The sequence below is a fragment of the Bufo bufo genome, chromosome 10 (assembly GCF_905171765.1).
Source record: "Bufo bufo chromosome 10, aBufBuf1.1, whole genome shotgun sequence".
In the NCBI taxonomy this organism is placed as follows: Eukaryota; Metazoa; Chordata; class Amphibia; order Anura; family Bufonidae; genus Bufo; species Bufo bufo.
This window is the reverse complement of record NC_053398.1, coordinates 40,883,574-41,027,752: the sequence shown is the minus strand read 5'-3', so window position 1 is coordinate 41,027,752 and position 144,179 is coordinate 40,883,574. Positions and strand designations below refer to the sequence as shown.

The 144,179-nt window shown below is 42.2% G+C and overlaps 1 protein-coding gene across 6 annotated transcripts; it reads right to left on the bottom strand.

The window, feature by feature from the left end:
* Positions 1–44,024: 44,024 nt before the first annotated feature.
* On the bottom strand, positions 44,025–131,233 carry LOC120981020 (kielin/chordin-like protein). 6 transcript variants are annotated; one of them, XM_040410468.1, is made up of 28 exons: positions 131,066–131,233; positions 126,694–126,792; positions 125,161–125,214; positions 118,567–118,598; positions 117,981–118,109; positions 117,801–117,899; positions 115,031–115,159; positions 114,854–114,952; positions 112,499–112,627; positions 112,322–112,420; positions 111,647–111,775; positions 110,640–110,738; positions 102,312–102,440; positions 100,726–100,824; positions 97,346–97,474; positions 95,759–95,857; positions 92,382–92,510; positions 87,128–87,226; positions 82,527–82,655; positions 82,348–82,446; positions 77,352–77,462; positions 71,972–72,073; positions 70,751–70,879; positions 63,689–63,787; positions 62,985–63,113; positions 56,744–56,789; positions 48,224–48,332; positions 44,025–45,362 (listed from the first exon to the last, which is right to left on the bottom strand). In XM_040410468.1, exons 1-28 carry the CDS (start codon positions 131,154–131,156, stop codon positions 45,212–45,214), a joined length of 2,976 nt encoding a protein of 991 aa, XP_040266402.1. In that variant the 5' UTR covers positions 131,157–131,233; the 3' UTR covers positions 44,025–45,211. The 6 variants fall into 6 exon arrangements, with proteins under 6 accessions (XP_040266402.1, XP_040266403.1, XP_040266404.1 ...); XM_040410469.1 differs by lacking the exons at positions 111,647–111,775; positions 112,322–112,420; XM_040410470.1 differs by lacking the exons at positions 112,322–112,420; positions 112,499–112,627.
* Between the last annotated feature and the right edge of the window lie 12,946 nt (positions 131,234–144,179).

Genomic DNA, 144,179 nt, shown 5'->3' with positions numbered 1-144,179 from the left:
GACTGAGCCGCAGATGTGTACCCTGGTGATAAATGACTGCTCCGTCAGGGCTCTGTTGGACTAAGGTAGTCTTGTCACCTTAGTGCATGCCAGCTTCGTGGCTGGGAATTATGTGCTGGACAAAAGAGTAAATGTGCTGTGCATCCATGGGGATGCAAAATCATACCGGGTGGCTAGCGTTAAGCTGGAGACTCCGGCTGGGACTGTATCCTATAAAGTCTGGGTCGTAAAAAGACTTATGCATGATATGATATTGGGCCGGGACTTCCCATTGTTTTGGAAGTTGTGGGAGAAGAAAAACACACCTGCAGAATCTGTGCCTTCTCCTTTAAATAATCATTGCTATGAGTGGCCCATTGAATCCAATGGTTTAAAGCAGGGGTCTCCAAACTTTTCAACAGGAGGGCCACATTGAAGATTTTACAAGTATTCGGGGGCCGGAAAAAAAAATCAGTTATGTATTAAATTAAATGTATATATTTTACATGGATCGTTTTTGTAATCAGCATGATATGACTGAGAACAAAAGAGAAAAAACTTTAGCAAAACAACGCAAAGACACCCGTGTCCCTATCAGCGGTGTCCCCATCAGCACAAAAATGTCCCCATCAGCACAGCAATGTCCCCATCAGCACAGCAATGTCCCCATCAGCACAGCAATGTCCCCATCAGCACAGCAATGTCCCCATCAGCACAGCAATGTCCCCATCAGCACAGCAATGTCAGCATCAGCACAGCAATGTCAGCATCAGCACAGCAATGTCAGCATCAGCACAGCAATGTCCCCATCAGCCGTGTCACCCTTAAGCACAGCAATGTCCCCATCAACGATGTCCCCATCAGAACAGCAATGTCCCCATCAGCGGAGTCCCCATTAGCAGCTGATAGGGGCCACCACTGATGGGGACACTGCTGTTGGGGACGCGGCTGATGGGGACACCATTGATGGGGACACCCGTGTCCCTATCAGCGGTGTCCCCATCAGAACAGCAATGGCCAAATCAGAACAGCAATGTCCCCATCAGAAAAGCAATATATTACCATAAAAAAAAAAATATTCCCATCAAAAAAACAATATTCCCATCAGAAAAACAATATTCCCATCATGGGGACACCCACTGATGGGGACGCTGCTGTTGGGGACATTGCTGTGCTGATGGGGACACCACTGATGGGGACGCTGCTGTTGGGGACATTGCTGTGCTGATGGGGACACCACTGATGGGGACACCATTGATGGGGACACCCGTGTCCCTATCAGCGTTGTCCCCATCAGCACAGCAATGTCCCCATCAGCGGTGTCCCCATCAGCACAGCAATGTCCCTATCAGCGGTGTCCCCATCAGCACAGCAATGTCCCCATCAGAACAGCAATGTCAGCAAACTCAGAATACATTTTATTTTGCCCCCTCTCACTCAGAATACATTTTATTTTGCCCCCTCTCACTCAGAATACATTTTATTTTGCCCCCTCTCACTCACAATACATTTTATTTTGCCCCCTCTCACTCACAATACATTTTATTTTGCCCCCTCTCACTCAGAATATATTTTTATTTTGCCCCCTCTCACTCAGAATATATACAATGTGAGAGGGGGCAAAATAAGATATATACAATTTTGCTCCACAGGTGGGGAAAGTGGAATATCGATAAAGAGGGGAAAATGGAATATATACAGAGGGGGCAAAATGGATATAAATAGAGGGGCCCTGTATATATCCATTTTGCCCCCTCTGTATATATTCCATAATCATTTATCCCCTGTGTGTATATATTGCATTTTTGCCCCCTCTGTTATCTGTTTAATTTTTTTTCCATTTTTTTTGCCTTTTTTTCTTATTGAAATATATTTTTGTTCCCCATTGGTCCCCTGTGGAGGATTTCTTGCCTGACATTTAGTTCCATGCCAGGTGCCCCCCTGTGAGTTATAGCCAGGCAGTGGTGGTGTGCACATTTAAAAAAAAAATACTTACCTCGTCAGACTGCTCCGCTCCCGCCTTCTTGCTCTTGCTTGCAGCCCACAATCCTGTCTTCCAGCGTGCGTTGTGTGATCCCGCGAGACCTGGCTGGCGCGAAATCACAGCGCCACCAGGCCTGAATGGGTGGAGGCGGAGCCCGAATGGATGGAGGCAGGGCTGGGGTTGGTGGGGCGGCGCAACTACTCACAGAGGCCGGGGGCCCAAGCGACCAGCCATTTACATAAAAATGTTAAAATTACTTGCGATGGGGCGACGGAGCTGCGGGCCCCCCCCACCGCCGGGCCCGGTCGCGGTCGCATCCTCTGCGACCGCGATCGTTACGCCCCTGGGCGGTTGTGCGGATTTGGTTCCTGCAACCTGCCAGCTGCGGGCGGGCCGGATCGAACGCACAATCGGGCCGGATGTGGCCCGCGGGCCGGGGTTTGGAGACCCCTGGTTTAAAGGAAGAGACCATTGAAAACAATGGTGCCGATAAGGTGCAAAATAAAGATGTCATGTTAACTGAAATGTCTGGTGAAAATATGGTGTTATGTGACATACCTGATAATGACACTTGTCCATTGCAGGTGTTAGCTGGCGAAGATGAATCTTCCCCAGCTGGGGAAAATGTGTTGGACTTAGGGGTAACTTTGGTACAGAGCAATTAAGAGACCCCACTCTCATGAGTGCTCACGGAAATGTTATCGTTATAGATGGCTTACCACAGGTACCAGAAGCTGACCAGAAATTTCAAAATTTTGCCATGAATGGAAACCTGTTGCATCGAGTTAACAAATGCAACACTGAAATTGTGGAGCAGCTTTTGGTGCCAAAACCCTATAGACGTATGGTACTAGATCTCGCACATAACCACGTACTTGGGGGTCATTTGGGTGTTAGCAAAACACAGGAGAGGGTACTACAAAGATTTTTCTGGCCTGGAGTGTACAAGGAAGTGGAATTATACTGTGAGTCCTGCCCCACCTGCCAGATAAGTGCCCCAACCTCACATTTCCAGAGTCCCTTGGTGCCTCTTCCCATCATTGAGGTACCTTTTGAAAGAATTGCCATGGACTTGGTGGGTCCCATTGTTAAGTCAGCTAGTGGACACCAGTATAACTTGGTTGTGTTGTGGATACCCGGAAGCGGTACCCTTACGAAACATGGCGTCCAAAAATATTGTCTGGGAATTATTTTTCATGTTCTCCCGCACAGGGATCCCTAAAGAAATTTTCACGGACCAGGGTACCCCCTTTATGTCGAAGGTCATGAAAGAGTTGTGCAAGTTGTTCAAAATCACCCAGATATTTACCTCGGTGTATCACCCACAGACAGATGGGTTGGTCGAAAGGTTTAACAAGACCCTGAAACAGATGTTAAGAAAAGTGGTAGAAAAGGATGGTTGGGACTGGGACTGCCTCCTACCATACCTTATGTTTTCTATTATGGAGGTGCCTTGGGCTTCTACAGGGTTCTCACCATTTGAATTACTATATGTCCGTCACCCGAGGGGTTTACTCTATGTAGCTAAAAAAACCTGGGAGGCTGAGGGTACTCCCTATAAGAGCGTCATCAAATGAAGACAGGATAGTGACAGTGATGCCCATTGTTAAAGAACATCTGCAAAGAGCTCAGGAGGCTCAAAGCAGAATTTATAACAGGTCTGCCAAGGTAAGGGACTTTAATTCCGGGGACAGGGTCCTGATTCTAGTTCCCACTGTAGAAAGTAAGTTTCTGGCAAAGTGGCAGGGTCCCTACGAGGTGGTGGAAAAAGTGGTTCAGGTGAACTATAAGGTGCACCAACCAGGAAGGAGAAGACCCTTCCAGATTTACCACATAAATCTGATCAAGCCATGGAAAGATCGGGAGTCATTGGTGGCCGCACAGACCATGATTAAGGAGGTGTCACCACCAAGTCCTCTGGTAAAATTTAGTGAGGCACTGTCAGTACCCCTGGAACAAGAAGTAAAGGAGTTTCTACAGAAAAATAGAGGAAGGTTTTCTGACCTACCAGGCCATACCCACCTGATAAAACATTCAATGAGAACTGAGCCCCACAGTAATGTGAATCTAAAACCCTAGAGGATACCAGAAGCACGCAGAAAAGTGGTATCCTCTGAGGTTAGGCGCATGCTTGAGTTAGGGGTCATTGAGGAATCTACCAGCCCTACTGTCTTAATCCCAAAGCTGAATGGGACTTGGAGATTTTGTAATTATTTCCGGAAGCTAAATGAGGTGTCAAAATTCGATGCATACCCCATGCCCAGAGTAGATTAACTAATTGAGAGGCTTGGCAAAGCAAGGTATATCATGACCTTGGACCTTACAAAAGGGTATTGGCAGATACCATTATTAAAGGATGCAAAAGAAAAGACGGCATTCTCCACTCCAGAGGGGCTGTTCCAGTACACAGTGATGCCGTTTGGGTTACATGGAGCCTCTACTACATTTCAGAGGTTGATGGACCTAATCTTGAAGCCACATCATGACTATGCTGCCACTTACCTTGATGACGTGGTCATTTTTTCATCTGATTGGAGAAGTCACCTATAGAAGGTTCAGGCCGTTATAGACTCAATTAGTGATGCTGGCCTAACCATAGACCCTGACAAAACAGGGAGAAAAACGCAAGAGTGACCAAGTGGTTTCTCTCCCTGCAAAATTTTAATTTCAAGGTTGAACATAGGCCGGGGAAATTACAGGGGAGCGCAGATGCTTTGTCCAGGATACACTGTTTGTTGGCTAAAAATATCCAGACCTCCGGTCTGGAGAAGAGAGGGGGGGGGGGATATGTGGTAAGGTGAACAGAAAAGTGTATAGTAAATTCCTGGAAGGGGTGTATCTGTGCCCAGCACCACCTTCACCCAGGTTTTTCGGGAAAGGTTAGGGACAGGTTAGGTTAGGCAGGGATATTTAGGGAAAGTTAGTGGAAAAAAAAGCCAGTTTTGATTGCATCACCCGAAAATCGGGTGTCTGGGGTCCACAGCGTCACTGTGTGACCCTAGACCCACCAGGGGTGCTGCAGCTTGCCCCCCCCCACCACAACTTTGGGGCGCAAGCAGTTTTTTTTTTTTTCTGCGTACGCTGACTGTGGCCGGCACTGTTAGCGCATCGCACACCCCACCGCTGATCAACTTCGGACGGTTGATCAGCGAGTTAGAAAAAAAAAAATCTAATTTTTTGGCCTTTTTTATTTAGTTTTTTTTTGTCTGTTAGGTTTAGGGTAAGTTCACGAACACCCTTTCCGCCACACACACGCACACCAAATATAGTTAATCACGCACGCACACACACACACACTCCCCTATGGCCCGCCGGATGTTCTCGGCTGAGGAGGCATACGCCCAGCTTGCCTCCGAGTCCGAGAGCCCCAGTGAGGACGAGGATGACCCCACTTTCCTTTTGTCATCCGCGTCCTCCTCATCTAGCGATGATGAGGAGCCCCCAAGGCGGTGGAGACACCACCAGGCGGAGCAAGGGGACCGCCATGCTGAGGACCCTGTGGCCCACACTACTACGAGCATCTCTGGGGCTCGTACTAGTTTTCCAGCCCACCAGTTAAGTCCATCAGAGCCCCCTGCCAGTGAACTTGCATGGTATACCCCATAGCGTTTTGAGCCTGTGATTCCTGATTTTGTAGGCCAACCAGGAATCCAGATTTCCACAGTGGGCTTCACTGAATACGACTACTTTAGTCTTTTTTTCAGTGACCACTTTGTAAATCTAATGGTGGAGCAAACAAACCTGTATGTCCAACAGTTTGTTGCTCAACACCCGGGCTCCTTTTTGGCTAGGCCCGGTGACTGGACTCCGGTCAGTGCAGCCGAGATGAGGACGTTTTGGGGCCTCGTGCTGCACATGGGCCTAGTCAAGAAACCTAGTGTCAGGCATTACTGGAATGGGGACGTCCTCTACTAGACCCCACTTTACAGTACGGCCATGACACGCTCCTGGTTTGAGGCCATCCGAAAATGCCTGCATTATTCAGATAATGCAGCATGTCCCCCCCAAATTTGTACAGGCCTATGTACCTGGACTACAATTGGTATATGGGAGGAGTTAATCTCTCTGATCAAGTCCTCAAGCCATATAACCCCATGCGCAAAACCCGGGCATGGTACAAAAAACTTGCTGTCTACTTGGTGCAGGTTGCCTTGTACAACTCTTTTGTGCTGTCCCGGAGCGCTGGCAACACAGGGACATTCCTTCAGTTCTATGAGGCAGTCCTCAAAGACCTGATCTTTTCTTACCAGGAAAGAGCAGGCTGGAGTACCTCGGGAACTGAAGGCGCCCGGATCGTCCCTGGCCAACACATTCCAGGTGTGGTTCCCCATACTGGAAATAAGGGACGGACCCAAAAAAGGTGCAGAGTGTGTCACAGGTGGGGGATACGGAAGGACACCACTACTCAGTGTGACACGTGCCCCAATCATCCGGGCCTCTGCATTATTGGTTGCTTTACGGAGTACCACACTTCCATGGAGTACTAAATTTATATTCCCCTTCCCCAATTTAGCCACTGACAATCAGATAAAAAACTATGGTTCTCAGACTTAAGACACTAAAACTAAAAATTTTAAAAAAATAAAATAATTATTTAGTAAAACTAAAAGAAATACAAAAAAGTTGACATATTCGGTATCGCCGCGTCCGTAAGAATCTGCTCTATAAAAATACCCCCCCTAACCCCTCAGATGAACACGGTCAAATAAATAAAATAAAAAAGTTTTTTTTGTCACCTTACATTACAAAAATTGTAATAGCAAGCGATCAAAAAGTCATATGCCCCCCAAAATAGTGCCAATAAAACTGTCCTCTCATCCCGCAAAAAATTTGCCCCTACCTAAAATAATTGGCTAAAAACAAAAAAAAAATGACTCTAAAATGTTTTTTTTGTTTATAAAAAGATAATATAGTGTTTGAGAGGGCCCCAAAGAAGAGCTATTGAATTGTGTGCTCAAAAAACAGGCCCATTACTGGTCCGACTGTTATTGGAGGAAAGAAAAGTGGAAAGTTTGGGAAAAGAGAGGAAATAGCCCTAGAGTCCGTTACCTGGTATCTTGAAGCGGAAAGCAGATCGGAAACGGAACTACAATAATGAGAAGCTTCACTAAATTCACTAACTGAATAATAAACCTTCATGGAGATTATGAACTAACTGGAAAATTAACGCCTTTTGTGATACAAACAGGCATGAAGCACTTGCCAATGGAACTGTGCAACGACAGGCTGCTATGATTGATATGTACCAACTCTCTAACAAACGAGTATTAATCAAGATATTGTTACCGCTAATATTTTTTTTTCCCCTTCCGTTTTTTCCCTTCTCCTGCTTTATAACTTCATGCAACTAACTGTATGTGTACGTTTTAGGAGGAAGAATGAAAAATGATAGATCATGACTGTATGAAGCAATAGGGGCAACAGAATATGTATGTAAAAGAAAACTGATGACATACTGTTGTATATTGGGTCAGTAAGCTATTCCCGCTATTGACTTAGCTACTGATACTGTGGTTTATAGGTAAGGCGAGTAGGGGAGGTGGGTAAGGGGTAGGTAGAAGGGAAATATTGAGATGGCTAGACCGGGAGTGGGGAAAAAGGGCAGGGCACAGGTGGAGCTTAAAACCTCAATTTCCCCAATGACTAAAAATCTGAAAAATCAAAACAGTTACTCCTGACCAATATGCGAGGACAGATTAGCCCGCCAAAAAAGAAGAAAGCGGATGTGTCTTTAGTAGGGATGAGCGAACCCGAACGGGTTCGGGTTCGTACCGAATTTTGGGGTGTCCGTGACACGAACCCGAACATTTTCATAAAAGTCCGGGTTCGGGTTCGGTGTTCGGCGCTTTCTTGGCGCTTTTTGAAAGGCTGCAAAGCAGCCAATCAACAAGCATCATACTACTTGCCCCAAGAGGCCATCACAGCCTTGCCTACTATTGGCATGGCTGTGATTGGCCAGTGCAGCATGTGACCCAGCCTCTATATAAGCTTGGGTCACGTAGCGCTGCACATCACTCTGCTGATACAAATGTAGGGAAAGGTTGCAGCTGCGACGTTAGGGCGAGATTAGGCAGTGATTAACTCCTCCAAAAGACTTCATTCAGTGATCGATCTACAGCTGTGGATCATTGAACTGCTGCTATTCAATTGCTCAGTGTTTTTAGGCTGCCCAGAGCGTTTTTCAGTCACTTTTTTCTGGGGTGATCGGCGGCCATTTTGTGGCTTGTGGTGCGCCAGCACAAGCTGCCACCAAGTACATTCAACCATCAATAGTGTGGTTATTTTTTGCTATATCCTACATCAGGGTCAAGCTGTCATCAAGTGCATTTAACCATCAATAGTGTGGTTATTTTTTGGCCATATACTACATCAGGGGCAAGCTGAGCCTGTTACCCAAGTGCATTTAACCATCAATAGTGTGGTTATTTTTTGCTATATCCTACATCAGGGTCAAGCTTTCATCAAGTGCATTTAACCATCAATAGTGTGGTTATTTTTTGGCCATATACTACATCAGGGGCAAGCTGAGCCTGTCCCCCAAGTGCATTTAACCATCAATAGTGTGGTTATTTTTTGCTATATCCTACATCAGGGTCAAGCTTTCATCAAGTGCATTTAACCATCAATAGTGTGGTTATTTTTTGGCCATATACTACATCAGGGGCAAGTTGAGCCTGTCACCCAGCGCCTAAAAAATAGGCCTCACATTTATATTCATCCAAATCTGTCATTACTGTTTTAGCTGGTCAAGTTATTTAGTGTCCGTCAAAGCACAGTTTTTGTTCTGGGTTGAAAAACAATTCCCAATTTTGCAATTCTCAAAATTAGTGGTTTCTGCTGTATCAGGCCTACTTTAAATCTATCCCTTAAAGGGTAGATTAGATTCAAGGTGCTGATAGGGTCATTCTCAAGAACTTCACACACACGCTACAGTGCAGATCCAAGTCTAATTCTGTGATTAAACGTATACCTGTCACCCAGCGCCTAAATAATAGGCCTCACATTTATATTCATCCAAATCTGTCATTACTGTTTTAGCTGGTCAAGTTATTTAATGTCCAACAAAGCACAGTTTTTGTTCTGGGTTGAAAAACAATTCCCAATTTTGCAATTCTCAAAATTAGTGGTTTCTGCTGTATCAGGCCTACTTTAAATCTATCGCTAAAAGGGTAGATTAGATTCAAGGTGCTGATAGGGTCATTCTCAAGAACTTCACACACACGCTACAGTGCAGATCCAAGTCTAATTCTGTCCGTAAACGTATACCTGTCACCCAGCGCCTAAATAATAGGCCTCAAATTTGTATTCAGCTAAATCTGTCATTTTGTGCCTGTATTAGTGTAATACGGTACCTAAATAGATAGCCAGATAGTGTTAGGTGTCTGTAAAAAAAAGGCCTGATTTTGAATTCAATACATTGGCCCGAATAATATTTTCTTATTGTGGTGAACGGTAACAATGAGAAAAACATCTAGTAAGGGACGCGGACGCGGACATGTGTAGTGTACGGGGACTGTAATACCCGTCACTACCAAAGTGTCACTTGGTGTGCTGTCGTCCCTCCTTAGTTATGGAGAAGTTGGTATATGTCAGTTTTATAAAATGTCATGTAATGCAATGCTGTGTGTTTCCCTGTTACTATGACACTTGCATGTACAGGCCTGCTAGGGGTGTCATTCCAGCTTCTAGTCACTAGAGGGAGCTAGGGAGCCCTAGTCTATATAAGGCCCAGTCAGGGAAGGGAAAGGGAGACGGAGTCTAGTGTCTGTAATCTACAGTTGGAGATTAGACAATGTCAGAGACAAGTCCAGGCCTGAAGCCTGCTGTCCAGGAGAAGATTCCCTCCTGAATTCCCATATGCAGAAACAGGAATATCTTAGCTAAATAGCCTGAGGAAGCAGCTGAGAGAGACCGAGGCAAAGTGCAGAGAAGCAAGAGGTACTCAAAATAACAGAGGAGGTACTTTCTAAAGCTATAGCCAAGGATAAAAAGCCAGAACTAGGTTATTGGGCCTTGGTGAAGAATTGCTATATTCCAGGATCAGACAGAAATAGAGTGCAAGCTCCTGTACTGCAAGTCCTGTGTTCAACACTCTGTAATCACCTTGCTAAATCTGTAATTGCCTGCATCAACCGTATTGCAAAATCGACTGTATGCCAAGGAACTGCGATTCCAATATTGTCTCTGCATGAAAACTACTAAAGTTGGAGTTCTGTTTTAATACCACGTGTTCCTCAATATATTCCTGCTATCCGCAAACGGCGTGCCACCGTTTAATTGGCACTGGCGTCACGAACAATTTCTACCATCACCTGCCTATGCAGAGAGTCAGCCGTCTCAGGTTAGTGTCATTGCACTACTACACCCAGAAACTCTATTACACACAACTTGAGTACGCTGCACATGGTCGTGGTGGTGTTAGTGGACCCTCTGGTGCTGGGAGAGGAAGTGGCCGTTCTGCCACAGCCACACGTCCTAGTGTACCAACTACCTCAGGTCCCAGTAGCCGCCAGAATTTACAGGGATATTTGGTGGGGCCCAATGCCGTTCTAAGGATGGTAAGGCCTGAGCAGGTACAGGCATTAGTCAATTGGGTGGCCGACAGTGCATCCAGCACGTTCACATTATCTCCCACCCAGTCTTCTGCAGAAAGCGCACAGATGGCGCATGAAAACAAAGCCCAACAGTCTGTCACATCACCCCCATGCATATCAGGGAAACTGTCTGAGCCTCAAGTTATGCAGCAGTCTCTTATGCTGTTTGAAGACTCTGCTGGCAGGGTTTCCCAAGGGCATCCACCTAGCCCTTCCCCAGGGGTGGAAGAGATAGAATGCACTAACGCACAACCACTTATGTTTCCTGATGATGAGGACATGGGAATACCACCTCAGCACGTCTCTGATGATGACGAAACACAGGTGCCAACTGCTGCGTCTTTCTGCAGTGTGCAGACTGAACAGGAGGTCAGGGATCAAGACTGGGTGGAAGACGATTCAGGGGACGATGAGGTCCTAGACCCCACATGGAATGAAGGTCTTGCCACTGACTTTCACAGTTCGGAGAAAGAGGCATTGGTGAGACTGAGCCAACAGCGTAGCAAAAGACAAAGAGGAAGCAGTGGGCAAAAGCAGAACACCCGCCGCCAAGAGACTCCGCCTGTAACTGACCGCCGCCATCTGGGACCGAGCACCCCAAAGGCAGCTTCAAGGAGTTCCCTGGCATGGCACTTCTTCAAACAATGTGCTGATGACAAGACCCGAGTGGTTTGCACGCTGTGCCATCAAAGCCTGAAGCGAGGCATTAACGTTCTGAACCTTAGCACAACCTGCATGACCAGGCACCTGCATGCAAAGCATGAACTGCAGTGGAGTAAACACCTTAAAAACAAGGAAGTCACTCAGGCTCCCCCTGCTACCTCTTCTGCTGCTGCCGCCTCGGCCCCTTCCTCCGCCTCTGGAGGAACGTTGGCACCTGCCGCCCAGCAAACATGGGATGTACCACCAACACCACCACCTGCGTCACCAAGCATCTCAACCATGTCACACGGCAGCGTTCAGCTCTCCATCTCACAAACATTTGAGAGAAAGCGTAAATTCCCACCTAGCCACCCTCGATCCCTGGCCCTGAATGCCAGCATTTCTAAACTACTGGCCTATGAAATGCTGTCATTTAGGCTGGTGGACACAGACAGCTTCAAACAGCTCATGTCGCTTGCTGTCCCACAGTATGTTGTTCCCAGCCGCCACTACTTCTCCAAGAGAGCCGTGCCTTCCCTGCACAACCAAGTATCCGATAAAATCAAGTGTGCACTGCGCAACGCCATCTGTGGCAAGGTCCACCTAACCACAGATACGTGGACCAGTAAGCACGGCCAGGGACACTATATCTCCCTAACTGCACACTGGGTAAATGTAGTGGCGGCTGGGCCCCAGGCGGAGAGCTGTTTGGCGCACGTCCTTCCGCCGCCAAGGATCGCAGGGCAACATTCTTTGCCTCCTGTCTCCTCCTCCTACTCAGCTTCCTCCTCCTCTTCTTCCACCTGCTCATCCAGTCAGCCACACACCTTCACCACCAACTTCAGCACAGCCCGGGGTAAAGGTCAGCAGGCCGTTCTGAAACTCATATGTTTGGGGGACAGGCCCCACACCGCACAGGAGTTGTGGGGGGGTATAGAACAACAGACCGACGAGTGGTTGCTGCCGGTGAGCCTCAAGCCCGGCCTGGTGGTGTGCAATAATGGGTGAAATCTCATTGCAGCTCTGGGACTAGCCGGTTTGACGCACATCCCTTGCCTGGCGCATGTGCTGAATTTGGTGGTGCAGAAGTTCATTCACAACTACCCCGACATGTCAGAGCTGCTGCATAAAGTGCGGGCCGTCTGTTCGCGCTTCCGGCGTTCACATCCTGCCGCTGCTCGCCTGTCTGCGCTACAGCGTAACTTCGGCCTTCCCGCTCACCGCCTCATATGCAACGTGCCCACCAGGTGGAACTCCATCTTGCACATGCTGGACAGACTGTGCGAGCAGCAGCAGGCCATAGTGGAGTTTCAGCTGCAGCACGCACGGGTCAGTCGCACTGCGGAACAGCACCACTTCACCACCAATGACTGGGCCTCCATGCGAGACCTGTGTGCCCTGTTGCGCTGTTTCGAGTACTCCACCAACATGGCCCAGGCGATGACGCCGTTATCGGCGTTACAATACCACTTCTATGTCTCCTTGAGAAAACACTTAGGGCGATGATGTAAGAGGAGGTGGCCCAGGAGGAGGAGGAGGAAGAGGGGTCATTTTTAGCACTTTCAGGCCAGTCTCTTCGAAGTGACTCAGAGGGAGGTTTTTTGCAACAGCAGAGGCCAGGTACAAATGTGGCCAGACAGGGCCCACTACTGGAGGACGAGGAGGACAAGGATGAGGAGGAGGTGGAGGAGGATGAGGATGAAGCATGTTCACAGCGGGGTGGCACCCAACGCAGCTCGGGCCCATCACTGGTGCGTGGCTGGGGGGAAACGCAGGACGATGACGATGCGCCTCCCACAGAGGACAGCTTGTCCTTACCTCTGGGCAGCCTGGCACACATGAGCGACTACATGCTGCAGTGCCTGCGCAACGACAGCAGAGTTGCCCACATTTTAACGTGTGCAGACTAGTGATGTCGCGAACATAAAATTTTCAGTTCGCGAACAGCGAACGAGAACTTCCGCAAATGTTCGCGAACTGGCGAACCGGGCGAACCGCCATAGACTTCAATAGACAGGCGAATTTTAAAACCCACAGGGACTCTTTCTGGCCACAATAGTGATGAGAAAGTTGTTTCAAGGGGTCTAACACCTGGACTGTGGCATGCCGGAGGGGGATCTATGGCAAAACTCCCATGGAAAATTACGTAGTGGACGCAGAGTCGGGTTTTAATCCATAAAGGGCATAAATCAACTAACATTCCTAAATTGTTTGGAATAACGTGCTTTAAAACATCCAGTGTGTGTATACGATCAGGTATGATGTTGTATCGATCAGGTAGTGTAAGGGTTACGCCCGCATCACAGACATTGACAGACCAAACTCCCCTTTTAATGCACCGCAAACAGTTCATTTGCACAACCGCAAACTCCCCATTTGCACAAGGTTGGATACCAAGCTAGCCACGTCCCGGTGATGTCATTGAAGGTTTCTTCCTCCACCCAGCCACGTACAACACCAAGGGTCCCCGAAAGGTCAATTGAATTGATTTTTCGAACGGGGAGATGGTTAAAAAAACGCTGGCTCCCTCCCCTTTGTTTTTATCCACGGTGACTGCGTCTGCGCCGTGCAATTTACTGTCACACCCGATATGAGTGGTATTTTCTGTAGTACTATTCTCATCAGTTTAATCCCTCTAACGTCCCCAATCTGGGTGCCATTTATTGAATAGATTTTTCGAACGGGGAGATGGTATCAGTGGTTGGCACTGGCAGTGGGCACACTACAGTCAGTAGAAGCGGGCCTGACACACACTGGCAGCAGGCAAGCAACTGAAATTACACTAAAGTGTAAAAATTAAATGCCTTATTTATCGGCAAGCTACTGTGCCACCCGGTATGAGTGGTTGGCACTGGCAGTGGGCACACTACAGTCAGTGGAAGAGGGCCTGACACACACTGGCAGCAGGCAAGCAACTGAATTTAGACTACTGTCTAAAAATGAAATGCCTTATTTATCGGCAAGCTACTGTGCCACCCGGTATCAGTGGTTGGCACTGGCAGTGGGCACACTACAGTCAGTGGAAGCGGGCCTGACACACACTGGCAGCAGGCAAGCAACTGAATTTAGACTACTGTCTAAAAATTAAATGCCTTATTTATCGGCAAGCTACTGTGCCACCCGGTATCAGTGGTTGGCACTGGCAGTGGGCACACTACAGTCAGTTGAAGTCGGCCTGACACACACTAGCAGCAGGCAAGCAGCTGAAATTACACTAAAGTGTAAAAATTAAATGCCTTTTTTATGCAAAGTCCTGTGCCAGCCGGTATGAGTGGTGGGCACTGGCAGTGGGCACACTACAGTCAGTGGAAGTCAGCCTGACACACACTGGCAGGCAACTAACCTTAGATTAAAGTGTAAAAATTAAGTGCCTATTTTTTAAGCAAAGTCCTGTGCCACTCGGTATGACAGGGGTGGGCACTGGCAGTGGGCACACTACAGTCAGTTGAAGTCGGCCTGACACACACTAGCAGCAGGCAAGCAGCTGAAATTACATTAAAGTGTAAAAATTAAATGCCTTTTTTAAGCAAAGTCCTGTGCCAGCCGGTATGAGTGGTGGGCACTGGCAGTGGGCACACTACAGTCAGTGGAAGTCAGCCTGACACACACTGGCAGGCAACTAACCTTAGATTAAAGTGTAAAAATTAAGTGCCTATTTTTTAAGCAAAGTCCTGTGCCACTCGGGATGACAGGGGTGGGCACTGGCAGTGGGCACACTACAGTCAGTTGAAGTCGGCCTGACACACACTGGCAGGCAACTAACCTTAGATTAAAGTGTAAAAATGAAGTGCCTTTTTTTTAAGCAAAGTCCTGTGCCACACGGGATGACAGGGGTGGGCACTGGCAGTGGGCACACTACAGTCAGTTGAAGTCGGCCTGACACACACTAGCAGCAGGCAAGCAGCTGAAATTACACTAAAGTGTAAAAATTAAATGCCTTTTTTATGCAAAGTCCTGTGCCAGCCGGTATGAGTGGTGGGCACTGGCAGTGGGCACACTACAGTCAGTGGAAGTCAGCCTGACACACACTGGCAGGCAACTAACCTTAGATTAAAGTGTAAAAATTAAGTGCCTATTTTTTAAGCAAAGTCCTGTGCCACTCGGTATGACAGGGGTGGGCACTGGCAGTGGGCACACTACAGTCAGTTGAAGTCGGCCTGACACACACTAGCAGCAGGCAAGCAGCTGAAATTACATTAAAGTGTAAAAATTAAATGCCTTTTTTAAGCAAAGTCCTGTGCCAGCCGGTATGAGTGGTGGGCACTGGCAGTGGGCACACTACAGTCAGTGGAAGTCAGCCTGACACACACTGGCAGGCAACTAACCTTAGATTAAAGTGTAAAAATTAAGTGCCTATTTTTTAAGCAAAGTCCTGTGCCACTCGGGATGACAGGGGTGGGCACTGGCAGTGGGCACACTACAGTCAGTTGAAGTCGGCCTGACACACACTGGCAGGCAACTAACCTTAGATTAAAGTGTAAAAATGAAGTGCCTTTTTTTTAAGCAAAGTCCTGTGCCAGCCGGTATGAGTGGTGGGCACTGGCAGTGGGCACACTACAGTCAGTGGAAGTCAGCCTGACACACACTGGCAGGCAACTAACCTTAGATTAAAGTGTAAAAATTAAGTGCCTATTTTTTAAGCAAAGTCCTGTGCCACTCGGGATGACAGGGGTGGGCACTGGCAGTGGGCACACTACAGTCAGTTGAAGTCGGCCTGACACACACTGGCAGGCAACTAACCTTAGATTAAAGTGTAAAAATGAAGTGCCTTTTTTTTAAGCAAAGTCCTGTGCCACACGGGATGACAGGGGTGGGCACTGGCAGTGGGCACACTACAGTCAGTTGAAGTCGGCCTGACACACACTGGCAGGCAACTAACCTTAGATTAAAGTGTAAAAATGAAGTGCCTTTTTTTTAAGCAAAGTCCTGTGCCACACGGGATGACAGGGGTGGGCACTGGCAGTGGGCACACTACAGTCAGTTGAAGTCGGCCTGACACACACTAGCAGCAGGCAAGCAGCTGAAATTACACTAAAGTGTAAAAATTAAATGCCTTTTTTATGCAAAGTCCTGTGCCAGCCGGTATGAGTGGTGGGCACTGGCAGTGGGCACACTACAGTCAGTGGAAGTCAGCCTGACACACACTGGCAGGCAACTAACCTTAGATTAAAGTGTAAAAATTAAGTGCCTTTTTTTAAGCAAAGTCCTGTGCCACACGGAATGACAGGGGTGAGCACTGGCAGTGGGCACACTACAGTCTGTGGGCCTGCAGCTCCTCACACACAGGCAGGCCAGGCAACTGCAATATGTATATAAAGGAAAAAAAAAAAGCAGACTAATGTTGCAGCCCTAAAAAGGGCTTTTTGGGGTGCTGTCAGGACGCTGTCCTTACAGCAGAGATCAGATGAGTCTTTCAGGACTGGAGTGGACACTGAATTCACTAGCCTAGCTATCGATTTCCCAATTAAATCAGCAGCAGTTACAGTCTCCCTCCTCTCACTAAGACTGCAGCTTCAGAATGAATCTAAAATGGATGCTGTGCAGGAGGTGGGAGGGTCTGGGAGGGAGGGTATGCTGCTGATTGGCTGGAATGTGTCTGCTGACTGTGAGGTACAGGGTCAAAGTTTGCTCAATGATGATGTATAGGGGGCGGACCGAACATCGCATGTGTTCGCCCGGCAGAGGCGAACGCGAACAAGCTATGTTCGCCGGGAACTGTTCGCCGTCGGATAGTTCGGGCCATCTCTAGTGCGGACTACTGGGTTGCCACCCTGCTGGATCCACGGTACAAAGACAATGTGCCCACCTTACTTCATGCACTGGAGCGTGATAGTAAGATGCGCGAGTACAAGCGCATGTTGGTAGACGCGCTACTGAGAGCATTCCCAAATGTCACAGGGGAAAAAGTGGAAGCCCAAGGCGAAGGCAGAGGAGGAGCAAGAGGTCACCAACGCAGCTGTGTCACGGCCAGCTCCTCTGGGGGCAGGGTTAGCATGGCAGAGATTTGGAAAAGTTTTGTCACCACGCCACAGCTAACTGCACCACCACCTGATACGGAACGTGTTAGCAGGAGGCAACATTTCAATAACATGGTGGAACAGTACCTGTGCACAACCCTCCACTTACTGACTGATGGTTCGGCCCCATTCAACTTCTGGGTCTCCAAATTGTCCACGTGGCCAGAGCTAGCCTTTTATGCCTTGGAGGTGCTGGCCTGCCCGGCGGCCAGCGTTTTGTCTGAACGTGTATTCAGCACGGCAGGGGACGTCATTACAGACAAACGCAGCCGCCTGTCTACAGCAAATGTGGACAAGCTGACGTTCATAAAAATGAACCAGGCATGGATCCAACAGGACCTGTCCATCCCTTGTGCAGATTAGACATTAACTACCTCCCCTTAACAACATATTATTGTACTCCAGGGCACTTCCTCATTCAATCCTATTTTTATTTTCATTTTACCATTATTTTGCGGGGCAACCCAAAGTTGAATGAACCTCTCCTCTGTCTGGGTGCCGGGGCCTAAAAATATCTGACAGTGGCCTGTTCCAATGGTGGGTGACATGAAGCCTGATTCTCTGCTATGACATGAAGACTGATTCTCTGCTGACATGAAGCCTGAATCTCTGTTATGGGACCTCTCTCCTCTGCCTGGGTGTCTGGACCTAAATATGTGACAACGGACTGTTCCAGTGGTGGGTGACGTGAAGCCTGATTCTCTGCTATGACATGAAGACTGATTCTCTGCTGACATGAAGCCAGATTCTCTGTTACGGGACCTCTCTCCTCTGCCTGGGTGCCTGGGCCTAAATATCTGACAATGGACTGTTCCAGTGTTGGGTGACGTAAAGCCTGATTCTCTGCTATGACATGCAGACTGATTCTCTGCTGACATGAAGCCAGATTCTCTGTTACGGGACCTCTCTCCTCTGCCTGGGTGCCTGGGCCTAAATATCTGACAATGGACTGTTCCAGTGTTGGGTGACGTAAAGCATGATTCTCTGCTAGGACATGCAGACTGATTCTCTGCTGACATGAAGCCTGAATCTCTGTTATGGGATCTCTCTCCTCTGTCTGGGTGCCGGGGCCTAAAAATATCTGACAGTGGCCTGTTCCAGTGGTGGGTGACGTGAAGCCTGATTCTCTGCTATGACATGAAGACTGATTCTTTGCTGACATGAAGCCTTATTCTCTGTTACGGGACCTCTCTCCTCTGCCTGGGTGCCTGGGCCTAAATATCTGACAATGGACTGTTCCAGTGTTGGGTGACGTAAAGCATGATTCTCTGCTAGGACATGCAGACTGATTCTCTGCTGACATGAAGCCAGATTCTCTGTTACGGGACCTCTCTTCTCTGCCTGGGTGCCTGGGCCTAAATATCTGACAATGGACTGTTCCAGTGTTGGGTGACGTAAAGCATGATTCTCTGCTAGGACATGCAGACTGATTCTCTGCTGACATGAAGCCTGAATCTCTGTTATGGGACCTCTCTCCTCTGTCTGGGTGTCGGGGCCTAAAAATATCTGACAGTGGCCTGTTCCAGTGGTGGGTGACGTGAAGCCTGATTCTCTGCTATGACATGAAGACTGATTCTCTGCTGACATGAAGCCAGATTCTCTGTTACGGGACCTCTCTCCTCTGCCTGGGTGCCTGGGCCTAAATATCTGACAATGGACTGTTCCAGTGTTGGGTGACGTAAAGCCTGATTCTCTGCTATGACATGCAGACTGATTCTCTGCTGACGTGAAGCCAGATTCTCTGTTACGGGACCTCTCTCCTCTGCCTGGGTGCCTGGGCCTAAATATCTGACAATGGACTGTTCCAGTGTTGGGTGACGTAAAGCCTGATTCTCTGCTATGACATGCAGACTGATTCTCTGCTGACATGAAGCCAGATTCTCTGTTACGGGACCTCTCTCCTCTGCCTGGGTGCCTGGGCCTAAATATCTGACAATGGACTGTTCCAGTGTTGGGTGACGTAAAGCCTGATTCTCTGCTATGACATGCAGACTGATTCTCTGCTGACATGAAGCCAGATTCTCTGTTACGGGACCTCTCTCCTCTGCCTGGGTGCTTGGGCCTAAATATCTGACAATGGACTGTTCCAGTGTTGGGTGAAGTAAAGCATGATTCTCTGCTAGGACATGCAGACTGATTCTCTGCTGACATGAAGCCAGATTCTCTGTTACGGGACCTCTCTCCTCTGCCTGGGTGCCGGGGCCTAAATATATGACAATGGACTGTTACAGTGGTGGGTGACGTGAAGCCAGATTCTCTGCTATGGCATGAAGAGACTGATTCTCTGCTGATGTGAAGCCAGATTCTCTGCTATGGGACCTCTCTCTAATTGACATTGGTTAATTTTTATTTATTTTATTTTTATTTTAATTCATTTTCCTATCCACATTTGTTTGCAGGGGATTTACCTACATGTTGCTGCCTTTTGCAGCCCTCTAGCTCTTTCCTGGGCTGTTTTACAGCCTTTTTAGTGCCGAAAAGTTCGGGTCCCCATTGACTTCAATGGGGTTCGGGTTCGGGACGAAGTTCGAGTCGGGTTCGGATCCCGAACCCGAACATTTCCGGGAAGTTCGGCCGAACCTCTCGAACCCGAACATCCAGGTGTTCGCTCAACTCTAGTCTTTAGTACAAGAGGGAGAACCTGTTATGGAGGGAAGTTTTGGGTTGAAAACCACAGAGGCAAGCTTCCAGTCTTGGGAGAGTTTTGATAAACAGGGGCGAGTGATGGAAGAAATTGCCGCAACAAAACAGGTGCAGGCTCCAAATCTGCAGGATATATTCCAAGAAATAAAAAAATTTAATATGGCAATTCAAGATCTCTCTCTCCAGAATGGAAATATTAGGGAATCTGTGGGGCTCCTCAGAGCGGATGTCCAAAAATATAAAGAAAGATTGATAGAAGTCGAGAAAAGGACGTCTGATTCTGAGGACCTCCTGCAGACTATGGTGAAGGAAAAAAAATTCTTGAAGGAAGAAAACAGGGTATTAAAAAACAAAGTACTGGAGCTGGAAAATAGGACTAGAAGGTCCAATCTGAGGTGTCTTGGGATCCCTGAGGGTGTGGAGGGGCAAGATTTATGTGCCTTTCTGCAAGTATGGCTCAGGGAACAGTTGGACCAGGACATCTCAGATTATAGAAAATTTTGTGGAACGTGCATATAGGATACCCTCCAAGCTACCGGTATCTGGAACGAGATCGAGACCCATACTTTTTACTCTGTTATCGATTAGGGATAAGGAGGAGATCCTGCGTAGATCAAGGGCAAAAGGGAAATTAGAATATTTGGATGCAACAGTAATGATTTTCTCAGACTATGCAAAAGAAACGATGCAGGAAAGAAGCAGTTTTATTGAGGTGAAAAAAAAACAAAAACAATGTTAGATCCTCGTTGATGTTCCTGGCGAAACTTAGGATTGAGTGGGAAAATAAAAACTGGGGTTTTGATAAAGCAGATGCGGTCCAAAGCTGGATAAAAGAAAATATAAGGAGCTGAGGGGCAAAAGGGCAGGAGGTCGACGGGGAGGAAGAATGAAAAATGATAGATCATGACTGTATGAACCAGTAGAGGCAACAGAATATGTATGTAAAAGAAAACTGATGACATACTGTTGTATATTGGGTCAGTAAGCTGATGCTCCTTCGCTATTGACTTAGCTACTGATACTGTGGTTGATAGGTAAGGCGAGTAGGGGAGGTGGGTAAGGGGTAGGTAGAAGGGAAATATTGAGATGGCTAGACCGGGAGTGGGGAAAAAGGGCAGGGCACAGGTGGAGCTTAAAACCTCAATTTCCCCAATGACTAAAAAATCTGAAAAATCAAAACAGTTACTCCTGACCAATATGCGAGGACAGATTAGCCTGCCAAAAAAGAAGAAAGCGGATGTGTCTTTAGTACAAGAGGGAGAACCTGTTATGGAGGGAAGTTTTGGGTTGAAAACCCTAGAGGCAAGCTTCCAGTCTGGGGAGAGTGTTGATAAACAGGGGCGAGTGATGGAAGAAATTGCCGCAACAAAAGAGGTGCAGGCTCCAAGCCTGCAGGATATATTCCAAGAAATAAAAAAATGTAATATGGCAATTCACGGTCTCTCTCTCCAGACTGGAAATATTAGGGAATCTGTGGGGCTCCTCAGAGCGGATGTCCAAAAATATAAAGAAAGATTGATAGAAGTCGAGAAAAGGACGTCTGATTCTGAGGACCTCCTGCAGACTATGGTGAAGGAAAAAAAATTCTTGAAGGAAGAAAACAGGGTATTAAAAAACAAAGTACTGGAGCTGGAAAATAGGACTAGAAGGTCCAATCTGAGGTGTCTTGGGATCCCTGAGGGTGTGGAGGGGCAAGATTTATGTGCCTTTCTGCAAGTATTGCTCAGGGAACAGTTGGGCCAGGACATCTCAGATTATAAAAATTTTGTGGAACGTGCATATAGGATACCATCCAAGCTACCGGTATCTGGAACGAGATCGAGACCCATACTTTTTAGTCTGTTATCGATTAGGGATAAGGAGGAGATCCTGCGTAGATCAAAGGCAAAGGGGAAATTAGAATATTTGGATGCAACAGTAATGATTTTCTCAGACTATGCAAAAGAAACGATGCAGGAAAGAAGCAGTTTTATTGAGGTGAAAAAAAAACAAAAACAATGTTAGATACGCGGTGAGTGGCTTATTACGCTTTGGCCAAAATGTACACCAATGTCTCATCCAGCATGGAGGGGAGAGTGCTGGATGTAGTGTGCGATCACATTTGCATTTTCCGTTTGTAAATGTTAGATACTCGTTGATGTTCCTGGCGAAACTTAGGATTGAGTAGGAAAATAAAAACTGGGGTTTTGATAAAGCAGATGCGGTCCAAAGCTGGATAAAAGAAAATATAAGGAGCTGAGGGGCAATAGGGCAGGAGGTCGGCGGGGAGGGGGTAATGCCAAGAAAGAGAACCAGGACAGTAATCAGCCTGGCTCATTTAGGAGGGAATGGGGAAGGGTATTTGATGTGCAAGGTTTTTTTTTTCCCTCTTCTCCTCTTTTTCCCTGTCTTCTCTCCTCCCCCTCTTCCCTGGGGTACCTAGCTAGGCTAGAAGACCGGATAGGCCTTTATGAGAATAATTTCTTGGAATATTAGCGGGTTGAGTAGGGGAGCAAAGAGGGTGGCGGTTTTTGATGCAATACATAGATTTTTACCCGCTATAATTTGTCTACAAGAGACGCATTTGACCAGCGAAACGATACAGGGGCTGTGTAGACCATGGATACAGCACTCCTTTCATCCAGTGTACTCATCATATGCAAGAGGTGTGAGTGTTTTGATACATCGGGACATTGATATTAAAATAAGGGAAGTAGTTCAAGATCAGGAGGGTCGATACGTTTTGATTGATTGCTTACCTGAAGGAAGACCGTGGATTATAGCTAATGCATATATACCACCACCCTTTAAAACTGAAATCCTCTTAAAAATCTATGACTTTGTGCTTAAGGTAGGTGAAAAACCACTACTAGTTATGGGGGATTTTAATAATATTATGGATAGTAAAATAGATAGATGTAGGGTAGGTAAGATTCAAAATGAATGCTCGGGTTCTAAATTAAAAAATATCACAGAAGAAATGGGCTGGATAGATATCTGGAGGGTATTGCAGTCAGGTCCATAAATATTGGGACATCAACACAATTCTAACATTTTTGGCTCTATACACAACAACAATGGATTTGAAATAAAAAACAAACAAGATGTGCTTTAACTGCAGACTGTCAGCTTTAATTTGAGGGTATTTACATCCAAATCAGGTGAACAGTGTAGGAATTACAACAGTTTGCATATGTGCCTCCCACTTGTTAAGGCACCAAAAGTAATGGGACAATTGGTTTCTCAGTTGTTCCATGGCCAGGTGTGTGTTATTCCCTCATTATCCCAATTACAATAAGCAGATAAAAGGTCCAGAATTAATTTCAGGTGTGCTATTTGCATTTGGAATCTGTTGCTGTCAACTCTCAAGATGAGATCCAAAGAGCTGTCACTATCAGTGAAGCAAGCCATAATTAGGCTAAAAAGAAAAACATCAGAGAGATAGCAAAAACATTAGGCGTGGCCAAAACAACTGTTTGGAACATTCTTAAAAAGAAGGAACGCACCAGTGAGCTCAGCAACACCAAAAGACCCGGAAGACCACGGAAAACAACTGTGGTGGATGACCGAATAATTCTTTCCCTGGTGAAGAAAACACCCTTCACAACAGTTGGCCAGATCAAGAACACTCTCCAGGAGGTAGGTGTATGTGTGTCCAAGTCAACAATCAAGAGAAGACTTCACCAGAGTGAATACAGAGGGTTCACCACAAGATGTAAACCATTGTTGAGACTGAAAAACAGGAAGGCCAGATTATAGTTTGCCAAACGACATCTAAAAAAGCCTTCACAGTTCTGGAACAACATCCTATGGACAGATGAGACCAAGATCAACTTGTACCAGAGTGATGGGAAGAGAAGAGTATGGAGATGGAAAGGAACTGCTCATGATCCTAAGCATACCACCTCATCAGTGAAGCATAGTGGTGGTAGTATCATGGCGTGGGCATGTATGGCTGCCAATGTAGCTGATTCTCTGGTATTTATTGATGATGTGACTGCTGACAAAAGCAGCAGGATGAATTCTGAAGTGTTTCGGGCAACATTATCTGCTAATATTCAGCCAAATGCTTCAGAACTCATTGGACGGCTCTTCACAGTGCAGATTGACAATGACCCAAAGCATACTGCAAAAGCAACCAAATAGTTTTTTAAGGGAAAGAATTAGAATGTTATGCAATGGCCAAGCCAATGACCTGACCTGAATCCGATTGAGCATGCATTTCACTTGCTGAAGACAAAATTGAAGGGAAAATGCCCCAAAAATAAGAGGCCTGGCAGAGCATCACCAGGGATGAAACCCAGCGTCTGGTGATGCCTATGCGTTCCAGACTTCAGGCTGTAATTGACTGCAAAGGATTTGCAACCAAGTATTAAAAAGTGAAAGTTTGATTTATGATTATTATTCTGTCCCATTACTTTGGGTTCCTTAACAAGTGGGAGGCACATATGCAAACTGTTGTAATTCCTACACCGTTCTCCTGATTTGGATGTACATAGCCTCAAATTAAAGCTGACAGTCTGCAGTTAAAGTACATTTTGTTAGTTTCATTTCAAATCCATTGTGGTAGTATATAGAGCCAAAAATGTTAGAATTGTGTCGATGTCCCAATATTTATGGACCTGACTGTACATCCTAATTTAAAAAAATATTCCTGTTTTTCAAAGACACATAAGAGTTTATCACGGATAGATTTAGTTTTCACAAACAATACAGGTGTATCGGAAATTGAAGGGGTTAAATATAGTCAACGTGGGATCTCGGACCATAATCCAATTATTACAAATATAAAAACACAAAAAAATAAAATAAAGAGGATGCACATAAATTTAGGGTGGATAAATATAATGGGGATACATGATAAGGTTTCAAGGGAGATACGGGAATTTTTCGAGATGAATGATGATTCAGCAGCAGTTAACATTGTATGGGAGGCTGCAAAGGCCTATATGAGAGGGATTTTTATAAAGAACACGGTAATATATTAGAAAGGGATAAGGGAAAAAATAATTAAACAGCAACAAGAGGTGGAAAAATATGAGGATAATTATACAAAAAATCCTACAGAAAGCAACTATGAGGTCTGGATAGAGAAAGTTTCAAAACTGGAGGATGAGCGACTGTTGATAGCAGAACAACAAAAAGAAAATTATGTGAGGGACAATTATATTTATGCGCATATACCGGGTAAAAAGTTTGCGGCCCTAGTAGCGACGCAGATAAAAATAAATAATTATATACATTGTTTAGTGGATAATTTAAGAAATAAAATTACTGAACATGACGCGAAAAGAGAATTGCTTCAAGAATACTTTAGAGATATATACAATACAAAGATAAATAAGAATCTGGGGCAGATTCAGCAGTTTCTGGAGTCAGTAACTATCTCTACGTTAACAGCAGAGCAAAGTGAGATACAAAGATAAATAAGGATCTGGGGCAGATTCAGCAGTTTCTGGAGTCAGTAACTATCTCTACGTTAACAGCAGAGCAAAGTGAGAAACTAGAGACCCCCTTGAACACCCTGGAAGTGGACAAAGTACTATCTGATATTACGAAAAATAAATCCCCGGGAACAGATGGTATTCCGTTTGAGGTCTATGCTCAATACAGAGAAGTGCTCACTCCGAAACTGTTGACCATGTGGAATGATTCGAGGAAGAAAGGGAAGTTGCCAGACTCACTGAGAGAGGCATTAATGACATTAATTCTAAAACCGGGGAAAGACCCAATCCTTCCGGACTCTTACCGCCCCATTTCGTTAATTAATACAGATAATAAGATATTGGCAAATATTTGGGCAATTTGACTGAGAAGTGTGGTGTCGGGTTTGATACATGAGGATCAGAGGGGCTTCATGACGGGCAAGACCACAACGGATAATGTCATGCGTTATTGTGTGAACACCCAGCTTGAGCCCGAAAATTGGGGTCAACGACTGATTGCTACAATTGATGCCTCAAAAGCGTTTGACACTATAGAATGGCCCTTCTTGATGGCAACATTGAAAAAGATGGGGTTTGGAGACAAATTTATATCCTGGGTAAATCTGTTATATACGGAAATTTCAGCAAAAGTGATATTGAATGGGGTATATTCTGATAATATTCACATTCGCAGCGGGGTTAGACAGGGTTGCCCTCTCTCCCCCCTGCTTTTTGCTATAGCCATGGAGCAGTTGGCGGATAGGATCAGGCAAGATGCAGCAATTGAGGGCTTCAGGTTTGGTGAACACGAGGAAAAAAATTCTTTATATGCGGATGACATTATGCTGTTTGTTGGCACACATAGATCTTTGATAAGGATCTTTGAGGTCTTTGAGCAATATGGAGAATATTCTGGGCTTAGGATAAATTGGTCTAAGTCAGCATGTGTCCTGATTGATCCTTTAAATGATTTTATTCCAGGTCCACTACAAATTATGAAGAATAACGAACCAGTTAAATACTTAGGTATTCAAATAACCAGAACCCCAAGGATTCTATCAAGCTGAATGTGACCCCAAAGATAAAAGAAATGAAGAAAAAGATAGAGGTATGGAAAAGATTGTATGTCTCGATGGCAGGCCGTATTTCCTTGGTGAAAAGGTGCCTGTTACCATCCCTTAACTACGTCCTATGGAATTCACCGATAATAATACCCAAAAAAATATTTAAAATAATAACTAGTACATTAATGGACCTGATCTGGCGAGGAAAAAAAACGAGGATAAAAGCACAAATGTTGTGCAGTCATGAGAAGGAGGGTGGACTATCTGTTCCAGATGTGGAACTTTATTTTATCTCCGGCCAAATAAAAAATATGATAATGTGGAGCAATACGCAAAGATATAAGGCTATGGTTGTAGGAATAAACAAAACACTAGAGAGATGTAATATATTTCAATTAATTGAAGCTGGAATCCTGGGAAAACAGAGTAGTAATAAGATACCGCTCTATGAGCTTATGGATATGGTATGGAGACAGGCAAGAAAACTCTGGAACCAGGAGGGACTCCATGCGGACACCATACTTTGGGGTAATATCCATCTTACCGAGTTGACGCTAATTGAGCAGTCTGTGTGGTGGAAACATGGAGTCTATAACTGGGCCAGATATGGAAGCAAGGTGATATAATAGCATATGAAGACCTTAAACAGTAGTATAAAATGGGCAATCTAGAAGTGAGTTTTTTCTATCTACAGCTAAAATGTGCATTACGTAGGCTGGTAGAGAAGAATAAGCAAATAGAGACCCTTTTGCAGCCACTGCTTAATATTTCCAGATTAATGGCAGGGAGGAAGTTAGTGTCTAAAATTTACGAATGTTTGCTACACCAAAAGACTAAGGGAAGGGCAACTTCTAGTTTAATGCATAAATGGAGAGAGAGGCTATAAATCCCCAGCAAGAAGAGTTTTGGGTGTCAGCAATACAGCAAAAAAACAAGGTTTCAAAGAACTTTTCACATAGGATAACCCAATTTTACATACTAAACCGCCTATACTACTCCCCCGAGAAAGTTATGAAATATTATAAACCTAAAGTATTCAGCTGTCTAAAATGTGGGGAAATAGGGGTGGATGATGTCCATATAAAAATGGGTATAAACCTGAATAAATTCTTAACTGGTAGTTGTAAATGGAAAATCTGTCACAGGGGCCAACTACCTAAAATATAACTTTTAATAAAAAAAAAACTAAAAATTCCACATATATTTCCCTCACATGGGGACTGATGGACAAACAGAAGACACACATAGACAGAAAGAGCCAATGTAAGGACCAGGTCAGGAGGGCCAGATGTAATAGTATGACAGGGCCAGACACACATGGGTCACTAGGGATATCCCTGTGATATCCCTGTGCTTCTCTCAGCCCGGAGATGCACCCTAGTGGTGGGAACACTCCGTCCCCGTGCCTAACCTACCTGTCCTTAAATTACCCTTATCTCAAAAACGACCCATATGGATGTCCGGGTCCTGAGATAACTACTATGCAAAAATAGTGTCCAATAGAAAGATCCAGGAATATATCTGGATCAGTCAAAGACAGAGTCACAATTTGCATAGATAATTGGACACTATTGTTCTATTGGACACTATTTTTGTATAGTAGTTATCTCAGGACCCGGACATCCATATGGGTCTTTTTTGAGATAAGGGTAATTTAAGGACAGGTAGGTTAGGCACGGGGACGGAGTGTTCCCACCACTAGAGTGCATCTCCGGGCTGAGAGAAGCACAGGGATATCACAGGGATATACCTAGTGACCCATGTGTGTCTGGCCCTGTCATACTATTACATCTGGCCCTCCTGACCTGGTCCTTACATTGGCTCTTTCTGTCTATGTGTGTCTTCTGTTTGTCCATCAGTCCCCATGTGAGGGAACTATATGTGGAATTTTTAGCTATTTTTTGATTAAAAGTTATATTTTAGGTAGTTGGCCCCTGTGACTGATGTCCATATACTCTGGACATGTATAAGGATTCAGGAATTTTTGGGGACAGGTCAAGGATAGAATAGAGCAATATCACCAGTTTACAATACCTAATTAATTTGAGATTTGTGTATTGGGAGTGATGGATAAAACAGATACCCCTCAACATCAAGAAATTGCATCTAAACTCCTATTTCAGACGAGGAAATGTATTATGGGACACTGGGGAGGCAAGGCCACCCCCTCGATTAAGGAATGGGAGAGACGCATTAAAAATTTACTTATTAGAGAAGAATTCCATTTGACAAATATTCAAAAGAAAAAGAGATTTGCAAAAATATGGAAGCTATGGCTAATATAAGCCCTGATTTTTATTTCAGATTTTTTGGGTCATATACCCCATAAGGGTGGCGGGACCCCGGGACGGCGAGAGGGAGGACACGGGGAGACAGAGTAGAGGATTCCTTTTTTTTTTTTTCTCTTCTTTTCTCCTGCACAGCTAATAATAAATAGTAATTTGTATTTTTGTAATTTTAAGGTGATACAATGTTTACAATGTTTTGTATAATGTAATAATATAATAAAGACAATAAAAAATAAAAACAAAACTCACCTTAATCCACTTGTTCGCGCAGCCCGGCTTCTCTTCTGTCTTCATGTTTGCTGTGCAGTAGGAAAAAGACCTGTGGTGACGTCACTACGCTCATCACATGGTCCGTCACATAATCCATCACCATGGTAAAAGATCATGTTATGGACCATGTGATGAGTGCAGTGACGTCATCAAAGGTCCTATTCCTCAAAGAAGAAGACAAAAGAGAAGCCACGCTGCACGAACAAGTGGAATAAGGTTAAATTATTATACACTGCTCAAAAAAATAAAGGGAACACTTAAACAACACAATGTAACTCCAAGTCAATCACACTTCTGTGAAATCAAGCTGTCCACTTAGGAAGCAACACTGAGTGACAATCAATTTCACATGCTGTTGTGCAAATGGGATAGACAACAGGTGGAAATTATAGGCAATTAGCAAGACACCCCCAATAAAGGAGTGGTTCTGCAGGTGGTGACAACAGACCACTTCTCAGTTCCTATGCTTCCTGGCTGATGTTTTGGTCACTTTTCAATGCTGGCGGTGCTTTCACTCTAGTGGTAGCATGAGACGGAGTCTACAACCCACACAAGTGGCTCAGGTAGTGCAGCTTATCCAGGATGGCACATCAATGCGAGCTGTGGCAAGAAGGTTTGCTGTGTCTGTCTTTGTGCAAAGAGGAACAGGAGGAGCACTGCCAGAGAACTGCAAAATGACCTCCAGCAGGCCACAAATGTGCATGTGTCTGCTCAAACGGTCAGAAACAGACTCCATGAGGGTGATATGAGGGCCCGACGTCCATAGGTGGGGGTTGTCCTTACAGCCCAACACCGTGCAGGACGTTTGGCATTTGCCAGAAAACACCAAGATTGGCAAATTCGCCACTGGTGCCCTGTGCTCTTCACAGATAAAAGCAGGTTCACACTGAGCACATGTGACAGACGTGACAGAGTCTGGAGACGCCGTGGAGAATGTTCTGCTGCCTGCAACATCCTCCAGCATGACCGGTTTGGCATTGGGTCAGTAATGGTGTGGGGTGGCATTTCTTTGGAGGGCCGCACAGCCCTCCATGTGCTCGCCAAAGGTAGCCTGATTGCCATTAGGTACCGAGATGAGATCCTCAGACCCCTTTTGAGACCATATGCTGGTGCGGTTGACCCTGGGTTCCTCCTAATGCAAGACAATGCTAGACCTCATGTGGCTGGAGTGTGTCAGCAGTTCCTGCAAGACGAAGGAATTGATGCTATGGACTGGCCCGCCTGTTCCCCAGACCTGAATCCAATTGAGCACATCTGGGACATCATGTCTCGCTCTATCCACCAACGTCACGTTGCACCACAGAGTGTCCAGGAGTTGGCAGATTTTTTAGTTCAGGTCTGGGAGGAGATCCCTCAGGAGACCGTCCGCCACCTCATCAGGAGCATGCACAGGAGTTGTAGGGAGGTCATACAGGCACGTGGAGGCCACACACACACTACTGAGCCTCATTTTGACTTGTTTTAAGGACATTACATCAAAGTTGGATCAGCCTGTAGTGTGTTTTTCCACTTTAATTTTGAGTGTGACTCCAAATCCAGACCTGGGTTGAAAAATTTGATTTCCATTTTTTTATTTTTGTGTGATTTTGTTGTCAGCACATTCAACTATGTAAAGAACAAAGTATTTCAGAAGAATATTTAATTAACTCAGATCTAGGATGTTTTATTTTTGTGTTATTTTTTTTGAGCAGTGTATATTTTTTTAACCCCTCCAGCCTTATTGTACTATGCATTCTGTATTAAGAACCATGTTATAAGGGAAAATAATACAATCTACACAACACCTAACCCAAACCCGAACTTCTGTGAAGAAGTTCGGGTTTGGGTACCAAACATGCCGATTTTTCTCACGCGCGTGCAAAACGCATTACAATGTTTTACACTCGCGCGAAAAAATTGCGCATTTTCCCGCGATGCACCCGCATCTTATCCGAGCCAAAAACATGACGCCCGTGTGAAAGACGCCTTAGACTATAAAGATACTAAAATGTTATTTTTTTTGTTTATAAAAAGATAATATAGTGTAAAACATAATTAAATAAATAAATAAAAAGTAGACATATTAGGTATCTCCGCGTTAAAAATCTGCTCTATAAAAATACCCCATGAACTAACCGCTCAGATGAACACAGTCAAAAAAATAAAATAAAAACGGTGCAAAAAAAAGGTATTTTTTTGTCACCTTACACCACAAAATTTTTAATAGCAAGCGATCAAAAAGTCATATGCCCCCCAAAATAGTGCCAATAAAACCACAAGAAATGAGCCCCTACCTAAGATAATCGGCTAAAAACAAACAAAAAAATTACTCATACTATGGAGATACTAAAATGTTTTTTTTGTTTATAAAAAGATTATATAGTGTAAAACATAAATAAATTAAAAGAAATTAGACATATTAGGCATCGCCGCGTCCGTAAGAATCTGCTCTATAAAAATACCCCATGTCCTAACCCCTCAGATGAACACTGTCAAAAAAAAAGAAAATGGTGCCAAAACAGCAATTTTTGGGGAAATTTTCCATTTTAATCCTTTTTTTCCAGTAACAAAGCAAGGGTTTAACAGCCAAACAAAACTTAATATTTATTACCCTGATTCTGCAGTTTACAGAAACACCCCATATGTGGACATAAACTGCTGTATGACCAAACGGCAGGGTGCAGAAGGAAAGGAACATCGTAGGGTTTCTGTAAGGCAGATTTTGATGGCCTTTTTTTTTTGGCACCATGTCCCATTTGAAGTCCCCCTGATGCACCCCTAGAGTAGAAACTCCATAAAAGTGACCCCATCTAAGAAACTACCCCCTCAAGGTATTCAAAACTGATTTTACAAACTTTATTTACCCTTTAGGTGTTCCTCAACAGTTTATGGCAAATGAAGATGAAATTTCAGAATTTCTATTTTTGGTAACCTTGCCTCACAACAATGTAATATAGAGCAACCAAAAATCATATGTACCCTAAAAATAGTCCCAACAAAACTGCCACCTTATCCCGTGGGGTCACTTTTATGGAGTTTCTACTCTAGGGGTGCATCAGGGGAGCTTCAAATGGGACATGGTGTAAATAAACCAGTCCAGCGCACCTTTCCCTCTACACCCTACTGTGTGCCCGTACAGTAGTTTACGGTCACATATGGGGTGTTTCTGCAAACTACAGAATCGGGGCAATAAATATAGAATTTTGTTTGGCTGTTAACCCTTGATTTGTTACTGGAAAAATGTATTAAAATGGAAAATTTGCCAAAAAATTGAAATTCGCTAATTTCATCTCCATTTGCCAATAACTCCTGTGCAACACCTAAAGGGTTAACAAAGTTTGTAAAACCAGTTTTGAATACCTTGAGGGGTGTAGTTCCTTAGATGGGGTCACTTTTATGGAGTTTCTACTCTAGGGGTGTATCAGGGGGGCTTCAAATGGGACATGATGTAAATAAACCAGTCCAGCAAAATCTGCCTTCTAAATACCACACGGCGCACCTTTCCCTCTACGCCCTTCTGTGTGCCCGTACAGTAGTTTACGGCCAAATATGGGGTGTTTCTGCAAACTACAGAATCGGGGCAATAAATCTAGCATTTGTTTGGCTGTTAACCCTTGCTTTGTTACTGGAAAAAATGGATTAAAATGAAAAATTTGCCAAAAAATCGAAATTCAGAAATGTTATCTCCATTTGCCATTAACTCTTGTGGAACATCTAAAGGGTTAACGACGTTTGTAAAATCAGTTTTGAATACCTTGAGGGGTGTAGTTTCTAGAATGGGGTCATTTTTGGGTTGTTTCTATTATGCAAGCCTCACAAAGTGACTTCAGACCTGAACTGGTCCCTAAAAATTGTGTTTTTGAAAATTTCTGAAAAATGTCAAGATTTGCTTCTAAACTTCTAAGCCTTATAACGTCCCCAAAAACTAAAATGTCATTCCCAAAATGATCCAAACATGAAGTAGACATATGGGGAATGTAAAGTAATAACTATTTTTGGAGGTATTTCTATGTATTATAGAAGTAGAGAAATTGAAACTTTGAAATTTGCAAATTTTTTCAAAATCTTTGTAAATTTGGTATTTTTTTATAAATAAAAATGAACATTTTTGACTTTATTGAAGTGTCATGAAGTGCAATAAGTGATGAAAAAACACTCTCAGAATGGCCTGGATAAGTCAAAGCGTTTTAAAGTTATCAGCACTTAAAGTGACACGGGTCAGATTTGCAAAAAATGGCCTAGTCCTTAAGGTAAGATATGGCTGTGTCCTAAAGGAGTTAAAATGGTCTCAGCAATGTGTAGGTTGCTGAGACAGTTTTTATAAGTTTATGGGCTGGATTTCTTTGTACTGGGAGAAGGTAGGCTTGGTAGAGGGACCTCCCCAGTCCACCTCATTCCGGGGCAGGTTTTCTCTAGCCTGAGGGATCCCCAGCTGAAAACAGCTGAGATCGTTAAGGGGAAATAAAGCACAGCCCAGGCTGTCAGTCTCGGGAGAGTAATGCCTGGAGAAAGTCTGGGAAGATGGCTGAGCTGCTGGCTAGAGAAGCCGAATTCTCTGTGTGACCTGTGTTCAATAGGTGAGCTAGGATCTTGACTGTATTAGCCAGAGCCCAGACGGGCAGGTGTTTATTTTGGTTTGGTTTATGTTTTGTGGTGCTGGACCTTCACCTTACCCAGTGATTTATAACTGGGTTTGCCTATATTGCCGGAGGGTTATAAAAATAAAGCAACGTTTGGACTTTAAAGGGGTTATCCCACTTAGCAGTTTCATACTTACCTGCTGCCACCGCGCATTCACTTCCTGGATTCTGGCTGGGGGCGGGCTTCATCTTGATTGAAGTCTTCTCCCGGCCGGGCCGCGCGCTGGACTGAACGCGCACGCTGCCGCGCATGCGCAATGTGACTTATTTCTGGCCAGTATAGTACAGAGCCGGCGTGAGCGTTCGCAGCTCTGTACTATTCTGGCCGGGAAGAAGTCACCGTCGCGCATGCGCGGCAGCGTGCGCGTTCAGGACAGCGAGTGGCCCGGCCGGGAGAAAAGAAGAAGTCTTCTGGGCAAGCGCGACCATCGGGATTTTGCGGAAGAGCGGTGGTCGTAACCAGGGGAGACCGAGTCACAACAATAAGGTAAGTGGGGATGAATTTTCTCCTAATCGGTGGGAATTTGTTAATAAAGTATATTTACAAAAATGATCACTGTCAAATCATTAACAGATTTAACAGTGATCATTATGATGGGATAACCCCTTTAACCCTGTGGTCTGCAAGAGAATCTGTCATCGCCGCCCTGCCTGAGAGTGTAACCCCTTACAGAAGGTACAGTATAACACACCACTTCCTCAATCATTTTTTATTTTTTTTTAGGGGCATCTGGTATATCACACCATAAAGAAATTATTTGTTCCAATAGCATTTGTCAGTATGTGTAGCTGCGGTAACGCAGCAAAACCGCAAACAAATGCTGCACTACCCAAATCCACTATATAGAAAGTATATTATTGGTATATAACACACCTGTTTCAATCAGTTTTTTGGGGGGGCAACTGGTATATCACACCAGTTGAAATTATTTGTTCCAATAGCGTTTGTCACTCTGTGTAGCTGCGCTAATGCAGCAGAACCGCAAACAAATGCTGCACTATCTAAATGCACTATATAGAAAGTATATTATTGGTATATAACACCCCTGCTTCAATTAGTTTTTTTGGGGGCAACTGATATATCACACCAGTTGAAATTATTTGTTCTAATAGCGTTTGTCACACTGTGTAGCTGAGGTAACGCAGCAAAACCATAAACAAATGCTGCACTACCCAAATGCACTATATAGAAAGTATATTATTAGTATATCACACCCCTGCCTCAATCAATTTTTTTGGGGGGCAACTGGTATATCTGCAGTATCGCAGCAGAAACACACACAACTGCTGCACAATACAAATTCTAAGTATATCACACCCCTCTGTAAGTCACACCTATCGCTAGCACACCTATACCAGTCCTTAAAAGGACTTTTGTGGCCCTATTAGCTAGTGTTTGGTGTCTCTAACAGTCTGTCCCTGCTCCACACAGCAACCTCTCCCTACACTGGCAAAAGACTGTATGTAAAATGGCGGCCAGATCGGGTATATTTATAAGGTAGAGGGTATGTCCATGTGCTGAAATGTCTCAATTGGCTGTCCTGTACCACCTGATGGATGTGTCATGGGTCAAAGTTCTTCACAATGTAAAAGAATATGGTGCCGGCGGACATTGCCATATTGTTGCTTGTTCAGTGAACAGCGAACAAGCAAAGTTTGCGCGAAACGACCGCCGGGCGAACCACAAGGCCATCTCTAGTTCTGACAGCATTGATCCCACTGGGCTCGGTGATGGGAGGCCAGGTGCCTTCTTAAGGCGTCATATCTAGGTGAGTGTTGGGCTTACCACGACTTATGCGTTGACAGCACAGGCTGCAGATGGCAACACTATTGTCAGCAGCTGACACATTAAAAAAATCCCACACTGCGGAGCCATGTGCCAGCGTCCTGGGAGCGCAAGATTTGACCGTGCATGGTGGATGGCTCGCTCCAGATACATTTGCAGTCTGCTTTTTCCCTCCTGTGCACTGCGAGTTCTGCCTGATTCTCCTCCATATCTGCTTCTCCGTCTCTCCCTCTGAACTCCCCTACTCTTCCTCTCTTATGAGCACCCATGTGACGTCCATCAACACGTCATCATCGTCACCTTCACCACCACCGACATTGGATATTTCTGAGTTGGCAGCAACAGCGGGGACCACCCTCCTTGGGCTGATCTGGGTACTGTCGTCAGACTGCTGGGTGGCGGCCGTTGCTACCTCCTCTTCCTCATCCGATGGCAAGAATGACTTTGCATTGGTAAGGTCTGACTGGAGTGGAGGGGCTATGGTGGTGGTGGTGGTGTCCTTGGAGGTGCACATAGCAAAGAGTGAGGATGGTGCAGATACAGAGGATGAGGAGGGTGCAGAAGCGGAAGGCTGAGTGAGCCAATCAACCAACTCTGGTGCATCCTTTGACGTAATCGCACGCACCTTCTGCAACTTCACACTTGGCCTCCGGCCTGGTGCACCTGCCTGACCCCTACCACCCCTGCGCAACGACCTGCCTCTTCCTCTGCCTGTCATTTTCAAAATGACCCTGAGCCAAAGTTGATAGAGAAGAGCAGTATTTGTGGAAGCAGGTATATCGCAGGCCTCAATCAGTATATTGTGGAAGCAGGTATATCGTACCCTTCAATCAGTATTTTGTGGAAGCAGGCATATCAAACCCCTTAATCAATATTTTTTTGGAAGCAGGTGTATCACAGGCCATAATCAATATTTGGTGTAAGCAGGTTTAGCATTCCCCTAATCAGTATTTTGTGGAAGCAGGTATATAAAAACCCTTTAATCAGTATTTTGTGGAAGCAGGTATATCGCACCCCTCAATCAGTATTTTGTGGAAGCAGGCATATAAAACCCCTTAATCAGTATTTTGTGGAAGCCGGTGTATCACAGGCCTCAATCAATATTTGGTGGAAGCAGGTTTATCAACTCCCTTAATCAGTATTTTGTGGAAGCAGGTATATAAAAACCGCTTAATCAATATTTGGTGGAAGCAGGTATATTGCACCCCTCAATCAATATTTTGTAGAAGCAGGTATATCTCACCTCTCTATCTGTATTTTGTGGAAGCTGTTATATCAAAACCCTTAATCAGTATTTTGTGGAAGCAGGTATATCGCAACCCTTAATCAGTATTTTGTGGAAGCAAGTATATCGCACCCCTTATGCAGTATTTTGTGGAAGCAAGTATATCAAACCCCTTAATCAGTATTTTGTGGAAGCAGGTGTATCGCAGGCCTCAATCAATATTTTGTGGAAGCGAGTATATCACACCCCTCAATTAGTATTTGTTGGAAGCAGGTATCTTGCAGGCCTCAATTAGTATTTGGTGGAAGCAGGTATATAAACCCCCTTAATCAGTATTTTGTGGAAGCAGGTGTATCGCAGGCCTCAATCAATATTTGGTGGAAGCAGGTTTATCAATCCCCTTAATCAATATTTTGTGGAAGAAGGTATATAGAACCCCTTAATCAGTATTTTGTGGAAGCAGGTGTATCATAGGCCTCAATCAATATTTGGTGGAAGCAGGTTTATCAACTCTCTTAATCAGTATTTTGTGGAAGCAGGTATATAAAAACCGCTTAATCAATATTTGGTGGAAACAGGCATATCAAACCTCTTAATCATTATTTTGTGGAAGCAGGTATATCACACCCCTCTGTCAGTATTTGGTTAAAGTAGGTATATCAAACCCTTTAATTAGTATTTTGTGGAAGCAGGTATATCTCACCCCTCTATCTGTATTTTGTGGAAGCTGTTATATCAAAACCCTTAATCAGTATTTTGTGGAAGCAGGTATATCAAACCCCTTAATCAGTATTTTGTGGAAGCAGGTATATCAAACCCCATAATCAGTATTTTGTGGAAGCAGGTGTATTGCAGGCCTCAATCAGTATTTGGTGGAAGCAGGTATATTAATCCCCTTAATCAGTATTTTGTGGAAGCAGGTATATCGCACCCTTCAATCTGTATTTTGTGGAAGCAGGTATATTGCACCCCTCAATCAGTATTTTGTGGAAGCAGGCATATCAAGCCCCTTAATCAGTATTTTGTGGAAGCAGGTGTATCACAGGCCATAATCAATATTTGGTGGAAGCAGGTTTATCATTCCCCTTAATCAGTATTTGGTGAAAGCAGGTATTTCAAACCTTTTAATCAATATTTGGTGGAAGCAGGTATATCAAATCCCTTAATCAGTATTTTGTGGAATCAGGTATATGGCACCCCTCAATCTGTGTTTTGTGTAAGCAGGTTTATAGAACCCCTTAATCAATATTTGGTCGAAGCAGGTATATCGCACCCCTCAATAATTATTTTGTGGAAGTAGGTATATAAAAACCCTTTAATCTGTATTTTTTGGAAGCAGTTATATCGCACCCCTCAATCAGTTTTTTGTTTAAGCAGGTATATCACACCCCTCAATCTGTATTTTGTGGAAGCAGGTATATTGCACCCCTCAATCAGTATTTTGTGGAAGCAGGCATATTAAACCCCTTAATCAGTATTTTGTGGAAGCAGGTGTATCATAGGCCTCAATCAATATTTGGTGGAAGCAGGTTTATCAACTCCCTTAATCAGTATTTTGTGGAAGCAGGTATATAAAAACCGCTTAATCAATATTTGGTGGAAGCAGGTATATCTCACCCCTCTATCTGTATTTTGTGGAAGCTGTTATATCAAAACCCTTAATCAGTATTTTGTGGAAGCAGGTATATCGCACCCCTCAATCTGTATTTTTGTGGAAGCATGCATATAGAACCCATTAATCAATATTTGGTGGAAGCAGGTATATCGCACCCCTCAATCAGTATTTTGTGGAAGCAGGTATATCGAACCCCTTAATCAGTATTTTGTGGAAGCAGGTATATTGCACCCCTCAATCAGTATTTTTTTGGGCAACAGGTATATCACACCCGTTGCAAATAGTTGTTCCAATAGCGCTTGTTCTTCTATATACCTGCGGTATCGCAGCAGAACCGCACACAACTGCTGCACAATACAAATGCACTATATACTTTCTATGTTAGAAAGTATATTATAGGTATATCACACCCCTCAATCAGTATTTTGTGGAAGCAGGCATATCAAACCCCTTTAATCAATATTTTGTGGAAGCAGGTGTATCACAGGCCATAATCAATATTTGGTGTAAGTAGGTTTATCATTCCCCTAATCAGTGTTTTCTGGAAGCAGGTATATCAAACCCCTTAATCAGTATTTTGTGGAAGCAGGTATATTGCACCCCTCAATCAGTATTTTTTTGGGCAACAGGTATATCACACCAGTTGCAATTAGTTACTCCAATAGCGTTGGTCTCTCTATATAGCTGCGGTATTGCAGTAGAACTGCATTATAGTGTATTAATGCACTATAATATACTTTCTAGGGTTAGAAAGTATATTATAAGTATATCACATCCCTCAGTATATACCACCTATCACGAGCACACCTATGCCAGTCCTTAAAAGGACTTTTGAGGCCCTATTAGCTAGCATTTGGTGTCCCTAACAGTCTGTCCCTGCTCCAGAAAGCAACCTATCCCTACACTGGCAAAACACAGAATGTAAGATGGCTGCCTGATCGGGTTCTTTTATAGGGTGGGGGTGTGTCCATGTGCTGAAACGTCTCAATTGGCTGTCCTGTCCCACCTGATGAGTGTGTCATGGGTCAAAGTTGGTTGCAATGCAAAAGAATATGGCACCGGCGGACATAGCCATATGTTCACATGTTCGGCGAATTGTGAATGCGCAAATTTCACCGCGAAACGACCGCCGGGTGAACTGCAAGGCCATCTCTAATTCCCAGTCAGTGCAGCAAGGTGTAATAGGATTGTTCCTATTACCCATGCTGTAACCTCCCTTACTGAACCCTTTTCAACATAAATGCTGCGGAATGATTCCTCCCTATCCTTTCCCTACACCTTGAATAATCTTTCCCTGTACTTGTAAATATTTTTTTTTAGCACAATTAAGTTTTTTTCTAGCACTGTCCCTAGTGCCTTCTGAAGTCTCTCCCTGCACTAAGTACACTGGAAATGACATCACAGGAATGGCTGGGTGCTGATTGGAGGCATGCATGGTATTATGGGTGATCCTGCCTTCCCAGAGTTCCATGTCCTGACTCCTCGTGCAGCAGCCATTTTAGGAAAAAATGTGATTCGCTACCACGAAGCGTGAGGAAATTTGGATTCGGTGCGAATCAAATTTTACCCGAAATTCTGATCGAATTCCACTTCATCAACTTCGATTCGCTAATATCTAGTCATATCGCTTTTCTGGGCTTCTTACTTTCATTTTGCAACTCGTGAAGAAACCATTTTACAAAAAAATACAATTCCTTACCACGAAGCGCATGGAAATTTGGCTTTGCAGCAAATAGAATTTTTCCTAAACTTCGGATAGAATTTAGCTTTGGATGCTTCGATTTGCTCAACACTGATGATAATGTTGCGCCTTTCCAAAGCGAGGTAGAATTGCATCCTACAACTACTACTACTTATTCTGGCCGGAAAGTTGGTTCTGCTACTACTTGGTCTTTCGTTTGGAACCTTTCCATATTCCAGACGTTTGGCCTAATGTACACACAAATTATGGAACTGTTTGCAAGTCTGTTTATTGGAACTTAACAACAGAATGTCCTTCCCTTTCTACAAACATACTGAAGACACTGCTACAATTTTCTATGGGAATAATGCAGTATTGGCATCAGTAACAGATTTGGGCCTAATGTCTTATGTGCATTCACATATGTATATTCAGAAAAAAAGCTTTCTCTCCTATAAAACACAAGTTGTCAAACTACTATGAGATTATATCCCCCCCACATCAACACTTGAACTGTCGGGAGATACCCTGTAAAAGATTTGGGGCTACACTTTAATATGCGTTCACACAGAGCTTTAAAACAGTACTCTCTGGATCGTAAAACATGCATTGCACACATGTATTGCAATTATTCCCCCCACACACTTGATCTGTGCAGGTAAATCGGTTTGCTCATTCTTAATCTTCAATTTATGGTTCTCATTTCCTCCTCAGGCTATTTTCTCCCCTTCATATATTTTATTTTAGGATAGTACACATACTGTAGGTGCACACAGCTATTAGGCAAGCACAATATAGGAGGTTTATTAGATACGCCAGAATTCTATTTCCATTTGTGCGCCAAAACTGGGGTACATGCCTTCCATCAGATTTATTTTGCATTTTAGACACCTAATAAGGCCACATAAGTCTATGGCTTAGAGGAACAGAAGAGCGGATTACAAGAAAGAGGAGAATGTCATATGCAACAGCATGTGGGAAATTTCACCAAAAACTGCTGCAAAGTAAGCCAACTATTAGGCAATATAAAGTTAGAAAAAAAAATTCTAACATGTCTAACAACTTTATCATCTAGCATTAGTGTTGAGCGCGAATATTCGAATTTCGAATATTAATCGTGAATATCGCAACTTCGATAATTTGCGAATATTACGAATATACTGCGATATATTCGTTATATCGAATATTCGTCATTTTTTACATCTGAACAAATGATTCCTCCCTGCTTAAAATGCTTGTGGTCAATGAGTCAGGCATACTCCTCCCCACAAGCGTTCCGTCACCATGGGAATGCCTGGTGGTTAGAATATACCATCGGATCTGAGTTAGATAGTGAAAACTCAAATCCGATGGTATATTCTAACACAGAGGCATTCCCATGGTGATGGGGACGCTTGAAGTTAGAGTATACCAACAGGTGCATACATACTGACCCCCTGCTGCCTGGCGGCACCTGACCTCTGACAGGGCACTGTTATCCATACAATTAACCCCTCAGAGGTCGGGTGCCGCCAGGCAGCAGTGCGCCCCCCCCACCCCCCCACTATTAAAATCATTAATGGGCAGTGCGCCCTAACCACCCCCCCCCCCCCCCATTTTAAGCAGGGAGGAATCATTTGTTCAGATGGAAAAAATGCAGAATATTCTAAAAAAAGAATATATAGCAGTATATTCTGTAGTGCTATATACTCGTTTTTGACCAACACCTTTTTTCGCATAAAAATTTGCATTATGCGATTTTTTTTTATTACAGATTTTTCGCAATAAAACGAATATCTCTAATACGAATATTCGCGAATATATGACTAATATTCTACCATATATTCGCAAGATATTGCGAATTTGAATATTGCCCCTGCCGCTCATCACTATCTAGCATGAGACTTTGTGATAAATGTGGTGCATATTTTGACTGCCTGGTCTAAAGGCCACTTTACACTGACGGGTGAGGCTGACAATTGCCGGGAAGAAAGTGTTCCTTCCTGACAATCGCTTGCTCGTCAGTGGAGGAGACTGCTACATTTACATGCAGCAATCTCCTCCACATTATGGGGAGGAGCAATCACAAAGCCTATCGCTCACCCTCATACAGAATTGGTGCTTGCTGGCAGCAGACGGTGTTTAGATGCCACAATCTGCTGCCAGCAAACAATGATTTCGATGTCTGCCCGAACTATCCTACTACCCAATGAATGAGGATTTCGCTCATTCATCAGATAATCAGCAGCACCTTTACACCAGCAGATTATCGCTAATGAACGTTAGCAGGCTGAACTGGGTGGACAGATGTCCATTTAAGCCTTATAAACTATTTTACTGTCACTAGTGGAGTACCTCAGGGGTCAGTATTGGGCCCTATCCTCTTCAATATATTTATAACTGATCTTGTAGAAGGCTTGCACAGTAAAATATCAATTTTTGCAGATGACACTAAACTGTGTAAAGTAATTGACATGGAAGAGGACAGTATACTACTACAGAGGGATCTGGATAGATTGGAGGCTTGGGAAGATAAGTGGCAGATGAGGTGTAACACTGATAAATGTAAAGTTATGCACATGGGAAGGAACAATGCAAGTCACCCGTACATACTAAATGGTAAAACACTGGGTAACACTGACATGGAAAAGGATCTAGGAATTTTAGTGAACAGCAAACTAAGATGTAAAAACCAGTGTCAGGCAGCTGCTGCCAAGGCCAATAAGATAATGGGTTGCATCAAAAGGGGCATAGATGCCCGTGATGAGAACATTCCTACCACTTTACAAACCACTGGTCAGACCACACATGGAGTACTGTGTACAGTTCTGGGCTCCTGTGAACAAGGCAGACATAGCAGAGCTGGAGAGGGTCCAGAGGAGGGCAACTAAAGTCATAACTGGAATGGGTGGACTACAGTACCCAGAAAGATTATCAAAATTATGGTTATTCACTTTAGAAAAAAGATGACTGAGGGGAGATCTAATAACTATGTATAAATATATAAGTGGTCAGTACAGAGATCTCTTTCATCATCCATTTATCCCCAGGACTGTGACTGTGACGAGGGGACATCCTCTGCGTCTGGAGGAAAGAAGGTTTGTACACAAACATAGAAAAGGATTCTTTACGGTAAGAGCAGTGAGACTATGGAGCTCTCTGCCTGAGGAGGTGGTGATGGTGAGTTCAATAAAAGAGTTCAAGAGGGGCCTGGATGTATTTCTGTAGTGTAATAATATTACAGGCTATAGCTACTAGAGAGGGGTCGTTGATCCAGGGAGTTATCTGACTGCCTAAATGGATCGGGAAAGACATTTTTTTCCCCTTAAGTGGGGAAAATTTGCTTCTACCTCACATTTTTTATTTTTTTTTGCCTTCCTCTGGATCAACTTGCAGGATAAAAGGCCGAACTGGAGGGACAAATGTCTTTTTTCGGCTTTATATACTGTTACTATGTTACTATAAGGCTGGGTTCAGACCTGAGCGTATTTGATATGCGCGTTTAACGCGCGTTTTTGTCGCGCGTTTTTATGTGCGTTTTTTGCAATAGTAAACGCGCGTTTGACGCGCGTTTGTGTGATTGACTGCAGTGTCCTATGGCCACAAACGCGCGTCAAAACGCCCCAAAGAAGCTCAAGAACTTGTTTGAGCGTAGGGCGTTTTTCAGCACGTTCAAACGCGCTGTAAAACGCTAAAGTGAGAACCAGGGCCATAGGGAAGCATTGGTTTTCATGTGTTGAGCGTTTTACAGCGCGATTGAACGCGCTGTAAAACGCTCAAGTGTGAACCCAGCCTAAGGCTGGGTTCAGACCTAAGCGTATTTGATATGCGCGTTTAACGCGCGTTTGTGTCGCGCGTTTTTGTCGCGCGTTTTTGTCCATAGTCAACACGCGTATTACACGCGTTTGTGTGATTAACAGCAGTGTCCTATGGCTGCAAACGCGCGACAAAACGCCCCAAAGAAGCTCAAGAACTTTTTTGAGCGTAGGGCGTTTTTCAGCGCGTTCAAACGCGCTGTAAAACGGTCAAGTGAGAACCAGGGCCATAGGGAAGCATTGGTTTTCATGTGTTGAGCGTTTTACAGCGCGTTTGAACGCGCTGTAAAACGCTTAAGTGTGAACCCAGCCTAAACTAGTACACGCTACTGAAATATTAAACAGGAATAGTACATCTGTCCCAATGAGATAATTACATCTCCTATAAATTACCAGACAGTTTAAAGTTTAGCAGCAGTCAGTTTTATTGAGTATTGTAAAATCAACAAAAGTTCAAATCAGATGAGCATCAATTTTATAATAATTTGCATGCAAGTTAGATATTGATTTATCACAATAATGAACAAAATGAATGTTCTTAAAATTCATATATCTAGCAGTCTGTATCATAGGTTCTCCTGGGCCCTGGTGGTTGAGGTTTTTTTTTCTCCATATACAGCCATTTACATGGGGGAGATACTGTATTAATTAGAAATCACAATTCACAAATAAATCACCGTACATATCAGTATGTACCAACCCTGGTACATGCTTAGGGTTCTATCCAACAACATATTTTGATATCTTTTGGCTTCCCACCACAACATCTGCACCTCCTATAGTATTGGGTTTGATATATTATACAGATATCATACTAATGTCAAATAATTTATATCTTTGCTGTTTCTTTACTCCTTGCTGATAAATATAAGGAGGTAAACAAGGTAGCTCACATATGTCCAACCAACTTTTCTGTAAAATGTAATTATTTGGCCTCAATAATTTGATATGATGTATTGTTAATTATATGTATTATTCAATAAATGACGTATGATTATATATTGAGTATTTTCTATTTTATGGGGTTATTGGCATTCTTTTATAAGTTTAAAATGTAATTGTTTACCAGAGTATTTCATTTATTGTATCTAAATTACTTTATTAATTCAAACTCATAGTTCTTTCATTTGCAAATGGAAACCTAGATTTCTTTATGCAGTGAACATTTTTTTTTTTTTTTAAAACCCTGAACACTATTGCTTCATCAGATATATCCTCAAGATATTATTATGCATACTGCAATTGTCCTGTTAGGACTTAAAATTCAATTGTAAGAGATGGAACTTAAATCATGAGTTAGCGATGAGGCATAATTATTGTACATCATAACCTCACTTTTTGTCACATAGTCATGAACGAGTATGTTTGGCAGGGCAGCTCAGGTTAGGAATATGTAATAGGACTTGGTAGAATGTACACATTTTTATATATTTGCTAATTAATCTATAGAAATGATAAGATATGAATTTAGTAAATGATGTTAATGGATAAGAATTAAAATATTAATTTATGAAGATGAGCAGAACTGTATGAGAATGCTAGAAATATAGTACGCATAAGCCTTCAGTCGGAAGAACATACAAAAGTAGCTGCTAGTGTACAGAGTTAAACACATGCAAGAGTGCTGCAGCCACACTTCTCAATGTGATCATATGTATAAGAAATTTCAGTTCCATTGTTACATTTTGCATTCACAGTTTTTTCGCTTGAGCTGAGACTTGTGCAGCACTTGCATTCAGGTTTCATTGTTATCATCCTATTGGGGGGAAAAAGCATGTTAGTTAAATAGAATTTCAACACGTTTCATACTTTCTCTTTGCCTTCTTTTTAAAAGCGTAGGTTTTCAAATGAATTGGTACTCAAGGTATGGATTGTACAGTCATTTTTTTATTTGGAAAACCTAATATTTCTGGTAGTATGGGTTGGAGCAGGAGTTGCTGGAAGTAGTGTAGGGAAGTGTACCTATAATTTAAGTTTTATTTTAAGGCAATTGTCACCTTTACACTATTTTTGTTACTGTTTATTTGCTTTTTACATTAACCCCTTCAAGACCCTGGACAAGTCTATGAGGTTAAATAAAAAAGAAACCCCCAAGAAGTGAGCCAATTTTAGAAATCGGAACTCACACAAAATTTACCAAGGGATGTAGTGAGCATTTTGACCCCATAGGTGTTTTTCAAAAATTAATTCACAGAAGATGGTGCAGAGTGAAAATTGAAATTTTTACATAGATATGCCAATTCAGTGCCCTATATGTTGTGCCCAATGTGAAAAGTAATCTGACTTATTATGTTGTGCTTCCTCGTTTTAAAAACACCCTACATGTGACCCTAATCTTTTGCCTGGACATACAGAGGGCTAGGGAGTAAAAGAGCACCAAGCTCATTTTAAGGCCTATTGCAGTGATTTAAGCCTTTTGTGCTGCCAACTGTAAAGGCTCTGGGGTGAAATAATACATGAAATCCCCTAGAAGTGACCCCATTTTGGAAACTACACCCCTCAAAGTACTGTATTTATTAAGGGGTGGAGTGAGCATTTTGACACGCAGACTGTGCAAAATTAAAATTGCCCTTTTTCCACAGATATGGCATTTCAGAGCCCAATATGTTTTGCCATCTCATGCCACCTAAAACACACCCATGCCCTTTAAATTAAGTGGGTTCCACTGGGTACTGAAATGCAAAAAATCTGGACATAAACTGCTGTTTAGGTATGCTGATGGGTTCAAAGGGGAAATTTCACCATTTGTCTTCTGTAGCGCAGATTTTGATGGATTGGTTTTCGGGCACCTCGCTTCCTTCCGAACAGCTTCTGGGCTACCAGTACAGCCATTTTCTTAGCATTAAATGATTATTTTTATCTCAATGGAGGTGTGTCAGCACTTACTTTTTGCAGGATCAGCTGCCATCAATATTGGTTTTATTTTTAGGAACATACAACTTTTTGATCACTTTTTATTAGCTTCTTTGGGAAGCACGGATAAAGAAAAGACAGCAATTCTGTCAATGTTTTTTAGGTTTTGGTATTGCAGCGTACACCTTGCAAGAAAAATGCCACATTATCTTTATTCTGCTGGTCACTATGATTACAGTGATACCAATTTTATATATATATATATATATATATATATATATTTATTTTTACCATTTTTGCACAAAGCATTTTGAAAAAAAAATCATGTTTCTGAATTGCCATTTTCTGAAAGCCATAGTTTTTTTTATTGTTATATTGATGGACTTATGTGGGAGCTCAATTTTTGTGGGATGAGGTGACTTTTTATTTGTACCACTTTGGGATACATATAACTTTTTGATCGCTCACTATTATGCTTTTAGTGACTAGGTGACCAAAAATGTAAAAATGTTTTTTTACAGAATATTTCATGTCATATTTTTATATACTAGTTTGTTACAGACATGGTGATACCTTTTGTATATGTTTTTTATTGTTGTTTGGTTTTCTACAATATTTATTTTGCTGGAGATTGTTTTGTGTATGGGCTCCTTTTTTGCGTTGATGAGTTGTTGTTTTCATTGATATCATTTTGTGGTATTATAGCCCTTTTTAATCACTTGATATTACACATTTTGTGAGATAAGCCAAATTAAAAATGGTTGTTTTCACATTGTTATTATTTATTTATTTTTTATGTTCGATGAAGGGAAAGGACACTTTTTTCTTTTTTTTTCTTTTTCTTTTTATAATGCAATTTGTTTTTACAGTTTTTTTTTTTCTTTTTATTATTGTACTGCATTGAACTGTCAGTATTACACTGGCAGTTTGCCTATAAGACCTAACCTGGGGGCTGGTCCTCCTAAGCCTGTGTAGCTTGCCAGTGCCATGGCCTTTCAAGGCCTGGGACTGCCATGGAAACCATCAGCCCACTGTCATTGCAGCCCAAGGGGCTGATGAAGAGATAGAGGGAGCCCTAACCTCTGCAAACTTAGATGGCACAGTCAGCATTGACCATGGCATATAAAGGGTTAATCTGCCATCATCTGAGCTTTTAGCAATACCGGTGGATACAGCAGGGTCCCAGCCGTCAGTAACAGCCAGGCCCCTGTACTGATTGAGTGACCTACGCTCCTACACTTGGTGTAGGTTGGGAACTCACTTCTCATTGCAGTTTAATAGTATGGTGGAAGTCTGGAAAAGGTTAAGGGGTTGTCCAGCTTTGCGGACTTCTTGAAAGACACATGCTCAGCTGCAGGTAATGCAGCTGTGATATTTCCCCAAATGGTATGTGACACAGCAATAACATGCATTGGCTGAATTGATGTACTGACCCAGTCCATGCATATATATACAGGATGACAACTGGAAGATCTCTAAAGGGAGCCAGAGACTAAGGGAGCCAGAAGAGAGCTGCTCTGCAGGCTCGGGCTGGCCCACAGGAGAACAGGTGAATCCTCCGGTGGGTCCCTGAGCAAGGTGGGCCCCTAGCCCCCTACCCCCTGCTCAAGTGGCACATAGCACAATAGACTGACATATAGATAGGCTGGCTAAGATGCTATACAGTACATTGCCTATGTATATATAAAAAAAATTGGTAGTGTGGGCAGGTAATATATGCATGTAGCTTTACAGTGGGCCCCCATGTTATTTTGAAATACTTACGATGTAGGATATGAGCAGGATCCAGTACAGTATGGAATAGTTATATTGAGTTGACAATCCCCACTAAGAAGAGACACAGGCCCAACTTGAAGTGTGCAATTCTTTGGAGCTAAAAGGAAAAGAAGATACATTAGTTCTTCTACATTGGAGTAGCCAGTTAAAATCTTTAAAGAGGTTGTCTAGAAAGTATTTTTTAAACCCTACCACCAAGCAATATGTGTGAGGAAACCTATACTTAACTGCTCCACTTTGTTTTAGCGCTGTGACACCTGAGCTGCCTTCACTAAATTTCAGGTCCACATTTTTCAAAATCTAAATGGACAGGGTCATATGCACCTTTGAAGCCAATGCCTGGCCTCTCTGGTGACATGCCTCCAAGTAGTACATCACTTCTGGGTCATGTGCTGCTTGGGGACGTGTCACCACTGATGCCAGTCATTGACTGCTGCATCACGGGACCTTGCCCATGCAGAAGTTGACAGATGGGGATTGGAAGACCAGTGAAGACAGCCTGGGAACCACATAGTTGGAGTGGATTGATGAGGAGCATTTAAGTACAATTCTTTACAGGTATCACTGGGGGGGGGGGGGGGGTTTTAAAAATCCTGGACAAGCCTTTTAAAAGTTATATAAGTACTCACATCAGGCATGGAAAAAACAGCAACTTGCCATTTCACTGCTGCCCTTCAGCAAAAGAGGGCACATTGTGATGTCCTAAGTAATGTAAACTGTTAGGCCTCTTTCACACGAGCGTTGTGGATTGGGGTCGGATGCGTTCAGGGAAAATGGTGCGATTTTGACACTAAAATAAGTCAGTTTTCACTGCGATTGCGTTCCATGTTTGCGTTTTTTCCGTGCGTGAAAAAAATCGGCATGTTTGGTACCCAGACCCAAACCCGGACTTCTTCACAGAAGTTCGGGTTTGGGTTAGGTGTTGTGTAGATTGTATTATTTTCTCTTATAACATGGTTATAAGGGAAAATAATAGCATTCTGAATACAGAATGCATAGTACAATAGGGCTGGAAGGGTTGAAAAAAAATAAAAATAATTTAACTCACCTTAATCCACTTGTTCGCGTAGCCGGCATCTCTTCCGTCTTCTTCTTTGAGGAATAGGACCTTTGATGACGTCACTACGCTCATCACATGGTCCGTCACATGATCCATCACCATGGTGATGGGTCATGTGACGGACCATGTGATGAGCATAGTGACGTCATCAAAGGATCTATGTGGAATCGGCTGGCAACGGTGTAAAAGGAGTGCACTTTTTCTTGGCGCTAACATCGACCTGTCAGGCTGAGTTCATACTTGACTTATTTGGTCAGTTTTGCCCCCGTGACTGCCCTAATAAGTTAAATGGGCAGTGATTCTAAGAGCAACGCCTGTCATCTCCATGTCATACAGACTCACAGTATTATTTCACTACCAAAGCAGACTCTCTATGCGTGATACTACAAGGCCCAATGTTCTACACGACTATAAAGGCTCTAAGCAGCCAGAAAATAGCAGTTTTTTTATGTAATTCGCCGCAAATATATTCGGAGCGAACCGGCGAATCGAATTTTTGAAAAATTTGCTCATCTCTTATAAAGATTGTGGCAAAAATAACCTCACCACCGGGTTTTGGAGAGGCCTGTTTGCCAGCCTTTTGCCTCAGGATTATGGCCCATATACAAAATCTTTGTTTTCTCTCAGTAAAAAGGCTTTTTCGTGTCTTTTTACTATGTGGTTCATCAAATGGGATTTACCGAACAAACTACAGAACAAGACGCTTTCAACTAAAGTATGCACAAACTGATCCGGTTGTGCAATTTGTACATTCTTTGAAGGAGAAGGTAGAGCGGCCACACAGCCTAAATCTGTGGAACTGTTTTGGGCAGGAAAGCCATGCTTGCGGTCGGTCAAATGTGACTTCCATGGAATTCAGGAACCCCTGCTCGGATCTGGATGATTTCTGGATATGTTCGCCCAGATCACAGCTATCCAGTGATGCATAATTTATGGGGATATGTGGGGTTTTGGGGTGTTTTCTGTGTTTTGGGTAAAATGTATGTTTACTGCCTGTGAGTAATTAAGTTAGCCCATTGTGTTTGTTAATTATATCACATGCAGAGCCCATGGTGTTTGTTAATTGTATCACGGGCAGAGGGGAAGGGGGGTTGTGAACAATTGCTGGGAGTGTAAATGCATGTGATTAGCTAATTTAAAAACTGTCTCAGTCTTCCACAAGGTCCTCAGGGGAGTGTCAATTGCTGGAATACCTGCATAAAAGACTGACTTGTAGTCCTATTAAAGAGTTCCTGCTTTACCCTCAACATAGAGCCCCGTCTCATGTGTGTGGGGAAAAGGCTGCATCTACACTGGGGAATGCTATACGCTGTGAACTCCCCTGGCTATAATCCCTAAGCTCTTTTAGGAGCTTGTTCCTGCATCGCTCTCTAAAGGAAGAGAGGTTCACCCACTGGAACCTGGAAGCCTTGTCATAGGTCCAGGGTGGGTAGAAGACGGCGAGACCACAAAAAAGCTGCGGTGGTTTGTGGGGTCGGCAGTGCTTATGGTGTCTAGTGGAGTGCTTGGAGCCCTCAGTATCCATCAACGGATGTAACCAGTCAGGGTGCCAGGAGATCCGTTGCAAAGATATAGGGATAATTTATTAAGACTGGTGTTTTAGACACCGGTCTTAATAATCCCTATTTCTGGTGGTGGATCCATTGAAGTTATAAAGAGATGCATCCAGCGCCAGTGTAAATATAAGACGACTTCATAGCTGGCTTACATTTACACCACTTTTTACTCCTAAAGCAGGTGTAGAAAATGATGAATGAGCCATACGGTCCCCTTCCCCGCCCACGCCCACTTTTTTAGACCTGGCGTGAGTGCGGAAAAGTAATAATCTGGCCCAGACATACGCCTATTATGCGTATTTCAGGATAATAAATGACGCCCATAATATCTAAAAATATTTTTTTATTCAGGATTCAGTGTTGGGTGCTTTCAGATATAGCTTTTTGGGCATTTTCCAGTTTTTTTTCTTTATTTTGCACCTGCACTTTTTGCTATATTTTTGCAGTAAAATCTCCAACTCCAGATGATGCTTAGGCTTTAAGAAATGTGACATGCAGGGCATACAAGTACGGTTTTTTTTTTGCTGCAGGAGTTTTTGTTCATTAGGTGGCATTTTTTTTCTTTCTGCTTTTCAAAAAGGCAGCATGTAATTAATATATAATGAATGTGTGTAAGGAGTCAGGACCCTTTGGGATCCTTGGCAGCGGAAGGACGTGCGCCCAGCCGCCACTATATTTACCCAGTGTGCAGTTAGGGAGATATAGCGTCCCTGGCCATGCTTACTGGTCTACGTATCTGCGGTTAGGTGGACCTTGCCACAGATGGCATTGCGCAGTGCACACTTGATTTTATCCGATACTTGGTTGTGCAGGGAGGGCACAGCTCTCCTGGAGAAGTAGTGGCGGCTGGGAACGACGTACTGTGGGACAGCAAGTGACATGAGCAGTTTGAAGCTGTCCGTCTCCACCAGCCTGAATGACAGCATTTCATAGGCCAGCAGTTTAGAAATGCTGGCATTCAGGGCCAGGGATCGAGGGTGACTAGGTGGGAATTTACACTTTCTATCAAAGGTTTGTGAGATGGAGAGCTGAACGCTTCCGTGTGACATGGTAGAGATGCTTGGTGACGGAGGTGGTGTTGTTGGTGGCACATCCTCTGTTTGCAGGGGCGGCAGATGCCAACGTTCCTCCAGAGGCGGAGGAAGAGGCCGAGGCAGCAGCAGAAGAGGGAGCAGGAGGGGCCTGAGCCCTTTCTTGGTTTTGAAGATGCTTACTCTACTGCAGCCAGTGTCTCACATGTAGATGCCTGGTCATGCAGGTTGTGCGTTAATGCCTCGCTTCAGGCTGTAATGGCACAGCGTGCAAACCACTCGGGTCTTGTCGTCAGCACATTGTGTGAAGAAGTGCCATGCCAGGGAACTCCTTGAAGCTGCCTTTGGTGTGCTCGGTCCCTGGTGACGGTGGCCAGTAGCAGGCGAACAGTTTTGGCGATGGCTGCTCTGCTTTTGCACCCTGCTCCCGCTTTTGCTACGCTGTTGGCTCGGTCTCACCACTGCCTCTTCCTCTGAACTCTGAAGGTCAGTGGCACGACCTTCATTCCATGTGGGGTCTAGGACCTCATCGTCCTCTGCATCGTCTTCCACCTAGTCTTCCTCCCTGACCTCCTTTTCGGTCTGCACACTGCAGAAAGACGCAGCAGTTGGCACCTGTGTTTCGTCATCATCAGAGACGTGCTGAGGTGGTATTCCCATGTCCTCATCAGGAAACATAATTGGTTGTGCGTCAGTGCATTCTATGTCTTCCACCCCTGGGGAAGGGCTAGGTGGATGCCCTTTGGAAACCCTGCCAGCAGAGTCTTCAAACAGCATAAGAGACTGCTGCATGACTTGAGACTCAGACAGGTTCCCCGATATGCACGGGGGTGATATGACAGACTGATGGGCATGGGTTTCAGGCGCCACCTGTGCGCTTTCTGCAGAAGACTGGGTGGGAGATAATGTGAACGTGCTGGATCCACTGTCGGCCACCCAATTGACTAGCGCCTGTACTTGCTCAGGCCTTACCATCCTTAGAACGGCATTAGGCCCGACCAAATATCGCTGTAGATTCTGGCGGCTACTGGGACCTGAGCTAGTAGGTTCAGTAGGACGTGTTGCTGTGGCAGAACGGCCACGTCCTCTCCCTGCACCACCGCCACAACCATGACCGCGTCCCTTATTAGATGTTTGCCTCATAGTTAGCATTCACAAAGCAAAGTAAAAAGTGGTTAAGTCTGTTAAAAATAATTAACCGCCAATAAAAACCCTGATGTAGGGTATTGCACTCAAATTTCTTTTTTTTTTAACTCTATATGACAGCAGTATTTGTGGCCTAAATTTCACAGTAACTTGCACGTCTAATCCCAGATGTGCAGTATATCAGAAGGTTTTTTCACCCCAGTAAGCACAAAGCTGTATTTGTGGCCTAAATGTGACACTCACTTATGCACGTCTAATCCCAGATGTGCACTATATGAAACAGATGTATTTTTTTCACCCCAGTAAGCAAAAAGCCGTATTTCTGGCCTAAATGTGACAATGACTTATGCGCGTCTAATCCCAGATGTGCAGTATATGAAACAGATGTATTTTTTTCACCCCAATAAGCACAAATCCGTATTTCTGGCCTAAATGTGACTCACTTATGCACGTCTAATCCCAGATGTGCAGTATATCAGAGGTTTTTTTCACCCCAGTAAGCACACAGCCGTATTTCTGGCCAAAATGTGTCACTAATTTATGCACGTCTAATCCCAGATGTGCAGTATATGAAACAGATGGGTTTTTTTTCACCCCAGTAACCAAAAAGCTGTATTTCTGGACTTGCAGACATGCAGATAGCCTGTGCTGGTGCACTATCATTGCATAAAATACCTGCCGATTATGTATTGATATTGACTAACTGAAGGAAAGAAAGTTTGTTTTCAGCAGTAGTTGGCTCAGGGCAGGCTTAAAAAAATAGTGCACTGCACCCACAAATCGTAGATCGCTGAGTAAAGAAGCAGTTCTGAATCTTCATAGGATTTCTCCCTGATCTCTCCCTCACAGCAGCTGCAGCCTCTCCCTACACTAATCCGAGCAGAGTGACGGGCGGCGCTACGTGACTCCAGCTCAAATAGAGGCTGGGTCACATGCTGCAGCCATAGTAGGCATGGCTGTGATGGCCTTTTGGGGCAAGTAGTATGACGCTTGTTGATTAGCTGCTTTGCAGCCTTTCAAAAAGCGCCATAAAAATTGCAGAACACCGAACCCGAACTTTTATGTAAAGGTTCGGGTCCGGGTGCTGAAAACCCTAAAGTTCGGTACGAACCCGAACTTTACAGTTCGGGTTCGCTCAACTCTAGTGATGAGTCAAAAAAATAGCAAATTGGCCATTGTAATTTTTTTTTCAGGTACGCCATTCGCTGTACAGAATAATTACGTTTATATTTTAATAGTCTAGACATTTTGGGATGCGGCAATTCCTATGATCTTTATTTTTTTTAATAGTTTCTTTTCATTATGAGGAAAGGGTGTGTTCCACAGGAACTGCAACTGTAATACCATGATTTCTTCAGACTGACACAGGGTATTAGAAACAATCAATAGCTACCCTGCTTTACAATGGCATCTAAGGCTCACACTTGTGGCAGCAGGGTCCAGCAGCCTGTTCTGGTGGAGGAATAGCTTTCCAGATCCATGCTAACGCTAGCCCATCGTGCCGCCGGAAGTCAGCTTCGGCCCCATTCACTATAATGGGGGCAGGCCTGAGGTCTGTACACAGCTCGGCAAACATGCCAAGAGGTGGCCAGACAAAAACTACAGCACGCTGCCGTTTTTTGTCCGGCTGCCTCTCAGTTTGTTTCACGTGCTGCAGCCGTACCTCCGGCCCGCCCCCATTTTAGTGAATGGGGCAAGAGCGGACTTCCAATGGCATGGTGGGCTACTGTTAGCACAGATCTGGCAGGCTGTTCCCCTGCTGGAACAGCCTGCCGGACCCTGCTGGTGCAAGTGTTAAAGTAGCCTAAGAGGTTAAATGACTGAGATCTGCATTATTTCTGATAGCAGACATTAGCCTCAGTGTCTGCAGAGTGAAATAGCAGAAACCTGGGAGCTATGGTGCTCACTATGCTCCGGAGCGGGCACCATCTTTAACACCTTCCTAACATCCGCCATACAAGTACGAAGAATGTCCAGAGCGGTGCGAGCGCCATAGCTAGCGGGTACCTGCTGTTTTTATAATGCAGACACCTAAAAAAAAGCTTTAAAAAATATAAAATATAAAAAAATTAAAATTAAATCACCCCCTTTCTCCAAAATAAAAATACTTAAACAATAGAAAAATCTACATCTTGGGAATTGCTACATGTGAAAACACCCATACTATTAAAATCTAAAAAACGTATCCCATACGGTAATTGAAGTAACTGATAAAACATAGCCAATTCGCTGTTCTTTCATCACTTTAACTCCCCAAAAAATTGATTAAAAAATTATACACACATAATAGAGTTGAAGCTGTTTTGTAAGGAGGAATAGACTTAAGTTCCTCAAAGCCGATGTGAAGGACTAATCAGCAATTACCAGAAATTTTTAGTTGACGTTTTTTTCTGTGCAAGAAAATCACACCAGATACTGAAAGCAAAGGTTCCCAGTGCTTTTGCCACTCACCGATGTGTAATATTGGGTCATTTTCCTCAATAAATCAATGATCAAGTCTAATTTTTTTACTCAGTTATCTTTATCTAATTTTGTAGGAAAAGATTAAGCAGAACTTTGCTTATTCTGGCTAATGGTCCAATGAGCAATCTTACTGATTGACAGCCTTCCTTGTACAACAGTGCATATTAACATAGCCTCCAAATAGTGAGTAGTGATGAGCGTCAGGGGTCATATTCGAATTCGCAATATTTCGCTAATATTTTGTAGAATATTCGTCAAATATTCGCGAATTCGAATATTCTATATTCTACGATTTTTTACTCGAAAAACCAGCAAGGTAATGATCGCGTAATATGCAAATTTTCGTAATGCGAATTTTTCAACTTACAACTATTAGACAAAGAAGATTATAGCACTATATTAGCTAAATTGCTCTATATTTGTTTTTGTTTTTTTCGAATATTCGCTATATTGCTATAACTTTGTTTTTTCGAATATTCGTAATATTCTAAAACAAGAATATATAGCAATATAGCGAATATTCGGAAAAAAAACGAATATAGAGCAATTTAGCTAATATAGTGCTATAATCTTTTTTTTTATAGTTTTAATTTTTTTCCAATCTGAACTTCAGATGAGAAAAAAATTACAACTATTAGACAAAGAAGATTACAGCACTACATTACCTAAATTGCTCTATATTCGCTTTTTTTGAATATTCGCTATATTGCTATAACATCGTTTTTTTGAATATTCGTAATATTCTAAAACAAGAATATATAGCAATATAGCGAATATTCGAAAAAAACAAAAACAAATATAGAGCAATTTAGCTAATATAGTGCTATAATCTGCTTAGTCTAATAGTTCTAAGTTGAAAAATTTGCGATAGAAAATTCACATTACGAAAATTCACAAACAACACTACTCCTAAAGTCAAATATACTGCAGCCTTCTCATTGGCCCACAAGCTAGAAGCAGGGAGGGATCATGTGTACTGATAAAAAAAAATCTTGAATATTCAAAATTACGAATATATATCACTATATTCGAATGATTTGCAAATTTTCGAAGTACCTATATTCGCGATAAAAATTTGCAATTCGAATATTCGTGATCAACACTATTAGTGAGGTAGTCTACCCACATAGCCTCCAATTAGTGAGGTAGTCCACCCACACCAACTCATAAGATATCAATCTGCTCAGCTCCTCCTGCTCTATAACAGTCTGCCCGCTGATTGGATTCCCTTTACACGGTAACATTTTCTTACCCTTGCATTTTGAACAACAGCCATCTGGGTTCACTTCAATAATGCCCTGTTGAGAAGAAAAACAAATGAATATCATACATTAATGAAATAATCAAATAGAAATTCCTCTAATTAACACTGAAGAGGACAGTATACTACTACAGAGCGATCTGGATAGACTGGAGGCTTGGGCAGATAAGTGGCAGATGAGGTTTAACACTGACAAATGTAAAGTTATGCACATGGGAAGGAATAATGCAAGTCACCCGTACATACTAAATGGTAAAACACTCGGTAACACTGACTTGGAAAAGGATCTAGGAATTTTAATAAACAGCAAACTAAGCTGCAAAAAACAGTGTCAGGCAGCTGCTGCCAAGGCCAATAAGATAATGGGTTGCATCAAAAGGGGCATAGATGCCGGTGATGAGAACATAGTCTTACCACTTTACAAATCATTAGTCAGACCACACATGGAGTACTGTGTACAGTTCTGGGCTCCTGTGAACAAGGCAGACATAGCAGAGCTGGAGAGGGTCCAGAGGAGGGCAACTAAAGTAATAACTGGAATGGGGCAACTACAGTACCCTGAAAGATTATCAAAATTAGGGTTATTCACTTTAGAAAAAAGACGACTGAGGGGAGATCTAATTAATATGTATAAATATATCAGGGGTCAGTACAGAGATCTGTCCCATCATCTATTTATCCCCAGGACTGTAACTGTGACGAGGGGACATCCTCTGCGTCTGGAGGAAGGAAGGTTTGTACACAAACATAGAAAAGGATTCTTTACGGTAAGAGCAGTGAGACTATGGAACTCTCTGCCTGAGGAGGTGGTGATGGTGAGTACAATAAAGGAATTCAAGAGGGGCCTGGATGTATTTCTGGAGTGTAATATTATTACAGGCTATAGCTACTAGAGAGGGGTCGTTGATCCAGGGAGTTATTCTGATTGCCTTCCTCTGGATCAACTTGCAGGATGACAGGCCGAACTGTATGGACAAATGTCTTTTTTCGGCCTTATGTACTATGTTACTAAAGATAAATCTGAATTAAAGACTTGGAACTGAGAAAAAGGCCTAAATATGAGATACTGTCAAAGACAACTCCCTAAATCCTATAACGCTGATCTACGGTAATACCATTATATCTTGCATTTTATTTATTCTACCATTGCAACTGCAGGAATTATGATGGATTCATGTTATTACTTAGTGCCTAGCCACAGAGGTGAACAGAAGGACAAGTCATGGTCAACTAGAGTTGAGCGGACACCTGGATGTTCGGGTTCGACGGGTTCAGCTGAACTTCACAAAAAAGTTTGAGTTCAGGACCCGAACTTGACCCCGAACCCAAACCCCATTGAAGTCAATGGGGACCCGAACTTTTGAGCACTAAAATGGCTGTAAAAATGTCATGGAAAAGGGCTAGAGGGCTACAAATGGCATCAAAATGTGGTTGAGCATGGCAAGTGCTCTGCAAACAAATGTGGATAGGGAAATTACTTTAAATAAGATAAAATACGTAAAAATAAACAATTATAATCTTGATCTAAAAGGACAAGGTCCATATGGAGTAAGATGTTGAGGAGGCAGTGGATGTGGCGGGGTAGGTGAAAGCGGCGGTGGAGGAGGAAGCCTACACTGCTTTTTGGTTTTAAATTTATAAATTTTTTTAAATTAGGGTACACCCCAAAACATTGGGAAATATAACCTGTGATAGCCCCCTCCAGTCGTGCTAAACACACGTTCAGACAATACACTGGCTGCAGGGCAGGCCAGCACCTCCAAGGGGTAAAGGGCAAGCTCAGGCCATGTGCCCAATTTGGAGACCCAGAAGTTGCAGGGGGCTGACCCCTGTCCGTCAGTTCGTGTAGGCGTGTGCACACATACTGCCCCACCATGTCGCACGTCCCCGTGATGTTCACGATCCAATTTGATATCTGCTCTATCAACTTTCGATGTTCTTTTCTGCGCCTACCATGGTGATTACGGGTGGCGGGGAATCAGGGTTCCAGGCCGGAGAGGGAGCCTGAGAAAGGGATACTACATCCAAGGGAGGTCAATGGATGAAATTAAATGTAATCGAGCGGAAATGTGGGACAAAGTATTGAAGCATAAGCTTCCAAGTTAAGGAGGGGGCACGCGGCAATTACCCACTTCCGACTCGGAGAGGTAGTGACGATAAATAACAATACAGGACTCTTAAGATGCCCTGTTATTGGAATGATTAATAAAAAAATTATAGGGAATGTCACTGGGGTATTTAGGATTTGGAAATGTTAGCCAGGAGAGGCCTTGCTGCCGCTTTGCTGACTCTAGATAACTTCTGCCTGATCGCACATTCCTGTGACGTCCACGATCCATCATCCAAGGGAGGTCAATGGCTGAAATGGGATGGAGTGGAAATGTGGGACAAGAAGAAGGATCGAATGAAAGGGCCAATTAAAAATGAATTTTAGAAATTTAAGTCCCTGTCACCTATGCAGAGCAGGGGTTTTTCATCACCAGAAATGGGTTAATGTCACCCAACAATGGAACAGATTATTTTTAAAAATGTTGGTTCCTGTCACCTATGCAGAGCAGGCGTTTATTCAAGGCAAAAATTGCAAAATGTGACCCAAGAATGTAGGATAGAATTTTTTGAAATTTATTAACCTGTTTACTAGGTAGAGCAGGGGGTCTATCACAGCCCAAATTGTTGATTGTCACCCGAAAATGTAACAGAAAAATTTGTGAAATTTATTAAGCTGTCATCTAGGTAGATTAGGGGTATATCACATCCAAAAATTGGTGAATTTCACCCGAAAATGTAACAGACAAATTAGTGAATAATTTTTACCTGTCTACTAGGTAGAGCAGTTGTATATCACACTCAAAAATTGGTGAATTTCACCCGAAAATGTAACAGACAAATTAGTGATTTTTTTTTACCTGTCTACTAGGTAGAGCAGTGGTATATCACACCCAAAAATTGGTGAATTTCACCCAAAAATTTAATATACAAATTAGTGAAATTACATAAAATAAAATGCGTAAAAAAAAAATAGATTTATGAGGTGGAGGTCCATATGGAGTAGGAGTTTGAGGAGGCGGTGCACATAGCAGTGTAGGTGGAAGCGGCGGTGTAGGAGGATGAGGTAGCCAACACTGGTTTTTGGTTTTAATTTTTAATTTTTTTTTTAAATTAGGGAATACTCCAAAAGAGTGTGAAATATCCAATATACAAGAATGAAAAATTGCACTGTAGTATAACAATGGCTGGTTAAGGCCGGTATACATGTCTATTCTGCACAAGGTACGGACAAGTCCTGTGGGATCCATGCCTGGTTCATTTTAATGAACATGTGCTTGTCCACATTGGCTGGGGACAGGCGGCTGTGCTTGTCTGTGATAACGCCCCCTGCCATGCTAAACACACGTTCAGATAATACACTGGTTGCAGGGCAGGCCAGCACCTCCAAAGCATATAGGGCAAGCTCAGGCCATGTGCCCAATTTGGAGATGCAGAAGTTGAAGGAGGCAGACCCGTTATTCAATACGTGTAGGCGTGTGCACACATACTGCTCCACCATGTTGGTGAAATGCTGCCTCCTGCTAAGACGTTCCACATCAGCTGGTGGTGCTGGTTGTTGTGGCGTGCTGACAAAGCTTTTCCACATTTCGGCCATGCTAACCCTGCCTTCTGAGGTGCTGGCGGTTCCCCAGCTGCGTTGGCGACCTCTTCTTCCTCCTCTGCTTTCGCCTTGTGCTTCCACTGTGCCCCCGCTGTCAGGTGGGAATGCCACCACAGCGCGTCTACCAGCATGGGCTTGTACTCACGCATCTTACGATCACGCTCCAGTGAGGGAATTAAGGACGGTATGTTGTCCTTGTAACAGGGACCCAGCAGCGTGTCCACCCAATAATCAGCACAAGTTAGAATGTGGGCAACTCTGTGGTCGTTGCGGAGACACTGCAGCATGTAATCGCTCATGTGTGCCAGGCTGCCCAGAGGCAACGAAAAGCTGTCCTCCGCTTTTGCACCCTGCTCCCTCTTCTGCTGTGCTGGTGGCTCTGTGCGACCACCGCCTCTTCCTCCGAACTACACAGGACACTCGCATGTCCTTGATTCCATGTGGGGTCGAGGAGGACCTCATCGTCCTCCACATCATCTTCCACCCAGTCTTCACCCCTGCCCTCCTTGTTGGTCTGCACACTTTCGAAAGCCCCAGCAGTTGGCACTTATGTTTCGTCATCATTCGAGACGTGCTGCGATGGTCCCCCCATGTACTCATTCTGAAACATAAGTGGTTTGGCATCAGTGCACTCAATCTCTTCCACTTCTGGGGCAGGGCTAGGTGGATGGCCCTGGGAAACCCTGCTAACAGAGTCATCAAAAAGCAGAAGAGACTGCTGCATGACTTGGGGCTCAGACTGCTTGGTTGATTTGCAAGGGGGTGAGGTGAAAGACTGATGGACATCTTCTGCAGGTGCCAACTCTGATCTTTCAGCAGGAGACTGGGTGGGAGACAATGTGAAGGAACTGGAGGCACTGTCAGCAACCCAATCTACTATCGCCTGTACTTGTTCTGGCCTCATCATTCGTAGAGCCGCATTAGGCCCGACCAAATGCCGCTGAAGGTTCTGTTGCCTACTCGCACCTGAGGTAGGTGTTTCGCTTGTCCATGTAGCTGGCACAGATCGACCACGTCCTCTCCCTGCAACAGGAGCTCCACCAGCAGCACCACGACTGGGGCCATGTCCCTTATTTGACGCTCTCTCATATTTCTCAAATTTAGGATCTTGCCCTAAATGGGTGTTTTTTTAATATCAGAATAGAACAACAGTATCTAAATGGTGTATCTCACACATACAGATGCAGACTAGGCCGCAAAAATCGCCAAGAAATCGCCGAACACTGAACCCGAACTTTTACTGAAATGTTCGGGTTCGAATCCCAAAATCCTAAAGTTCTGTACGAACCCGAACTTTACAGTTTGGGTTCGCTCAACCCTACAAGTGACTGGAAGTAGTCCAAAGGATCTCACATGGAAGGATGGAGACATGCACAGTGTCACGGTACCATCTGTGACAGAGGTTAGAAGATCGGAGAGACTGACTGATTCTCAGTGTTGTGGTTTGGTAATGACCACACCTCTTGTCAGGTGCAGCCCATGGTCATTACTGCATTCCCTACTTAGTTTGGTCTCACACTTCATACCATGCAGTTGATATTCTCTGTTTGGATTTGGAAGAGTTGGTGTGTGGACCTTACCTGTGTTCCTGCTCATCCATTTTATAAGATAAGTTGTACTGCTCTTTGTATTTGGTTTTTCCCATGTGCTTGTGGTTACTAGGCCTCAGGGAGACGCTCGTTCGTTCACCTGGGAAGGAACCAGTAGTCTCATTCCCTGCCACTACCTAGGGCATTTCAGGGCTCCTAGGGTCTAGGTTCCGGCGTATGTATTTTCCCACCTTGAGGGTCTATACATACTGACAGGAGTTAGGGCCAGGTTTAGGGGCTTCCTAGGAGGTGACCTTTTTCCTCTCCCTAGCCTTGAGGCCTAGTTCTGTGTCCCTCCCCTCCCCTGTATTCGTGAGACACACAGACTGCCTACTGCATACATGGACTATTGTTATGCAACCGTCAAGGTGCTATCTACGGCACTCCCAAAGAAAAGAATAGAGCATCGGCGTGCATTTTCGACCAGCTACTCCATCTATTTCAGGTGGGCTCTACAAGAGATGGTGATTGGTGGTGGTCCCTGTGGATAAAGGATAATGTGTTCTAACAGGCATACCCCTTTAATGTGAACCATGTGAAATGCAAACACATTTCAGAAGATATGTTACAGAGATGCTTAAAGGTAGAAAAGGCTACTAAAGCATTGCTAAAGATCTGGAAGCACATCAGAAATGCAGCTTTGGATGGAAATAAACTATAATACATGTTGCATTGGTATACGGAAAGTAAAGATCAATGTTTCATTATGTTAGTAGTAAGAAGACCAGCACTCCGTAATTCCAATAATGAAAAGATAATCTTTTCATTATTGGAATTACGGAGTGCTGGTCTTCTTACTACAAGTATCTGGGGAATCAACCTACTGACCGTGCACCTGGACCCCTACCGGAGCACAGTGCCGCCCATTTGCCTTTGATCCTGTTTCATTATGTTGTCATATTTAGCCAACAGCACCTGATACCACTAGGGACTCAATATTCCACGTGCTTAAATGCATTTCTAATGTTTCCTTCCTTTAGGTCACATAACTTACTGTTTCACAGTCTTCTGAATTCACAGATTCACACGTTTTATTATTTAAAACAGACAGGAACGTTCCATTGGATTTCAAGCAATCATAAGATACACATTTGTCTGTCAATGATTGCAACGATTCCCCTGGCTTATAAAGAATAGAAGAAAGCAAGTATAAATGACTGATAAACCTTATATACATGAATAAAAGAAAATATATGCTTCAAATATAGTGGTCCCACAGTTTATATTGATATTGCTGTATCCTCAACATACAGTCGTCTTTCCTTGTCCATTGCAACGTGAAATCACATTCCACGTAGGAGGTTTCAGACAATCAGCCTTGGTTTTTCACTGGAAGAACGTCTGCATTGACTTTTGACATGCACTGATTGACTGTGTATGTCGCCTCTTACAGTACAGTACGGTACTATGTATCCTGTACTACTCTTTACCAGGTGAGGACAGCTTCATTGTATTTGTACACTACGTATAGTGTACAGGACCTCGAGGACTCTCCAGTCCTTTCTGCTGGAAGCTGTACATCTCTGCACAACAATCTTCACAATGATCTGTAAATCACAGCTATAGCCATGGTTTTGTACTCAAGTTTCACAAGAATTTTTTTCTTTTAAATATCTTAAATAATCTTGCCTACATTTTTTTTTGCACCTATGAGTAGTCAGTGAATGTCAGTCATCAATAGGTCAGTATTTTTTATACCTTCAAAACTGTACTTGTTCCATTTGACATTACAATGCTGCATGCTGACGGGATACAGTCACCACAGCACTCGTTACTGGGAGCTTTATACACCTCGCCCTGTATTTGAAGCAAATAGAGTTCAAGGTTATTTCTTAATATATCATCAACTTTTGCATTTTAATCCAGTTTTATGTAAAAAAAATAAAAATAAAAAAGCTTAATCACTGCACAATGCCAAGTTAGGCTCAGTTCATATCACTGTTTAGCTTTCCGTTCTGCTAACCGGTCGGAAGAAGAGAGAGAAAAACAAAATCAGGATCCTGTAAAAAAAAAAAAAAACGGATCCTGTGGCATCAGTTGTCATCTGTTTGAGCCATTTCCGCCTGAGATCTGCTTTTAAAACGTGCCAAAAAAAGTGCTGCATGCAGTATTTTTTTTCCCGTCTAAAAATCGGATCTAAGACGGAAATGGCTCGAACGGATGACATTGACAACTGATGTAACAAGATCCGTTTTTTTTACAGAATCCTGATTTTTTTTTTTCTCTCTTCTTCCGATCGGTCAGAAGAACGGAAAGCTAAACAGTGATGTCAACTCAGCCTTACAGGAAATTATGTTTAAACTTTTTTACCATCTACTTGATATTTCCTTGTTGTCAATTAAAATAAACATTGTAGGGAATTTATCTTTTTGCGCATAATGACATACCAGTTACATTGTCCATAAAAAAGAAATGTATTAAGTGGGCTTGGAAGCTGCTCCACACATGGTGGGTGCTGGCTATGTAATACAGCGGACTCTCACTGACCATAACCTGACATGATCATTTAAAACCTTAGATACCATGCTCAGCAGTGACATGGGCATCTGAAGATTAGTCAGCAGAAGAGGGCTCACTCTAATTTCCAAATGTAACTCCGGCTGTAAACTTGTGTGGATGCATTTACTTGGTATGGCAGCATGGGGTCTTGTGAATGATCTCCGGATTGTCATAGCAAAATGCCTGTTAAACCCTGTCTGAGGCAGTACTTAGTAATAAGGAGGGGTTTCTCTCTGACCACCTACTTGAACCCCCAAGGGGAAAATCATGTTCCGATTGGTTGTGATGGCAGCATGTGACCTTATGAAGGCTCACAGGACAGTCATTGCTAGCCTCCTATGGCTATGCAGACATACAGAGAGTCCCATAGACTGCAATAGTAAATTACTTCAGTCTAAGGTGTAACAGCGCTGTTCCCGCAGTCCCGGGCACTGTGTGATCTGCTGCCATGTTTCCCATTCACCGTTGCAGTCCTGGGCTCTGTCTGTGTAGGTACTGTTGTTCTGGGATCTGCTCCACAGTTTCTTCTCAGCCCTGGCCACAGCATGCTTGCGGCTTGTTTCCTGCAGCACTTCCTTAAGGGCCAGCATGCATCACTCCCTGTGCTTTGTGGGTTAGGTCATGTGACCACACTGATCAATCCTTGCCCTCCTGCACATATATAAGTGGCTCAGCCCCCTTCCCAGATGCCTCAGTGTCTAGGTCCTTGTGTCTTGCTAAGGTTCCTGATATCTGCCTGTGTTCCTGACTCGTACTTGCATTCCTGGTCTCTGCTACCTGTTTGATCCCTGCCTGTTGCTGACCTGGATTGCCTGACCTGTACCTGTGCTGCCTGTCTGACTTTGCCTCTGCCTCATCCTTCAGTCCTGCACAGTTGCTCCTGGTTACGACTAAGCCTGCACCTCTGCTACCTTTCTCAGGTACCTCCTGGTCCGCCTGGACCAGCTGCCTCGTGTGCCTATCCTCCTCAAGAGGTAACTACCTGGTGTTCTCCTCGGGAAAGTCTATCCCCACTATCAGGGGTACTGTAAAGATTGAGGGGTTCACTTAGACAATGCCCTTAGTAGGACACGTGGCAATGATTGCATGTTCAATTCACCTAAGGGGACTATTTTCCTTTTTGCATCTTTGATTTGTCCTCCCATTCCAATAGGCATAACATTTTAAATATTTCATTCACATAGCCATATGAGGACTTATTTTTTTGCAGGACATGATGCATTTTTTAATGGCACCATTTAATTTATCATGTTTTGTATTGGAAAAAGGGACAAAAATTCATTGTGGAGTAAAAATGAGAAAAATACACAATTCTGCCAAAAGTTATTTTGGGTTATCATATTACGATGTTCTCTATAAACTAAAAATGACATGACAGCTTTATTCTGCGAGTCAATGCAATTACAGAGATACTAAATTAGTATCTTTTTTTTACTGTAAAAATAATTAAAAACCTAATAGAGGGCGCTGTAATCATGACTCATGATTCATGACTTATGAACAGCTCCCTCTATTAGTTGTATAGTGTTATGACAAGACTATTCGCTGAGATCAGTTTCGCTATATTGCTCTATATTCGTTTTTTAGAATATTCGTAATATTCTAAAAAACAAATATATAGCAATATAGCGAATATTATGTAATAATTATATAGTAAGTCAGTAATAATATCTGACACTGGAAAAGCTGGGTAATAACTCAGTGTAGATCGCGAGTTATTACCCAGCTTTCCCAGTGTCAGATATCATCCTAGTGTAGATCGCAAATATTCTAATTGCAAATTTTTATCGTGAATTTTTTATGCAAAAGGCTACACTAATAAGCTTGTCATAAGACTGAGGCCGGAACACGGCCGCGTGCATTCGGCCTCAGTCTAATATTCTAGTCAGACTATGAAACCAATAGAGGGCGCTGTTGAGTTATGAACAGTGCCCTCTATTGGTTTTATAGTCTTCTGACAAGAATATTAGACTTGTCATAAGACTGTAAAACGACTAGAGAGGGCACTGTTCATAACTCCATAGCGCCATCTATTGGTTTTCATAGTCTTATGACACCTAAAACACAAGGAAGATTTTGCTCATTTGCATGTCTTTTCCATAAGCCCATGTTTATGCAAATTAGTTTTTACATGACAAAACTGTATAGAAAGGTTATTGATTATTATGTTAGGACAATTGGAAAACTTTGTCGGCCTAATGATATTGATCTAGGTGTGCAGGTCCACCCAAGCCATCCAACAGATGCAAAATAAATTTGAGGTTTACTGGTTCTTAGTCAGATGAGAGCTGGTTTGGAATATCCCATAGTGCACAAGGCTGCCATTGTAAGGTATGCTGTCTGTTATATGTCTCATGGTTAGATTGGGCACATACCTGGCTTTTGGCATAAAGCCTTTGTGTGGTTGTCTATTGTATGTTGTACATAATAGGAGTCTAGGATGCAACCAGCTATCCTCGTAATGCTGTTTCCAAACCATTTTGATGGGGTTTTCATCAATTTCTAACTGTTTTTTTAATGAACCAGACACTCTCTTCTCTTCCGAGCAGGGGGTACCTGGGGTTCTCCCGTTGACTTCCATTGTATTAGAGGATCTGAATTATTCGGCCGAGCACTCCAATCTGCCGAGCATAGCGATGCTCAAGCCGAACAGCAGTTCGGCAGAGTATGCTCGCTCATCTCTAACAATAAGTGCAATCTTGTGCACAGCTTCACATGAAGTTTAACATGCCTTGGAACCTTTAGCAGGCCCCTGGCTGACATGATAACCGATCAGAGCCCCATGATTTCAATGCAGGGACTCCTCTGGTCAGAAGGCAGAGGAAGCCCCCGCTGGCTGCCTAGCCTCCCAGGTGCTGTGATCTCTATCTATGAATGCGGAATCTGAGGGGTTAAATGACCAGTTTCCGTGTCATCGCCTATCCTGGTCATCGTGGCCAGGTGCCTGCTATATTATACAGCCGGCACCCGCTGTGTATCGACCATTCTCAGCACAGAAGCCTGCCGCATACAAGCCTTTGCACATAATGCTGTACATTATGTGTTAAGGGGTTAAGAAAATGTTTTAAAAAGTTTTCAAAAGTATAAAATATTGATAAAAATCAACAAGTAAGAAAAAATAAGCATAAATGGTATTGCCAAATCCAAAAATGTCTGAACTATTAAAATATAAAAATATTCTGTTCAATGAATGCTACAACAACAAAATGTAAAAATAGGCGATTCATCATTTTATGGTTGCAAATATATATATCTACCGTGTAAACAAGCTTTCATATTTGAACAGAAAATAAAATACATTATGTCTCTTGGGAGTAGTGAGAAATTGAAAACACAATCTTAAAACATTGTCTCGAGGGGGTTAGTACTGACATTTCATACGCTGGCATAAGATGCTCCAAATGTATTCATTCCAAATGTAATTTAAGCCAATTCTCTGGCATAAATAATTATAAATTTGTTGGGCCACGTAGGCCACATCTCAACATCTAAATTTTTTGAATAGTGACAAGCTCAGTGTTTTTGTGCAAGAAAAGGCTTGCTCAATTTTATTCTACTTTTTGGTAACTTTTTTCTGGTACCAGGGGACTAGATAAATTCCCACCTATATATCCAGAAGTTAAAAACTGATAATGATGAAGTCTAATATTGATAGAGGCATGACTCATGACTCTGCAGAAAAATGTTTCAAGAATAGGGTCACACGTGGTGGCCAATGTGCAGTAGTAGTGCGGCCACTAGGCTGGCGAAAAACACATGGTCACACAGTAAGGCTAGGGCGGCACTGGTCGCACGACACCTGTCGCGGCCGTGTTGAATTTCTTGTGACTGCCATGGTGATCCCATTCTTTTCTATGGAATCACCGCTACTCAGCGATCCTGGCCGCGACAGGTGTTGCGCGACCAGTGTCGCGGTGCAGCCCTAGCCTTAGGCAGCTAAACCTGCAAAATCACAATATCATCGGCAAAAAGCAATCAATTGACAATTAATCTGTAATGCTCTAACTGTGGCTTGCCTTGTTTTGCAGCCTCATTATGGCTGCATCTCTACAGCCTGCAGATCTACCCTAATGCAACAAGGGCAACAAGGACTTAATAAGAAGGTTAGGACAAGTTTTCAGTGTCTTTAGCCAAACATAAACCCTTCTGTACACTGACAGCAAGCAGAGTTTTGGAAACTGGTGAGGAGCTGAAATTGACAATTGCATAACGTTTTATTGTATAATGATTCAATTTTATTTGGTGATGGTTACTTACTTTGCTTTGTATATTATCTTTTGTATATACGGTATATTTTATCATAGTCTTGTACATTTTTATGCACCTTAGTTGTGTTAAGTCTATTTTTTCCAGAATCTCAGATCTCAGAGTTATACACAAAAGAACATATGTTTTTTTTGTTTTTTTTTCTGTTGGACAGACCTAAGCCATTATTCTATATGGTAAAACAGGATTCCATTGTTATTTTTACAATGGAAGTCAATAGCAGATAAATCCAGGTGTATGGATACCCAGTTGTTAACTTTTGCTTAGTGTACATTTATATAAGTCTACAGTCAAAAAGCAAGTGTTCAGTCAGTATAGGGTTCTATCCTGTTTTTCTTTTATTTCTACATAAAAGCAACTTGTAGCTGATCCATATTAAACAAATCAGTATGGGGCATATGCAGTGTTCCACTACGTAAGGGTGGGCACTACTCAAGGGTCAATTGGGTCACGTTGTTCTCCACCTGCTGTGGAATATGGTCATGGTATTTTATATTGCATTGTAATGTATACTTTCATGTTGTTTCCTGTGTGCCAGGCCTGCTAGGGGTGGAGTTCCTCTTCCTAGGCAGTAGAGGGAGCTAGGGAACCCCCTACTATATATAGTCAGGTCCAGTCCAGGAGAGGAGTGTGGTCATAAGCCAGTTTTGACTTTAGCCAGGTGTTAGCTGAAGTGCAGCTTTTAACATGCAGCTAGATAGCCCAGGCTTCTAGCTTGCCCCCAGGAGAAGAGGTTCCCTCCTGAAGTTATCCTGCATCTTACAAAGTACAGAGCAGTGCTAATTTTAACCAGCAAAGTAGAAAGCTGAAAGGCAGAAGGTTATTTGCATCAAGTGGATTCATACCAGAGGAAGGTTCCCTCCCAAGGATAAAGCCAGCTATTAGGCATCTGGGCCATGGAGAAAGTCAGACAGGATTCTGCAGAAAGTACAGCCTGATCTGTGAGTTTATTCCCTCTGAGTTATCTTGCTAGGATTTTACCTGCCATTTATGTCAAGCCTGCCTGATACCATTATCCTGCATATGGAACTTTATCTGAAGCCTGCAAATAGTTGAACTGTTCAGTAAAAAGGAGTTCTGGTTCACTCCAACTGTGTGTACCTCAATTATCCTACAACAAATCGGCGTGCCACCGTTACGTCACTGGCGTCACAAACTATAAGGGATCTTGCCACCGGCACACTAAACTTCCAACACCCAGGGCACCTCACCTACCACCTGGCCTGGTCCCTATATACAGAGAGTGCCCCAGAGGATCCATGTGCCAGCCTCTCCATCACTGCTGTACGCCTGCCCAGGATCTTCTACAAATTGTGAGTACCAAGAGTAACCCTCGGTCTGCTAACTGACCCCCGTGACCTCACATTCGCTCACCCTGCAGGACTGGCGTACTGCACACATTCATTAAGACTGGCGCTTTATGTGCCAGTAGAAAAGTCATATATATTGTTTCGTCCAGGGAAGCTTTGATTTTAAATATGGTAACTAGAAATATGTGCATCATGCAAGCTAATTTAAACTAAAATTTAGGACTAGTGCATATTATGGAGTTTCCTTTATTCATATTTTTATGACAACCCCTTTCAAAATGTCCTATTAGGGAATGTGCACATTGTAAACGGAAGGTCTACCAATCTGACCGCCCTCTATGAGCCATTAACAGGCACCAGCTCTCACTTGGGACTGATGTATTCAAGTACAATATTACATACAGTATATGACCTTTTACTTGAATGCCCCTGTGTTATATATTTCCCCTAGAAAGGTCACTATAGGAAAAATTAATGCTACATACTGTATGACTTCATAGGCAAAATCAACTTTTTGCCAGTGTTATCGGGAGCCTGACCCAAGGCATTCTACTGATTAGTACATATGCTTTTATAGGGATTATTTGATAGCAAAAAAAGTAACATTTTCATTTTACAATAATGTATTAAAAGCAACATTATTAAATGAAACATTTAATTGAAGATGTTAATTCATTAAACATACCACCAGGCAATCCTGAGCACTCTCGTATTTACATGTCTTCTTTTCCACTTCAGTAAAAAGCTGATTATTTACACTGATACAAGTATAGACTATACACACATTAACGGGGTCAATCAAAGATTGTCCAGGCTGTGAGAAAAAAAAATAGAAAAGTAATTATTAATAAACCTAACTATATTATGCTCTGCCTATGCATTTATATTGTGTACAGTATGCATATATACATTTAGACATACATAAAAATCCAGCGTGTAATAATCAAACCCAGAAGCACATTCAACGTAAATTTACTGTGTTCATCATATATTCCAATACATTTTTCAAACACTGGATGCCATATTTGTTGCGAGTACAGTAGTGAATTCCTACCGTATTCCTATCTCCATATTTAAAAACATTTTAAAATAGGAATCCAAAGTGGGCTTTGGTACTGGCTGGCGCCTCGATACCAAAGCCCAGTTCGGATTCCTATTTTAAAATGTTTTTAAATACGCAGATACAAATGCAGTAGGAATTCAACAAAGTCTTGCGCGACTTCGGCCGACACGAATTTGTCTGCACAGAGCAATACAATTTAATGCTTTACGGAAACAGCATTAAAAACAACATTCTTGAACGAATCGACTTCGAATCTATGCCCCGAAGCTCAATTCGCTCAAGCCTAGTGTCTCTCTGAAATAAATTGTAAGAAAATCCTTTCTTTTTAGGCTACATGCACTCAACCTTATCCTTTTGCGCTGACGAAACCACAGATCCACAAAATACAATCATCACCCATGTGCAATCCACAGTCCCATTATAGAAATTGCAATTCTTGTCCACAAAACAGACAAGAATAGGAAGAATAATGATTTCTACCATGCGACTACAGATTGCCCATGGAAGCAATCTGTAATTGTGCTCATCTGCAGTTTCCTGAGCGCAAAGCGTGCCTGAAGATTTATAAACAAGTGACTTAATAATAATTTCTTTCAGACAGACATGGCCCAACAGAGAGATGTGCAATTCCATGTGTCAGAAAAGAAAAATGAAGAGATAGAGAGAAAGCAAACCTGTGAAAAACACACATGGTTCAGCTTTCCTTGGTTCCCACAGTGGTTCCCTTCATCCAACTAAACTACTTCACACTGAAATCCTTGTTGTTCCACCTTAGAATTTTGATGTACTTCTAACACCCACCATAAATATATTTGAAATGTAAAGCTTATCTTTGAAACATACCTGTAAAGTTGTAGTTTTATTCAAAGATGTCAAAAACACACATGATATTTGGACACATTTTCCACAGCATTCTTTTTTGTCAGCAATTTCATAAGTTTCACCCTAGATACAGAAAATTAGATTTACAGTTTGAATTGATTTGTTCTTTTGTTGTAACCTAGAAATGCCCCTAAAACAAGGTGATATGGAAAGTCAGTTCTGGATTCCCTTAAAGGACCACAAGGTTGACATGGATGGGCCCTGAGGGGATCATTTATATAACTAAAATACCAGTGGATTTCGAGCATCAAAAGACAGTAATATGTAGAGATGGGACGGGGGATTCGTCGAATCCACGAATCCCTCGAATCTTGCTGGATTCGTGGGATTTGTGGACTCGAATCCAGACGTAATTTGCCTGAAACGAATCCGACGAATCTGGTGGGAGGGACTGGGAGGCGGAGCTGGGGGCCGGTGTGTTCACTGTGCTCCGGCCCCTCCGCTCCAGTAGTTATATAATGTGTAATTGTGATTAATAATCATGCTGCCCCCTCTGTGTGTAGTATTACATTCAATAAATCTTACTTACAGGGCTAGTACTGCTATCGTAACAGGCCGGCCGGGCAGACGAGCGGCAGCGTCACTGACTGACGTCACCTGCTTGCGCCGCTTCATTCATAAAGCAGGCGGCTCAGGCAGGTGACGTCAGTGAGTGACGCTGCCGCTCGTCTGCCCGGCCGGCCTGTTCCGATAGCAGTAGCCGGCTGTAAGTAAGATTTATTGAATGTAATACTACACACAGAGGGGGCAGCATGATTATTCATCACAATTACACATTATATAACTACTGGAGCGGCAATGGGGGGTGGTCTGTGGATGGCACTGTTATAGGGTGGGGGGGTCTGTGCATGACACTGTTATAGGGTGGGTGGTGGGTCTGTGGATGGCACTGTTATAGGGTGGGGGGGTCTGTGGATGACACTGTTAAGGGGTGGGTGGTGGGTCTGTGGATGGCACTGTTATAGGGTGGGGGGGTCTGTGGATGGCACTGTTATAGGATGGGGGGGTCTGTGGATGGCACTGTTATGGGGTGGGGGGGTCTGTGGATGGCACTGTTATGGGGTGGGGGGGTCTGTGGATGGCACTGTTATGGGGTGGGGGGGTCTGTGGATGGCACTGTTATGGGGTGGGGGGGGTCTGTGGATGGCACTGTTATGGGGTGTGGATGGCACTGTTATGGGGTGGGGGGGTCTGTGGATGGCACTGTTATGGGGTGGGGGGTCTGTGGATGGCACTGTTATGGGGTGGGGGGTCTGTGGATGGCACTGTTATGGGGTGTGGATGGCACTGTTATGGGGTGTGGATGGCACTGTTATAGGATGGGGGGGTCTGTGGATGGCACTGTTATAGGGTGGGGGGGTCTGTGGATGGCACTGTTATGGGGTGGGGGGGTCTGTGGATGGCACTGTTATGGGGTGGGGGGGTCTGTGGATGGCACTGTTATGGGGTGGGGGGGTCTGTGGATGGCACTGTTATGGGGTGTGGATGGCACTGTTATGGGGTGTGAATGGTACTGTTATGGGGTGTGGATGGCACTGTTATAGGATGGGGGGTCTGTGGATGGCACTGTTATGGGGTGGGGGGGTCTGTGGATGGCACTGTTATGGGGTGGGGGGGTCTGTGGATGGCACTTTTATGGGGTGGGGGGGTCTGTGGATGGCACTGTTATAGGGTGGGGGGGTCTGTGCATGACACTGTTATAGGGTGGGTGGTGGGTCTGTGGATGGCACTGTTATAGGGTGGGGGGGTCTGTGGATGACACTGTTAAGGGGTGGGTGGTGGGTCTGTGGATGGCACTGTTATAGGGTGGGGGGGTCTGTGGATGGCACTGTTATAGGATGGGGGGGTCTGTGGATGGCACTGTTATGGGGTGGGGGGGTCTGTGGATGGCACTGTTATGGGGTGGGGGGGTCTGTGGATGGCACTGTTATGGGGTGGGGGGGTCTGTGGATGGCACTGTTATGGGGTGGGGGGGGTCTGTGGATGGCACTGTTATGGGGTGTGGATGGCACTGTTATGGGGTGGGGGGGTCTGTGGATGGCACTGTTATGGGGTGGGGGGTCTGTGGATGGCACTGTTATGGGGTGGGGGGTCTGTGGATGGCACTGTTATGGGGTGTGGATGGCACTGTTATGGGGTGTGGATGGCACTGTTATAGGATGGGGGGGTCTGTGGATGGCACTGTTATAGGGTGGGGGGGTCTGTGGATGGCACTGTTATGGGGTGGGGGGGTCTGTGGATGGCACTGTTATGGGGTGGGGGGGTCTGTGGATGGCACTGTTATGGGGTGGGGGGGTCTGTGGATGGCACTGTTATGGGGTGTGGATGGCACTGTTATGGGGTGTGAATGGTACTGTTATGGGGTGTGGATGGCACTGTTATAGGATGGGGGGTCTGTGGATGGCACTGTTATGGGGTGGGGGGGTCTGTGGATGGCACTGTTATGGGGTGGGGGGTCTGTGGATGGCACTTTTATGGGGTGGGGGGGTCTGTGGATGGCACTGTTATGGGGTGGGGGGGTCTGTGGATGGCACTGTTATGGGGTGGGGTGGGGGGGGGTCTGTGGATGGCACTGTTATGGGGTGGGGGGGTCTGTGGACGGCACTTTTATGGGGTGGGGGGGGTCTGTGGATGGCACTGTTATGGGGTGGGGGGGTCTGTGGATGGCACTGTTATGGGGTGGGGTGGGGGGGGTCTGTGGATGGCACTGTTATGGGGTGGGGGGGGTCTGTGGATGGCACTGTTATGGGGTGGGGGGGGTCTGTGGATGGCACCGTTATGGGGTGGGGGGGTCTGTGAATGCCAGGGGGAGAGGTGAGATGCACTATGATACTACTGGCACATTGGGGGGAGGCACTATGATACGGGCACATTATGGGGGGAGATGGCACTATGATACGGGCACATTATGGGGGGAGATGGCACTATGATACGGGCACATTATGGGGGGAGGTGGCACTATGATACGGGCACATTATGGGGGGAGATGGCACTATGATACGGGCACATTATGGGGGGAGATGGCACTATGATACGGGCACATTATGGGGGGAGGTGGCACTATGATACGGGCACATTATGGGGGGAGATGGCACTATGATACGGGCACATTATGGGGGGAGGTGGCACTATGATACGGGCACATTATGGGGGGAGATGGCACTATGATACGGGCACATTATGGGGGGAGATGGCACTATGATACGGGCACATTATGGGGGGAGGTGGCACTATGATACCGGCACATAGGGGGAGGAGAGAGGCACTCCGCACTTGATACTGGCACATGATTAGGGGGGCATCTATGGGGACACTTACTGGCACATTATTGGGTGGCACTGTGGGGGCATCTACTGAGGCCACAAAGAAGGGGTATTTTATATGGGGGGCTCTGTGCGGTACTAGTATTATCAGGGGTAGTTTCTGCAGTTTAGTATTGGGGAGCACAGCGGAACAGTATTAGGGCTGTTAGGATGATTTGTCCAGAAGATGGGAGGATGATGGAAAAGTAGTAAACTAAGATTTATTTTTTTTTTGTCAAGCTGCAGAGACGAAAAATGGCTGAAAACTGGTGTCTGGTCTGAAGGTCTGAAAGGAGAAGATGAGGAAAGAGAACATCTACAAGAGACGTCACTGGATGTAAGAGGTATGTGCGCTGTATTACCCTGTATGTTCTGTAGTGATAGGAGCAGGGGTCATCGTGGTCATATAGGGTGCGACCGTGACTGGGAGGTGGAGGTTCAGACAAACTGACGCGGTCTGACTTTGTTTCTTACACCGTGCGTTCACACAATTATGTACAGGATTCGTAGGATTCGAGATTCGAAAGATTCGATATATTCGAGAACCTTTTCGGATTCGGATTCGGATTTGGATTCGAAAAAATTTGGATTCGTCCCACCTCTAGTAATATGTAAAGTGTGAGGTCTGCCTCTTGTGGCTAACATGTAAAAGCATACCTAACCTTTCAGCAAATGTTGTATTAATCAATAGTATAGTATGTTTTACATGAGGAGTAAGACTATTTCTGGCATGTATCACATGCATATTATAGCAAATTTCTTATATGTATGCCAGATCTTTAATTTGCAGTTCTCCCAGAGTTGCTGCATGGACAGTGTCTTCCATCCTCACATAATGTAGAGCAGATTCTGCTTCTTATTTGTCTGTCATTCACTCAGAAGCACACACTGGATTATGGAGGACATTGCCGATAGCTACTGACCTGTATACATGTTAATAAAATACTTTGGTTGAGACAGAACTGTCTCTTTGATTCTCCTGTCTCTCTGAGCTCCTGCTTACTCCTCCCCCTCTCCATATACTGACGTGTACTCTGATACTGTTACAGCAGTGGGTGAGATATCACTTTGTCAACCAACAGATTTGACTTTGGGCTACTCCTAAGGGCATTATCCTGGCGGCCCCTGATATCTACCCTATACAGGGATCTGGATTTTGCTGCAGGTGAACCACCAGACTGCTACTTTCTGGAGTAATCTATATTATTGACAGCTGACCCACTAAGGTCAGAGACACCGGTTCACAGCACTGAGGCAACAGGCAAAACGATAGTCAGAGACAGGCTAAGGTCAGAGCAGGCAGAGTACAAGCAATCTGATAAACAGTCCAAGATCAAGGCAGGTGTCAGAAATGATAAGTCAGTACAGAAGTCAGGCACAGATCAGATCAGGTAGCAGAGGGTCAATATCCAGAAAATGAGCAGAAATCGGTATACAGGAAGACAAATGAATACAGCACACCTTAGAAGGGAACTAGCAAGATAGACAACCCATTGCTCAAGCACCTTCCCATAGGGGAAGGTGTCTTGAGTACCCAAAAATGGCTAGCCATTGGCTGGTATGAATAAGGCTGCATGCTCTGGCCCTCTAGGAACCAGGAGGAAAAGGGCATGCCTGCCCTACAGAGAGAGTGGAGAGGCCATGCCGACATGAAGAAGGCTGTGGCCTGCAAGGAATAGCAGGCCGGTGTTTCTGGTGGGCACATCCTCCAAAATGAAGCAGAGGAAGGTGTAGTATCAGAAGAAGGGTGATAGCAGGATAGCAGGACGGTGGTAGGGACGAGCCACCAATATAACAGTTACTTCTTTGAGATGCTCCATATGGAGATGGATTCAAGAGAAGTTTCAAAGAGAAAAGTGTATAGCAAGCAGGGGGAGAAAGGAAAACAACTGAAGAACAAGACATTTTTCACAAGATATATTACTGAATCTCTTATGGTAGCTTGTACCATTGATATGTTCAAAAAGTTAGTAACCATTTAAGTGAATCCAGCTTATTTATGAAAAACTAAACTAAAGGTAATATTCACTGTAACTTACCGGACCACAGTCAGAATCGCAAATCTTTGTTGAAGAAAGTGCCATAAGTTGATTATTTATATTAACACACTGATATTCTGTACACGGTCCATCCATGAATACATCACTTTCCTTTAAACAAAAGAAAAAAAGAGATTCATTTTATAATTTAATTTAAAAAAAAAAGTATCAAGACCATTCCATTGTTAATTCCAACTTCAGTGCTGATTCATTTCTTAAATTGAAAGAAACAATGATCAAAACTTTGCTTTCCCAAGTTGTACTAAAGATGTATTATCATTTTAGACATGTATAGCATATATGTCTAATAGCTGCAGCAGACACATCTGGGACCCACCTCCATCTGTAGAACGGGGTTCAATGACACCATCACACTTGGTAAGGTAGCTGTTTCCATGCAATATTATATGAACAGAAAAACTGGCAAAGGATGGGGCACTAAGATTTACCACACTTTAATAAATAAAATTTATAAAACATACACAGTATCTTAAAAACAAAGTGAACGGTCTATTGCAACGTGTTTCGCCAAATGAACCATCGACTTACTCAGACTTTGTTTTTGAGATATGCTTTATATATTTTATTTATTAAAGTGTGGTAAATCTTAACACCCCATCCCTTGCCAGTTAATATTTTTATCTAATATTGCACATATTTTTCGGGAAGCGCCATTGGACACCAGTGGCTTAAGGGAGCTGTTCTGAAACCACAATCCATTTGTGGCATTGTTTTCTAGCATTGTGCCTGGTTCAGAACTCAATCTGGTGAGTTGCAATCCCCGGGATCAGGGGGAAACTCTACATCACAGTTCACACACAGGGGGCACTCCTTACAGGAGTGAAAGGATAGAGGTAGAGTGCAAATACATGGCCACATTCCCAGTCATTCTCCTTTGCCAGGTGGGACAATGGACCACCATTTTGAAGATTGGTGTGGGTTCCTGTGGTGTACACACTTTTAGACCAAACCAATCTAACTAAAATAATAAAACACTAACAGTTGTAGCATTCATGTCCATTAAAATCTCAGTTTTTTTCTCATCGTTCCATAGATGATTTTTTCAGAAGCATTGTGAAACATCCAGCTGGACTTGGGCAAAATGGTTCACACTAGTCAATTTTTCATGATAAGGAAAGACTTTTCAGTAACTAGTCTTTGTGTGCCTTTACTGGGCAAAGCGCCTGTGACAACCACACGTCCAATCTCAGCTTCTTAATCTTTTGCCTACTGTATTGACTTTTGAAAACGTCATTAACAGAGAGGTTTGCTTACGTTTTCCCTCTGCGGTGTGGATGTTTACTCAGTGTGGGCAATAAAATATATGATCAGTACAACAGTTTTGTGTGTTATTAGTTTAGTTACATTGAGTTTAAATTCCAGAGAGTTCACTTACTTTTTTTTGCAACTGTACATGAAATCAGGTGGAGGTTTGGTGGCCAGAGCTGTGTTTTTGTAATAAAAATCTCCAACATCCGGGTAGACTTGCAAAATAATGAACTTCTGCCTTCCTGCAGTACCCACTAATGGGAGCTAACTTTTTGCTAAGTTCATTGTATAAACATAATGCAATAAGTCTGAGTTTGCATCTGTGTCAGAGGCTTCATTAACCATCCAAAATATTGGACAAAATAGCCCTGAATGCAGAACTTTTTTGTCCGATAAAACGCCAGACTCCCAAAAAGATACCTGGCAGACCCCATCATAGACAATTGTGTCTGTCTGGCACCACTCTGCCAGATCCAGCATTTATGCTATTTTCATTGATCTGATCCTATAATGAAGCAGAACAAATGAATTAAATAGTGCTAATGTGAAAGTAGCCTAAACTTACAAGTTTGAGACAAAGTCACATGCAATATTTCACTGAATGCAATAAATGGATGGCTCACTGTGGATTATTACCACGACTGGTGCTCAGGTCAAAAAGAACCACCCCTTGCGCTCGATAAAAATATATAGAAAGTTGGACCGGCACTCAAAGCATTCTAAGAGCAATATGGAACCACACACATTTATTAAATCACAGTGTACCTAGGTACTGTACATCTAATATATAAAATACAACATACAAAATCTTGAATATAAAATAAATCAAATATATAGAATCGAATGTCATAAGTCGAATCAATAAAATCGAATGTATAAAATAGAACATCAATGGAGCATTCTAAAACGATTGTCTCCATAGGAAACCGAAACAACAATCATTTTAGAATGCTCCAGTGATGTTCTATTTTATACATTCGATTTTATTGATTCGACTTATGACATTCGATTTTATATATTTGATTTATTTTATATTCGAGATTTTGTATGTTGTATTTTATATATTAGATGTATAGTACCTAGGTACATTGTGATTTAGTAAATGTGTGTGGTTCCACATTGCTCTTAGAATGTTTTGAGTGCCGGTCCAACTTTCTATAAAGTCACATGCAATGTCAGTTTCCACATGGATCACAGGTAGTTATATACAACTTGGAACATTTGTAAGATCTCCGATCATGTTATTATGATTCTGTAGACTGTCTCTCAACTTTCTGCATAATAGGCAAACTATGAGAACACTCAAGCCTAGGTAATACTAAGATATTAATATAATTTTCAAAAATTACCATGGGATTCAAGCAATGCCACATATTTATCCTTCCATCTCTACAAAGAATAACACATACAAGTTTTATTTTTTTAAATCCTCGAAGAGCACAGCTAATTTTGGCTTTAAAGAAGCTGCCCCAAATATGATATGTCACGTACTTTAGGCGGTGAGAACTTTGTTATGCTTATACTCTACTCATTTAAGCAATTCCAAAACACATTAGGTGGAAACTTGTCAATACTACTTTGCTTGAGCCATACATTTTTAATTTTCAAAATGTGTAATAGAAGAAAAAAACATGCCAATCAGATCCTGAATTGAGAATGAGGGTTGAAAGTGAAGGTGAATGCAAACAGTGCAATTTTATTTCTACTACTGTTTAGTAAGATCTTTCTTTATTCATTTTTCATGCCTTTAAGAGCTAGATATTTTTTTAATTTTCTTTTTTATTGTTTATATAGGGTTAGATTTTTGTAGTACAAACTGTGGTTTCTAATGATAACATTCTGGGGTACATGTACAGTAACTTTTTCATTACTTTTTAAACAAGCCCATCATTATTTTTTATTTTCATTACAGTATTCCCTATGTGGGATAACTAACATGCTTATTTTATAGTTCAGGTAGTTTTTTCAATTTTTTTTAAAATCACCTTTTTTGTATTTTTTCAGAGATGAGGTTGAAAAATAAAATTACAATTCTGTCAGTGTTTATTTTTATTTTTTGATGGGGTCCATTCCAGTATTCAGTTCCAGCAGAGAAAAAGAATGCCATATTTGCTGTATCAGGCATATCTGAACACATCTGGGCCTGACAGATCCCATTTACTATAACGGGGTCTGCTTGGTTTCAGGCATGAATACCTTCATTCTTGTGGGCAAAATACCACTGCATTCTTGCTCCTTTTCTATTTTGTACTCCCACACAGTACTAATGCCGTGTGAGTGCTCTCACAGTGTAATTATGCCCCTTTAGTTGCTCCACACAGTAGTAATGCCCCCTTAATGTCTCCACAAAGTAGTTTTTCTCCCTTAGTGCCCCATTCACAGTAGGATGCTTCCTAAGTGCCGCCACAAAGTATAATGCTCCCTTAGCTCCCTCTTACATTAAGAATGTCCACTTAGTTCATTCTTTAACTTTAGGCCTCATGCACATGAACAATTTTGCAGACAGTATACAGAACCATTCATTTCAATGGGTATGCAAAAAAAACGGAAGTTGCTCTGTGTGCATTCCGTTTCCGTATGTCCGTATTTTCGTTCTGCAAAAAAAATAGAACATGTTCTATTATTGTCCGCATTACGGACAAGGATAGAACTGTTCTATTAGGGGCCAGCTGTTCCGTCCCGCAAAATACGAAATGCACACGGACAACCGCAAAATACATACGGTCGTGTGCATGAGGTCTTATTTTGTGGGTCAATACGAGTATGGAGATACAAGATTTATATAGCATTTTTATGTTTTATTACTTTTGCACCATCAAATCACTTTCAAAACAATATTTCTTTATCTGTGTCACCATATTATATGATCACATGGCACTAATTAAACTAACGAGACTGCACTGTTCAGTCAGTGGGTCTGTATTTTTAATGACCATGTGGTATTGGAGGTGCTATATGGAGACCATCAATACAGTGTGGTCTTCAGTAGTTAAATAAGAGACAGCTGAACGGGTCTGGATCCATCTACAGAATCTGCGCAGATGTTGCCCGTGCATTGGGAACCACAAATTGCGGTTCTCAATGCACAGAACTGCAGACCAATGGCCGTGTGCATGAGCCCTAAGGCAATCCCAAAGACCATTGTTAGATGTCCAGTCATCATTGGGACCCTGAGATTTTTATCACAAATGGGGTACAGAGGTGGGACCCTCCCACTATAAGCCACTTAGATGCCGCAGTCGCTATTTAATGTGGCTTTTAAGAGTTTAAATAGCCAGAAAAAGTCCTAGCTCCAATCTTGGCTATTGCAACAGAGTGTCAGCAGTATGCTACGGCCATGCTGTACATTTATGCCATAGGTGTGGGAGGGGGTAAGACAAGTGTTTTAAAATAGAATTTAACAGTCAGTCATAGTCTAATCAAAGTATTTGGATTCTTTAAACTCTTGATTGTTTTACTAGCTTTTTTCAGTATTTTGATACTAATTGCCGTATTTATTTCTGTTATTTTAATTTTTATTGATCTAAAAAATAAATAGTAACGGTTAAAAAAGGCATGGCCAAGAACCCATAACATTGCACAACAAAATCAACTTTCTCACAAGACGAAATAATTCTCCTAATTTGTATAATTTGTGCAATTTATGAAGCAGAAAAATGTCTCTTCTGTTTGGAGGAAATTTTTATATTTTAACTATAGAAAGAAAAAAAAAGAGATGTCAACCTACATTAAGAAGCTTTGTAACCCCGGCCTGTGTTGTAAAAACACAATATTTTTGGACACACTGCCCGCAGCACTGGTTGGTAGGTGGCACATACTTCTCCCCCTAAATAGAAAAATCATAATTAATAATGAAAAAATCATTCAACATAAACATTTTACTGAACAGGTCCATTAACTACTCACATATTTACAGTCACTTGTGCTGTTATATTGGCAGGTCTCTTTTTCTGTAACTGTAAAAAGTTGTCCACCTGACTTGACACATTTATAAGTTGTACAGATGTCTCCCGGGGATGAAAAAGATTCTCCTTCCTATAAAGCAGAATGAGCAGACTGTTATGAATAAATGTATTCTGTTGACTTTGCTGTTCTCTAATATAGGCCAATGGCAGAAGGGCACAATCCAGTCAAATTAAAATAAAAAGCTGCATGCCCCCTACTCTGCTGCCTTGTTCTGCCCACATATTTGGCAAGCTTCAAGCTACTTGTCCATACTAAAATTATCTAGTATGGCAAGTCATTGCTGGCAGTTCATAAACATGGTCTGGTGGGGGACTGTTGGAGCTTCGTTTCTAACTTGGTGGTGGTGGAGGGTTGAAGAGGTGAGTACTGTCTTTTTCCAAATTTTACAGCGTGTGTTTTTTTTTTCTTTCAGAGTTGGATGACCCATTTAGGACAGTCTTCAGGGCCAGACAAAGTTTAGCATTTTGTTACACAGTTTAGTTTAATTACTATAACTTTAGTTGTTGGGCTAGTCAGTGACAAGATTTTTTGGAAATAAGCAGGTACCTTTTGACACTACAGTCAGGTCCATAAATATTGGGCAATGGACACAATTGTAATATTTTTGGCTCTATACACCACCACAATGGATTTGAAATGAAACGAACAAAATGTGCTTCAACTGCTGACCGCCAGCTTTAATTTGAGGGTATTTACATCCAAATCAGGTAAATGGTGTAGGAATTACAACAGTTTGCAGATGTGCCTCCCACTTGTTAAGGAACCAAAAGTAATGGGATAATTGGCTTCCCAGCTGTTCCATGACCAGGTGTGTGTTATTCCCTCATTATCCCAATTACAATGAGCAGATAAAAGGTCCAGAGTTAATTTCAAGTGTGCTATTTGCATTTGGAATCTGTTGCTGTCAACTCTCAAGATGAGATCCAAAAAGCTGTCATTATCAGTAAAGCAAGCCATCATTAGGCTGAAAAAAACAAAACAAACTCATCAGAGAGATAGCAAAAACATTAGGCGTGGCCAAAACAACTGTTTGGAACATTCTTAAAAAGAAGGAATGCACCGGTGAGCTCAGCAACACCAAAAGACCCGGAAGACCACGGAAAACAACTGTAGTGGATGACCAAAGAATTCTTTCCCTGGTGAAGAAAACACCCTTCACAACAGTTGGCCAGATCAAGAACACTCTCCAGGAGGTAGGAGTATGTGTGTCAAAGTCAACAATCAAGAGAAGACTTCACCAGATTAAATACAGAGGGTTCACCACAAGATGTAAACCATTGGTGAGCCTCAAAAACAGGAAGGCCAGATTAGAGTTTGCCAAACGACATCTAAAAAACCCTTCACAGTTCTGGAACAACATCCTATGGACAGATGAGACCAAGATCAACTTGTACCAGAGTGATGGGAAGAGAAGAGTATGGAGAAGGAAAGGAACTGCTCATGATCCTAAGGATACCACCTTATCAGTGAAGCTTGGTGGTGGTAGTGTCATGGCGAGGGCATGTATGGCTGCCAATGGAACTGGTTCTCTTGTATTTATTGATGATGTGACTGCTGATAAAAGCAGCAGGATGAATTCTGAAGTGTTTCGGGCAATATTATCTGCTCATATTCAGCCAAATGTTTCAGAACTCATTGGACAGCGCTTCACAGTACAGATGGACAATGACCCAAAGCATACTGCAAAAGCAACCAAAGAGTTTTTTAAGGGAAAGAATTGGAATGTTATGCAATGGCCAAGTCAATGACCTGACTCAAATCTGATTGAGCATGCATTTCACTTGCTGAAGACAAAACTGAAGGGAAAATGCCCCAAGAACAAGCAGGAACTGAAAACAGTTGCAGTAGAGGCCTCGCAGAGCATCACCAGGGATGAAACCCAGCGTCTGGTGATGTCTATGCGTTCCAGACTTCAGGCTGTAATTGACTGCAAAGGATTTGCAACCAAGTATTACAAAGTGAAAGTTTGATTTATGATTATTATTCTGTCCCATTACTTTTGGTCCCTTAACAAGTGGAAGGCACATATGCAAACTGTTGTAATTCCTACACCGTTCACCTGATTTGGATGTAAATACCCTCAAATTAAAGCTGACAGTCTGCAGTTAAAGCACATCTTGTTCGTTTCATTTCAAATGCATTGTGGTGGTGTATAGAGCCAACAATTTTAGAATTGTGTTGATGTCCCAATATTTATGGACCTGACTGTATATTTATACCAATTATGTATGCTTTTTACATAATTTTTAGGCTTATAGTTTGTGTTAATCATTGTTTGCCATAAATTTTAATATGTTACTTGCTCAATTTTTGGCAAGCAGTACGACAATGATTAATATGAGGAACATGTTTTTGGGATGGGTTATTTTTGTGTACTTTTTAAAATATTTTCATATTTTTTTAATTTATTTTATTTTTTTATTTTATGATATGCCCCTCAAAAGGTCAAAAAAGAGAAGGGACCTATTATTTTTTAAATTAATTTATGTATGCTATATTTTCCAATTTTAGGAGGATATCCGCCTGGCTACAGTTACAACTGTAATCCTCCCCCATATTCAGTACTTTACAGTGCTGCCTATTTTACTACAGTGCTCCATCATTCCATAGAACTATTCTCTAGTGTACAGAACTCTAGTGTACAGGGCTCTGTCAGTCTTGATATCCCTTGCTCCGATAGAAAATGTGCGTAATTTATGGTGAGTTGCAGGCTCAAAATTGAATATTGCAAAAATGAGGTTTGGAACATTTTTACACCATAAAAAATGATGCAGAGAGATGATATATTTCACCTACATGTTTATTACAACCTAATACAATACCTATCTCATATATGCATGAACACTTTCTATCCTATAGCTGTCTGTGCTTCTTCCTTACCATACAATATCTCAATCCACAATACTCCTGATCTTAGATAACCCCAACTGGGCGATGGGTACACACAATTTACTCTGCACTTATTGATAAATATTATGTGAATATGTTAATATTGTAAAAAATTAAAAAAGGTATTCTATTTGTATCATCTCTATCCCATGTACACTATATTGTGGAACCCTCTTTCTGTTTACGTTGTAATATAGTACTTGATTGTAATTACGTTGTAATATAGTACTTGATTGTAAAAATTATTATTATAGATGCATTCTTCATTTCCTATCGATTTAACATATCTTGGGATGTGTGGATTAAGATTATGGACAATTTGATGAGCACATGGTTTTTCAATACTGTGTAATGAGATGTCCACATACGGTGTATATGTGTGTGTATATATATATATATATATATATATATATATATATATACATATACACACACGTGAAACTCGAAAAATTTGAATATCGTGCAAAGTTCATTTATTTCAGTGATGCAACTAAAAAGGTGAAACTAACATATGAGATAGACTCATTACATGCAAAGCAAGATATTTCAAGCCTTTATTTGTTATAATTTGGATGATTATGGCTTACAGCTTATGAAACCCCAAAGTCACAATTTTGAGGTACCCTTTGCTCAGGGGATATGGATTAATTAGCTGACTAGAGTGTGACACTTTGAGCCTAAAATATTGAACCTTTTCAGAAAATTTTAATTTTAAGCTGCATTACTGCAATTCCTTTTAATTTGCATTGCTGAAATAAATAGACTTTTGCACGATATTCAAATTTTTTCGAGTTTCACCTGTATATATATATATTTAGATGTGGGCATCCAGTGGTTTTGCTTCATGAAAATTAAAGTTCTTTGCCAAGTTTCACCTAATAATGGTGGATGCAACTGTATGTCAGGAAATAATATTGGAATATTCTTACATTTTTAAGACGTTTGAATCAGTCCCTGGGATCTTAGAATACAAGGCAACAAATGCTGAACACCCCAAAGTCAAATGCCTCACCTACATATTCTCAGTGAATCTTAGAGTGTACCATTTTTTTGACAAAAAAAATAGTGCTTACATTCTATATAGCAGATCATTGAACAGTAGACTATAAACAGCTCTATGCACAGAGGTGACTGTGAGTGATTCCCAATCCTTAAAGGGGTTGTACCATGAAAAATAATTACAGCTTTCAAACCAGCACCTGGATCTGAATACTTCTGTAATTGCAGGTCATTACAAATTTTGTATAGCCACTGAGCTATTCATTGAACTCTATCTGTATAGCACCACCCAATGTTTGCACTTTTTCTAATTTCTCTGTCCACCTCACTGAGGTGGACGCACATGCTCAGTTCCATCCTTCAACTGCCATTAGCTGCAGAAACCAGGACATGCCCCCTGAGAAAGGACATGTCCCCTGAGCCGACAGCTTGAGATAAATCTGGCAGAGCAATTTGAGAAATTAATTGGGAGATCTCTGGACCCATATGAGGTATATGGCCCGTCATAGCTTTGTTAGAAAGAGTATTTCATGTTCTATATGATGTGTGATTTTCATTTATATTATTAATCATTGGATAACTCCTTTAATATAATAAGATACTCAAGCACCTAAAATATAATGTCAATATTTGTTCAAAAGTTGTCAACGTACATTCAGAGGCTTAAGGTCTCCGCTCGGAGTCATAAAAACACATGATTTTTTGACACACTGTCCACAGCACTGGTTGGTAGGTGGCACATACTCTTCATCCTGAATAGAAAAGTTATAATTAATAAAGAAATCAATCAACATAAGCATTTTTTGACTTAACAGGTCCATTGACCGTTTCAGAACCTCCACTGTTCCATGTCTGGTATTTAAAAATGGCAACCGCTCTCTAGCACAGCAGACACCATAGCTGCCGGGTTTCTACTGTTTTAAGTGGCAGACACTTGGAAGCTCATCATAAAGAAAAGACTGGCACTCACTTGATTGCTTTATGATGTATATTTATTGCACATTTTATTGCATATGACGTGTTTCAGCTAAGAAGTCTTGCTCAGTCTTTTTTATAGCTTCATACACACAGCTATAAAAAGTAATGAGTGTCAGAAAATGATGATAAAAAGAAAAAACATTTCCCAAAGTTTTTTTTTTTCATTATTAAAACACACAAAAAACTACATAAATGTGGCATTTTTGTAATTGTACTGACTAGAGGTGGGCGAATCGTAGCTGACAAAGTGGAATTCGTTTGGAATTTCAGAAAAAATTTGATTTGCAACGAATGCGAATTTCCTCGCGCTTCTTTGTAACGAATGGCAATTTTCCTAAAATGGCGGCTACACGTGTGAGGACTGAGAACATGGAACTCTGATAAGGTGGGATCACCCAGATTGACATGCCTGCATGCAGCCAATCAGCAGCCAGCCAGCCCTGTGATGTCACAGCCCTATAAATACGGCAGCCATTTTAGATTCTGCCATTTTCCAGCGTTCAGAATGCAGGGACAGACGTGTAAAGCGCTAGGGACAGCAATTGGAAAAACCTCATTGTGGAAAAAAAAACAACAGAAAAAACGATTTATAAGTGCAGGGAAAGGATAGGGAGGAATCATTTCACAGCATATTAGTGCAGGGAGAGACGTCAGAAAGCGCTAGGGACATTGATAGGAAAGTGATTTACAAGTGCAGGGAACGATTATTTGGGGATCCAAATAGTCATTAGACAGCTCTTTCATTCCAGCTTTTTGTTATTGGGCTGCAAGTGTTATGTTGAAAAGCCCTTAGAGGCTTATATCTTAGTATCTTATTCAGTACTACAAGACACATATATACGCATTTCACTTATGTAGTTATTTCTGGTGAAAGCATATAGGGGCATATTACAGTAACAAATAAAAATATATATGCACTGCACTGTTGCAGTCATTTCTGGTAAAAGCATATAGGGGCGTATTTTAGAACAAGAAATATAATAACGTACCGCACTGTTGCAGTTATTTCAGGTGAAAGCGTATAGGGGCGTATTTCCGTACGTCAAGAAAAATATATACGCACTTCACTCTTTATTTTTTTTTTATGGTCAAAACATATAGTGGCCTATTTCAGTCCAACAAGAAATATATATTCTCCGGTCACTTCTGCAGTTACGTATTTCTGTTAAAAGCGTATAGGGGCGTATTTCAGTACTGCAAGAAATATATATGCACTTCACTGTTTAATTTCTTTTCCGGTCGAAGCGTATAATGGCCAATTTCAGTGCAACAAGAAATATATATATATATATTCTCAGTTCACTGCTGCAGTTATTTCTGGTGAAAGCGTATAGGGGCGTATTTCAGTACTGCAAGAAATATATATTCTCACTTCACTGTTGGTTATATCTGGTAAAGCCTTTACTGGCGTATTGCAGCAGAAAAAGAAATATACATTCGCCATTCGCTGGTGCACTTACATGTAGAAAACCCTTTTTTGACGTATATCATTAGAAAAAGAAATATACATTCGCCATTCATTCTTGCACTTATATCTTGAAAAACCTTTATTGACGTATATCAGTAGAAAAATAAATATATATTCAGCGTTCACTGTTGCAGTTATATGTGGTAAAGCCTTTAGTGGCCTATTTCAGTAGAAAAATAAAGATATATTCAGCGCTGCAGTTATATGTGGGAAAGTCTTTTTTGCAGTATGAACCGAATTACGTTGTGGTGAAATTTTGTATTTACGTTTCACACACTGCGCGCTTACGTACGACATCCATAAGAGTGGCGCACCAATACAGGTGAATACACTATGCACTAACCCTGCACAAAAATGCTAACTAATTCACACCAGCCCGCATCTATCTGCGGTATTGTTTACTGGACACTACGGAGACTTCTCTTCAGCACAGAAACCGCAGGAGGACCGCATCTCGCTCTTCCAGCGCGGACCTACTTTCTCCACTACATCCCGTTCACTTCAGATCACTCCGCCTCAGGCGCCATTGTTTTTTTTAAACTGAAAGCCTATAACTCTCTGTTTAAAAGCCTTTAGTGGTGTATATATGTGGAAAAATAAAAATATACTTGGCGTTCACTGTTTCAGTTATATGTGGTAAAGGCTTTAGTGGCGTATATCAGTAGAAAAATAAAAAGATATTCGGCGTTCAGCGCGGCAGTTATAAGCGGTAAAACATTTTGGGACTTATTTAGGAGGAAAAAAAATTGTATTCAGCGTTCAGCGCTGCAGTTATATGCAGTAAAATCTTTTAGAATTATTTCGGTGGAAAAAAAAATCTTGCATTCAGCATTAAGCGCTGCACTTATATGTGGTAAAATCTTTTTTGAATTATTTCGGTGGAAATACAAATTTCCACCTCCTCTATTAACTTCCTCATCTCTTCATTAGCATTGGACACACTAGCTTTACACCACCAGCTTTATATATAAGTGGTGCAAGCATCACCTAGGGGCGAATAAAGGCAAATGACACTGCCAGCCTGTTAAAGAGAATTACAGCATGATACCACAATACATTTTATATAACATTTAGCAAGAGTTTAAAGTGCCCACATATAGCACATAGTGGGACACTGCATCAAGATAAATCAGGTGTGGATCAGCCCGGATTTCCACACACCAATGCCTGATGCATCAGACTAGATCATCCATGGTGCCACACAAACAATTTGACAAAAGAGACCGGTTTCTTTTGGCTACCTGCCTCAGCTACTCTTCTGATGCTGTTACCCGCCTGATGCCACACATCTGAAGCCAAGTGCTCCTTCTTTCACCCACCATCTTCAGCGGGTACTGATATTGCCACCCACCTCCACAGTATGTCACCTTGCCACTCTGTGGCCTCCTGATGCTGCCGCCACCTCTAGGCCCTGTCATTGGGCCACTCTGTGGTCTCCTCATGCTGCTTTCACCTCACCACTCTGTGGACTTCTCATGCTGTTCTCACCCTCCCAACTTCATGACTGGTCCACTATTTTGGCTTTCAGCTTGGCTGACATCATCATTTATTTGACACTTCTTCTGATCTGTCAGAAAGAAGGAAAAACGAAACGCTCAACGAATCCTGTCTGTGTAGCAGCTTTAAGGCCTGTATGGTCCCATCAGTATTGGCTTATGATTTGGTATCCAAAAGCAGGAGTGGGTAAAAAACACAGAAGACATGCAAATATTCCATTCACGTGTCATCTCTGTTTTTTTGCCTTTAGCAATACTCATGGACTATTGCGCAAATGCTGACCCAGTGAAGGCGGATGCTCCACAGACAGGATCCGTTTTTTCTGGGTAATTGTTCTGACAGATCAGAGAATGGGGAAAATTAATCAGTGACGTCAACACAAACTTACTGCTGACACCCTCTCCACTCTGTCGGGGGGCTCTACTTGTATGAGCGTTTAATAGAACAGGTTCTGTAGACACCTATGTGGAATCAGCTGACGAGGGTGTAAAAGGAGTGCGATTCTTTTTGACGCTAACATCTACCTGTAAGGCTGAGTTGATACTTGAGTTATTTGGTCAGTTTTGGACCCGTGACTGCCCAAATAAGTGAAGCATGCTGTGATTCTAAGTGAGACGCCTGGCATCTGCATGTCATATGGACTCACAGTATTATTTCACTACCAAAGCAGACTTCCTATGCATCTTACTACTAGGCTGTCACGGCTGAGGGTGGGGGAAACCCTCAGCCGTTCGGTGTCAATAATAAAGGGTAGCTGCTGGGCCAGGACAGGAAACAGGGAGCAGGTCACCTCCTAACGCATCCCTAAATCTGACCCTGACTCCTAGCTGTATGAGCCAACCCTGATGGTAGGAGGGCTCATACTCTGGAACCTAGGGTCCCTACTAGCCATCAGGATAGCCCTGGAACTAGGAGCAGGGTAAGACGACCTGTTCCTCCTAGGCACGGATGAACAGGAGTCTCACTGGCCAAGCTGCAAGGAATGGGAAACATATACAGCAGATGGCAATGGCAGGTAGTGAAACTAGTACCACACCTACCTGCCACAGACACACAGACTGGAACCCGTGCACAAGTGCTAATGTCCACACCAAACACAAAAGGACACAGCACACACACAAATCACACAGGAACCCAGAAACCATAAGCTGCAATAAACATAGAGACACCACTAGACATAGCATAACATAAGAAGATCAATGTCTAAACATAACTTATGACCACAAGGGTGGCCCTCACTGAGCAGATGGTATATAAGACCAGTAGGATGACTCCAGCAAACCATAGCTGGAGTACCCCTCAGCTACTGGCATCCAGCAGGAGCTAAATAGCCCAAGTAGCCGCACCCACACACAGACACACCCAGGGTTCACTCACTAGGAAGGGAATTAACCCTTCCAACACCAGGCAAGGTACGAAAGCCACTTAAAGGGAAAGTGTACACACAAACATCACACTCCACCTGTTACCACCGGCAACGGCATGCAAGGCAACCATGTCCTGGGAAACAGCCAGAAGGCCGAGACACTGCCACCACATGCACACAACACCACACGTTGCCACGGGCAACCGCAAGTGAAGGAAAGTTTCACAAAACACACCATAGGCCGTGACAAAGGCACAGTGTTCTACACAACTATAGAGGCTCTCAGCAGCCAGGAAATAGCAGTTTTTAATGTAATTTGCGTCAAATTTATTTGGATCAAACCAAATTTTTCCAGAAAAATGCGGCGAACCGGCGAATCGAATTTCTGAAAAAAAATCGCTCATCTCTAGTACTGCCCACAAAAAATAATAAGACTGCCAGATTTGCATTTTTTTTATTTTCAATTCCACTCAATTTGGAAATGTTTTCCATCTTACACTGTATAACTTATCTGGGCTATGTTAATGAAAAAATAAAAACAAATATAGCGCTGGGAAAGCAGGGAGTAAAAAACTGAAAAAAGGGGTTCATTACTTACATATTTACAGTCCTTTGAGCTTCTATATTGGCAGGTCTCTTTTTCTGTAACTGTAACAAGTTGTCCACTTGACTTCACACATTTATAAGTTGTACATTTGTCATCAGGGGAAGAAAGTGATTCTCCTTCCTGTAAAGCAGAATGAGCAGACTTTAACTATTCTTCATTCTGAATATAACCTGAATACAAAAAGGGTACAAGCCAGTGGCAAGAAACTAAAAAGCTGCTACTGTGCTTTCCTGCTCCGCCAAGTACTAATCTTGGCAAACTTCAAGCTATGGTACATGTCAATACTTCAAACATCCAGTATGGCCTGTTACCACTAGAAGCTTGTAAACTAAGATTGGTCGGGCAGAGTTGGGGCTTCTGTGTCAGACTTGTGGTGGTTGTGGTGTTGGGTTGATGAGCTGAATGCATTTTATTTATTTATTTATTTTTGCTATTTTACAGTATGTACTGTCTATATTATTTTTTCTAGTATTTGGACTTTATCCAATCTACTTTAACCAATTCAGGATCAGGGTAATTTTAGTCTATAAGATCAAAGTTTAGAATTTTTGTGCACAGTTTATAGGCTATAACATTATTTGTTTGGAAGGTAATATTGTTTTTGCAGTTTTTTTTTTTTTTTTTGGGGGGGGGGGATAAGGTTGATTTCCTTGCATACTGTTTTTTATGCTTATAATTTATGTTTTTTCAGAGTTTTTACATTTATAATTTGAAAAACGATACTTTTTAACATTAAAGGGCATCTGTCAGTAGATTTGTACCTATGAAACTGGCTGACCTGTTACATGTGCACTTGGCAGCTAAAGGCCTCTGTGTTAGTCCCATGTTCATATGTATCCTCAGTGCTGAGAAAAATTATGTTTTAATATATGCAAATGAGCCTCAAGAAACAATAGGGGCCTTGCCGTTACACCTGGAGGCTCAGCTCTCTCTGCAACTGCAGCACCCTCTCCACTTTGATTGACTTGGTCATGCAGTGAAAACATCATAATGCCTGTTTGACCCTGTCAATCAAAGTCCAGAGGGTGCGGAAGTTGCAGACAGAGCAAAACCTCTAGGTGTAATGGCAATGTCCCCATTGCTCCTACAGGCTCATTTGCATACATTAAAACTCCCGTTTTCTCAGCAATGCGGGCACATGTGAACATGGGACCAACACAGATGCCTTCAGCTGCCAAGTGCACATGTAACAGGTCAGCCAGTTGCATAGGTACACATCTGCTGACAAATGCCCTTTCCTATGATTAATAAAAATCTAAAATTAAAAAATTAAAATCAGACATTATACAGCACATGACAATCTTTTTCTAACAAAGCTAGAACCAGCCCTGTACCTCACATGGATCCAGAGATCTCCTCATTCATTGTTCCAATTGCTATGCTAATTTTACATCAAGCTGACAGCTCAGGTCCATGTCCTTTCTGCTGCAGCTAGGAGGGCATGTATTTTGTGCTGCAGTTCTCTCCCTATCACAGCTCAGGAGGAATTTGAAGCATGGAAATGGGCATGTGTGTCCACCTCAGCGACATGGACAGAGAAACAAGAAGAAAAATCAGCAGGTGGCGCTATAGAGATAACTCAATGGCTACGCTAAATTTTTAATTACAGGCATTTACAAAAGTAGTCAGATCCAGCTGCTGGTTTGGTTATAGAATGTTTTCCGTGGGACAACCCGTTAAACCTAAAATTGTTTTTTTAATAGCATTTTGTATTATCTACCATAGATTTTGATATATTATGTGTCCAATTTCTGTGAAACATTAAGATAAAGATTGTTGTGGGGATAGTTATTATAGGGGGTGGGTTATTTTTGTGAATTTTTTTATACTCACTATATTAAAAAAATAATTATATATATTTTATACTTTATGACATGTCACTCAAAGGTCAGAAAAGACGATTGGGGGGCTTTATTATTGTTTTCACGCTATATAGTTCCACTGTAACTGGCGGAATATGTGCATTTACAGTCAGTTTTAAGTGACTCCCATATCCAGGACTTTACAGTGCTGCTCATCTTCTTACAGAGCTTTCATCAATCCACACGACTATCGCCCAGCATATAAAGATTTTGGAGGGCAATATCTTTAATACAATCTAATACATTACTTAGCTCATATATCAGTAAGAACATTTTCTATCCTATTGCTCTCTGTGCTTCCTCCTTGCCCTACAATATCTCCTCCCAGAGTACTTCTGATCACTGATAATCTCGATGGGCGACTGGTCCACACAATTTACTCTGCACTTATTTCTAAATATTATGTGAATCTTGTTTGTTAAATACTGTCTTGTTCAGTAGTACAACCAATAACCGTATTCTCATTGTATCATCTCTCTTCCTTAGGCCTCTTTCACACTTGCGTTGTCCGGATCCGTCGTGTACTCCATTTGCCGGAAGTGCCCGCCGGATCCGTAACACTGCAAGTGAACTGAAAGCATTTGAAGACGGATCCGTCTTCAAAATGCGTTCAGTGTTACTATGGCACCCAGGACGCTATTAAAGTCCTGGCTGCCATAGTAGTAGTGGGGAGCGGGGGAGCAGTATACTTACCATCCGTGCGGCTCCCGGGGCGCTCCAGAATGACGTCAGAGCGCCCCATGCGCATGGATGACGTGATCCATGCGATCACGTCATCCATGCGCGTGGGGCGCCCTGACGTCACTCTGAAGTGCCCTGGGAGCCACACGGACGGTAAGTATACTGCTTCCCTGCTCCCCACTACACTTTACCATGGCAAACAGGACTTTAGTGTCCTGGCAGCCATGGTAACCATTCAGAAAAAGCTAAACGTCGGATCCGGTAATGCGCCGAAACGACGTTTAGCTTAAGGCCGGATCCGGATTAATGCCTTTCAATGGGCATTAATTCCGGATCTGGCCTTGCGGCAAGTGTTCAGGATTTTTGACCGGAGCAAAAAGCGCAGCATGCTGCGGTATTTTTTCCGGCCAAAGAACGTTCCGTTCCGGACCTGAAGACATCCTGATGCATCCTGAACGGATTTCTCTCCATTCAGAATGCATGGGGATAATCCTGATCAGGATTCTTCCGGCATAGAGCCCAGACGACGGAACTCTATGCCGGAACACAACAACGCAAGTGTGAAAGAGCCCTTAGATTGTGGAATCCTATCACTTTATGTTTACATTTTAACATTGTACTTAGCTATAATTGTATGTCACTATATCCTGTAATATTTTGTACAGCACTTCAGAATATGCAAGCGCCTACAAATGAAATTATTATTACAAAATGGATGGGTTCTTCCTTTCCTCTTGGATCAACATATCTCGAGATATGTGGATCAATATTACTGGCTTTTTTCAAAACTCATAATTGAGCACCAAAACTATGACCTCAACATACGTTCAGAAGTATAGCAGTTCCATTTGTTGTAGTAACGACACAGGATTTTTGGACACACTGTCCGCAGCACTGGTTGGTAGGTGGCACATACTCCTCACCCTAAATATAAAAGTTATAATTAATAATGAAATCATTCAACATAAACATTTTCACTGCACAGGTCCATTAACTCTCTCTGGACATCCTCCGTACATGTACAGCATAAGTCCAGTCTTTAAAATTGGCACTTTTGTAAGCGCAGCAGGCGCCATAGCTACTGGATTTCTGCTGTTCCATACCGCCAGACACATGGGGCTAATGTCTGCTATCGGTGATAACGTCAATCACAGACATTTAACCCCTCAGATGACATAGTCAAATGGGACCACAGCATCAGAGAGTTAGAAAACCTATGAGTGATGCGTTCCTGAAACTTGAACAGCTCCCCCATGCTGCAATCGGGAGAGCTTTTGGTTATATCTGTAAGGCCTAGCTTTTGTAAATATATAATTTCTTTGTAATCATACTGAGGCAGAGATTGAAGGTCAGGGGTCAGTTTTGCAGCACAGGTTTGTTTTAAATCCGTAAAAACAAAACCAATAAAATGTGTCAGGATTGTGAGGTTTTTGTTTTTTAATTCAACCCCATTTGAATTTTGTTTTCAATTTTACACTACGTAGTATGTAATATTAAATAGTGCAATTAGAAAGTACAATTTGTTCAGCAAAAAATAATCCTTTATATGTGGGCTATGTGAAATGAAAAAAAAAAAGCTATGGCTTTGGGAAGGCAGGGAGTAAAAAAATTAAAATGTAAAAGCAGATAATCGGTGTCACGGATCAGCTGATGTGAACCCACTGTGCCACTGACTGGCTATACTCTGGAGGGGTGTGTCTGAGCAACTACCTGGTCTTCACTAGAGCCTCTGGTGGTGAGGATAGGCTTGAGCCATTAGGGTAGTTGCCAGGGGCTACTCCAGAGCATAAACCAAGTCAGTGGCAGCTGGTCCAGGCAGCCCAGAGGATATCTGGGTAGGTACCGCAAGTACAAGCGTAGTCAGATGGCAGAGGCGTTACCAGGAGTGACGATGCAGGACTGAAGGATAAGGTAGAGATGAAGTCAGACAGACAGAGGATCAAGGCAGGCGACACAGGAGCAGGTCACGCAATCCGGGTCGGCAACAGGAGAGATGATTTAAACAGGCAGGGATCAGACGATAAGCGAAGTCCAGAAACAAAGTACAAGTCAGGAGCACCAGTGGTTGTCAGGCTCTCTAGCAAAAGACAAGGACCTTAACACTGAGGCATCTGGGAGAAGGGCGGAACCACTTAAATACCTGCAGGAGAGCCAGGGTTGGTCAGCGAGGTCATCTGACCTAACCCAGCCCACCCAGGGAGTGATGCATGCCGCCCTTAGAGCAGGGTATCATGACACCAGCCGAACTCAAGCTGTGTCCAGGGCTGAATAGAAACTGTAGAGCGGAATCCTCAGAAGCAATATCACTTATAAAAAAAAAAAGTGTCCCGGACTGCAGTGGTAATCGGGGGAACAGCAGTGCACCGCAGCTGTTGTTACAATCAGAAAGTTCTGAAGGGGCGCAATACTTACATATTTACAGTCCTTTGAGCTTCTATATTGGCAGGTCTCTTTTTCTGTAACTGTAACAAGTTGTCCGCTTGACTTCACACATTTATAAGTTGTACATTTGTCATCAGGGGAAGAAAGTGATTCTCCTTCCTGTAAAGCAGAATGAGCAGACTTTAACTATTCTTCATTCTGAATATAACCTAAATACAAAAAGGGTACAAGCCAGTGGCAAGAAACTAAAAAGCTGCTACTGTGCTTTCCTGCTCCGCCAAGTACTAATCTTGGCAAACTTCAAGCTATGGTACATGTCAATACTTCAAACATCCAGTATGGCCTGTTACCACTAGAAGCTTGTAAACTAAGATTGGTCGGGCAGAGTTGGGGCTTCTGTGTCAGACTTGTGGTGGTTGTGGTGTTGGGTTGATGAGCTGAATGCATTTTATTTATTTATTTATTTTTGCTATTTTACAGTATGTACTGTCTATATTATTTTTTCTAGTATTTGGACTTTATCCAATCTACTTTAACCAATTCAGGATCAGGGTAATTTTAGTCTATAAGATCAAAGTTTAGAATTTTTGTGCACAGTTTATAGGCTATAACATTATTTGTTTGGAAGGTGATATGTTTTTTTTTTTTTTTTTTTTTTTTTGGGGGGGGGGGGGGATAAGGTTGATTTCCTTGCATACTGTTTTTTATGCTTATAATTTATGTTTTTTCAGAGTTTTTACATTTATAGTTTGAAAAACTATACTTTTTAACATTAAAGGGCATCTGTCAGTAGATTTGTACCTATGAAACTGGCTGACCTGTTACATGTGCACTTGGCAGCTAAAGGCCTCTGTGTTAGTCCCATGTTCATATGTGCCCTCAGTGCTGAGAAAAATTATGTTTTAATATATGCAAATGAGCCTCAAGAAACAATAGGGGCCTTGCCGTTACACCTAGAGGCTATAGCTCTCTCTGCAACTGCAGCACCCTCTCCACTTTGATCGACTTGGTCATGCAGTGAAAACATCATAATGCCTGTTTGACCCTGTCAATCAAAGTCCAGAGGGTGCGGAAGTTGCAGACAGAGCAAAACCTCTAGGTGTAATGGCAATGTCCCCATTGCTCCTACAGGCTCATTTGCATACATTAAAACTCCCGTTTTCTCAGCAATGCGGGCACATGTGAACATGGGACCAACACAGATGCCTTCAGCTGCCAAGTGCACATGTAACAGGTCAGCCAGTTGCATAGGTACACATCTGCTGACAAATGCCCTTTCCTATGATTAATAAAAATCTAAAATTAAAAAATTAAAATCAGACATCATATAGTACATGACAATCTTTTTCTAACAAAGCTAGAACCAGCCCTGTACCTCACATGGATCCAGAGATCTCCTCATTCATTGTTCCAATTGCTATGCTAATTTTACATCAAGCTGACAGCTCAGGTCCATGTCCTTTCTGCTGCAGCTAGGAGGGCATGTATTTTGTGCTGCAGTTCTCTCCCTATCACAGCTCAGGAGGAATTTGAAGCATGGAAATGGGCATGTGTGTCCACCTCAGCGACATGGACAGAGAAACAAGAAGAAAAATCAGCAGGTGGTGCTATAGAGATAACTCAATGGCTACGCTAAATTTTTAATTACAGGCATTTACAAAAGTAGTCAGATCCAGCTGCTGGTTTGGTTATAGAATGTTTTCCGTGGGACAACCCGTTAAACCTAAAATTGTTTTTTTAATAGCATTTTGTATTATCTACCATAGATTTTGATATATTATGTGTCCAATTTCTGTGAAACATTAAGATAAAGATTGTTGTGGGGATAGTTATTATAGGGGGTGGGTTATTTTTGTGAATTTTTTCTATACTCACTATATTAAAAAAATAATTATATATATTTTATACTTTATGACATGTCACTCAAAGGTCAGAAAAGACAATTGGGGGGCTTTATTATTGTTTTCACGCTATATAGTTCCACTGTAACTGGCGGAATATGTGCATTTACATTCAGTTTTAAGTGACTCCCATATCCAGGACTTTACAGTGCTGCTCATCTTCTTACAGAGCTTTCATCAATCCACACGACTATCGCCCAGCATATAAAGATTTTGGAGGGCAATATCTTTAATACAATCTAATACATTACTTAGCTCATATATCAGTAAGAACATTTTCTATCCTATTGCTCTCTGTGCTTCCTCCTTGCCCTACAATATCTCCTCCCAGAGTACTTCTGATCACTGATAATCTCGATGGGCGACTGGTCCACACAATTTACTCTGCGCTTATTTCTAAATATTATGTGAATCTTGTTTGTTAAATACTGTCTTGTTCAGTAGTACAACCCATAACCGTATTCTCATTGTATCATCTCTCTTCCTTAGGCCTCTTTCACACTTGCGTTGTCCGGATCCGTCGTGTATTCCATTTGCCGGAAGTGCCCGCCGGATCCGTAACACTGCAAGTGAACTGAAAGCATTTGAAGACGGATCCGTCTTCAAAATGCGTTCAGTGTTACTATGGCACCCAGGACGCTATTAAAGTCCTGGCTGCCATAGTAGTAGTGGGGAGCGGGGGAGCAGTATACTTACCGTCCGTGCGGCTCCCGGGGCGCTCCAGAATGACGTCAGAGCGCCCCATGCGCATGGATGACGTGATCCATGCTATCACGTCATCCATGCGCGTGGGGCGCCCTGACGTCACTCTGAAGCGCCCTGGGAGCCACACGGATGGTAAGTATACTGCTCCCCCGCTCCCCACTACACTTTACCATGGCAAACAGGACTTTAGTGTCCTGGCAGCCATGGTAACCATTCAGAAAAAGCTAAGCGTCGGATCCGGTAATGCGCCGAAACGACGTTTAGCTTAAGGCCGGATCTGGATTCATGCCTTTCAATGGGCATTAATTCCGGATCTGGCCTTGCGGCAAGTGTTCAGGATTTTTGACCGGAGCAAAAAGCGCAGCATGCTGCGGTATTTTCTCCGGCCAAAGAACGTTCCGTTCCGGACCTGAAGACATCCTGATGCATCCTGAACGGATTTCTCTCCATTCAGAATGCATGGGGATAATCCTGATCAGGATTCTTCCGGCATAGAGCCCAGACGACGGAACTCTATGCCGGAACACAACAACGCAAGTGTGAAAGAGCCCTTAGAATGTGGAATCCTATCACTTTATGTTTACATTTTAACATTGTACTTAGCTATAATTGTATGTCACTATATCCTGTAATATTTTGTACAGCACTTCAGAATATGCAAGCGCTTACAAATGAAATTATTATTACAAAATGGATGGGTTCTTCCTTTCCTCTTGGATCAACATATCTCGAGATATGTGGATCAATATTACTGGCTTTTTTCAAAACTCATAATTGAGCACCAAAACTATGACCTCAACATACGTTCAGAAGTATAGCAGTTCCATTTGTAGTAGTAACGACACAGGATTTTTGGACACACTGTCCGCAGCACTGGTTGGTAGGTGGCACATACTCCTCACCCTAAATATAAAAGTTATAATTAATAATGAAATCATTCAACATAAACATTTTCACTGCACAGGTCCATTAACTCTCTCTGGACATCCTCCGTACATGTACAGCATAAGTCCAGTCTTTAAAATTGGCACTTTTGTAAGCGCAGCAGGCGCCATAGCTACTGGATTTCTGCTGTTCCATACCGCCAGACACATGGGGCTAATGTCTGCTATCGGTGATAACGTCAATCACAGACATTTAACCCCTCAGATGACATAGTCAAATGGGACCACAGCATCAGAGAGTTAGAAAACCTATGAGTGATGCGTTCCTGAAACTTGAACAGCTCCCCCATGCTGCAATCGGGAGAGCTTTTGGTTATATCTGTAAGGCCTAGCTTTTGTAAATATATAATTTCTTTGTAATCATACTGAGGCAGAGATTGAAGGTCAGGGGTCAGTTTTGCAGCACAGGTTTGTTTTAAATCCGTAAAAACAAAACCAATAAAATGTGTCAGAATTGTGAGGTTTCTGTTTTTTAATTCAACCCCATTTGAATTTTGTTTTCAATTTTACACTACGTAGTATGTAATATTAAATAGTGCAATTAGAAAGTACAATTTGTTCAGCAAAAAATAATCCTTTATTGTGGGCTATGTAAAATGAAAAAAAAAAAGCTATGGCTTTGGGAAGGCAGGGAGTAGAAAAATTAAAATGTAAAAGCAGATAATCGGTGTCACGGATCAGCTGATGTGAACCCACTGTGCCACTGACTGGCTATACTCTGGAGGGGTGTGTCTGAGCAACTACCTGGTCTTCACTAGAGCCTCTGGTGGTGAGGATAGGCTTGAGCCATTAGGGTAGTTGCCAGGGGCTACTCCAGAGCGTAAACCAAGTCAGTGGCAGCTGGTCCAGGCAGCCCAGAGGATATCTGGGTAGGTACCGCAAGTACAAGCGTAGTCAGGTGGCAGAGGCGTTACCAGGAGTGACGATGCAGGACTGAAGGATAAGGTAGAGATGAAGTCAGACAGGCAGAGGATCAAGGCAGGCGACACAGGAGCAGGTCACGCAATCCGGGTCGGCAACAGGAGAGACAATTTAAACAGGCAGGGATCAGACGATAAGCGAAGTCCAGAAACAAAGTACAAGTCAGGAGCACCAGTGGTTGTCAGGCTCTCTAGCAAAAGACAAGGACCTTAACACTGAGGCATCTGGGAGAAGGGCGGAACCACTTAAATACCTGCAGGAGAGCCAGGGTTGGTCAGCGAGGTCATCTGACCTAACCCAGCCCACCCAGGGAGTGATGCATGCCGCCCTTAGAGCAGGGTATCATGACACCAGACGAACTCAAGCTGTGTCCAGGGCTGAATAGAAACTGTAGAGCGGAATCCTCAGAAGCAATATCACTTATAAAAAAAAAAAGTGTCCCGGACTGCAGTGGTAATCGGGTGAACAGCAGTGCACCGCAGCTGTTGTTACAATCAGAAAGTTCTGAAGGGGCGCAATACTTACATATTTACAGTCCTTTGAGCTTCTATATTGGCAGGTCTCTTTTTCTGTAACTGTAACAAGTTGTCCGCTTGACTTCACACATTTATAAGTTGTACATTTGTCATCAGGGGAAGAAAGTGATTCTCCTACCTGTAAAGCAGAATGAGCAGACTTTTACTGTTTTTCATTCTCAATATAGCCTAACTACAAAGGGTACAAGCCAGTAGCAAGAAACTAAAAAGCAGCATGCCCCTACTAAACAAGCTACGGTACATGTCCATACTTTGATTATCTGGTGTGGCACAAAATCACTGGGAGCGTGTAAAAACTACCACTCGAGGGGCAGAGTTGGAGCTTCTGTGTCAGATTTGTGTTGGTTGTTGTGTTGGGTTGATGAGTTGAATACCTTTTATTTTTTTTTGAACAGCTACTTTAACCAATTAGAGTAATTTCAGTATTCAATTTTTAGAAATGTTTTACACACTTTAGTTTAGCGGCTATAACTTTGTTTCCTGGGCTAGCGACATGATTTTTGCAGCTCTTTTTTGGTGAATAAGAAAAGTTACCTTGCATACTGTTTTTATATCTGTAATTTATGGGGAGGAAGGGGGGTCAGAATTTTTAAGCCTATAGTTTAAAAAAATGTTTTTTTTTATTACTTTAACTATTTGTTTTTCTACTAATAGAATAACATTAACCTAAAAATGATTTTGTAAGTTGCATTCGTCATTGTCTACCATAGATTTTGATATATTATACATATGTCTAATATCTGCTAAACAGTAGCCATAATGAATAGTACTCGAATAGTTATTTGGGGGGGGGTTATTTTTGTGTATATTTTTCTATCATTATTATACTAGAAAATTAATAATTTTTTTTATACTTTATTTTATGTCCATGAAAGGAAAGAAAAGACCATTGGGGACTTTATTATTGTATTTTATACACTATATTGTTGCACTTTAAATGGGAGAATATGTGCATTTATAGTCACTATTTTACGTGACTCCCACATCCAAGACCTTACAGTGCTGCTCATTTTCTCACAGAGCTCTCATCAATCCACAAGACTCCTGTTCAGCATACAAAGCTTTTCAAAGGCTATACATTTAATACAATCTAATACATTACCAAGCTCATATATTAATATGAACACTTTCTATTCTATCAAGGTTTTTTCTAACATTTCACAATATTTTGTGGAATTCTTTGCTTAAGAAATTGGAGTCCTTATTAAGGTTCAAGTTAACATAGGGATGGATACATCTGTATGTCAGAAAATAATATTTAAATATCAGGTCCTGTATCAGATTCATGAAACGGAACCTTTCACATTAAACATGGGGCCAGATTTATCATTACTCTGACAGCTCACTCCACTTTCACATATGGCTAAAGTCAGTTTTAGCCAAGTCAGATTTATGATCGGCCCTTTAAGACGGTAATAAATGTGGTTGGACGGTAGCAGTTTATCTGTCAGTAAGCAGCTTTACAAAAGTCGCACGTCTTTATGAAAAAGTCGCACGTTCTATTAAAAAGTCTCATAAGATAAGCATGGTCCTCACTGGAGTGAAATTGCGCATTTTTTTGCGACTTTTTAGCGACTTTTTAAATAGTCGCAATAGTAAATCTGTCTAGAGATTCATTTACATAAGAAAGCATGCCCATTTTCAGAAAACTGGTGAGCATAGTGCAGAGCAGAATAAAGTCGCAAATTTTTGCACAGTTTTAGTGATTGCGCAAAAATTTGCGACTTTTTCACTCCATTATTCTGAATTGAGCTAATGATAAATCTGGCCCATGGTGTTTAAGCTACAGGCATCATGTTGTAGAGCAGAAGTAGTTGACCAGATAGATATATACTTTTACGGAAAATATTCAGCATAACTTATATTTTAGTCCCTATGTTCTTTATAGCAAATACTTGTATAATAGAAGATACACAGCACTGTGCACAGGTGACTGATTCCCAGCCTTTAAGGGGGTTGGCACACCAAAAAAATATTCTACAGTTTTCAAACCAGCAACTTGATCAAAATACTTCTGTATTGCATGTAAGAAAAAAATGTGTATAGCTTTTGAGCAATTTTAATGAACTTTATCTGTTTTGCACCACCTGCTGTTTGCTCTTTTTCTAATTCCTCTGTCCACCTCACTGAGGTGGACGCACATGCTCAGCTGACACCAGATTCAGCAAACAGAACATGCCAACTGAGAAAGGACACCTCCTCCCTCAGCTGACAGCTTAGAATAAATCTAGCAGAGCAATTGGAGCAATAAATGGGCAGATTTGCGGATCCATAGGAGGTACAGGGCTATTTCTAAATTTGTTGGAAAGAGGTTGTCGTGTACTATTTGATGTCTGATTTTCATTATTTACATTAATTATGGGATAACCACTTTAATATAATATGATAATTATGCACCTAAACTATGATGTCAACATATGTTCAAAGTGCTTGGGTGCTCTGGCCGAACACATCGGGATACTCGGGTGTTCTACCGAGCACCCACGTATAATGGAAGTCAATGGAAGAGCCCGAGCATTAAACCAGACACCCCCTGCCTGGTTCATAGGAAAAGGTCAGAAATTGATGGAAACACCACCGAAATGATTCGGGAACAGCATGGAGAGGATGTCTCGATGCATCTTGGACTCCCAGGTCGCTGCTGTGAACCATGCTGTCCGAGTAGTAGACCACTTTTACAGACTGACAATAATACGCACAAAACCGGGAAAAAAATAATTTGAGGAAAAATTGTTAAGAAACATTCTTTGCTGTATATTTACTTGTATATAAAGTGCAAGTGCTGCCAAAATTTACAAGGAAGAGGTACTCCAATACAACTTGTATATAACATAATGGAGGGCCTCATTCACATTGTGGTACAATAGTTCAGGTAGTGGGACTCCTACAAAAACATTTGGAGCAAGGGCCTGCTGATCTGACCATCTAAAACTTTAGGGGTGAGGCCCTGCTGGCGCATTGGTGACTCTAGATAACCTCTGGGCGATTGCACATCCCCGTGACGGCGATTATCCATTCGGATGTCTACCCTATCAACTTTCGATGTTCTTTTCTGCGCCTACCATGGTGATAATGGGTAACGGGGAATCAGGGTTCGATGCCGGAGAGGGAGCCTGAGAAAGGCATACCACATCCAAGGGAGGTCAATGGCTGAAATCTGATTGGCTGTTGTTGCCTTGCCCCTTTTTTTTCCTAATTGCGAACCACCCAGAGAGGGTGGGTCAAGTTATTAAAGCACAAGCGTCCAAGGAAGGAAGCAGGCGTGCGGCAATTACCCACTCCCGACTCGGGTAGGTAGTGACGATAAATACCAATACAGCACTTTTAGGAGTTTCTGTTATTGGAATGAGTACACTTTCCGTTAATGAGGATCTATTGGAGGGCAAGTCAGGTGCCAGCAGCCAACTTGCCCCCGGCCTCTACAACGTTCACCCAGTGTGCCATCATGGTAAGGATTGTGTTGATCGGAGTCTCTATTGAGACTGGACTTGTAGGTGAGGGCCTGCTGCTGCTTTGTTGACTCTAGATAACTTTGAGGCGATCGCACGTCCCTGTGATGGCGACGATCTATTTGCATGTCTGCCCTATCAACTTTGGAGCATTTTTTTTAACAAGGACCTTCTGGTATAGCACCGTTTTGCTTGTCCTCTCCACCAGAGGAATGAGAGATGAGAATTTCTCTTTGTAGCAGGGGTCAAGAAGGGTGAACAACCAGTAATCCGTGTTGTCTAAAATGCGTATAACGCGCGGGTCGTGAAAAAGGCAGCCTACCTCGAAGTCAGCCATGTGTGCCAGAGTACCAACAGGCAAGACTTCACTGTTGTCATCAGAAGGTGAGCTGACCCTGTAAAAGATTGTAGGTGAGGGCCTGCAGGTGAGCTGACCCTGTAAAACTTTTTATGCGACGGCCTTCTGGTGAGCTGACCCTGTAAAACATTATATGCGACGAATAAGCATGTTGATATGATGGAAGAGGAGGAGGATGAGAAAAGGATGATTTAACCATATACCCTTTTTTGTGGTGGAAGGGGTGCATGGGAATAGTGTTTTGAGTACATTAAACAAAACATTTAAAGTCCCTTTGTTCATCTCCTCTGGTGGAGTCGAGAAGTCTGGGGCAGTCCAGGCCTTGTTCACTTTTATAAGAGTCAACCTGTCAGCATTTTCAATTGACAGGCGGACACGCTTAGCTGTTATAATGCCACCAGCAGCACTAAATACCCGCTCAGACAAAACTCTGGTGGCAGGGCAGGCCAGCACCTCCAAGGCATAGAGCGCCAGTTCATGCCACGTGTCCAGCTTGGACACCCAGTAGTTGTAAGGCACTGAGGGATCACTGAGGACGCTGACATGGTCTGCTACGCACTCCTTCACCATCTTCCAAAACTTTTCCCTCCTTGTGACGCTAGGCCGCGCATCAGGGTAAGGGGGCTGGCGGGGTGTCATTAAACTGCCCAGGCCTTGGAGTGTGTTGCCCTGCTTCTGTTGAAACTGCTGTGTGTTCCCCTTGTCTCCCCGTCTCGGTTGACCAAGGAAGTACAGACTCTGTCGCCAGCGTTGTCAGATGGAAATTTTTAGAGCAATTTTTCAACAAGGACCTTCTGGTATTGCACCGTTTTGCTCGTCCTCTCCACCTGAGAAATGAGAGATGAGAAGATCTCTTTGGAGCGGGGATCGAGAAGGGTGAACACCCAGTAATCCGTGTTGTCTAAAATGTGTATAACGCGCGGGTCGCGGGAAAGGCAGCCTAACATGAAGTCAGCCATGTGTGCCAGAGCACCAACAGGCAAGACTTTGCTGTCATCATCAGGAGGATCACTCTTAATCTCCTCATCTTCTTCCTCCTCTTCTGCCCACCCACGCTGAACAGATAGAATTAAACTTCCATGGGTACTACCCTCTGTAGAGGAGGCAACCGTCTCCTCCTCCTCTTCATCGTCCAATTTGCGCTGAGAAGACGGACTGAGGGTGGTCTGGCTATCACCCTGTGTAATGTCTTCTTCCCCCAATTCCACCTCTTCCACATGCAAAGTGTTGTCCTTAATTGTGAGCAGCGAGCGTTTGAGTAGACACAGAAGTGGGATGGTTACGCTGATAATAGCATTATCGCCGCTCACCATCTGTGTTAATTCCTCGAAGTTTAATAAAACCTCACAGAGGTCAGACATCCATGCCCTTTCCTTGCTTCTGATTAGCAGAAGCTGACTGGAAAGGCGACGATCATGTTGCAGCTGGTATTCCACTACTGTCCTCTGCTGCTCACAAAGCCTGGCCAACATGTGAAACGTGGAGTTCCAGCGCATGCTCACGTCGCACAACAGCCAGTGAACTGGCAATTTCAAGTGCTGCTGCAGCATTGACAGACTGGCTGAAGCTGTCGTGACTTGCGGAAATGTGCACATAGGTTTTGAGAAACCACTGAACCACAAGGTTGAACACCGGGGCTAGGCATGGGATGTTTCTGAGCTTGCCGAGCTCCAAAGCCGCCACCAAGTTACGGCCATTATCAGACACAACCATGCCTGGTTGTAGGTTGAGTGGCAAGAGCCCCAGCTCAGTCTGGTCTTTTATCCCCTGCCACAGCTCTGCGGTGGTGTGCTGTTTGTCCCCTAAGCATATCAGCTTTAGCACGGCATGTTGACGCTTCCCTACAGCAGTGCTACACTGCTTCAAGCTACTGGCTGATGGCTGACTGGTGCTGCACGCGGATAATTCAGAGGTGGAAGTGGAGGAAGAAGTGAAGGAGGAGAAGTGGGGGTTGGAGCCACCAATCTTCGGCGTCGGTAGCAACTGTGCCATCCCAGGGTACGACTCGCTCCCAGCTTCCACAATGTTCACCTAGTGTGCCGTCAGGGAAATGTAGCATCCCTGGCCAAATGCACTTGTCCATGTGTCGGTGGTTAAGTGGACCTTCCCAGTAACTGCGTTGGTCAGGGCACTTGTGACGTTCAGGGACACATGTTGGTGTAAGGTGGGCACGGCACACCTTGAAAAATAGTGGCGGCTGGGGACAGAGTACCGCGGGACGGCCGCTGACATCAGACTGCGGGAGGCCTCAGTGTCCACAAGCCCAAATGGCAACATTTCCAGGGCCAGTAATTATGAAAGGTGCGCATTTAGTGCTATGACCTGTGGGGGGTGCCTGGGTATTTGTGCTTGCATTCAAATGCCTGGGGTAATGACATTTGGATGCTGCGCTGGGACAGGGAAGTGGATGTGGTCACTGATGGTGCTTGCAAAGGTCCAGTTGCAGGACCGGAGGCATCCTCGTCTGCGCCTTCAACAGGCAATTGGCCATCACATACCATAGGGGAAGAGGAGGCAGTGGTGTGACCCGCAGACACAGATTGTGGACCCAGGCATTTGGCCCACTTTTTACGTGGCTTGGATGCCATGTGCCATCATGCTGGTGGTGGTGAGGTTGCTAGTGTTCACGCCCCGGCTCATTTTGGTGTGGCACAGGTTGCAAACTACTATTCTTTTGTCGTCCGCACTTTCCTCAAAAAAGCGCCATACTGCGGAACACCTACCCCTTGACAAGGGAGATTTCCGCAAGGGGGTGCTCCTTGGAACAGTTGTGGGCCTGTTTGGTGTGGCCCGCCTTCTCCCTTTTGCCACCCCACTGCCTCTTCCAGTCTGTTGCGGTGCTGCAGATCCTTCCCCCTCTGCTGTCCTCGCTCAGCTTTCCACCTTCCCAGGTTGGGTCAGTGACCTCATCGTCCACCACCTCCTCTTCCACTTCCTCACTCTAATCATCCTCCTGATTTGTTGACCTAACCACAACCTCAGTGATTGACAACTGTGTCTCATCTTCTTCATCAACCTCTTGAGACAGTAATTGCGTTTGACTCATTGGCAACTGTGTCTCTTCATCATCCACCTCATTAAACACGAATTGCCATTCCCCACCATCATTTTCTTGTGACTGTGGATGCTCAAGAGGTTGGGAATCAGGGCACAAGATCTCATGTCCCTCTTCAAGTGTGCTTGGCGAGAGGGCCAAATCAAGTAATGGCGATTAAAAGAGCTCCTCGGAATTTCCGAGTGTGGGATCACTTGTTTGGCCAGACTCTCCATGGTGGGAGGAAGGAGCATCATGGAGAGGATTCTGTTGACCAGACTCTTGGCTACTGAGACTGGATTTGGTGGAAGACAGGGTGCTGATTAACCGACTGCAAGCATTATCTGCTGCAATCCAACCGACCACCTGGTCGCACTGGTCTGACTTCAAGTGTTTTGTCCTGCGACGCCCTGCAAACTGGGACATGAAGCTAGGTATCGTGGATGATTGTTTTTCTTGTGCTCTGGCAGCAGGCACAGTTTCTACGCCCCCAGGGCCACGGCCTCTGCGTGAACCATCAGCATCACGGCCACATCCCCATCCCTTACTGCTTGCCTTCTTCACAGCAAGCACAGTATATGGAAAAAGTACATAAAAGTATGGAAAAAGGAAAATAGATTTCACTTATATTTTTCCTATCTCTTGTCCTAACACACAGAAGTTATTGTACAGATGTCACAAGTCACTGCAGACACCCTCTATAGAAAAAGTATTGAAAATGACGGAAAAAATATACTAGTTTTTACTTATATTTGTCCTATATCTGGCTCTGACACACAGAAGCTATTGGACAGATGTCACAAGTCACTGCAGATACCCTCTATAGAAAAAGTATTCAAAATGATGGAAAAAAATTATGGCTATATTATATTGCTGCCAGCCTGCCACCACTCACAATAGTCTTTAAAAGGACTTTTGGGTCTTTGAAACGTTTTTCAACGAAATAGATTGCGATCACACTCCCTACACTATCTGTCCCTTCCTAAGCGCAGCTCTCCCTGACTACAAATGAGCTGAACATGCATCATCAGGTGCTATATAGCACCCGATGATGTGTTCCGGCCAGCCAATCACTGTAATGCCAGTAGCCAGCATGGCTACTGGCATTACAGTGAGGGCAGCACTTACCTGCACGTTTATTGGCTGTATAGCATCCGCAAATGTGCGGGGAGGAGACCCGAGCAAGGCGCTCGAGCACATGCGGTACTCTCCCGAGTACCGCCATGTGTCGAGCATAGCGATGCTCGAGACGAACAGCAGTTCGGCCGAGCATGCTCACTCAATACTATTCCTAACCTATGTGTTATCAGTGATTTCTTAGATTGTATAATTTATCCAAATCAAAACTGGTGGCTATGCTCTAAATCGTTTTATAAAAGAGCCCAGAAATATCGGTATGTGCAGAGTTGAGTGATTTCTAGTCCTTAATATATTATGATTCGATAATTGAGCACCAAAACTATGACATCAACATACGTTCAGAAGTATAGCAGTTCCATTTGCTGTAGTAACGACACAGGATTTTTGGACACACTGTCCACAGCACTGGTTGGTAGGTGGCACATACTCCTCACCCTAAATATAAAAGTCATAATTAATAATGAAATCATTCAACATAAACATTTTCACTGAACAGTTCCACTGAACTCTTTTCAGATCTCTGCCATACATGTACGGCAAAAATACATTCCTTAAAAATGGCGGCATAGCGGAGGTCATAGCCTATGGGTTTCTGCTGTTTCATACAGCAGACACCCAGGGCTAAAGTCTATGATTGGCGATAATGCAATTGCAGAAATTCAACCCCTCAGATGCTGTGATCAAATGTGACAATGGCATCTGAAAACAAAACAAAACAAGAGCAATGCATCCCAGGGCTTGAACAACTTCCACTCGTGGTGATCGGGCGAGCTGTTGGTTGAATCGGAAAGGCCTGGTCTCTTTGAAGAAACAATGGTTTTCAGAGCTATAGTTCCTATGGAGCCCTGCAAGTGGTTGGGTTTCACATGAACATAGCGATCTTGAAATGAATTACTATAGCAGTGATTATCTAATGATTCCTTAAAATAGTCAAAAAAAACAAAGAAGAAGCAAAAAAAACTAATGTTTTTTTTTATATATATATATATATATACACATATATATTCAAATCACCACCCTTTTCCCATAATTAAAATAAAAATAAACAATAAATACAAACATCATAGGCATCGCCACATCCCAATATGCCCCCGTAGTATTAAAATATAAAAACATTTATCCTATATGGTGAAAGTATTAATGGAAAAAAAATAATTGCCCAATTTTTTTTTTCAGTTTTAAAACATAAGAAAAATGATATGTTATATATATATATATATATATATATATATATATATATAAAAATATAGTATGGAAAAATAAAAAAAGTTTTGACTGCAGGGAGTAAAAAACAAAAATGCAAAAATTAAAAATGTCAAGGTGCTGAAGAGGTTATTACTTACATATTTACAGTCCTTTGAGCTTCTATATTGGCAGGTCTCTTTTTCTATAACTGTAACAAGTTGTCCACCTAACTTCACACATTTATAAGTTGTACATTTGTCATCAGGGGAAGAAAAAGATTCTCCTTCCTGTAAAGCAGAATGAGCAGACTTTAACGGTTCTTCATTCTCAATATAGCCCAACTACAAAAAGGATACAAGCTGACTTAAATGACTCTGTGTGCTTTCCTTTTTTGTATGGTCTGCATGACCATTCCGCAAAAAAATAGAACATGTCCTATTCTTGTCCATTTTGTGGACAAGGACCGGCATTATTACAAAGGATCCATTAAAAAAACGTATGCAATACGGATGTCATACTTTTTTTTTTTTGCGGAACCGTGTTTTGTGAACTGCAAAAAAGATATGGTCGTGTGCATGAGCCCTAACTGCTGCAATAGGATCCGATTTTTTTTTTATAGGATCCTGTTTTTTTTTTTCCTCTCTTCTTCTGACGGATCAGAAGAACGGAAAGTTAAACAGTGATGTGAACTCAGCCTAACACTTTATTATTGGTAAGTGAATTATATTACAGTATTATACAAATATCACTGCATAACCCCTTTAATATAAATAGAATATGCTCAAGCTCCTAAACTATGATGTCATTATATGCTTATCAAGTTATCAACGTACCTTCAGAGGCTTAAGGTCTCCGCTTGGTGTCATAAAAACACAATATTTTTGGACACACTGTCCGCAACACTTGTTCGTAGGTGGCACATACTCCTCACCCTAAATAGAAAAGTCATAATTAATAATGAAATCATTCAACAGGAGAATTTTCACTAAACAAATGCATTGATTACTTACATATTTACAGTCCTTTGAGCTGCTATATTGGCAGGTCTCTTTTTCTGTAACTGTAACAAGTTGTCCACCTAACTTCACACATTTATAAGTTGTACATTTGTCATCAGGGGAAGTAAAAGATTCTCCTTCCTGTAAAGCAGAATGAGCAGACTTTAACGGTTCTTCATTCTCAATATAGCCCAAATACAAAAAGGATACAAGCCCGTGGTAAGAAACTAAAAAGTTGCATGCCCCTACTATGCTCCCCTACTCTACCATGTACTAATCTTGGCAAACTTCAAGCTATGGAACATGTCCATACTTCAAATATCCAGTATGGCACATTATCCCTGGGAGCTTGTAAACTAAGACTGGTAGGGCAGAGTTGGAGATTCTGCGTAGGACTTGTGACTGGACCATTATGTTGACTCTTCATGCTGTTGCCACCCCCACCACTCTGTTTCAGGGCTACCTTTATGACTGTTCATGTTGCCACCCTTACCTTTTTTCTGATCCATCAGAAGAATCCAAAAATTTAAATCACAACGGATCCTGCTTTTGGAGCATCCACAAGGCCTCAATCACACGGTCAGTATTTTGTATCAGGATTTCATCATGATTTGGAAGCCAAAAGCAGGAGTGGGTCCAAAACACAGAAGACATGCAAATTTTCTCACATGCCATCTCTGTTTTGGACCAACCCTGTTTTTTTACTTAAAAATACTGATCAATTACTGACCAAGGACTGACTGTGAGGAGGCGGATGCTCAAAAGACAGGTTCATTTTATTGTGGGTTGTTCTTCTGACGGATCAGAAGAAGGGAAAAATAATCAGGAGCCAATCCTACTCTCAGGTAAGGTATCATGAAAAGATCTGCACCTGTTCTGTGTTTTTGACCCATAACTGACCAAATGAGTGAAGTGTGAACTGAGCCTAATGGTGACGCACAGTCATTCTACAGCTAACAGAAGTGATTCAAAAGCATGGCTTAAAAGCACCTTTTTTTCCTCCACTATTGATACTGCCTCCATGTCCCTTATTTGTTCCACTAAAGAGTCATTGGGACACAGCTCTTGTTTTCCTTTACTAAATAATGCTGTATGCTTTTCTTTTGGTTTAGCTAGGGGTTAGCTAGTACTGTTGGTGGCCTGCACAATAATGTGTGCATCCATATACTGTATGAGATCTCCCTGTCATACTGACCCACAGTAACTGTTTCACTACCAGAAAGGATTAGCCATTTACAGTATTTTACTGCAATGCACAGTGAGGTACACTGAGATACACTCTCCCTGCAGGCCAGGATAGAGCTCATTTAATGTGCTTTGTTACGAATTAATTCAGAATTAAGAAAATTTCTTGATAAAATTTGGCGAACCATCTGAATCAAATTAAAAAAAAATTTGCTATTGGCAAGACATCCCACTGCATGTTTAACATCATGTGACTGGGGGTTAGAAAAGGTAGTTGGAGGCTGAACCACTAAGGCTTAGTTCATTTAGCTTTCTGTTCTTCTGATCTGTCAGAAAAAGAGAGAGAAAATAAAAAAGAAGGATCCTGTAAAAAAATGGATCCTGTTGCATCAGTATTGTCTGTATTATGTATGTATACCCCTTTTCATATGTACAGCGCCATGGAATGAATGGCGCTTTAATAATAAATAATAATAATAATCAGTTCTGATCTGATTGAGACATTTCCCTCTGAGATTATTTAGGTGGAAAAAAAAGTCTAAAAAAACAGATCTCACATGAAAATGGCTCAAACGGATAACAACTGGTGCAACAGGATCCGTTTTTTTCTTTTTAACAGGATCCTGTAAAAAAATGGATAAGGGCTCATGCACACAAATGTATTTTATTTAATTTTTTTCCGTTCCGTTTTTTTTACAGGTCCCCATGCGGAACCATTCATTTCAATGGGTCCGCAAAAAAAATTATATGACTCTGTGTGCTTTCCTTTTTAGTATGGTCTGCATGTCCGTTCTGCAAAAAAATAGAACATGACCGGCATTATTACAAAGGATCCATTAAAACAACGTATGCAATACGGATGTCGTACTTTTTTTTTTTGGCGGAACCGTGTTTTGTGGACTGCAAAAAAACATATGGTCGTGTGCATGAGCCCTAACTGCTGCAATAGGATCCGATTTTTTTTTAATAGGATCCTGGTTTTTTTTTTCTCTCTTCTTCTGACGGATCAGAAGAACGGAAAGTTAAACAGTGATGTGAACTCAGCCTATCACTTTATTATTGGTAAGTGAATTATATTACAGTATTATACAAATATCACTGCATAACCCCTTTAATATAAATAGAATATGCTCAAGCTCCTAAACTATGATGTCATTATATGCTTATAAGTTATCAACGTACCTTCAGAGGCTTAAGGTCTCCGCTTGGTGTCATAAAAACACAAGATTTTTGGACACACTGTCCGCAACACTTGTTCGTAGGTGGCACATACTCCTCACCCTAAATAGAAAAGTCATAATTAATAATGAAATCATTCAACAGGAGAATTTTCACTAAACAAATGCATTGATTACTTACATATTTACAGTCCTTTGAGCTTCTATATTGGCAGGTCTCTTTTTCTGTAACTGTAACAAGTTGTCCGCTTGACTTCACACATTTATAAGTTGTACATTTGTCATCAGGGGAAGAAAGTGATTTTCCTTCCTGTAAAGCAGAATGAGCAGACTTTAACTATTCTTCATTCTCAATATAACCTAACTACTAAAAGGGTACAAGCCAGTGGCAAGAAACTAAAAAGCTGCTACTGTGCTTCCCTGCTCCGCCAAGTACTAATCTTGGCAAACTTCAAGCTATGGTACATGTCCATACTTCAAATATCTAGTATGGCCCGTTATCACTGGCAGCTTGTAAACTAAGGCTGTTGGGGCAGAGTTGGAGATCCTGCTTAAGATTTGTGGTGGTTGTGGTGTTAGGTTGATGAGCTAAATACTTTTGTATTGTTTTGCTATTTTACAGTATGTACAGCTTCTATTTTATTAAGTAGTTGAACATCTACTTTAACCAATTCAGGATTAGGGTCATTTCAGTCCACAATTTAGATTTTTTTTGCTCAGTTTAGTTAACAGTTATAGTGTTATTTTGTTGGGTTCGTTTTTTGGGGGGATAAGGCAAGATTCCTTGCATACAGATTTTAAACCGGTAGTTTATATATTTTTCAGAATTTTTAAACTATAAGTTTAAAAAAATAGTATTTTTTTTTCTCATATATCAGTACGAATACTTTCTGCCCTACAGCTCTCTGTGCTTGTTCCTTGTCTTACAATATCTCACTTCTGATGATAGATAACCTCACTGACAACTGGTCCACACAAATTAATCTGTGCTTATTAATAAAGATTATCTGAATCTTGTCAATATTGTCATGTTCAATAGTATAACCAATAGTTGTATTCTTAGGGCCCATTCACATGTCCGTAAGTGTTCTGCAAATTGCGACTCCACAAAACACGGACTCTGGCAATGTGCATTCCGCAATTTGTGGGCCGCACATCGCCGACACTATAATAGAAAATGCCTAATCTTGTCCACAATTGCGGACAAGAATAGGACATGTTCTATTTTTTTGCACGGATGCGGAAGTGAGGATCTGCAAATGAATGGGTCTGCACCCGTTCCGCAATTTTGCGGATACATTTTGCGGACGTGCGAATGGACCCTAATTGTATCACCTCTATTGCTTGTAGATTGTGCAACCCTCTCGGTTTATGTTTATATTGTAACATTGTACTTCGCTGTAATTGTATGTAACTATATCCTGTAATATATTGTACAGCACTGCAGAATATGCAAGCACTTAAAATAATTATTATTACAGAACAGATGTATTTTCTACTTGGCTCAACATCTTGAGATATGTGGCTTGAGTTTACTGTTTTTTTTAAAGGCAGATCATTTTTCGGTATTATGTAATGAGTAGTGATGGACAAACATCGTCCAGGACGGTTGGCGAACGCGATAACATTTTTGTGAACCACAAGTTCACGGCGGGCCCTATTCACTTTAATGGCAGGCGAACCTGAAAAACCTTCATCTCATATTTGCAGCCACCAAATACTTAGTAAAAGTGTACAAATAGTCCCACAACATGGACAGTGACATACTAGAGGGGGATCAATGACGAAAATTCCAATAAAAAATATGTATCTTAATCTGGGGACATTTTTATGCATCTTAAAGGGAAATTCTCTGAAATGTGTCCTGTTGGAGCCTAGAAATTTTTTATATTAGGCCACGGGAGTACGTTGTTCCAATATCGTTTGTCACTATCTGTAGCTGAGGTAACGCAGCAAAACCGCAAACAAATGCTACACTACCCAAATGCACTATATAGTAACATAGTACATAAGGCCGAAAAAAGACATTTGTCCATCCAGTTCGACCTGTCATCCTGCAAGTATATAATTGGTATATAACACCCCTACTTCAATCAGTTTTTTGGGGGGCAACTGGTATATTACACCAGTAGAAATTTTTTGTTCCAATGGCGTTTGTCACAATGTGTAGATGAGATAACGCAGTAAAACCACAAACAAATGCTGCACTACCCAAATGCACTATATAGAAAGTATATTATTGGTATATAACACCTCTACTTCAATCAGTTTTTGGGGGGGGCAACTGGTAAATCACACCAGTAGAAATTATTTGTTCCAATAACGTTTGCCCCTCTGTGTGGCTGCAGTATCGCTGCAGAACCGCACACAACTGCTGCACAATACAAATCCACTATAATATACTTTCTATTTTAGAAAGTATATTATAAATATATTACGCCCCTCAGTATGTCAAACCTATCGATAGCACACCTTTACCAGTTCTTAAAAGCACTTTTGTGGACCTATTTGATAGCGTTTGGTGTCCCTAACAGTCTGTCCCTGCTCCACACAGCAACCTCTCCCTACACTGGCAAAAGACTGAATGCAAAATGGCGGCCAGATTGGGTTTATTTATAAGGTAGGGGGTATGTCCATGTGCTGAAACATCTCAATTGGCTGTCCTGTACCACCTGATGGATGTGTCATGGGTCAAAGTTCTTCACAATGTTAAAGAATATGGCGCCGGCGGACATCTCCATATGGTCGCATGTTTTCGGCGAATCGCAATCGTGCAAAGTTCACCAAGAAACGACCGCAGGGCGAACCTCAAGGCCATCTCTGGTAATGAGATGTCTTCGGTTATGTGTCTACATATGGGCACGCAGTGATTATGTTATGGACAGCAGTCTATAAAGGGTTTTGCTAAAATCTTAAAATATGTTGTTGAGTTAACTATGAGGTTGGCATACGTTCAGAAGTATAGCAGTTCCGTTTGCTGTAATGACAACACAGGATTTTTGGACACACTTTCCGCAGCACTGGTTGGTAGGCGGCACATACTCCTCACCCTAAATTTAAAAAAAGGCATAATTAATAATGAAATCACTCAACATGAACATTTTCACTGAACAAGTCTATTAATTACTTACATAATTGCAGTCACTTGAGCTGTAATGTTCGCAGAGCTCGTAAATTGTAACTGTAACAAGTTGTCCATTTGACATCATGCACTTATAATATGAGCAATTGTCATCGGGGGCATAAACAGATTGTCCTTCCTGAAAACCAGAATGAGTAAACTGTTATAATGATCTATTGTTTAATTTATGTTTAACATATTTTTATATAATTTTTATTGATGTCATTTTTAATTTCCCATGTCAATATCTATAGTTAAACAAAAACCATAAAAATCCAGTAGTTTTCCCACTGGTCTCTAGGAAAAAATAATAGGTGCCACTCCTTGGTCTGCACAGATCACTTTACTGCAGTTATCTGCTTATCTGTCATTCCAATCCTGCCTGTAATGATATCACCTCTGTGTATAGATGAGACAGGATCCACCATTCACAATAAGTGATTGTCAGAGCTTCTCTATTCTTTCCTTGTGCAATGACCTCTGCACAGGTCATAGAGCATGCCTGGAGAACTATCCCATAGAAGTCAATGAGGCAATGAATTATTCACCATAAGAGAAGTTTTTCCAAAATATTGACCATTCATGTGTAGACTTACCGTGTACTGTAAATTGTTAATAATGCACACTCCTATGGGAACTAAAAAGAAAAAATATAAGTTATATTTACTGTCCGAAAATCAAATATCCATCCATGCAAGATCTATGCCATGCAGGTCTTAAAATCTAAACTATAAGTGATCTCGGCCTTATAACAGAAAGGCTGATTTACAGTCTGATTGCTGAGTCACAACAATAGAAAAGTGTAGTATAAGTAAACTAATAACACACAAACAATTGCACTATTCATGTTTTTTTGAGTAGATTAGGCAAATATCCACAGTGCACAAAGAAAGGGTAAGGGTAGGTTCACATTTCTGCTAAGGTAACCAGGTAGTCTGTCCTGACAGAGGAACAGACTACCAGAGTTACTGTATCCAGCATCGCCGGACACAGTCACGTACCGCCTGATACCAATTTACCACCAGAAGGTATTTAGGCCAGAAAGCCACTAAATCTTATTATAGCAAATGGGGATCTAGGAATGCAGTGGTTTCTGGCTATCCTAGATATGGAAACTCTGGTAGTCTGTTCCTCTGCCAGAACAGACCACCGGATTACCTTAGCAGAAATGTGAACCTACCCTAAGTGAACCTCTGTTTTAATGACTTCAAGAGTAAATAGTATGTCACTTAAAGAGAACCTCAAAAATAGTAAAAATGCAGCACTTCTCCATTCAAAGTATTATGATTATTTATTCAGTCCTGAGTCTTTTTCAAGTCGAAACATTGCCTTGTGTTGATGCCTTCTAAATAATCAATCGCAATGCTTTTAATTGGAGGAGTGCTGCAGTTTTACTATCTTTGAGCATTATTGTCTGGGACCACAGGCCTGGATCCGACACTGCTTGCACCCATCTCTCCCTGGAGGATTACTATCTGGACAACACCTCTCGAGGTATACGTAGTGCTGCTCTCCCCTGGACTTCTTTTAAAGAGAACCTACCACCACAAAATGCAGTGTATTCTGTAGGCAGAACTTTACAGAGCAGAAGGATTTGAGCAGATTGATATATAGTTTTGTGGGAAAAGATTTTGCCAAATGTGTGATTTATACCTTTGATTTCTGATGTTTCCCAGCTTAGTTGCCTAGGTGGGCCATCTTATAAGTAACTGGTAGCTTTCCTTGGGTACATATGTATACAGGGATAGCTGCCAGTCTCTGATAAGAAAACCAACTTGGGCAATTGAGCCCAGAAAGAGCAGGAATTTAGATTTATAAATTAAAAGTTTTGCTGATTCCCCCCCCCCCCACACAAAACTGTGTATCAATCTTCTCTTTTTCCACTGCCTTATAATATTTTGCCCGTAGATTGCACTGCATTTCATGATAACAGATTCTCTTTGAGAAGATGCGATTGGAGGTGTGGGTGTCACAGGTGCTTTGCCAAGTAAATAAAGGCATATAGCCTGGTTACTGGCAAATCTACTTCTCAAGAAAACATGGTTAGTGAACCATGCCTTGATGTAAATAACTTTTAAAACACCTTAGAAGACCTGTTAAAGAGATGCATAAAGCTGCATAAAATGTTACAAAACATTGCAAAAGACTGGAATGTACATTAATCCACAGTTTAAACTATTCAAAATTGGTGGAAATTCAGGACTCTTGCCACTTTTCCTAGGTGTGGGCCGCCTGTTAAGATCTCTTCAAGAGTACAATGGGCAGTCTTGAAAGAGGTGAGAACCAAAGTGTATCAGTAAAAGACCTACAAAAGACCTACAAACTCCAAAACCATCCGAAGAGAACAAGAATGATGTTCATGTTAGGACACGACAAAGGAATCTATTGCTGTACAGAAATACATTGCAGTCTGTCTCAAGTTTTCCTGATACATCTGGTTTTTCCACACTGCTACTGGGAAAATTTAAACATGTTCAATAGACAGATAAGACAAAAATGTAACCTTTTAGCACAGATGCAGATTTGGTGGAAAAAGAACACTACACACCAACACCAATGGTGTAACTGGAAATGACTGGGCCCCACAGAAAATGTTTGACTTACCCCCCCCCCCCTAAACTTCTTCGCAAACCCCCTCCTCCCGTGGCAAGAAGTCAAGATCCTGGTGTCAGACCAGGTCCAGTTTCTGCTCTGTCCGTTTCCTACAGTTTCACTGTATATATTATCATTGTATAATATTACTGAGGGGACCCTGACAATAAAATCTTTTAGTACTCATCCTGGCTACACCCCTGACCAACACCAATACCTTATTCAACTGTGAAATATGGTATAGAGAGATTCTTTGCTGTATGGACGCCTAGCAATCATTGAAGGAACAATGAATTCTAGAGTGTATCAAAGCGTTGCAGAGAGCAGCAATCCATAACTTCAAACTTGGTGATGCAACAAAACAATGACCCAAATGCACTAAAAATGGTCAAATCAGAGACCCAAAGAGAGCTGCTCATGTAAAGCATCAAAGAAATATTAACAAACTGATACACAATTGTGGGGAGGGATGGTCCAAAATTGCTCCTCAACATTGTGAAAATCTTATTTGCAGCTACATGGAATACTTGGTGGATGTGATTGCTGCAAATAGGGGATCTACAGCTTATGAAATTCAAGGGGTTCCATACTTTTCCATGCTGCACTGTGGATGTTTATTCAATGTGCTTGATAAAAGACACGAATGGTACAATAGTTTGTGTGTATTATTAGTTAGATTACGTTTATCTTATGTCCGAGATAACTGTAATGACCGGCGTCACACACAGGGAGGGAAAAGGGAAAGCCCTGCCCAAGGGAGAGGGTAAGGTGGTGACCCCTGACTCACCTTGCAGCTGGCACCTGACTGCCCTGACGTCCCTAGATGGGTTCCTCACCCGTGTGGCGATCACGTGCCTAAACCCTGGCTGTCCCTGAAATGAGCCCTAGATAGTGAACGGGCCGGTGGGATCTCTAGTCCGCACCACTGAACTAAGAGGGAAACACCAGGGAGAGGACAGACAATACAGACAAACACATACACCCAGGTGGGCGACCACAGCAGTCCACAAAGGTCCAACAGGGATCCGGAGGGTAGCGTTCTGGATCAACAACCAGAGAACGCAGCAACACAACTCCAGAGGGTCAGAATAGATGTCCAGGCAGGAAGCTCTATATCTGGCAACCAGAGAAGTGTGAGAAGGGAATATAAGGAGGTTTGGGAGTGCTGGACAAGGAACAGCTGAGGAGAAGGAGCTACGGATCCCTGAGTGAGCCAAAAGGGTTTGCAAAGCAAACCCAGAAAGCTACCATAAGGAAACAGCCCTATATTACATAGAGCGCGCAGCCAACCGCTGCGACCTCCTGACCCCGGGTACAACGGAGTCAGGCGTGGCTCTTGACACCCTCGTGACAATAACATTTTATTAACAATCAATGAAAAATAGGTCATTTCTAAGGGTTCACCTGGGAAGTGAAAGAAATTCTATGGTTATTTGGTTTGTTTTGACAGCTTTTTCCGCATGGTATAATTTATGTGTTAAACTTATTCTGCAGGTGAGTCTGATTTCACTGATACAGAGTGTTTTGTTTTGCACAACAAAACACTTAAAAGAAAACCTTTTGGGTCACCATATTCCAAAAAACATAACTGGTTTCATTTTTTTCAGTGATGGAGCTGTGTAGGGTCGAGCTACAGTTTTTATTAGTACTATTTTCAGATATACATGACTTTACAGCAATTGTGCATTGTTTCTTAGTTTGTTTTTTTTGCCATTTATTGGTGTGTTAGTAGGACTTTATACAGATGCAATGGAGCTCTTTCCCCCTGTCTAACTGGTTAGATGTTGCTGTTCCTGCACCTACTGGATCAAGTGACCAGGCTCAGAGCTGGCTTTCATCCCAGCTATTGCAGGATGGTGTCAGCTCTAAGTACAGTCGAGGCCAAAAGTTTTGAGAATTACATAAATATTGGAAATTGGAAAAGTTGCTGCTTAAGTTTTTATAATAGCAATTTGCATACACTCCAAAATGTTATGAAGAATGATCAGATGAATTGCATAGTCCTTCTTTGCCATGAAAATTAACTTAATCCCAAAAAAAACCTTTCCACTGCATTTCATTGCTGTCATTAAAGGACCTGCTGAGATCATTTCAGTAATCGTCTTGTTAACTCAGGTGAGAATATTGACGAGCACAAGGCTGGAGATTATTATGTCAGGCTGATTGGGTTAAAATGGCAGACTTGACATGTTAAAAGGAGGGTGATGCTTGAAATCATTGTTCTTCTATTGTTAACCATGGTGACCCCTGCAAAGAAACGCGTGCAGCCATCATTGCGTTGCATAAAAATGGCTTCACAGGCAAGGATATTGTGGCTACTAAGATTACAGCTCAATCAACAATTTATAGGATCATCAAAAACTTCAAGGAAAGAGGTTCAATTCTTGTTAAGAAGGCTTCAGGGCATCCAAGAAAGTCCAGCAAGCGCCAGGATCGTCTCCTAAAGAGGATTCAGCTGAGGGATCCGAGTGCCACCAGTGGAGAGCTTGCTCAGGAATGGCAGCAGGCAGGAGTGAGCGCATCTGCACGCACAGTGAGGCAAAGACTTTTGGAAGATGGCCTGGTGTCAAGAAGGGCAGCAAAGAAGCCACTTCTCTCCAAAAAAAACATCAGGGACAGATTGATCTTCTGCAGAAAGTTTAGTGAATGGACTGCTGAGGACTGGGGCAAAGTCATATTCTCCGATGAAGCCTCTTTCTGATTGTTTGGGGCATCTGGAAAAAGGCTAGTCTGGAAAAGAAAAGGTGAGCGCTACCATCAGTCCTGTGTCATGCCAACAGTAAAGCATCCTGAGACCATTCATGTGTGGGGTTGCTTCTCATCCAAGGGAGTGGGCTCACTCACAATTTTGCCCAAAAACACAGCCATGCATAAAGAATGGTGCCAAAACACCCTCCAACAGCAACTTCTTCCAACAATCCAACAACAGTTTGGTGAAGAACAATGCATTTTCCAGCACGATGGAGCACCGTGCCATAAGGCAAAAGTGATAACTAAGTGGCTCGGGGACCAAAACGTTGACATTTTGGGTCAATGGCCTGGAAACTCCCCAGATCTTAATCCCATTAAGAATTTGTGGTCAATCCTCAAGAGGCGGGTGGACAAACAAAAACCCACTAATTCTGACAAACTCCAAGAAGTGATTATGAAAGAATGGGTTGCTATCAGTCAGGAATTGGCCCAGAAGTTGATTGAGAGCATGCCCAGTCGAATTGCAGAGGTCCTGAAAAAGAAGGGCCAACACTGCAAATACTGACTCTTTGCATAAATGTCATGTAATTTTCAATAAAAGCCTTTGAAACGTATGAAGTGCGTGTAATTATATTTCACTACATCACAGAAACAACTGAAACAAAGATCTAAAAGCAGTTTAGCAGCAAACTTTGTGAAAACTAATATTTGTGTCATTCTCAAAATATTTGACCACGACTGTATGTTATCACGCTTGGCAGCAGCAGAACATATCTGACCCTGAATGTTGATAAGGAGTAAACTTTTTTTTAATGGCATACATAACTCTGCATATAACCATTTTCTTTAGATCATTTTTATTTAGTTAGGCAGCATGGGCGCCTCTAGCTTTGTTACCAAGCAGCCAGCATCAGCAGCGAACAATGTTTATGCCTTGCCATACCATGCTGATCTGATACTTGTCAAGTGTATGAGTTGTTAGTACTAATGCTGTACACTGCCCCGGACAGGCCTTCTGATGTCTGCTGATGAGATTTATTGACAATTCCTGCCATATTGCTATGTTTTTGCACACAACTGCAAAACTGTGGGATTATTTTGGTTTAATAAAGAACCAACTTCTCTTGCTAACCAGCCTGTGTTGTCCAAGAAAGGTAAGCTCAGAGTATAGAAAAGTCTCTGGAAAAGGTGGTTGTCTGTAATGCATGAGTTATCATTCACTGATTAAAGGAATAAATAAAGACACATTTAAAATCAGATTGATTCATGCAACGATATTTGTCCGACCGAATCCCAACATATTGGCTGGGCAGCGGCCAGATCTCCGCCGGACCCCGTTAGAGTCAATAGGGCCGGTTGGCATTCTGGTAACACCTGGTATTGCTGGATCCATATACCTCCAGCAGGCTTTTCTCTAACCTGCTGGAACGATTCCGACAATATAAAACTAGACTTAGATCGTAACTTTCATTAGATTATACCAGTAAACACATAAACCCAACGTATGCAAAGCAGTTACACACACCATCAAAAAACTATGCCAAGACATATGTCAAATTGATACTTTTCTTTTGGCATACATCAGCCGAACAGAACTTTAACACCATGTTTTTTAATGTATTTACACCACACTGGTAGAAATACAGTACATTCTCTCACACAGCTATTTGTCTCCTGCTTCCCACAAAGTACATGATAAAACTGTCTGCGAGCAGCCACCACTATAGTGAGTTGCCAGAAAATGTTGTAAATTTCAGTTGAGAACAGAGGAAGAAGTGCAGAGCTCTGCTTCCATAACAATGACTCTACTGCAAATAAAGTTGAAGATGTAGAGGTAGGGTCCTGTAAAATGGTTATAAATGTATCTAACAGAATTACTTTCCTATAATTTTCTTTAAATCACATACCTCCACTTGAACGGCTGGCCACAGAGGTGGTTATTGAGATGTCAGTCTCTGGAACTACAATTAAATAATAATCAGGTAAAGAAAGTTAGCAATACAAACAGATCTTATAATTGAAGCAAGTTTTCACAGGTTATAAAATGTGTTTTACAATAGAGTGTCATCATAGCACAGAAGTATCTATTTTTAATTGTCTTGCCCAGCTATGGGATGCACCTTTGTTTTGATGCTGCTAGAGCTTTCTGGGTGTGGGTGTGCAGTAGCTATCGCTCATCCTCATTCTCAATAATTGGCTGCTCTTCGGAGCATGTAAATTCAGCATTAAAGCATTTAAATAATTTGTACAGACAAGAAAAGACCTTTCAACATTATCCAATCTTTATTTTTTTGTGATAAGCTCAGTGAAAGCATCAGATATCACTTTTTGTTCCAACTGAGCAAGTGGCATATTTGTGCTCTGTAGGAAATGTTATTTGGCCATTTTGGTCTCCCATGCAGAACCCAATTAGGAAAAGCCATAAGATTCCTATTAAAACTAGTTTCACACTAGCATTTGAGAGGTCCAGCGGGTTGTTCTGGCAGGGAATAACCTGCCAAAGCTCTCTGGATCCGCAATTTCTGGAAGCTGCTGGAATGCTTGCCGACTCCATTAACTATAATGGGGACCTAACCCTGCAAATATGCTGATAATCGGCCGGACTAAAGCCTAAGTGCAATGCCACATCTACAGAGCTTCGGCAGGCTATACCCTGCTGGAACAGCCTGCTGGAGCTCTCAGATGCTAGTGTGAAACTAGCCTTACTAATTTTGGCCAGTTCATGGGGATGAAGTGGTCTTTGTAGTCATATCATTTTGTCCCATTGTAATGAATAGGATAAGCAGCTGTAATTACACTGCACGGATGATACAGGAGCAGTCAGGCAGATAAACTTTTAAGGGATTCTGCAAAAATGGGGGAGTGTGTCCAGGATCTGCAATGAGAAGATTACTTACCTGCTTCACGGTGCTGGCTCCATGCTCCTTTTTCTCCCAGCCTGCGATGCTCTGTTGGGCTCCAGCGAGTTTGACATCACGCAGCAAATCACAGGCTGCGGTGGTGTCAAGCTCTCCAAATGATGACATGATCACAAGGGGAGCCTGACACCAACACGGCCTGTCTTTCGCTGCGGAGATGTCAAATCGGATGTTGACATCGCTAGAGCCCAGCGGAGCATTGCAGGCCTGGACAAGAAAGCTGGCGCAGTGAAGCAGATAAGTAATCTTACCTTGGACAACCCATTTAAAGAGAACACAGTGCTCGCACGAGAGCTGCAACACCTCCAAACAGCTGATAGGCACAGTGTTAGTTGTCAGAACCCCACTGATACTTATAGGATAGGATAGGTCAGGAATATTATACCACTGCATAACCCATTTAACTTCGATGTCCTAATATGCATAGAAAATAAGGAATTGTTAGCAGATACTTTTTTATTAAAATATTAAGAGGCATTTAGTATAAGGTGTTTTCACATATTTAACATGGTAGTAACTTACCACAAGTAACTTTCACACAGCATCCAGTCAGTGAGAAAATAGGCTTATAACCGCTTGAGCATGAGCTTAGTAGTGGACCGCATAAACTTACATTGCACACTAGGAAGAAAAAAAAAATATTTTATGTATTACCTTGAAAATCTTTGCCCCATAAAGTCAGGGACCGTTGCCAAGTTGTGGACCACCATTTAGGGCAGATTGTGTAAGTACGTAGGGGCAGTGGGGAGGGCAGAGTACAGGGCTGTACTGTTCCCAACCTTTCATAACAGATAGATTTAATGAGGTGACCACATCCGCCGTTGATGCTTGTTACCAGGGGTGCACCTAACCTTTCTGCTGCCTGAGGTAAAAACTGAAACGGGACCCCCCCATGCTAATTTCTTAACCTAACCCCTTTGCCACAATGAAAGCGTTCATTGCCCATGGCCCTTCTGCTGCCGCCCTCTTGCCCCTACCTGGTGCTGCCTGAGGCCTCACCTGGCCTCATTGGTGGTGCGCCCCTGCCTGTTACAGTAGTCAGCAGATTACTAAGGTTAACAGGAGCTGATCAAAACTATTAACCTCCTCTACGCAAGACTCCAAAGTTAGTGACCATGACCTCTCTACTTCATTTAAACACCAGGAAAGGTTTAATAATAAGATTTTTTTTTTTTTTTTTTCAATTTTCTGTTTTTTAATCCTGAGGTACCTCTTATAGTCTGGTATGTCCTAATGTCCTATGGTCTAAAAAACGCTGCATTTTTCATGCAAAATGGTAAAAGGAGGATGATTTTACTATGTATTTTTACATTTTTAACTTAAAACACGTTAGCTTGATCTGTTATGCATCACTTAGCCACTGTTTCAGTTGTCGCCAAATGTATCACCTGGCATGCAAATTTGTTAAATCAGCCCACCCACAACCCAGACACTATTCATGGAATGCATTCAAATTAAGAACTGGCATGATAAGTTTGGTAAATATGTTAAACAATTATGTATTGTGGGGGGTTAGCTCTTCTCTGGGGGTCATTCACACATGTATCTTTGCCAGACACCAAGTTTCAGGTCCAAACTTCGCTTTATTTGGCACCTCAGCAAAACAAACATAAATGATACAAAATAGAGCCCAGCCAGGCAGGTGTTTAACTAAACATAACATAACCTGACTCACCTAAAGCACCGTTCACACACGGTCATAACATGCGGCTTTCCCAGCCCAATGTCCATCAGCTGTACAGAGCACCGTTCACACATGGTCTAAAGTCCAGTGCCTTTATGGGGGAGTGTGGCCCAGTAGGCCTCCCGACTCCGGCCTTGTGACCACTTGCGCCCAAGCGTCACGCCATCTCCCAACAATCCGGCTAGCACCTAGCCCCATGGCCCCTCAGCCAGCCCAGCTGAGACCACTCTTCCAGAGCCTGCAGCAGGACTGTGTTTCACAAAAACTCTGTCTCCTTCCCCAGACTGGGAGCCACACCCAAGTCCAGCAAAAGGATTAAATACCATCCCTGGACATGGGCATATTCCAAAATCCCGGACTGGAGCATGGGGAACAGGCACCCACCCAACACATTGCCTGTTCCCAGTAATAGCCCACCACGGACTAGCTGGAGCCAGCTAAGCTAACTATCTTGGTGTCCACCAACTAACTTGGTGGCCACTTATATCTAGGGCCTTTACTCCACCAAGGGCGGGACCCTTGGTGACACGCTCCTGGTGCAAACAACACCCCTTTTTCATGCTTCCCCGGGACTTCACTGCACCCATCACTATTCACATTGCCACAGTATATAAATTATTTATATTAAATAATAATAATAATATTATAATAATAAATTATGTATAATTACCCACTAAATGTGTAAACCACTCTGAGGGGGTAATGTATCAAGTGCGCTGCAGCAGAGTTTGGAGTGATTTTAGCTGTTTGTTGTGTATTTTTAGTTGGATTGATTTTGTTAATTGGGCTTCAGTTTTAGATCTCTTGCACAAGACTGTATTTGTTTTGTGGTCCACAAATCGCGGATCTGCAAGATACAGATGTGTTCTGTGTGCATCCCATACTTTTCAAAGGCCACATTGTAGAAGTACTTATTCTTGTCAGAAAAATGGACAAGAATAGGACATGTTTTATAATTTGTGTCAAAGCCACACAGATGCGGAAAGCACCCAGATGACATGATCCAAGATGGGTTTTTGTGCGATTGTTGTGTCGCAGCATGTAGCAGTGCAACACCATGGTCTAGAATTATACAATATGTTGCGTGACATTGGTGCAACATGAATGTCACAAGACACATGTTGCAGTGCAGTTGTAACCTATATGTCACATGTCAACCGTGTAGCCCTAGGTTTAGGGTGCACTGACAGTTCCACTCATTTGAATGGGGCAGCAAATACATGGATTTCTGCAAGCCCCATTCAGGTGAATGGAACTGATTTTCTGTAGCATAAATTTTTGCAACAAAATCCGCAGCACACGAGTGCACCTTTACCCGCAAAACTGTGTGGCCATCAATAATCAATTTGAAATCTGAGTCGTAAATCAATGTGGTTTGTGGGTTTTGCAATAGTCGTTGCATGTGGACTTACCCTTGTTGTCCCACGACAAAAATATTCTACAATTTTCAAACCAGCACCTGGTTCTGAATACTTTTTTACTTGCATGTAATTAAAAATGTTGTACAACCACTGACTTATTCAATACAATGTATTTGTATAGCACCACCTGCTGTTTGTTCTTATTCTTATTTCTTTCCCCTGCTCACTGAGATTTCTACACATGCTCAGTTTCATCCTTTAACTGCCTCCTTAATTGTGATAAGGAGAGAGCTCCAGCAGAATGGACACGCCCCTTTAGCTGCAGCAGAAAAAACTGTTCTCTTGCGCTGCTAGCTTGATATAACTCTATCAGAGCAATGAATGGGGAGATCTCTGGATCCATGTGAGGTACAGGGCTGGTTCTAGCTTTGTTAGAAAGAGGGTGTCATGTATTATACGATATATGATTTTCATTTTTTTACATTATTCATGGGATAACCCCTTTAAACTGGGACTCTGCTACAGAGCGACATGTGCCATGAGACACACTGCAAAATTGCATATACTGTAATATTTGTCTGTGGAGTAGAGATGGGACATGTAACCTGCTGTGACTGAAAAACAACCATCGCAAAAATCCAATGCTGTTGGATTTTTGGTTGCAGGTCCTAATTTGCGTGAAACTTTGCCACCATGGCACATACTGCAAGTTGCAAGCGATGTGACCTGTCTGCAATTGTGCAGACTTTTTACAACCAAAGCACAGCCCTAAAAAAGTCCCAGAAAGCAAGTTACAGACAAGTTGCACAAATGTTTTTGGTTCCTCAACATTTCTGAGACTTGTAGTCACATAACTAGTCACCCCTGCCTTGGATGGGTTGTTGTAAAGCAAGTTTTTTAAATTGGTTCTTCCCCTTTAACTTCATGAAGTTATTTAGTGATGTCTATACCTGGCCACATTTCTGCAGTATGAGGTAACTGTACATGCATACTAACCTTTTGGTGGGGCTAGGAGAGTAGGAAACACTTAGCTATGAAGCAAAGAGCTAAACTCCATTGAAGACATCATCAGAATAAGATGTCTTACTATCATCACCTCTCTTTGTATCATATGAGCGTCGGCCTAGTGCCATGTTGGGCTCTGGTCGATGGAGCCTGCCCATTTGTCTGTACTACTCTCGGTGACTGTTATTTTACTTTATTTTTGTATAACTTTTTGTACATATATATTTTATCATATTTTAGTAAACTCTTTATGCTTTAAATCTATTTTTTTCTAAATTTCCAATCTCACAATAAGGGCTAATGGACACGAACATATTTTCTTTCCGTGTCCGTTCAGTTTTTTTTGCGGACCGTATTCGGAACCATTCATTTCAATGGGTCCGCAAAAAAAACGGAAGTTACTCTGTGTGCATTACATTTCCGTATGTCCGTATATTCGTTCTGCAAAAAAATAGAACATATCCTATTATTGTCTGCATTACGGACAAGGATAGTACTGTTCTTTTAGGGGACAGCTGTTCCGTTCTGCAAAGTACGGAATGCACACGGATGTCATCTGTATCTTTTGCGGATCCGTTTTTTGCAGACCGCAAAATACATTCGGTCGTGTGCATAATACAGTTGTACAGAACTAAAGAGACAGGCCTGCATTTTGTTCCTGAGACAGCATCACACCCATATTTAGGTTATGTATGGTATTGCAGCTCAGCAACATTGCTTTCCATCGCCCATGGACATGTGTGGTTGTCTTTTTAGAAGAAAGCAGACATATTTTAAAAATCCTGCACAATATCTTGTTAACAATAGGAGAAGGCCAGCATTCCATTTTGATTTATATACGTACCGCACTGGTTTATGATACAGCAAGGTTTATCTGGATTTTCAACCCTCTTGAGCTGATATCCTGGTTGATTGCATGTTAGTGGTATGACCATAGGACAAGGGATCCGCTGACATGTAATTACAGCGCTGTCTAGGCAAGTGCATTTCTGGCAATCCTCAGTCCATGTGCTACCAGTCTAAAAGATAAAAAAAAAAATACTGATGTATTTTTGTCTTTTGTGATAGAGGGGCATCTGGAGCCCCTTAGGTATCAGGACAAAGATGGGATTTCTACCTCTTTATCCCATCTAGTTGTGCCCCTGTGATAAGGTCAGCACAGTTTGTAATACAAAGAACACTCTGGATGGGTAAGAATATAATCTATCACAACTTGATAAATCAAAGTTACACATTAAAAGGGGTTTTCCAAGAACTTTACACTGATGACCTATCTTTTGGAAAGGTCAACAGTATCTGATCTGATCCGATTAGATACTGATGACCTATCGAGAGGATAGGTCATCAGTAGAGATGAACGAATCGAAGTTGACAAAGTGGAATTCGATCCGAATTTCAGGAAAAACTCGATTCGCACCGAATCCGAATTTCCTCATGCTTCATGGTAACGAATCGCATTTTTTCCTAAAACGGCTGCTGCACATGTGAGGACATGGAACAAAGAACTCTGGTAAAGTGGGATCACACATAATGCCATGCATGCATCTAATCAGCAGCCAGCCCTGTGATGTCACAGCCCTATAAATAGCCTCAGTCATCTTGGATTCTGCCATTTCCCAGTGTACTTAGTGCAGGGAGAGATGTCAGCAGGCACTAGGGACAGTGCTAGAAAAATCTTAATTGTGCTAAAAAAACGATTTACAAGTGCAGAGAAAGAAAATTCAAGGTGTAGGGAAAGGATAGGGAGGAATCATTCCACAGCATTTATGTTGAACAGGGTTCAGTAGGGGAGGTTACAGCCTGGGTAATAGGAACAATCCTATTACACCATGCTGCACTGACTGGGGATGAAAATTGCAATTATACAGCTCTGTAATTCCAGCAAACCGTTCTTGTTATTAGGGTGAAAGTGGTGTTTGATACAACCATTAACAGGGTTTATTACAAGGAAATATTTCTATGTTTTATTTGCCCTTGTGCAGTTATACACTCACCTAAAGAATTATTAGGAACATCATACTAATACGGTGTTGGACCCCCTTTTGCCATCAGAACTGCCTTAATTCTACGTGGCATTGATTCAACAAGGTGCTGATAGCATTCTTTAGAAATGTTGGTCCATATTGATAGGATAGCATCTTGCAGTTGATGGAGATTTCAGGGATGCACATCCAGGGCACGAAGCTCCCGTTCCACCACATCCCAAAGATGCTCTATTGGGTTGAGATCTGGTGACTGTGGGGGCCATTTTAGTACAGTGAACTCATTGTCATGTTAAAGAAACCAATTTGAAATGATTCGAGCTTTGTGACATGGTGCATTATCCTGCTGGAAGTAGCCATCAGAGGATGGATACATGTTCTCATTCTGTTTACGCCAAATTCGGACTCTACCATTTGAATGTCTCAACAGAAATCGAGACTCATCAGACCAGGCAACATTTTTCCAGTCTTCAACAGTCCAATTTTGGTGAGCTCGTGCAAATTGTAGCCTCTTTTTCCTATTTGTAGTGGAAATGAGTGGTACCCGGTGGGGTCTTCTGCTGTTGTAGCCCATCCGCCTCAAGGTTGTGCGTGTTGTGGCTTCACAAATGCTTTGCTGCATACCTCGGTTGTAACGAGTGGTTATTTCAGTCAACGTTGCTCTTCTATCAGCTTGAATCAGTCGGCCCATTCTCCTCTGACCTCTAGCATCCACAAGGCATTTTTGCCCACAGGACTGCCGCATACTGGATGTTTTTCCCTTTTCACACCATTCTGTGTAAACCCTAGAAATGGTTGTGCGTGAAAATCCCAGTAACTGAGCAGATTGTGAAATACTCAGACCGGCCCGTCTGGCACCAACAACCATGCCACGCTCAAAATTGCTTAAATCACCTTTCTTTCCCATTCTGACATTCAGTTTGGAGTTCAGGAGATTGTCTTGACCAGGACCACCCCCCTAAATGCATTAAAGCAACTGCCATGTGATTGGTTGACTAGATAATTGCATTAATGAGAAATAGAACAGGTGTTCCTAATAATTCTTTAGGTGAGTGTATGTTCTAAAGCATTTTTTGGCTTGTATTAGTGGGAAAAAAGGGCTTATTAGCCGTTGTGTGGTGAAGTGTGAAAATTACAGCCATTTTTGTTGTGTATTAATGGTAAAAGAAAAATATATTTGCCATTCAGCGGTGCAGTTAAATGTTCTAAAGCCCTTTTTGTCATGTATTAGTGGCAAAATAAAAATATATTTGCCGGTCAGTGGTGCAGTTATATGTTTTAAAGCCTTCTGTGATGTGTATAAGTGGAAAAAAATAAGGGCCTATTTGCCGTTCAGCGGTGCAGTTATATGTTCTAAAGCCCTTTTGTCGTGTAATTGTGGCAAAATAAAAATATATATGCTGTTCAGCTGTGCAGTTATATGTTCTAAAGCACTTTTTGTCATGTATTAGTGGCAAAAGTAAAATATATTTGTTGTGTATTAGTGGCAAAAGTAAAATGTATTTGCCGTTCAGCTGTGCAGTTATATGTTCTAAAGTCCTTTTTGGCGTGTATTAGTGGCAAAAGAAAAATATATTTGCCGGTCAGTGGTGCAGTTATATGTTCTAAAGCCCTTTTTGTCATGTATTAGTGGCAAAAGAAAAATATAATTGCTGTTCAGCGGTGAAATTATATGTTCTAAAGCCTTTTGTGGTGTGCATAAGTGGAAAAAATAAGGGACTATATGGCATTCAGCGGTGTAGTTATCTGTTCTAAAGCATTTTTTGGTTTGTATTTGCGGGAAAAAGAGCTTATTAACCGTTGTGTGGTGAATATATTTTTCTTTCAGCGGTGAAATGATATGTTATAAAGCCTTTTGTAGCGTGTATAAATGGAAAAAAATAAGGGACTATATGCCGTTTAGGGGTGCAGTTATATATTCTAAAGCCCTTTTTGTCGTGTATTAGTGGCAAAAGTAAAATATATTTGCCGTTCAGCGGTGCAGTTATATGTTCTAAAGCCTTTTGTGGAGTGTATAAGTGGAAAAAAGAAAAATATATTTGCCATTTAGTGGTGCAGTTATATGTTCTAAAGCCTTTTGTATCGTGTATAAGTAGAAAAAAATAAGGGCCTATTTGCCGTTCAGCGGTGCAGTTATATGTTCTAAAGCTTTTTTTGTCGCGTATTAATGCAAAAGAAAAATATATTTGTCGTTCAGCGGTGCAGTTATATATTCTAAAGCCTTTTGTGGAGTATATAAGTGGTAAAAAGAAAAATATATTTGCCGTTCAGGGGTGCAGTTATATGTTATAAAGCCTTCTGTGGCGTGTATAAGTGGAAAAAAATAAGGGCCTATTTGCCATTCAGCAGTGCAGTTATATGTTCTAAAGCCCTTAGCCCTTTGCCCTTTTTGTCGTGTATTAATGCAAAAGAAAAATATATTTGTCGTTCAGCGGTGCAGTTATATGTTCTAAAGCCTTTTGTATCGTGTATAAGTAGAAAAAAATAAGGGCCTATTTGCCGGTCAGTGGTGCAGTTATATGTTCTAAAGCCCACCCTTTTTGGCATGTATTAGTGGCAAAAGTGAAAAAAGTTTGCCGTTCAGCAGTGAAGTTATATGTCCTAAAGCCTTTTTGTCGTGTATTAGTGGCAAAAAAATAAAAATAATTGCTGTTCAGCGGTGCAGTTATATGTTCTAAAGCCAATTTTGTCGTGCATTAGTGGCAAAAGAAAAATATATTTGCCATTCAGTAGTGCAGTTATATGTTCTAAAGCCCTTTTTGTCGTGTATTAGTGGCAAAAGAAAAATATATTTGCCGGCCAGTGGTGCAGTTATATGTTATAAAGCCTTTTGTGGCGTGTATAAGTGGAAAAAAATAAGGGCCTATTTGCCATTCAGCGGTGCAGTTATATGTTCTAAAGCCCTTTTGTCATGTAATTGTGACAAAAGAAGAATATATATGCTGTTCAGCGGTGCAGTTATATGTTCTAACGCCCTTTTTTTGTGTATTAGTGGCAAAAGTAAAATATATTTGTCGTGTATTAGTGCCAATAGAAAAATTTATTTCCCATTCAGCTGTGCAGTTCCATGTTCTAAAGTCCTTTTTGTCATGTATTAGTGGCAAAAGAAAAATATATTTGCTGTTTAGCGGTGAAAAGATATGTTCTAAAGCCTTTTGTGGCATGTATAAGTGGAAAAAATAAGGGACTATATGGCGTTCAGCGGTGCAGTTATATGTTCTAAAGCATTTTTTGGCTTGTATTAGTGGGAAAAAGGGCTTATTAGCCGTTGTGTGGTGAAGTGCAATTGATGGTAAAATAAAAATATAATTGCCGTTCAGCAGTGCAGTTATATGTTCTAAAGCCTTTTGTGGAGTGTATGAGTGGAAAAAAGAAAAATTTATTTGCCGTTCAGCGGTGCAGTTATATGTTCTAAAGCCTTTTGTATCGTGAATAAGTAGATAAAAATAAGGGCCTATTTGCCGTTCAGCGGTGAAGTTATGTGTCCTAAAGCCTTTTTGTCGTGAACTCGTGGCAAATTTTTTTTTAAAAATTGCTGTTTGGTGGTGCAGTTATATGTTCTAAAGCCCTTTTTGTTGTGCATTAGTGGCAAAAGAAAAATATATTTGCCATTCAGCAGTGCAGTTATATGTTCTAAAGCCCTTTTTGTCGTGTATTAGTGTTAAAATAAAAATATATTTTCCATTTAGCGGTGCAGTTATATGTTCTAAAGCTCTTTTTGTCATGTATTAGTGGCAAAAGAAAAATATATTTGCCGTTTAGCAGTGCAGTTATATGTTCTAAAGCCTTTTGTGGAGTGTATAAGTGGAAAAAAGAAAAATATATGTTTGCTGTTCAGCGATGCAGTTATATGTTCTAAAGCCTTTTGTATTGTGTATAAGTAGAAAAAAATAAGGGCCTATTTGCCGTTCAGTGGTGCAGTTATATGTTCTAAAGCCCGCCCTTTTTGGCATGTATTAGTGGCAAAAGTAAAAAATATTTGCCGTTCAGCGGTGCAGTTATATGTTCTAAAGCCCTTTCTGTCGTGCATTAGTGGCAAAAGAAAAATTTATTTGCCATTCAGCAGTGCAGTTATATGTTCTAAAGCCTTTTGTATCATGAATAAGTAGAAAAAAATAAGGGCCTATTTGCCATTCAGTGGTGCAGTTATATGTTCTAAAGCCTTTTGTATCGTGAATAAGTAGATAAAAATAAGGGCCTATTTGCCGTTCAGTGGTGCAGTTATATGTTCTAAAGCCCGCCCTTTTTGGCATGTATTAGTGGCAAAAGTAAAAAATCTTTGCCGTTCAGCGGTGCAGTTATATGTTCTAAAGCCCTTTTTGTCGTGCATTAGTGGCAAAAGAAAAATTTATTTGCCGTTCAGCAGTGCAGTTATATGTTCTAAAGCCCTTTTTGTCGTGTATTAGTGGCAAAATAAAAAAATATTTGCCGGTCACTGGTGCAGTTATATGTTCTAAAGCCTTTTGTATCGTGCATAAGTAGAAAAAAATAAGGGCCTATTTGCCGTTGAGCGGTGCAGTTATATGTTCTAAAGCCTTTTGTGGAGTATATAAGTGGTAAAAAGAAAAAATATATTTGCCGTTCAGCGGTGCAGTAATATGTTATAAAGCCTTCTGTGGCGTGTATAAATGAAAAAAAATAAGGGCCTATTTTCCATTCAGCGGTGCAGTTATATGTTCTAAAGCCCTTTGCCCTTTTTGTCATGTATTAATGCAAAAGAAAATTATATTTGTCATTCAGCGGTGCAGTTATATGTTCTAAAGCCTTTTTTTGGAGTGTATAAGTGGAAAAAAGAAAAATATATTTGCTGTTCAGCGGTGCAGTTATATGTTCTAAAGCCTTTTGTATCGTGTATAAGTAGAAAAAAATAAGGGCCTATTTGCCGTTCAGTGGTGCAGTTATATCTTCTAAAGCCCGCCCTTTTTGGCATGTATTAGTGGCAAAAGTAAAAAATATTTGCTGCTCAGTTGTGAAGTTATATGTCCTAAAGCCCTTTTTGTTGTGAATTAGGGGCAAAATAAAATAAAAAATTGCCGTTCAGTGGTGCAGTTATATGTTCTAAAGCCCTTTTTGTCATGTATTAGTGGCAAAAGAAGAAAATATTGCCATTTAGCGGTTAAGTTATATACTATAAAGCCTTCTGTGGCGTGTATAAGTCGAAAAAAATAAGGGCCTATTTGCCATTCAGCGGTGCAATTATATGTTCTAAAGCCCTTTTTCTCGTGTATTAATGCAAAAGAAAATTATATTTGTCGTTCAGCGGTGCAGTTATGTTATAAAGCCTTTTGTGGAGTGTATAAGTGGAAAAAAGAAAAATATATTTGCCGTTTAGCGGTGCAGTTATATGTTCTAAAGAATTTTGTATCGTGTATAAGTAGAAAAAAATAAGGGCCTATTTGCCGTTCAGCGGTGCAGTTATATGTTCTAAAGCCCTTTTTGTCGTGTATTAATGCAAAAGAAAAATATATTTGTCGTTCAGCGGAGCAGTTATATGTTCTAAATCCTTTTGTGGAGTATATAAGTGGTTAAAAGAAAAATATATTTGCCGTTCTGCGGTGCAGTTATATGTTATAAAGCCTTCTGTGGCGTGTATAAGTGGAAAAAAGAAAAATATATTTGCCGTTCAGCGGTGCAGCTATATGTTCTAAAGCCTTTTGTATTGTGTATAAGTATAAAAAAATAAGGGCCTTTTTGCTGTTCAGTGGTGCAGTTATATGTTCTAAAGCCCGCCCTTTTTGGCATGTATTAGTGGTAAAAGTAAAAAATATTTGCCGTTCAGTGGTGAAGTTATATGTCCTAAAGCCCTTTTTGTCATGTATTAGTGGCAAAATAAAAAAAAATATTGCCGTTGAGCGGTGCAGTTATATGTTCTAAAGCCCTTTTTGTCATGTATTAGTGGCAAAAGAAGAATATATTTGCCATTTAGCGGTGAAGTTATATGTTCTGAAGCCTTTTGTTGCATGTATAAGTGGAAAAAAATAAGGGACTATATGCCGTTCAGCGGTGCAGTTATATGTTCTAAATTCTTTTTTGTCGTGTATTAGTGCAAAAGAAAAATATATTTGTCTTTCAGCGGTGCAGTTTTTTGTTATAAAGCCTTTTGTGGAGTATATAAATGGTAAAAAGAAAAATATATTTGCCATTCAGCGTTGCATTATAAAGCCTTCTGTGGCGTGTATAAGTGGAAGAAAATAAGGGCCTATTTGCCGTTTAGAGGTGCAGTTATATGTTCTAAAGCCCTTTTGTCGTGTAATAGTGGCAAAATAAAAATATATTTGTCATTCAGCGGTGTAGTTATAAGTTCCATAGGCCTTTTTGTCGTGTATTAGTGGCAAAATAAAAAAGTATTTGCCGTTCAGCGGTGCAGTTATATTTTCTAAAGCACTTTTAGGCGTATATTAGTGGCAAAAGAAAAATATATTTGCGGTTCAGCGGTGCAGTTATATGTTCTAAACCCCTTTTTGGTGTGTATTAGTGGCAAAAGTAAAATATATTTGCCGTTCAGTGGTGCAGTTATATGTTCTAAATCCTTTTGTGGAGTATATAAGTGGTAAAAAGAAAAATATATTTGCCGTTCAGCGGTGCAGTTATATGTTCTAAAGCCTTTTGTATCGTGTATAAGTAGAAAAAAATAAGGGCCTTTTTGCTGTTCAGTGGTGCAGTTATATGTTCTAAAGCCTGCCCTTTTTGGCATGTATTAGTGGTAAAAGTAAAAAATATTTGCCGTTCAGCGGTGAAGTTATATGTACTAAAGCCCTTTTTGTCGTGTATTAGTGGCAAAAGAAGAATATATTTGCCATTTAGCGGTGAAGTTATATGTTCTGAAGCCTTTTGTTGCATGTATAAGTATAAAAAAATAAGGGCCTTTTTGCTGTTCAGTGGTGCAGTTATATGTTCTAAAGCCCGCCCTTTTTGGCATGTATAAGGGGTAAAAGTAAAAAATATTTGCCGTTCAGTGCTGAAGTTATATGTCCTAAAGCCCTTTTTGTCATGTATTAGTGGCAAAATAAAAAAAAATATTGCCGTTGAGCGGTGCAGTTATATGTTCTAAAGCCCTTTTTGTCATGTATTAGTGGCAAAAGAAGAATATATTTGCCATTTAGCGGTGAAGTTATATGTTCTGAAGCCTTTTGTTGCATGTATAAGTGGAAAAAAATAAGGGACTATATGCCGTTCAGCGGTGCAGTTATATGTTCTAAATTCTTTTTTGTCGTGTATTAGTGCAAAAGAAAAATATATTTGTCTTTCAGCGGTGCAGTTTTTTGTTATAAAGCCTTTTGTGGAGTATATAAATGGTAAAAAGAAAAATATATTTGCCGTTCAGCGTTGCATTATAAAGCCTTCTGTGGCGTGTATAAGTGGAAGAAAATAAGGGCCTATTTGCCGTTTAGAGGTGCAGTTATATGTTCTAAAGCCCTTTTGTCGTGTAATAGTGGCAAAATAAAAATATATTTGTCATTCAGCGGTGTAGTTATAAGTTCCATAGGCCTTTTTGTCGTGTATTAGTGGCAAAATAAAAATGTATTTGCCGTTCAGCGGTGCAGTTATATTTTCTAAAGCACTTTTAGGCGTATATTAGTGGCAAAAGAAAAATATATTTGCCGTTCAGCGGTGCAGTTATATGTTCTAAACCCCTTTTTGGTGTGTATTAGTGGCAAAAGTAAAATATATTTGCCGTTCAGTGGTGCAGTTATATGTTCTAAATCCTTTTGTGGAGTATATAAGTGGTAAAAAGAAAAATATATTTGCCGTTCAGCGGTGCAGTTATATGTTCTAAAGCCTTTTGTATCGTGTATAAGTAGAAAAAAATAAGGGCCTTTTTGATGTTCAGTGGTGCAGTTATATGTTCTAAAGCCTGCCCTTTTTGGCATGTATTAGTGGTAAAAGTAAAAAATATTTGCCGTTCAGCGGTGAAGTTATATGTACTAAAGCCCTTTTTGTCGTGTATTAGTGGCAAAATAAAAAAAAAATATTGCTGTTGAGCGGTGCAGTTATATGTTCTAAAGCCCTTTTTGTCATGTATTAGTGGCAAAAGAAGAATATATTTGCCATTTAGCGGTGAAGTTATATGTTCTGAAGCCTTTTGTTGCATGTATAAGTGGAAAAAAATAAGGGACTATATGCCGTTCAGCGGTGCAGTTATATGTTCTAAATTCTTTTTTGTCTTGTATTAGTGCAAAAGAAAAATATATTTGTCTTTCAGTAGTGCAGTTTTATGTTATAAAGCCTTTTGTGGAGTATATAAGTGGTAAAAAGAAAAATATATTTGCCGTTCAGCGTTGCATTTATATGTTATAAAGCCTTCTGTGGCATGTATAAGTGGAAAAAAATAAGGGTCTATTTGCAGTTTAGAGGTGCAGTTATATGTTCTAAAGCCCTTTTGTCGTGTAATAGTGGCAAAATAAAAATTTATTTGTCATTCAGCGGTGTAGTTATATGTTCCATAGGCCTTTTTGTCGTGTATTAATGGCAAAATAAAAATGTATTTGCTGTTCAGCGGTGCAGTTATATGTTCTAAAGCACTTTTAGGCGTATATTAGTGGCAAAAGAAAAATATATTTGCCGTTCAGCGGTGCAGTTATATGTTCTAAACCCCTTTTTGGTGTGTATTAGTGGCAAAAGTAAAATATATTTGCCGTTCAGTGGTGCAGCTGTATGTTTTAAAGCCCTTTTTGTCATGTATTAGTGTCAAAAATAAAATATATTTTCTGTTCAGCAGTGCAGTTAAATGTTCTAAAGCCCTTTTTATTGTGTATTAGTGGTAAAAGTAAAATGCACTGAGCAAAAATCTAAATGCAATACTTTCGGTTTTGGTCCCATTTTGAACTCAAAGATATGAAGCATTTTCTACATACACAATAGTCCCATTACTCTCAAATATTGTTCACAAATCTGTCTAAATCTGTGTTAGCGAGCACTTCTCCTTTGCCGAGATAATCCATCCCACCTCACAGGTGTGGCATATCGAGGTGCTGATTAGACAGCATGAATATTGCACAGGTATTCTTAGACTGTCCACAATAAAAGGCCACTCTGACATGTGCAGTTTGATCACACAGTACAATGCCACAAATGTCGCAACGTTTGAGGGAGCGTGCAATTGGCATGCTGACTGGAGGAATGTCTACCAGAGCTGTTGCCTGTGCAATGAATGTTCTTTTTTCTACCATAAGCCATCTCCAAATGCATTTCAGAGAATTTGGCAGTACATCCAACCGGCCTCACAACCGCAGACCACGTGTAACCACACCAACCCAGGACCTCCACATCCATAATGTTTACCTTCATGATCATCTGTGACCAGCCACCCGGACAGCTGCAACAACAATCTGTTTGCATAACCAAAGAATTTCTGCACAAACAGTCAGAAACCATCTCAGGGAAGCTAATCTACATGCTCCTCGTCCTCATCATGGTCTGGACCTGACTGCAGTTTGTCATCATGACCGATTTGAGTGGGCAAATGCTCACATTCAATGGCGTCTGACAAGTTGGAGAGGTGATATGTTCACGGATGAGTCCCGGTTTTCACTGTTCAAAGCAGATGGCAGACAGCATGTGTTGCATTGTGTGGGTGAGCGTTTTGCTGATGTCAATGTTGTGGATCAAGTGGCCCATGGTGGCGGTGGGGTTATGGTATGGGCAGGCGTATGTTATGGACAACGAACACAGGTGCATTTTATTGATGGCATTTTGAATGCACAGAGATACCGTAACCAGATCCTAAGGCCCATTGTTGTGTCATTCATCCACGACCATCACCTCATGTTGCAGCATGATAATGCATGACCCCATATTGCAAAGATCTATACACAATTCCTGGAATCTAAAAAAAAGTCCTAGTTCTTGCATGGCCAGCATACTCACCGGACATGTCACCCATTGAGCGTGTTTGGGATGCTCACGATTGGCGTATATGACAGCATGTTCCAGTTCCTGCCAATATTCTGCAACTTCTCACAGCTACTGAAGAGGAGTGGACCAACATTCCACAGGCCACAATCAACAACCTGATCAACCCTATGTGATGGAGATGTGTTGCATTGCGTAAGACAAATGGTGGCCACACCAGATACTGACTTGTTTTCTGACCTCCCCCCTCCCCAGTAAGGCAAAACTGTGCACATTTCAGAGTGGTTTTTATTGTGGGCACACCTGTCTTCATGCTGTCTAATCATGCTGTCTTCATGCTGTCTAATCAGCACCTTGATATGCCACACCTGTGAGGTGGGATGGATTATCTCGGCAAAGGATAAGTGCTCACTAACACAGATTTAGACAGATTTGTGAACAATATTTGAGAGTAATGGGTCTTTTGTGTATGTAGAAAATGTTTCATATCTTTGAGTTCAGCTCATGCAAAATGGAAGCAAAACCGAAAGTGTTGCGTTTATATTTTAGCCCAGTGTATACGTAAGTAGCAGGGTTAACGCAATTGCTTTTCAATGGCTTTTGTTTCAAGATAACGCGATGAGTTAAGAAATTTGAGTTAAGAGTGTGTGTGTTACTCCTGCTACATCTGTATTTGCTGTTCAGTGGTGCAGTTATATGTTTAGTGACGTCAACACAAACTTACTGCTGACACCCTTTCCACTCTAAAACTAAATTGGTTGGGTTGCACTCGTGCTTCAGTGGAGTGGATGTAATCCAGATTTACAATAGTAAGAGAGATACCACTGCACACTCAGGGTTACCATGCAAATAAAATGCTTTTATTGTGACATATCCTCCAAAGAGTACATAGGTAATTGCAGAAGAATGTCTATTTTGTGACTCCAAATCTTGACGTTTCAGTCATTTGAGACCTTGGTCATATAAGTCACAAGACATGGGTAAATGGTGGTTTCAGGAGGACCCCCATGGTACTGCGTGAATGCGCTGCGGGGGAGGGTGTCAGGGGGCTTTACTTGTATAAGCTTTTAATAGAACAGGTTCTGTAGACATCTTTGTGGAATCAGCTGACAATGGTGTAAAAGGAATGCGCTTCTTCTTGGCGCTAACATCGACCTGTAAGGCTGAGGTCATACTTGAGTTATTTGGTGAGTTTTGGCCCATTGACTGCCCAAATAAGTGAAGTGTGCAGTGATTCTAAGAGCGACGCTTGTCATCTGCACGTCATACTGACTCACAGTATTGTTTCACTACCACAGCAGACTCCCTATGCGTGTTACTGCAAGGCACAGTGTTCTCCACCACTATAAAGGCTCTCTGCAGCCAGGAAATAGCCATATTTTAACGTGATTCACCGCAAATAAATTCAGATTGAACCAAATGTTTTCAAAAAAATCGGCGAAACGACCGAATCGAATTTTTGAAAAATTCACTCATCTCTAGTCATCAGTATATAAGTCTCAAAAAACCCTTTTGAAAGGGGTTGTCAGCTTAGTACTATTGATGAACTATCCTCAGGATAGGTCATCAATATCAGATTGGCGGGGATCTAACTCCTGGCACCCCCACTTAACAGCTGTTTGAAGAGAAAGCAGCGCTAGTAGGAGCACTGCTTTCTCTCCTCTGTTTACCTGATTGCCACAGCAATTGCAGTGTTGAGCAGGTGTAATTAGACATATGGCATCCCCATTCACTTCTATGGGATGTCTCTGTCACAGTCATTACCTCTGGCTGTGACCTTTTGTCTATGCTCTCGCTGCAGCTCCGTTCCTGTGTCATTTGTGGTTCTTTATGGGTTTACTCCCCTGTATGTCTATTAGGAGTTAATCCTCTCTGTCTGCTCCATGGGTGTGGCCTCTCTGCTGCACCCATGGAACCTGTATATAAGGCTGAGGTTTCCTCAGTTCTGTGTCAGCTCTCCTGGTGTGTTTTGTCTTGTCCTGCTCCTGGTTTGTACGCTCTCTCCCATGCTGCTGACCCATGGGATCCGTGTCTGTCTGTGCTCTGTGGGTTTCCCTACTTGTTCACTGATGTCCTCTTTCCTGTCTTTCTGTTATCTGTTCTGCCAGTTATGTTTTAGTTACC

Coding starts and splice junctions, on each gene's coding strand:
- LOC120981020 (XM_040410468.1), bottom strand. CDS start 131,156: ATGGTCATACCACTAACATGCAATCAACCAGGATATCAGCTCAAGAGG. Junction 126,793..131,065: donor CTGTATCATAAACCAGTGCG/GTACGTATATAA, acceptor TTTTCTTCCTAG/TGTGCAATGTAAGTTTATGC. Junction 63,114..63,688: donor GAACAAGTACAGTTTTGAAG/GTATAAAAAATA, acceptor ATTCTTTATAAG/CCAGGGGAATCGTTGCAATC.